This window comes from Leptodactylus fuscus, chromosome 3, assembly GCF_031893055.1.
Source record: "Leptodactylus fuscus isolate aLepFus1 chromosome 3, aLepFus1.hap2, whole genome shotgun sequence".
Classification (NCBI taxonomy): domain Eukaryota; kingdom Metazoa; phylum Chordata; class Amphibia; order Anura; family Leptodactylidae; genus Leptodactylus; species Leptodactylus fuscus.
Window position 1 is genome coordinate 162,000,671 of NC_134267.1, and position 121,896 is coordinate 162,122,566.

The window sequence follows — 121,896 nt, forward strand, 5'->3', positions numbered from 1 at the left end:
CCCAGTTTGGACCAATTAATGGTGGAGGGAGCCTCTAACCAGCCCAGTTTGGACCAATTAATGGTGGAGGGAGCCTCTAACCACCCCAGTTTGGACCAATTCATGGTGGAGGGAGCCTCTAAACAGCCAAGTTTGGACCAATTCATGGTGGAGGGAGCCTCTAAAAACCCCAGTTTGGACCAATTCATGGTGGAGGGAGCCTCTAACCAGCCCAGTTTGGGCAAATTCATGGTGGAGGGAGCCTCTAAACAGCCCAGTTTGGGCAAATTCATGGTGGAGGGAGCCTCTAACCAGCCCAGTTTGGGCAAATTCATGGTGGAGGGAGCCTCTAAACAGCCCAGTTTGGGCAAATTCATGGTGGAGGGAGCCTCTAACCAGCCCAGTTTGGACCAATTAATGGTGGAGGGAGCCTCTAACCAGCCCAGTTTGGACCAATTCATGGTGGAGGGAGCCTCTAAACAGCCCAGTTTGGGCAAATTCATGGTGGAAGGAGCCTCTAACCAGCAGAGTTGTGGGAAAGCAGGGTGGAGGGAGCCTCTAACCAGCAGAGTTGGTGGAAATCAGGGTGGAGGGAGCCTCTAACCAGCAGAGTTGGGGGAAATCATGTTGGAGGGAGCCTAGTATTAGCAGAATTGTGCAACGCTTATGGTGGATGAGTATGAGGATGCGGAGGAATTGGAGAGGTTGAGTACAGACATGGAGTTTCATGTTGGGGTGCTTTACACAGGTGGGCACAAAAATGAAGGCTCTATCCAGTGGTGGTTCATTTTTATCAAAGTGAGCCGGTCGGCACTCTCAGCTGACAGACGGGTGCGCTTGTCAGTGATGATGCCACCGGCTGCACTGAACACCCTCTCAGATAGGACGCTGGCGGCAGGACAGGACAGCACCTCCAAGGCATATAGGGCAAGTTCAAGCCACAGGTCCAACTTCGACACCCAATACGTGTAGGGCGCAGAGGGGTCGGAGAGGACAGGGCTGTGGTCGGAAAGGTATTCCCGCAACATGCGCCTATACTTCTCACGCCTGGTGACACTAGGACCCTCCGTGGCGGCACTTTGGCGAGGGGGTGCCATCAAGGTGTCCCAGACCTTAGACAGTGTGCCCCTCGTTTGTGTGGACCGGTGAGAACTTGGTTGCCTACTGGAGGAACTGCCCTCCCTGCCGCCAACGTCACATGCTGGAAACATCTCCATCATATTCTGCACCAATTGCCTGTGGCAAGCATTGATGCGATTGGCCCTCCCCTCTACCGGAATAAAAGACGAGATGTTGTTTTTATACCGGGGGTCAAGGATAGCAAAGATCCAGTACTGGTTGTCCTCCATGATTTTGACAATACGCTTGTCGGTTGTAAAGCACCCCAACATGAACTCAGCCATGTCTGCCACAGTGTTAGTTGGCATGACTCCTCTGGCCCCACCGGAAAGTTCAATCTCCATTTCCTCCTCATCCTCCATGTCTACCCATCCGCGCTGCAACAATGGGACGATTCGAAGTTGCCCGGAAGCCTCCTGTATCACCATCACATCATCGGACAACTCTTCTTCCTCCTCCTCCTCCTCCTCCTCCTCCATTAAACGCAGTGAAGCGGACAGATGTGTGGACCTACTCTCCAGCTGTGACGGATCGGATGCTATCCCTAACTCCTCTGTGTGATCTGAGTTATCCCTGATGTCAATCAGGGATTCTCTCAGAACACACAAGAGCGGGATTGTAAGGCTCACCATCGCATCCTCAGAGCTCACCCTCCTTGTGGACTCCTCAAAGACCCGTAGGATGTCACAAAGGTCTCTCATCCATGGCCACTCATGGATGTGAAACTGAGGCAGCTGACTTTGTGGCACCCTAGGGTTTTGTAGCTGGTATTCCATCAAAGGTCTCTGCTGCTCAACCACTCTATTCAACATCTGAAACGTTGAGTTCCAGCGTGTGGGGACGTCGCACAAAAGCCGGTGTTGTGGCACATGCAGGCGTTGCTGGAGAGATTTTAAGCTAGCAGCGGCTACTGTCGACTTGCGAAAGTGGGCGCACATGCGCCGCACTTTCACCAGTAGCTCTGGAACATTGGGGTAGCTCTTTAGGAAACGTTGCACCACTAGGTTGAAGACGTGGGCCAGGCATGGAACATGTTGGAGTCCGGCAAGCTCCAGAGCTGCTACCAGGTTCCGGCCGTTATCACAAACGACCATGCCTGGGCCCAGGTGCAGCGGCTCAAACCATATTGCCGTCTCATCGAGGAGGGCATCCCTCACCTCGGAGGCAGTGTGCTGTCTGTCCCCCAAGCTGATCAGCTTCAGCACAGCCTGCTGACGTCTACCAACGCCAGTGCTGCAACGTTTCCAACTCGTAGCTGGGGTCAATCTAACAGCGGAGGAGGAGGCGGTGGCGGAGGAGGAGGCGGTGGCGGAGGAGGAGGCGGTAGAGGAGGAGGAGGAGGGGGGTGTTCTTCTCGTGTCCCTGCCAGGAATGTTAGGCGGGGAGACGAGGTACACCGGGCCAGTTTGGGAAGCAGTCCCAGCCTCAACTACATTCACCCAGTGTGCCGTCAGTGAAATGTAGCGTCCCTGTCCGCATGCACTTGTCCACGCGTCGGTGGTCAAGTGGACCTTTGTGCAAAGCGCGGAACTAAGGGCCCGCCTGATGTTGAGTGACACGTGCTGGTGCAAGGCGGGGACGGCACACCGGGAGAAGTAGTGACGGCTAGGGACGGCATAGCGAGGTGCCGCAGTTGCCATCAGGTCCAGGAAGGCGGGAGTTTCAACAAGCCGGAACGCCAACATCTCCTGGGCCAGCAGTTTAGCGATGTTGGCGTTCAAGGCTTGCGCGTGTGGGTGGTTAGCAGTGTATTTCTGCCGCCGCTCCAATGTCTGAGAGATGGTGGGTTGTTGTAAAGAAACGCCTGATGGTGCCTTTGATGGTGCAGGAGAAGGAGATAAGACAGGACCAGGGGAGGATGAGGTAGAAGTCAACAAAGTGGCGGAGGCAGATGAAGTGGTGTCCTGGCTCGTCCTCTGGAGTGCATCGCCAGCACAGTCAGCAGTGGCAGTGGCAGAGGCAGAGGCAGTGGCAGAGGCAGTGGCAGTGGCGTGAACGGCAGGCGGCCTTTGTCCTGCCGTTGCTGCCTGCCACTGATTCCAGTGCTTGGATTCCAAATGACGGCGCATTGAAGTGGTGGACAGGTTGCTCTTCTCAGAGCCCCTAATCAATTTCGAGAGGCAAATTGTGCAGACAACACTATATCTGTCCTCGGCGCATTCCTTGAAAAAACTCCACACCTTCGAGAAACGTGCCCTCGAGGTGGGAGTTTTTCGGGGCTGGGTACGAACTGGAACATCTTGGGAGATTCCGGGTGTGGCCTGGCTTCGCCTAAGCTGCTGACCTCTGCCTCTAGCTACCCTTTTTGGTGCTGCACCTGCCTCAACATCCACACTACTTTCCCCGCTTGACATCCCCCCTGTCCAGGTCAGGTCAGTGTCCTCATCATCCACCACTTCCTCTTCCAACTCCTGTCTCATCTCCTCCTCCCGCACAATGCGCCGGTCAACTGGATGCCCTGACGGCAACTGCGTCACATCATCGTCGATGAGGGTGGGTTGCTGGTCATCCACCACCAAATCGAACGGAGATGGAGGAGACTCTAGTGTTTGAGCATCTGGACACAGATGCTCCTCTGTTAGGTTCGTGGAATCGTGACGTGGAGAGGCAGGTTGAGGGACAATGAAAGGAGCGGAGAACAGCTCTGGGGAGCAGGGACAGTTTGGGTTATTGTTCTGTAAAGCTTCGGAATTTTGGGAGGAAGGAAGACAAGACTGTTGGGTAATAGGAGGAGAGGAGGCAGAGTCTGACTGGCTGCTGGACAATGTGCTGTAAGCGTTCTCTGACAGCCATTGCAAGACCTGTTCCTGGTTCTCGGGCCTACTAAGGTTTGTACCCTGCAGTTTAGTTAATGTGGCAAGCAACCCTGGCACTGTGGAGTGGCGCAATGCTTGCTGCCCCACAGGAGTAGGCACGGGACGCCCTGTGGCTTCACTGCTACCTTGCTCCCCAGAACCATTCTTCCGACCTCGCCCACGGCCTCGTCCACGTCCCTTTCCGGGAGCCTTGCGCATTTTGAATTCCTAGTTAGAAATTGGCACTGTATACCAGTAGTAAAAATTGTGGGTGCACGTAACCCCAATATATTCTTTGAATTACCAGTCAGACACTGGCACTATATGGCAGTAGCAAGAAATGAGGGTATTTGTATTCCCAATATACTCTTTGAATTCCCAGGCAGACAATGGCACTGTATACCAGTAGTAAAAATTGTGGGTGCACGTAACCCCAATATATTCTTTGAATTACCAGTCAGAAACTGGCACTATATGGCAGTAGCAAGAAATGAGGGTATTTATAACCCCAATATATTCTTTGAATTCCCAGTCAGACAATGGCACTGTATACCAGTAGTAAAAATTGTGGGTGCACGTAACCCCAATATATTCTTTGAATTCCCAGTCAGACACTGGCACTATATGGCAGTAGCAAGAAATGAGGGTATTTGTATTCCCAATATACTCTTTGAATTCCCAGTCAGACAATGGCACTGTATACCAGTAGTAAAAATTGTGGGTGCACGTAACCCCAATATATTCTTTGAATTCCCAGTCAGAAACTGGCACTATATGGCAGTAGCAAGAAATGAGGGTATTTGTATTCCCAATATACTCTTTGAATTCCCAGTCAGACAATGGCACTGTATACCAGTAGTAAAAATTGTGGGTGCACGTAACCCCAATATATTCTTTGAATTACCAGTCAGAAACTGGCACTATATGGCAGTAGCAAGAAATGAGGGTATTTATAACCCCAATATATTCTTTGAATTCCCAGTCAGACAATGGCACTGTATACCAGTAGTAAAAATTGTGGGTGCACGTAACCCCAATATATTCTTTGAATTCCCAGTCAGAAACTGGCACTATATGGCAGTAGCAAGAAATGAGGGTATTTGTATTCCCAATATACTCTTTGAATTCCCAGTCAGACAATGGCACTGTATACCAGTAGTAAAAATTGTGGGTGCACGTAACCCCAATATATTCTTTGAATTACCAGTCAGAAACTGGCACTATATGGCAGTAGCAAGAAATGAGGGTATTTATAACCCCAATATATTCTTTGAATTCCCAGTCAGACAATGGCACTGTATACCAGTAGTAAAAATTGTGGGTGCACGTAACCCCAATATATTCTTTGAATTACCAGTCAGAAACTGGCACTATATGGCAGTAGCAAGAAATGAGGGTATTTGTATTCCCAATATACTCTTTGAATTCCCAGTCAGACAATGGCACTGTATACCAGTAGTAAAAATTGTGGGTGCACGTAACCCCAATATATTCTTTGAATTACCAGTCAGAAACTGGCACTATATGGCAGTAGCAAGAAATGAGGGTATTTATAACCCCAATATATTCTTTGAATTCCCAGTCAGACAATGGCACTGTATACCAGTAGTAAAAATTGTGGGTGCACGTAACCCCAATATATTCTTTGAATTACCAGTCAGAAACTGGCACTATATGGCAGTAGCAAGAAATGAGGGTATTTATAACCCCAATATATTCTTTGAATTCCCAGTCAGACAATGGCACTGTATACCAGTAGTAAAAATTGTGGGTGCACGTAACCCCAATATATTCTTTGAATTACCAGTCAGAAACTGGCACTATATGGCAGTAGCAAGAAATGAGGGTATTTGTATTCCCAATATACTCTTTGAATTCCCAGTCAGACAATGGCACTGTATACCAGTAGTAAAAATTGTGGGTGCACGTAACCCCAATATATTCTTTGAATTACCAGTCAGAAACTGGCACTATATGGCAGTAGCAAGAAATGAGGGTATTTATAACCCCAATATATTCTTTGAATTCCCAGTCAGACAATGGCACTGTATACCAGTAGTAAAAATTGTGGGTGCACGTAACCCCAATATATTCTTTGAATTACCAGTCAGAAACTGGCACTATATGGCAGTAGCAAGAAATGAGGGTATTTGTATTCCCAATATACTCTTTGAATTCCCAGTCAGACAATGGCACTGTATACCAGTAGTAAAAATTGTGGGTGCACGTAACCCCAATATATTCTTTGAATTACCAGTCAGAAACTGGCACTATATGGCAGTAGCAAGAAATGAGGGTATTTATAACCCCAATATATTCTTTGAATTCCCAGTCAGACAATGGCACTGTATACCAGTAGTAAAAATTGTGGGTGCACGTAACCCCAATATATTCTTTGAATTACCAGTCAGAAACTGGCACTATATGGCAGTAGCAAGAAATGAGGGTATTTGTATTCCCAATATACTCTTTGAATTCCCAGTCAGACAATGGCACTGTATACCAGTAGTAAAAATTGTGGGTGCACGTAACCCCAATATATTCTTTGAATTACCAGTCAGAAACTGGCACTATATGGCAGTAGCAAGAAATGAGGGTATTTATAACCCCAATATATTCTTTGAATTCCCAGTCAGACAATGGCACTGTATACCAGTAGTAAAAATTGTGGGTGCACGTAACCCCAATATATTCTTTGAATTCCCAGTCGGAAACTGGCACTATATGGCAGTAGCAAGAAATGAGGGTATTTGTATTCCCAATATACTCTTTGAATTCCCAGTCAGACAATGGCACTGTATACCAGTAGTAAAAATTGTGGGTGCACGTAACCCCAATATATTCTTTGAATTACCAGTCAGAAACTGGCACTATATGGCAGTAGCAAGAAATGAGGGTATTTATAACCCCAATATATTCTTTGAATTCCCAGTCAGACAATGGCACTGTATACCAGTAGTAAAAATTGTGGGTGCACGTAACCCCAATATATTCTTTGAATTACCAGTCAGAAACTGGCACTATATGGCAGTAGCAAGAAATGAGGGTATTTGTATTCCCAATATACTCTTTGAATTCCCAGTCAGACAATGGCACTGTATACCAGTAGTAAAAATTGTGGGTGCACGTAACCCCAATATATTCTTTGAATTACCAGTCAGAAACTGGCACTATATGGCAGTAGCAAGAAATGAGGGTATTTATAACCCCAATATATTCTTTGAATTCCCAGTCAGACAATGGCACTGTATACCAGTAGTAAAAATTGTGGGTGCACGTAACCCCAATATATTCTTTGAATTACCAGTCAGAAACTGGCACTATATGGCAGTAGCAAGAAATGAGGGTATTTGTATTCCCAATATACTCTTTGAATTCCCAGTCAGACAATGGCACTGTATACCAGTAGTAAAAATTGTGGGTGCACGTAACCCCAATATATTCTTTGAATTACCAGTCAGAAACTGGCACTATATGGCAGTAGCAAGAAATGAGGGTATTTATAACCCCAATATATTCTTTGAATTCCCAGTCAGACAATGGCACTGTATACCAGTAGTAAAAATTGTGGGTGCACGTAACCCCAATATATTCTTTGAATTACCAGTCAGAAACTGACACTATATGGCAGTAGCAAGAAATGAGGGTATTTGTATTCCCAATATACTCTTTGAATTCCCAGTCAGACAATGGCACTGTATACCAGTAGTAAAAATTGTGGGTGCACGTAACCCCAATATATTCTTTGAATTACCAGTCAGAAACTGGCACTATATGGCAGTAGCAAGAAATGAGGGTATTTGTATTCCCAATATACTCTTTGAATTCCCAGTCAGACAATGGCACTGTATACCAGTAGTAAAAATTGTGGGTGCACGTAACCCCAATATATTCTTTGAATTACCAGTCAGAAACTGGCACTATATGGCAGTAGCAAGAAATGAGGGTATTTGTATTCCCAATATATTCTTTGAATTCCCAGTCAGACAATGGCACTGTATACCAGTAGTAAAAATTGTGGGTGCACGTAACCCCAATATATTCTTTGAATTCCCAGTCAGACACTGGCACTATATGGCAGTAGCAAGAAATGAGGGTATTTGTATTCCCAATATATTCTTTGAATTCCCAGTCAGACAATGGCACTGTATACCAGTAGTAAAAATTGTGGGTGCACGTAACCCCAATATATTCTTTGAATTACCAGTCAGACACTGGCACTATATGGCAGTAGCAAGAAATGAGGGTATTTGTATTCCCAATATATTCTTTGAATTCCCAGTCAGACAATGGCACTGTATACCAGTAGTAAAAATTGTGGGTGCACGTAACCCCAATATATTCTTTGAATTCCCAGTCAGACACTGGCACTATATGGCAGTAGCAAGAAATGAGGGTATTTGTATTCCCAATATATTCTTTGAATTCCCAGTCAGACAATGGCACTGTATACCAGTAGTAAAAATTGTGGGTGCACGTAACCCCAATATATTCTTTGAATTCCCAGTCAGACACTGGCACTATATGGCAGTAGCAAGAAATGAGGGTATTTGTATTCCCAATATATTCTTTGAATTCCCAGTCAGACAATGGCACTGTATACTAGTAGTAAAAATTGTGGGTGCACGTAACCCCAATATATTCTTTGAATTACCAGTCAGAAACTGGCACTATATGGCAGTAGCAAGAAATGAGGGTATTTGTATTCCCAATATATTCTTTGAATTCCCAGTCAGACAATGGCACTGTATACCAGTAGTAAAAATTGTGGGTGCACGTAACCCCAATATATTCTTTGAATTCCCAGTCAGACACTGGCACTATATGGCAGTAGCAAGAAATGAGGGTATTTGTATTCCCAATATATTCTTTGAATTCCCAGTCAGACAATGGCACTGTATACCAGTAGTAAAAATTGTGGGTGTATATAGCCCCAATTCTATTGCTAGGGGACTTGCAGGGTATTTCTGGGGTGAAGGTGGGGGGGCACACCGTTGGAACGGGTATCGGGGTATATATCGGGTATACGGGAATACACTGACAGTGTATTCCATTCAGGATCCTGGGAAAGCTGGGTTGCGGCGATTGAGCCCGTCAGTGCCACGTTACACTGACAAGCTTCTCCCTGGAATTTAGCTCTTACAAGAGCTGTTGGTTGTCTTCTCCTTCCTATCCTAGCCTGTCCCTGCCTACCCAGAATCTAAGCCCTAGCTAGCTGGACGGAAACCTCCGTCCTCGGTGAATTGCAAGCTCAGAATGACGCGAACCTGGGCGGCGCTGTTCTTTTAAATTAGAGGTCACATGTTTTCGGCAGCCAATGGGTTTTGCCTACTTTTTTCAACGTCACCGGTGTCGTAGTTCCTGTCCCACCTACCCTGCGCTGTTATTGGAGCAAAAAAGGCGCCAGGGAAGGTGGGAGGGGAATCGAGTAATGGCGCACTTTACCACGCGGTGTTCGATTCGATTCGAACATGCCGAACAGCCTAATATCCGATCGAACATGAGTTCGATAGAACACTGTTCGCTCATCTCTAGTCCTAATCATGCATTTACCAAATTCAGGATGAATGCTCAATAAATATATCTGTGCCTTCTTCAGGATTCCATGACATCTGTAAATACACTATATGAAGTAATCCCTTAATGTTACTTGGTGCTCTAGAAGGGTTTCACCCTAATATAAAATAAAAGTATAATCCAGGCCCTGAACCAGTAGGTATGCTTAATGTATTCACTGTAAATGCAATCCATATACAAGATAGATAAACGTATTCGGTCGGTCAAGACCTTCATCAGGTCTATTGAAAGAATTACATATAAAGGTATATGATAAATCAATCACACAGTGCGAAAAAAATATAGGCTCTCAATATATACATGGTATATTTCTTGCTATAGAAGGGAAACGGTAAACAAAAAAAATGTAGTATAACCATTAATGTAGAAAAATGTAAAATATACATCTCAGGTGTATATAATAAGGTTATGTGTCTCAAATATGAGAACGGTAATATATTAAATCGTGGTTAATTTTAGCCTTGTAGAGATCAGGTCAGAAGTAGATATGTCACATATACAAAAAGGGAGAGGAACAACAAGCAATAACAAAATCCAGAATATTCAATGATAGAAGAGAAGCCCAGATTTCTAATCCATAGTTGGTATGGAAGCTCACTGTGCTACATTGATAATAAGCCTTCACTCACCAGATCACTGCTGGAAAAAAAGAAAATAGAGGAATGGAGCATGAGGTTTAAGGAGTAGTAACCACAAAGAGAAGGTGCTCAGAAGATGAATGAAAGTAGCAGCCAGTTCCACTTGCATCACCAAAGAACTGGGTGTAACAAGTTGGGGGATAGTGAGGAAGAACCCAAAACAAAAGTGGACTGTGCTCTGTGGTCAAGGAAAGAACGAACGATCGGGTGTGTTCGCTAAAACGTTTAATGTAAGCATCACAATGCGTTTCAGGCAATGAGGGCACTTTTCCAAGTGCATAGACTTCTCCAATCTTGTGGGATGTGAACATTGGAGAAGTCTATGCACTTGAAAAAGGGCCTTCATCACCCGCAACGCGTTGTACTGCTTACATTGATAAAAGTTGTAGCGAACACACCCAGTTGTTCTTTCTTTCCTTGACCAGAGAGTGCAGTCCACTCTTGTTTTGGGTTCTTCCTCACTATTCCCCAACTGGTTACGCCCGGTTCTTCAGTGATGCAAGTGGAAGTCACCGCCACTCTCACCTTTGTTTAACAATCCCGCTGTCTTTGTTATGACATCATCACAACTAAAGGTGAGAGGCCAACTGGTCGGATTTATTGTTAATATTTGTCAATGCTTATCTCCACACAGATCTACACCATAGTGTCGCTCAGTGTCTTGTCTAGTTTGTCTTTGTGAGCTCCGAAGATGTATGGGATGCGTGGGGGAATAAAAAGGGACAGTGCTGATAACACGTGTCGTGTGGTCATGGGACGTCATTGCTACAAGACGTATGTGTTGCTGGCAGAGTTGTATATATTTAGGATTTTTATACATTCATGGTTATACTGCATCTCCCCCACCCTTATTGTTTATCATTTCCCTTTTATAGCAAAAAACATACTATGTATATATTGAGAGCATATATATTTTATTCACACAATGCGATTGATTTATCAGCCTTTATGTGTAATTTATTTCAATAGATCTGATCAAGGTCTTGACTGACCGAAAGCGTTTATCTATCTTGTATATGGATTGCATTTCCACTGAATAAATTAAGCATACCTACCAGTTGAATGCCTGGATTATACTTTAAGTCTGTAAATAGGCTGGCAGATATTTAATAATATTTAAACAGTATAAAGTTAAGTATTGTCAGAATGTGTTGCATGTACCGCAGTGGCTGATACAGGATGATAAATCTGGATTATAGCTGCAATCCAATTCAACTCCATACAAAAAACTAAATAATTAAAATAGCTCAACACAACTAATACACTTGTTGACAAAAAAAACCAAAACAACCTACATAGTAATGTCAGATTCCTGAAAAACCCAACATGCAGTTATGATTAGAGATGAGCGAACAGTAAAATGTTCGAGGTTCAATATTTGTTTCGAGTAGCCCCTCAATATTCGACTACTCGAATCGAATATCGAACCCTATTATAGTCTATGGGGAAAATGCTCATTTCAGGGGTAGGCAACGTTTGATCAAATTATACTTACCAAGTCCACGAGTGAGGGTCGGGCTGGATCCTCCGAGAAGTCTTCTCCTTGCAGTGTCCCCGCGGCGTCTTCCAGCTCTGAATTCACTCTGCCCAGGCCCGATACCTGGAAGAGTGAATTCAGAGCCGGAAGACGCCACGGGGAAGCTGCATGGAGAAGACTTCTAAAGGTAGGAGAAGAACCAGCGTTGATTGGCTGTCTGTATAGCATTCGGACAATCAAACTGGTTCTGCATCGAACTTTTACATTCGAATAGCGAGTGGTACTCGATCGAGTATGAGTATTTCGAATACCGTAGTATTCGATCGAATACCTACTGGATCGAGTACTACTCGCTCATCTCTAGTTATGATGTCTCAGATATGTAAAAGATTATAGGTGCGGTCTGGTTGACCTCTCACTCTTGTTACACGCGGTTGTAAAAGTGCTTCCCCTGCTGCCTTTTTTTTTTAAAAAAAAGCTCTCATATGCTACTTTTGGGGAGTGTATCGCTTGGTTCTTAGGGAGAGATTGTTGATGGTTAGATATGCCAATACGATAGAGACATTTTGCCTAGTTCACAGACTTTGAAAGAGGTTTGGTCATTAGACTTTGATCATTAGATTTCCACAACCCGACCAACATCTGGGCCTGTTGGGTGACCTTGCTGTTAGGAGGTGCTATGAGCAATGGGTATGTGAGGCCACACACAAAGAACAGGCTCTAGGGGCCACACCACCCGTAGAGAGATTGTTTGATCTTTTGACAAGCACAAGCAGCTTCCAGTTTCCATTTCTAACATCCAGTCACCTTCATTACGCACCTGGTCTCAGCCCAAACCATTACCAAGTGCAACTCTACAGTATGTTTCAGCTTTATTGAGAGAAATCCAGGAGTAAATTGAGCAGAAGGGAAAAGTATAAGAGCTTCCTAAATATTGTCCATTCCTTACATAGACACTTTTAGCTTTGATTGTAACAAAAAGCAGCAAAATCTGCAACATAACAAAAAAAAAAAAAAAGAAAACTGCTTTTCCACAACATGGGACCTTAGCCTTAATGGGTTTTTCTAAATTGTTGAATATTTGTCCCAGTGCTACAAAATGTGATAACAAAAAAAAATATAAGTAAACGAAGTAAGTGAATCCTTTTCTCAGTGCTGATCACCAACAAAAACTGTAATTGTTAATCAAATGTGCATTATTCTTTGTGCAAGCAGTAAACATGTTGTGGATCAGATGTCATCAGTTCTAACACAATCATATGGAATAAAAACCTGAGTGTATTTAAACAGCAAGAATTGGTGGCAAAGGCTAAAACAAGGGCATGGAGGGAAGCAAGAGTACTACAATGGTAGTGGGCAAACAATGAAGACATAGATAAATTGTAATCTGTTGTAAAAAGAATAAATACAATAAGAACAACCCATAAGAAAAGAGAAAGCCAATACAGTTTTTAAATAGAAGTAGAAAAATAAAGACTGGAAAATCAGTTGGACTATACACAAGATGTATTTACTGGAGTGTGTGTGTGTGTATATATATATATATATATATATATATATATATATATATATATATATATATATATATATATATATATAGTGTGTGTACATGTGTATAGAGATAGTTATGGTATGTCCCCCAGATTCCTGATATATGTGTGGTCCAGGGTGGATCTTGAATAAGCTGCAGCCCAGCTGTGGGTCATAGGCTGGTTACTGGGCCATAAAAGTCTGCACTTCAGAGCAGATCCTGGGAGGAGAGGAAGTGGCTGTCTTGAAATCCTAAGAGTCTGGTGAGACGATACTGTACTGCTGTTTTGGTTAATTAGTTTGGCTAATAGTAAGCCACACGTACAGTTAGTATTCTGTTTAGTTAGCGCTCAGCAGGTCTTGTTTCGCCTGAAGTTAAAGGAGCTCTAATCAGCAAAATTATGCTACATGAGCCCCACATATGCAGGAATAGCCTAAAAAATAGCCTTAAAAAGGCCATTCAGGCACCGCTTATGTTATCTTAAACCCCCCCCCCCCGTTTAAAATAAAACCATAAAAACGAATATACTGATTATTCTTACCGTGCACGGTGGGCAGTTGTGCACTGTCCGACGTCATCTTCTGTCACGCCTTCCTCTTCTTTCAGCGACACCCTCCGGCTGTATTTTATTTTGCTTATCCTCTGCCTGACGTAAAGGTTTAGTTATTTTGCTGTTTTTTTTTTTTTGTTTTTTTTTTTTTAATAAACCGTTTCTTGCTGCAAGATTTGTGTCCCTGTCTCTGATTGGTTGAGTCTGTACCACTGCTTCTACCTTCTCCACAATAAAAATTTAAACCAAACCCAGGTTTTTATTCCATGTGACTGTGTTTGAAGGAATTCTACTAGAGATGAGCGAACGGCGTTCGATCGAATTGATATTTGATCGAATATTAGGCCGTTCTAGGTGTTCGATTCCAATCGAACACCAGGTGGCAAACTCACTAAATATTCGACTCCCCTCCCACCTTCCCTGGCGCGTTTTTTGCACCAATAACTGTGCAGGGGAGGTGGGACAGGAAATACGACAACGGACGCAGTGAAAAAAATCGGAAAAAGGAATTGGCGGCCGGAAACAGATAACCTCCAATTTAGACGAATGGTGGATTTACCATTTGACTAATTTGGGACTGTGAACTATATGAATGTGAGACAGGGACAGATCTACAGGCAGGGTTAGCTAGGGATAACCCTTATTTAGGGGGGAATGTCACTCACCTATCTCTTTGTGGCTCTATCTTGTACACCCCCCCTCCCCCCAAGGGTGTTGGCATAATTTCCTGGGGTGTGATAGTGGACTTGGTGACCCTCCTGAGTCAAATGGTAGGATCCCCTGTAGCGAAGCGTTTTCTCCCATAGACTATAGTGGGGTTCGATATTCGATCGAATAGTCGAATATTGAGCGGCTATTCGAAACGAATATCGAATCTCAAACATTTTACTGTTCGCTCATCTCTAGATTCTACCATTAAAACTTTTTTTTTTTTTTTTTTTGTCGTTGACACTTCAGAATGTTCGGCTATTCTCCTACCTTCAGATGTCTTCTTTGCCCCGCTGTTCAGTTAAAATTCTGTTTTCCGTCGGTATGCAAATGAGTTCTCTTGCAGCACTGGCGGTGGGCCTCAGCGCTCAAACAGCACTGGCATCCCCAATGCTGCAAGAGAACTCTCCAGCGCCGCTTCCATCTTCTTCCGGAACGTTGTCTTCATTCATCTTCTTCTGACACAGGCAGTGAAACTTGTAGGCCTCGGGCAGAGCAGACTGCGCATGGCCACAGGCCACAAGAAAATGGCCGCTTACTTACTGTGTAAGTGGCCATTTTTCTTGTGGCCGCGGGCATACGCACAGGGCTCTGCCCAAGGGATACAAATTTCACCACCTGCGCCAGAAATAGACACAAAGACAACGTTCCAGAAGAAGATGGAGGCGGCGCTGGAGAGTTCTCTAGCTGTTTGAGCACTGAGGCCCACCCCCCAGTGCTGTGAGAGAACTCATTTGCATACCAAAGGAAAACAGAATTTTAACCGAACGGCGGGGCGAAGAAGACATCTAAAGGTAGGAGAATAGCTTTTCTTAAGGCTATTCCAACATGTCAATGACAAAAAAAAAAGTTTTTAATGGTAGAATCCCTTTAAACTGAGGAAGGGCCCAGACCAGGAACGCATTCTGCCTGCACAATGAATAAAACACATTTGATTAAGAATGACAGCTTTCAGTGATGGACATCACCGAGAAATGGAGGATAAACCTTACATTGTTTAAATCTGCAACCACCAGATAAGACAAGAGTCATTGCCAACGATGAAAACATTCTCCAGTCTACAACTGCTATTGCTATATACAGAGTTGTGCCTGTGACAACTATATAATGGTGAGCACATATCAGCTGTAAATAGGAGCTGTGTACGATCTCTGTGGATCCGACCGCTGGTTCCCAGCAATCAGGAGACCAGGTAACCAAAAGTAACCTCAGGTAGGACCCACAGCAGTGAATGAAGCCCCATTCAGCAATCTTCTGATCACTGTGGAACCCGGCGGTCAGTGTCTCAGCGATCAGATAATAATAAATTACCTTAACGCCACAACCCCATTAAGTAGTGCTCACTTTGTCCAAGTGATCCTGCACAGGAGAACTCCCCAGGCTCTATTTTCTTCTTTTCACAAGAAGTGATACTTATTGTATCTGTTTTCTCAGACCAATAACGAAATACTGAACGCTTTAAAAAGCGGTGAGCAATGAAAGCACATGGACCCCATAGACTACAATGGGGTCCATGTGGTTTCTGCTCAGTATCTGCACGAGTCATGTGGAGAGAAAAGTACTTCAAGCACTACTTTTCTCGCCGCAAAAATACATACGGACCCAATTATAGTCTATGGAGTCTATGTCTATTATATTCTGTGTCTATTATAAGACTATGTAGTCCCCGAGCGGACTCCCCGAACAGAATACCGAACGCAGATATGAACAAGGCCTAAAGTAATAGTACACTAAAATATAAAAAGCAAAAGCAGTGTATATAATAATACTAATTGATAAATATTAACAACTATTTTAAATTTTGTTAGTTTAGCATACCAAGATAGATTTCTGAATTAAAAAACATGGATAGAGGGAGATGCAGGAAGAATGACATTGTATTTGCTTCAGATCTTCCCATCATATAGCTGTTACCTTTATGCAGCCATCCCTGAAGAGAGTCTAAATAACTATTGCATTTCTTAATTCAGGAAACTAATGGGACAGATTTACTACTGCGGCGACAACAATGTGGTTTATGCTGGTGTATCTAGTTTGCGATTACATTTTTCTGACTTGCTAGACTAGCAGGTTTGGCTTCACAGTAAAAGCAGCTTAAATGTGACAACTTTAAAAACCTTTGACTCAAAGTCAACTGAAAAGTTGGTATAAACCTAAACTAGACCGTGTAAATATGCACCAGATTTATCATACAGCAGCGACCACTGTGTGAATTCTGACATTTTCAGACTGCTTGTCCAAGTTTTCACGATTAGTAAATGTAAAGGTCTTTTATCCCAACATGGCCATTTTAGTAAGTTCTTGTATTTCATAGGAAATATAGGAGCCTCTTTCCTGTTAGCTTGGATTGAACACTGTCAGACTGTATTAGGGGTATACTTCTTCAGCAAGAATGGTAACACTCAGCTGTCAATTCATAAAAAAGTCATGGTGCAATATACAGCACAACATAGAATTCTCAAAAAAAAAAAAAAAAAGCTGTAGAAACATTTGTTACATTTGCAGCAAAGGCTTCTGGGAAGGTCAGGCATGATGTTAAAGGGAGTGTCCCCTAGTGGGCTGCATAACTGAGGCACTGTCTCCTTATATTATCATGGGAGACAGATTTGCATATTCTTCCCATGATCCCTCACAGTGGCGCGCAAATGGCTTAATAAGTCTTCACACACCTACATGGTGGTCTCTCCCTAAGGAGTGACGATATCCCCTTAACCTGGTCTAGCCTCTCACTTCTGCCAAGTTAGTCTTCTCTGCACCGGGCTGAAGAGATCCAAACAGATCGAAACAGCTGTCTTCGGCTGAGAGACTAACTTGGTAAAATCCCAAATCATTGCCGCAAAGGCCTCTGGGAAGGTCAGGCATGAAGTTAAAGGGAGCGCCCCCTAGTGGGCTGCATGACTGAGGCACTGTCTCCCTATATTATCATGGGAGACAGATTTGCATATTCTTCCCATGATCCCTCACAGTGGAGCGCAAATGGCTTAATAAGTCTCCACAAACCTATATGGTGGTCTCTCCCTAAGGAGTGACAATATCCCCTTAAACATTTGTTACGGTATACAAGAGTTTAGTAAAATAGATGTCTGGAAAATGGATGGGTCCCTGTTAGTGAAGAATGGCATCTATACACCTAAACATTGATATTGACACACCAAGAAGGAAAATTCTTGGAACTAAGAAAATTAAGTTAATATGCAAATGAAAAGGTGTAATATTTATATTAAAAAAACAAAAAAAATGTTCATTCAGTATCAAGTATGAGCGCTAAACATAGAAATACTTGCACTTACACACCTTGGCATGCTATCTATGAGGTTATTCATGGTTGTCTGAGAAACATAACAACACAATGCACTTGGGCATGCAATTTATCAAAATGGTCTACTGCTGACCAATGACGTCCAGGACATACTTGATGGGAGACAAGTCTGATAATGATGCAAGTCATGGCACAATGTTTAGGCCACGCAGGCTGCTCACAGTAGTACAATCAACAAGTGGTCTGGTGTTGGCACCTGGGACATTTTGAATAAATGGCCATACTGCTGTTTCCACAACCACATCAATGTAACACCAATCAGTTAGTGTAGCCGAAATGAATATACAGGGTTTGGCTATGCCACCCCACATCACAATCCCAGGAGCAGGACTAGTATGGCATTGGCCAAGTTGTCTCCAGACCAAATCTCTGGCTATCACTGCAAAGACAAAAGCAAGATTCATCCTTGAAGATGTGTGTGCACCATGTTAGCCTTTCAAAGAGCAGTGGCGTAAATTCATTAGAACACCTGTAGCTGGACGTCTGACTTTTAGCCTAATGCTGTGACTGACTGTTTGTGTAGACACCGCTTGCCAACCTAGGATTGGGATGTGACAAAATTTCTCTTGCAGTATAGAACAGATCCAATCAGATCTGTGCAGGTCATCTGTTTCTCTTGCAGTTAATTCCAGTTTGTCATCATTCTTCCAATCATCAGGACAAGCAATGCTGAACACTATGGACATCTCAGCCTTGGTCCAAAGCAAAGTAATGGAGTGAGAAATCAATGCCTTTCAGGTGAAGGATTCTGTTCCCCTCACGTTTTGTGAAAAGTGCAGATAACTGGCATATTGACGAACAGGAGGCATCACACAACAGAATCAGATTTTTGAGATTTCATGTGGCTAAACTATCTGGATTTTATGCCTCTCCCACAAGACATAGATTGGAGCTAGGTGTGTCTATCTATCTATCTATCTGAAAAATAATTGCAGCAGCACCAGCAAATCTGGGGATTATCCCACAAGTTGCACGGCAGGAACCCCTCTCCAGGCAAAAGGGTTTGCAATAGAAAAAACAATCCAGTCTGTCAGCAACATGTATGGATGGAAAATGTCCTTATATACACAGATTATTACATATACATCTTATAACATCTTATAAGATATAGAAGCCAGCGCCAAAAGACGACGTATGAAGAGGCCGTTTCTGAAGAAGATTGAGGTGGCGTTGGAGAGTTCTCTCGTAGCATTGGGAACGCCCCCAGTGCTGTTTGAGCGCTGAGGCCAGCCCCCAGTACTGCGAAATAACTCATTTGCATTCCGACAAAAAACGGGATTTATTCTTCTAAAGGTAGAAGAAGAACAGCCTTCCTTAAGGCTATTCCTATGTGCTAGTCCCAAAAAATTGAGTTTTAATGATAGGATCCTTTTAATGTTCATACAAGTAGATCATAGGAGGGGTCATGTACAGCTCCAAATCCCCTTGTTCCCATTTACACAAGTTAAATGTTCCAATTCTGTTTGCCAAAGGTCACCACTAGAGGAAGCTCAGTCCATATGGATTTATTGTACAACCATTATTGCACTCAGCTGTATGAAATGTCAGAACCTTCCCCCACACACATACCCTTTCCACTAACCCGCAATGCCTTGTCCAACATGGCGCAAAGAGTGTCAAATACATGAAATGTGCAAAGTAAAAATTCTGATGCATTTCCATCAATGACTGCACCAGGCAGTTCAGAACTACTGTATATACTCTAGTATAAGCCGACCCGAATATAAGCCGAGGCCCCTAATTTTACCACAAAAAAAACAAAAAACTGGGAAAACTTATTGACTCGAGTATAAGCCGGGGTGTGTGTGTGTGTGTGTGGGGGGGGGTGTCTGGTCATGTGCACTGCAGCTTAGTAACTCCATGGGGATCATAGTAATAGCAGTTAACACCATCATGTCCCTCACATTAACCCCGTGTGCCTCACATCTTCCATAAGACACAATGAATCCTGGCCACTCGTCTGCAGGGTAGATGCTAAATCCTAGTGTGCTAAAGGACCTCTGATGAAGTCATGACCATGTGATCGGACTCTGGTGTGGGCGGAGCTACTAGGATTTAGACAACCTTATCTGCAGATTTTCATACCAGTGGCTACAGGACCTTTGATGACATCACAGTCACGTGACCTCATGACAAGCCAATCACAGAGCAGTAGCACTAAAGGACCTCCCCCTTCCAGTTTTCTGTGCTCCATGGACCCTGACTCGTGTATAAGCCGAGGAGAGCTTTTTCAGCATGAAAAATGTGCTGAAAAAGTTGGCTTATACTCGAGTATATACAGTAATTGCCCCTCTTGCCATGGGCAAGACCACCACACCATTGTGCACTTCACAATATAATCAAATTTTGTTCAAACCCCCCCCACCACCACCTAAAAGAAAAACACAAGACAAGAATCAAAGTCATCAGTTTAGCAATTTATTTATATACAAGTTACTGTTGCTGTGAGCACAAACCGTCTTAAAATAAAGAGACTTGCTTTCTTTTCTAATACATTATGTTTGTATAGGAGATGAGCAGCTGATATGCGACATACCAAATTTCCTATCCTAAAACAAAACAATTACCCATGGAATAGTAGTGTTAGTACACATAACCAGAGACCCTGCATGAAACTAACTACAAATAAATATTTGGGACTGGCTAAAACAAATTCACACACTTTCAATATTGTCTTAACCCTTCATATTAAATATTAAAAGTAACACGGACATTGTACTTTCTAGGTACTGCAGGCGGCTCTGGTTATGCTCAATTATTGCTAGGAATTGCAATTTGCAAATTATTGAAAAATGCTCTAAGGAAAGCAAAGCAAACAAAAAAATAATTAAAAAAAAGGCTATAGCCAGCAAGAAAGTGGGAACAAAAAAAATATTCTTTGTTCCAGGTACAGCTATTCAGAACAAGTCCTCTACAAAACAGGTATTCAGTCCATTATCTGACACATCCTGGGAGATCTCACTTGTATGTAGTGTCTCAAATCCAACTTCTTTGGCACAGGGCAGACAAGTGTCATCTTTCATTTTGTAACCCTAGCATCCAACAGCTTTCCCTACCTGGATTCCATGCACTGCACAGGGGTGTATAATAGGGGTTAAATAAGTATTCATGAAAGTCCAATGTGCTATATGTATATCTGACCACAACAACTCAGCAGGCTAGGGGGGGGGGGGGGTTAAATCCTATGCAGCTACTCCCCATATGGGCTCTTCTGCCTCGGAAAATACCCCACGAAGACCTGCTTGTAGTATAGAAGGGGTCATATACTTACATGATCTCTGCCTGCAATGCACAAACTTTCTAGTTGGCAATGTAGCATGTCGTCGTGTAGGAACTATAGAAAGCTATTCCAGAGAAGGACCAAAAATTTACCACCATAATATTCTCATAATATATAGACTGCAAAACCTTACCTAAAACAGAGATGAAATAGAGCCATTCCCTTAGCATGTACATAAATGACATGTATAGATCATGGCAACACAAAACATGTATAATACACAGACACAACGTCAAAGACAAGTCAAATCTCTGCCATTTCTACAAATCAAGCTTTTGCCTTGCACTTGGGTGGAGCACATTATTTGACATCTTTTAAGATCAAGTCTATGTCCTCATATGAAGTGCTATTGTGAAGTACCATACTGGAACGACAGTCTTTAAGAACAGCCAGCTGCTTTAGTCAGTTACACAAAGAAAAATCACCTCCGGCCCTCAGATAAGATGAGTTGTTGAGCGACTGAAGGTATGGTACTTGCGTTCAAACAGGTTCACCATTGAAGGAGAGGGGACATGCTGTAAAGGCAAAAGAAAATACTTAAGATGGGTATAAAATGGCCACAACAAAATGCAATGAACATAAGACTAGCAATATACAATAAGGAATGCTCCCCATAGGCATAATGAAGGCATTGTAGAGAAAGATCACTTCACCCAGAGACCCAGTTTGTGCATCAGTGATGATGGTGGAGATTTAGCTTTCTTTCCAAGTTTTTAGCCAAATTGCTTTTTGTCCTGCACGCTACACATAGCAATACAATTTTCCGCAAACGAATATAAATCTAGTACTTGCCCTGACTCCTAATACAAGTCTTCAAGCAAAATGACTTGCTATAATGAGTGCATAAAAGATACAGAAACCAGACGTTTACATGACTTGTAACGAATATTTCTTTATTTACAGCAGTGTCTGAATGCACAAAATGTATTGAATAAGTATTGCCTAGATGACCAATTCTGACTGACGTTGATAGAGGTTGATTTTCATTTATTTTTTTAAAATATATGCACACACGTCTGAAATTTTCAGTATACGTATATTGTGCTATTAGCAAACCTATATTCAAATCCCCACAATCTGATATCAAGGACCTATCCTAAGCAATATCTACAGTACTATGAAAAAGTTTGGGCACCCCTATTAATCTTAATCATTTTTAGTTCTAAATATTTTGGTGTTTGCAGCAGCTATTTCAGTTTGATATATCTAATAACTGATGGACACACTAATATTTCAGGATTGAAATGAAGTTTATTGTACTAACAGGAAATGCGCAATATGCAATAAACCAAAATTTGACCGATGCAAAAGTATGGGCACCTCAACAGAAAAGTGACATTAATATTTAGTAGATCCTCCTTTTGCAATGATAACAGCCTCTAGTCGCTTCCTGTAGCTTTTAATCAGTTCCTGGATCCTGGATGAAGGTATTTTGGACCATTCCTCTTTACAAAACAATTCAAGTTCAGTTAAGTTTGATGGTCGCCGAGCATGGACAGCCCGCTCTCAAATGATCTGAAAACAAAGATTGTTCAACAGTTGTTCAGGGGAAGGATACAAAAAGTTGTCTCAGAGATTTAACCTGTCAGTTTCCACTGTGAGGAACATAGTAAGGAAATGGATGACAACAAGGACAGTTCTTGTTAAGCCCAGAAGTGGCAGGCCAAGAAAAATATCAGAAAGGCAGAGAAGAAGAATGGTGAGAACAGTCAAGGACAATCCACAGACCACCTCCAAAGAGCTGCAGCATCATCTTGCTGCAGATGGTGTCACTGTGCATCGGCCAACAATACAGTGCACTTTGCACAAGGAGAAGCTGTATGGGAGAGTGATGAGAAAGAAGCCGTTTCTGCAAACACGCCACAAACAGAGTCGCCTGAGGTATGCAAAAGCACATTTGGACAAGTCAGCTTCATTTTGGAAGAAGGTCCTGTGGACTGATGAAACAAAGATTGAGTTGTTTGGTCATACAAAAAGGTGTTATGCATGGCGTCCAAAAACAGCATTCCAAGTAAAACACTTGCTACCCACTGTAAAATTTGGTGGAGGTTCCATCATGCTTTGGGGCTGTGTGGCCAATGCCGGCACTGAGAATCTTGTTAAAGTTGAGGGTCACATGGATTCCACTCAGTATCAGCAGATTCTTGAGAATAATGTTCAAGAATCAGTGATGAAGTTGAAGTTACGCCGGGGATGGATATTTCAGCAAGACAATGATCCAAAACCGCTCCAAATCGACTCAGGCATTCATGCAGAGGAACAATTACAATGTTCTGGAATGGCCATCCCAGTCCCCAGACCTGAATATCATTGAACATCTGTGGGATGATTAGAAGCAGGCTGTCCAAGCTCGGCGACCATCTAACTTAACTGAACTTGAATTGTTTTGTAAAGAGGAATGGTCCAAAATACCTTCATCCAGGATCCAGGAACTGATTAAAAGCTACAGGAAGCGACTAGAGGCTGTTATCATTGCAAAAGGAGGATCTACTAAACATTAATGTCACTTTTCTGTTGAGGTGCCCATACTTTTGCACCTGTCAAATTTTGGTTTAATGCATATTGCACATTTTCTATTAGTACAATAAACCTCATTTCAATCCTGAAATATTACTGTGTCCATCAGTTATTAGATATATCAAACTGAAATGGCTGCTGCAAACACCAAAATATTTAGAACTAAAAATGATTAAGATTAATAGGGGTGCCCAAACTTTTTCATAGGACTGTAAAAGCTCAGAAATCCCTTTAGGCTAAGGCCCCATGGGACCTCCCGCAGCAAAAAAACGTGCAGTTAGAAAAAAAAAAAAAAAACATGTCTGAAACACAGTGCGCTTCTTCCCACAGCACTTTGAAACAAAATCCACAGAAGAAACCTCTGCAAACTTTGTCTAATTATACCTATGGGGAAACCGCTGGCATTTCCGTAGATATAACTGACATGCTGAGATTTCCGCACCCAGGATTTTACTGCAAAGTGGGCTTGGGATTCCCTAGAATCCCATCCACTTTGCCCTTACTGTAAAACGCTGTGATGCGGCGTTTACGTCCCGTGGGGCTCTGGCCTTAATGGTTTTTACAGTTTTAAATGCATGCTTATTATACAAGTTATGTAACTTTCTAATATATCTTGTGACTACCTTCTCAAAAACATCCACTTGCTTACAGGAAGTGCTAAACTGTGCAAGATTCACGCTAAGTGCCGTAATAGTACAGCGCTATAATGCCTAGGGCACAGAAGCTGTACCTGCGGCATTACATCCTGCTCTTAACCAGCTGCTGGAGTTGGAAGACACTCAGACTCCGGTGGATTAACCCCCTGGATGCTGTGATCACGGCATCCAGGGGCAAAAATTGGATAAGAAGTGGGTTACGAGGGGCTGCCATGGCAGTCAGGAAGCTTGGCCACAATGGAACTAGGAACTAATGTGCAATGTTCTGCAATACTATATACTATGGGGGGTGGGGGAGTAGTGAAAACAAAACAAAGTTAAAGTCCACCTTTACATTTAAAAAATGAAAATAAAATATATTATATATGATATTGGCATCCCCACGTGTATACAAGTCCCCATTATCTAACAGTGACATTATTTATCCCCAAAAAAACAAAAGACACAATGTGCAGATTAAGGTAGTTTGGTTACTTTGCTTTCCTCAAAAAACAATTAAAAAGTGATCAAAAAGTCTCACATACCAAGCATTGATACCAATGCAGCCATTGATTACAGCTCAGTGGGAATGTTTTCTCAGGTCCCCTCCCATTCTCCCCCCATTTCCATGAATAATAAGTGCTGTTTGTTTTAGAGCATCACATCATATTTAGGCGCTGTACTGTCAGGTAGGTTGTGTCAGACAGAAGTAGGCAAGGGGTGTGATACTGAGCTCTGGGTCAAACCCCCCTCCCCTCCTATCGGAAACCACCAACCTGACAATACAGAGCACAAATAGCATAGGAGTCACCAAAGCTAATAGCACTTGTTGCTCAGGAACAGCGGGGGGCTAAGGGAGAAATTTCCAACTCCAGTTTTAGCGTCTTATAAGCAGTTGGCAGAGGTCCTCCAAGTTAGGAGAGATTTTCAGCTTATGAATGTAACCAAACCTACATTTTCATTCTCGGACAGCAATTAAGTGTGGGTAATGATATAAGAAAATTGCAAACCTCTACAATCCAACTTTAGCTATACTTATGATTCATTTGGGCTTTTCCAGTTTTACATAACTGAAAGGTAAGAGCATCTAAATAATGATTCAGCCTTCCTTTTAAAGAGGGCTGTGCAGATCCAGACAGATGACATACTAAAGACCTATTCTGTGGATAGGTCATCTCTGTGAACAATCAGTTTGGGGCCAGATTAACCCAAGTTCTAAGCTGTCTGTGCCAACAGGGCAACTAGTGCCAATCTAAATTCACTTTACTTGGAAAGAAAAGCTAAAACAATTGTGCCATTAAAGAGTCTTTAGTTCCCATTTCTATTATCACCAGTTCTCAGATGAGGTGGCAGTCAGTGAACTGTGACACAGCAAACCTATGGAGCTCACAGTATGTGGTTCACATTGAGGGCTCCGATCGAATTGTCATAGACTTCTTGCTGGACACAGAGTCTGTACTCTGGTCATTCTGTTCTTTGTATTCTGCAGTAACAATTTTGGGAACAACACACGTTTCACCCGGCTGACTAGTGTGTAACTGAGGGGTAGACTGGCTTGCTTCTCCTTTCAAAGAGCGAGACAAAGAGCTCAATATACCACAGGATCTAGGACTCTGAGAGCTCGCATCAAGGGAATTAGATCGCTGAACAGCAGTGTGTTTAGCTGGTCCATTTATGTTGAATGTAGAGGAGGAGCGTGTAATCTATAAACAGGAATGAATCATTTGTTAAGACAGGAAAGAGAAAACTTAAAGGGAGTCTGACTGGTTTGATATCACGTTACCTGCGGACAGTCATGGTCCTTAGCATTTCATATGCTACCATGTACTATCATACCTTATGCAGTCCACATAGTCCAAAAGATGCACCATTGACATGAAAAAGCAGTTTAGAAATATGAAGCTTATGTGCAAGGGGGCATTGCCAAAGCCTGCAAGATCTCTGGTCCTAAAACCGGACTACAGACGCTCTGACACCGCACTGGAGCATCATATGTACATGGCTGGTTTTCTTGGTCTAAGGTTGAGATACCTGAATTTTCTGAAAGCAGGACCCCCCCTCCACTTTCAGGCAAAACTTTAATTTTGGACCACCCAATTGTCAACTATATTTGACCCCCATTATGCTTTATCAGCTATATACTGCCCGTTTTTCTTCTGCTTATTCTTCCTACACACACAGCCCTGTTGCATCCACATTACTTACACCCAGCTCTGCTACTCCCAATTTCCTCTCTCCACAAACACTGCTGCCTCAAGTTGGTCTTCCTGAGCACACAGCTCTTCTACTTCATAGACCCCCTACACCCACAATTCTGCTACTTTCAAGTTTCCTGCTTATATACACATCTCTGCTATATAGTAACAAATGTGAAACAGTGGAAAGCCGGCAACTCACCGAAGCAGCGATATTTAAAATTTAACTTTTAATGAAAAATCATAAACAAAATATACATGGGTAGAAAAAAAAAAATCCCCCCTAAAAACGCTAACGCGTTTCAGAACGATATGTTCCTTCCTCATAGCTATTAGGAAGGAACATATCGTTCCGAAATGCATTAGCATTTTTTTTTTTTTTTTTTTTTTTTGGGGGGGGGGTTGTTTCTTTTCTGCCCATACATGTATATTTTGTTTTTGTTTTATTTACAAGTTTTCATTAAAAGTTAAATTTTAAAGGAACATCGCTGCTTCGGTGAGTTGCCGACTTTCCACTTTTTCACATTTGTTACTAAATTTTCGCTCATGAAGTCCTGAGTGTACCGTGCACCCTGAAGGCAAAGAAAAATAACATACGGAAAAATAGAGAGGTGAGCTCAAAATTTTTCTTTTTTGCTTGCATATAATCTCTGCTATATCCAGGTTCAAACCTCCCACACATACTTCACACCCTTATCTTCATGTTCTTACCCTATAAGCAGCCCTAGATACTTTCCATAAATGATAATTTGTTCAGGCTCTGCCCCTGAATACGACTAGTCACAAAACAGAAATCATCCAAAATCAGGATCTTTTGCAGGACTGCACAACACCAGTAATTCTTATTGCTAGCAGTTTGTGGTCTTTAACACACAAGAAATTTGTAAACCTATTTTTCATTCTAGCAAGCATTGATTAAAACAGAGTAGAGAAGCAAGACTCAAAATCTGTAGGTTTATGTTTTTTATAAGGTTTTACGTTTTTTTTTTTTTAATGATTAACTTATCAGTCTTAAAAGGGTAGCCTAAGACATCGTACCAAATTCAAGCATGCATTTTGTTTCATAAAGCACAAGAAGGGGAACACATTTTAGAAAGATCATCAATGATCCAGTGTAAATTTTAGATAGATATCATAAGTGTTTTATCTTTATTTGATCTAGTCACTGAAAAATATCAACAAGTCATTGAAGCTTATTCTAACATTTAAAGCAGTCTAATATTGGCAAAGTGAAAAGGATACAAGAGAATCTGTAAATGTATAAAACACCAAAAACCTAAGCTTTGAGCCTGTAAGTTGTACAGAAAAACAGATGTGGCCGAGTTAACCCGAAAGTCTGCAACTGGTTAAACTACTGAAGTGATACCTTATCACAGAAGACAACAAAACTTGAGAAGTCATTGAAGTAAGGTTTCTCCAATGACTTTTCATTGTTTGTCGTCTGTGATATTGCAATGCAGCAGTTTAACCAATTGCAGAAGGTCGGGTTAGTTTTCTATCTACAGAAGAAAAGGTACCACATTGGGTAAATCTAAGCTGCTAAAATTGGCACCATGACCCAAGGTTCCTCAAGGAGCTTCGTTCAGAGTTTGTTGTACTTTTGTTTGCAACCTTAAGATGCGATGAGAAGTACAGTGCAAACAGACATACACTAGCTTATCCATTAGATAGATAATTTTTTTTTTTTTTAATAGAAACCCCCTTTGCTAAAAAGTAGGAAGAATAAAATTAAGGAGGTACACAAAATGGAAGAAAAAACAAAGTGCACGTGACATCTCTAGGACATGACTGAACCCTTCCTATAATGTCAGCATGAAGTTAAGCACTGCATACAGAGAGAATATCTAGACTTCACCAAGCACATTGGTGCTAGCACTTAATAGCAAACAAACAAAGCTTGGTAGGATACAAACAGTTACTTGTATGATATTCCTACTGAAAACAAAGGATCGAAATACAAAGCATCTGAACCAGTGGAGGTGCTGATGAAGTTATCAATATTAAAAAAAATTACTCCTATTATGACAGCTGTGAAGAGAGACCACAGAAAGTGTACAGAATAATATGTTGTACGTACTGCTAGAGAGGTGGTGCTTGGCATGCGACTGCTTGCAAATCCCTCTGTGCTGGGACCAGGGCTCCTCGTATCAGGAGTATTGTGTACCATGAGCGCCCTCTGCAGGGCTCTTTTGGGCGTTTTTGAGAAAGAAAATGCTCTTGTAACCTAGAAATAGTTTTTTTTATTAAAAAAAAGGAATAAAAATAAATTTACACAACAAGAGATGGAACAAAAACAAAGACTTGTTTAAAATGCTTGCATAAAAGCATAACATGTCAAGAGGGCAGTCTTAATTCTCCCAACCTGTTTATAATTCAGGAACCCCTCAGGAGGAGTCGTGCATCAGATTTGAAACATATACCGGCGTAGCTTTAAGCTATAACTCACACCAGTTTTCTAGTATGAGTTATAAAATTCTGACAAGTCCCCTCCCAGCTTGCCGTGATCTCCACCCTGCTGTGCGCACTACAAATAGCAAGCAGGGCATAAAAAGGACAGAGTAGCACACCTTTGGTGCAAATTGGGGTTGTGCAAAAGATCCAGAAGGTTTTCAGCCATAGATAGCATAATACACTCCCGCCAAATATCTACAAATAGTAAAACAAAAAAAAAAAAAAAAAAAACCCTATCACAGTGGAAACCGGTTCCGCAGAAAATAGAAATGAAAATGGTAATGAAATTACTATTGGAGAGAAGTAAACTCATTCACGTACCTTCTTGGAAGTTTTCTTTATGGCCCTCGATGCTCTGCTCAATGTACTGTCCACATCTTTTGTGTTCACTTCTAAAGAATCAGGATCAGTAGTATAAATCAAGTTTTCCTACAAAGAAAAAAAAAAAAAAAAAATCATGCAAATACAGAAATTTGCTGTTGAGAGCCGAAAAAGAAATTGCAGAAACAAAAGTCAATTTTGCAAGAGCCACTGATAAAATAAGATTAGCCAACAGCAGATTGAAATGCAGTTCTCAAATCTCTACTGCCATCAAGTGGAATCCAAGAAAACTGCCAGATAGAAACTCGCCCAGAATCTACACAGAATGATTGCAAGCGTTAAACATTTTGGCCTTGCCTAAAATAGTGTGCCAAGCTGAACGACTATGAACCTCATTCACTACTAAACAAGCACAATATGATTCACATCTCAGTGATCGAGTCTTCTGGAAACTTATGAAAATTTATATAGCAGAATCTACATACATGATACTAGATATGTTGCTACAGTATACAGGAAACTATAAACTGACCGGCTTCAAGTAATGACCTTTTCTATGATGACCTTTCCTAAACTTACTGTTGCTGTAAAGTTAGAAGTTTTTAAACCTTCAGAGTTCGCACTATGGGAAAAAGAAAAAAAAAAAAAAAAATGCAGAGTACAAAGTTTGCAGTAAATATATAAAATGTGACAATGGAAGGAGAAGAGGATCCGCGCTCAAAGGTCATGCAGAAGAGGCGAGAAGCGATCATGTAGAAGAACACGACTTTATTGGTAAAACAGTACAGCACAACGCGTGTTGGGTTGTAGAAAACCTTTTTTCAAGTGCAAAAATCACACGTACCCGATGTGTATTTCTGATTTTTGCACTTGAAAAAGGGTTTTCTACAACCCGACACGCGTTGTGCTGTACTGTTTTACCAATAAAGTCGTGTTCTTCTACATGATCGCTTCTCGCCTTTTCCGCCTGACCTTTGAGCGCGGATCCTCTTCTCCTTCCACTGTCCTATTTGTTTCCCGGATATCCGGTGTGTACTGATGGAACCGCTGCCACCCTCAGCAGAAGTATTTACTAGACAATTGTGTTTTTGGGTGTTGTGATCCTGTCACAACCTCATAAGGTGAGGGGCCTACTGGTCGTTCTCCATTATTACAAAATTTGTCACAGCTTAACAGTGAATACTACGCTCAGTACGCTCGGTGTCTCTCTTTTTTAATATATAAAATGTGGTGTGTGTCTCCCCCCCTTTTTTTTGCAGGGTAAGTTGTAGTATTATTAGTACTAATTTTGTCATGTACAACTTTATGATCACAAAACATTGCTATGTAGAAGTGAGTGGAACTAAGTTTGCTGCAGTGCACATAGCAGTTTAGAACAGCTTCAATTTCTCATGCGGCCCCATGGGTAAAAATTTCCCACCCCTGGTTTAGAGTAAGGAGGGGGAGGGGGTGTGAGAGATACCTGACAAGTTCTGGACACTAAACAACTGAATTTCCTTATGGATCAGTAGTTTAGTGTTGGCTATAGCAGATCTGGGCAATGTGCGGCCCAAGGACCACATCCGGCCCTCTGACTGCTTCTATCCGGCCCGCATAGCTAGTGGAAGGTTTTTGAAGGACCTGTGATGATGCCAGGATAGGCTATGACTTGTCAGTGGGCAGAGCCACATGGGACTCTGTGCTTTTTGCAAGCTGCCGGCAATGGAGGCTGCTGGATGATAGAGAGAGGAGACAGCATGTATGAGCAAGAATGAGGGGAGGGGGGGGCAGTTAAACTTAATGCACATGTAGGGGGGACATTAAACTAGGTGGCAGATGGAGGAGGATATTAAACCGTGGGGGGATATGTCTGCCTCTAGTTGCCCCCAGTTTAATGCCCCCCTCCAGCTGCCCCAGTTTAATGTGCCCTCTAGTTTCTACTGGTTTATACTGGGGCACCAGGAGAGGGACTTAATACTGTGGGACATTTGGAGGAAAACGTTATAATGTGGGGGTGTATAACGTTAGGGTGACTGTAGGAGAATTTTATTTTGTGGGTCACATGGAAAAATGATTGAGAACGGGCGGAGTCAGCAGAGAAGTGGGTGGACCTAAATTTGCCACAACGCGCATGGCCCTCTAGAACCGTTACAATTTCTCATGTGGCCCCATGGGAAAATTAATTGCGCACCCCTGGTCTATAGCATGCTTGTCTGCAGTAGGTTTGTTAAATAAAATTACCTAATACTTACAGATCGTTGTGCTCCTGGGTCATGTAAGTTTCCCCATTGAAGTCACAGCCCAGTTTCCAAAGCATGCATTATGAAGCAAAGGTGTACTTGCCTCCGCTTCATGCATATACAGAGAACTCCTAAGGAGTCAACTGAAGACAGACTAATTTCTCAGAAAGTGTTCTAGCATGCCTGTCCACCCCCTTTGCGTAATAAAATGCCCTAAGGCATAAATTTCAGATATTAAATCACCAGTGGATGCAGATGGTTTATACTCTCAAACTACTGAGGCGAGTAACTTACAAAAGGTACGTGTGAAATAGGCTTTAGAAAGGCTATGTAAGTATGTGCTTAGTTAAAAATGACTTTTCCCAATGATAGAGCCCCTTTAAGGATCCCCCAGGAAGGAAACATTTTTCACGAGTTCCAACAATAATAAGCTTGGGAACTACTTCTGTTAAAGCACACAAAATATCCTGTAAATACATAGAGAGTTTCCGAGGTGGGGGCTGTAAGCAGCCTTTGGAGACTTCCTGCACTGTATTCCCTATATGTAGGTCTGCATGATAATCTGGGTAGTCAAAAACAATTTATATGGCTGCCCTGTTAGGTATGACTTATAGGGTCTCATCAGCTTTCCTATAAGTATCCGTTACAAACCTGTTTATAAGAAACTGCAGAAGCAGCAAAAGAACAGATCACAGCACCACATGCATTTTTCCACAGCACTGACTGGTTGTTGTTGACTTTGTTACCCACAGCAGTCTCTACAGAGATGCAGCAGCTACTGAAAAATTTCAAAAATTAAAGTGGCTGGAATTTTTTGATGCAGTAGTTGCTGGGTGCTGGGGAAGGGGAGGGGGTGTTTTGGTGCCTGTCTGCCCGCCCCTTCCCTGAGATTGAGGATTGGGGTTTTTTCCTCCCCAATTGGAACTCAGTCTGGCTGAATATAGGGTATCTGCAGTGCTCCTATTAACCCCTTCCCGACGGAACAGGAGCACTGCAGATCCCCTATATTCAGTAGACCAGACACAGGGATACCTAATGTATGTGTTTCACAGTAATTTTCTACTTTGAGGGCAGGTTCACACCTGCACCCAATCTCAGTTATGCAGGTTTCTGTTTCCTGCCCGAGAAACTGGGCAGGAGACTGAAACCAGCAGGCAGTTTTCAAACTCATTCATGTGTCTTCTGTTCTCCGCAGCGAAAGTTGTTTTTTTTTTTTTTTTTAATTAGACACAAAGTCAGACATGCAGGACTTTGTGTGCGGTAAAAAATAAAAAATCCTGTTTTTGCCACGGAGAGCAGAAGAGGCTCACGGGCGCTCACCAGCGGACGCAATGTTGGTTTCCATCTTCTGCTGACAGAAAACGGAAACCTGCATAATGGAGATCGGGTACTGCTGTGAACCCACTCTTATATGTATTCTAGGGAAAGGAGGGATTTACAACATTTAATTTTTTAAAAAACTCCCCCCCCCCCACTATTTTATTAGTGTATTGCCATCTATGGGAGATTCTATACATTACTATTGCGGAGGGTCATAGACCAGCCGCAAGAGTAATATAGTGATGACAGGCCTGGGAGCCTTCATTAGGCTCCCGGCTGTCATCAGAACAGGTTGGCTCCTGCTCCTGACGACATCTCCGCTGTAACTCTCACAGCGGAGATGCCGAAGCTCGTGCCTGCGATCTCTGATTGTAGGTATGAGCTTCAGCATTACCTCTGTAAGCGTTACAGTGGAGGTGCTGGCTGCTATGGCGAACGCTCTGCAGAGGAGCGGTTAATATAAAGTAAGATTTACAGGTTTGGCTGGCACTTCATTCTTTATTTTGTACATGTGTACTTTCCTCACCTTGCTTAATGCTAGGTTAAACAAACTTTTTGCATCCAGCAGTTACATCTTATAAACTAGACAAATGCTTTTGGCTGGTTTTCAAGAGAACTGTAGACTTGGCTGACTGCAGCTGCCCCTCTAGCATAGACTGTTCCTTCCCTAGGTTAGTCAACTATGCACATTCAAAATGACGTCCGACCTGCTGCCACACCAAGCTCAAAGCACTGAGGGCGATACTGCAGACTGCCATTATCGATCTTAGATTCTGTGCTGGCCTCGATCCCATAATTGCAAGATTTTCCTCTGAAGTAGTTAAGCGCTTACCTGTTCTTTCAGGAAACCTCCGTGTTGTCCTTACCTGGACTTTCTATATGGTACAAAGGTACTACACGGCCCTGGAGCCACCAAAGTTTTATTCCTCATCAATCAATATTGACACATGAAACCTAACCTACCTCAATGAAGGTGCAAGATACATGAAATGTGCTAGCTTATTAAGAGAAGACATTAAATTAGGTAAGTGTTAGATGGGTGAACCACCCCCCCCCCCATAAAAAAAAATCAAAAAAAAATCCATACATTTAAAAAAAAGGTGGTTAAAATGGCACAGAAGACGCTAGAGAACTGTCAGTAAGTCTGTGAATGTAATTTAAATAGTCTCTCTGATATAGTGGTAGGGAGGAAACTACTTACAGCATCTGCTTTACAAATAGTGTTGGCTATGTGCCGGCACAACATCTTCAGCCAATCCACCTTCGGAGGCTCCTCGGTTGTCAGCTGGAAGCTAAATAACTGGTTTGTCTGTTCTGTTGGAGGTCGCACTACCAATGCAAATGCGTTATGGCATTCTGTAGAGCCAAATGAAAAAACATTCATCAGTTTTATGATGCCAACGCCAAAGAACGTTAGTCAAAAATAAACAAGGTTTTTGGCATGGACAAACTCTATGTCCTTCTAATATAAAATACAGACAATATACAGTTTATTATGGAAATCTTTGTAAGGCACAAAACAGCAGCCTGGTACAGTACAGAAAGAGCGCTCAAGCGTGAAGTATTCAGCACTCTGTAAATTTATATTTTCAGATTTAGAACGTCCTCTTAGCTGTGTAACCATGGAGGAGTATAGAATTACATAGCTATGAATGTTAACTTTAATCTGAGTCTTGCTGTTAATTCACTGCAGCTTTATAATGGCAGATGGGCACACTACACTGGCATGCTGTGCCCAGGGAAACAGGTTTTACTATTGAAAACAAACAGTAATAGCTAGTAATAAAACTAGCTTCATATAACTCATAACTATGTAGTACACCACATACTCACAAGGTTTCTCAAAATACAAGATTTACACATATATTCACACAAACATATATGCCAGTAACATGCACACATTTATAGCTCTTCATGGCGATATTTTAAAGCTTTTTCCCCACTAACCTTTATGTGGCCAATGGCAAGAACACAGGGAAATGGCTTGTATAAGTTTTTTTTTTTATATATATATATTTATTGGAGTTCTGTTTATAACTTTTATATAAAACTGCTAGACAGACATAACGTTGGTGTGTGTTTTCCAATATATCTTACACTCTGGTTTCTGATCCTAGAAGAGGTTGTTGGGCGGTTACGTGACCTAACCATCTACTCTGCTAGGTTTGTTAATATGCTGTGCGGGTCCCCATTAAGTGCAGGTACACTGCATTAAGAGGACCTTTTGCTACCTCCACCACCTCTGTCCATCCTTTCATAGGCACAGTAGGAATATTCCCTTTAGTCCCTACAGTTCCTTAGCAATCTTTGCTATTAGTTTCAGTACCCAAATATGTTAATTGGGGTTTGACTGCTTCAGCTAAAAACTGTCCACAGGACAGCAGTCAGGGACCACCCACCTGACAGGGAGCAGAATTAGCATATTGGGGTCTAAAACTATCAATGCTGTTAGCTTCAGTCTCTAATATGCTATAGACCTGTGATGGTGAACCTGTGGGACTCAGAGTCCTCTCTGCGGGCACCCATCTGTGGAACAGATTATACTGTATGGGGGGCACTTTGCAGCAGATTGTATTGGGTGGGGCCCACTGTGGAGCAAATTGTACTGTGTATGGGCCACTGCGGAGTAGACTGCACTGTGTGGGGGCCACTGCGGAGTAGACTGCACTGTGTGGGGGCCACTGTGCAGCAGATTGTACTGTGTGGGGGAGCTTTACCATTTTTAATCACACAGTATCTGTTTTATAACTGACAAATGATATTATTACAGACCGTGTATAATTGCCCCCAACTGTGGATCTGCACAGTATTAAGGTTAAATTGCTGTGTTGGTGATAAATTAGTAGGTTTTGGGTTGCAGTTTGGGCACGCTGTCTCTAAAAGGTTCCTCAGTTTAGGGAACTGAGGAAAGGGTGAGAAGCAACCATCAGCATCACCGGTACAAGGCAAGTAGGTTAATACTTCCCAGATAACCTTAAAGAACTGCATCAATTTTCATGTTTTGCTCTTCCTGTCTGCAATACAACAGTCATAACTTTAAATACTACTTTAACAACTGCCCTACAAAAAATAAAGCTCTCACGTGTGAATGGAAAACCCTTATGTTCCATGAGATGGATTGTGCCAATTTCTAAAGAGTCTACTTTTTATGGCGTTTGCCTCACAGTAAAAATAACACATCACCACATGTTCTGTTGGTCAGTACAATCAGGGGAATACCAGATTTATATACTTTACAGGTTAATTCATTTAAATTAAAACTATAGATTTTATAATTGGTTCTTAAAAAAGGCTTTTAAAAAAATATTCAATAGACTACCTAGGGGACAAGATTCCCAGGGAGCTTTGATCCATCACCCCAGATATTCTAAAATTGCTGGCGATCCACTACATACTGGTAGTGTGTAATAGAACCAAAGTAAGGGATCCTTCAATAGGGAACCTGTTATGGAGATCAATCGTCAACCCCCTAGGACGTTGAAGGGGGTTACAATTCTACCAAAACGAGGCACTTGGCACTGACTGGACAATATCAGACAGATACCAGTTTAAGAAGGAAAACGAAACACCCAGTCCTTAGTGTGTACTTCAGTTATAAACATGTTTTCATTAATGAATAACGCATTTAAATAGAAGAAACCGTGTAATATATCTTTATTAATAGTACATCCTTGGTCGCATGGGGATATGAAGTAAATATGAAAAGTTACAGGTGTCAGAACATGGTGACACACATCAAAACATAAATACTATATAAATTTGGTATCGCGGTGATCTTACTGACCCACAGAATACAAGTAACATGTCATTTTTACCACACAATGAATGCCATAGAAGTTAAACCCATATAAAATTGCCTCATTCTGAATTTTTTTTTTCCAGCTTCCCAGTACGTTCTACAGAATATTGAATGGTGCCACTATAAAGTATAATTTATCCAACAATCAATAAGCCATCATGTGACATATCAGTCTCTGTATTCAGCCTCACACCTACAACTCTTGCAGCAGAGAGGGACTAAGCAAAATTCTTCTCACCCCCTCCCCTCACCTAGAAGAAGGGTCTAAATAGCAAATAAAACTGGTACAAGGCAATTTTTTTGCTGCAAATAGAACCAGTGTTGGGGTTAGTAAAACTCGGAACGATTGTAAAATCGTAAGAGTTGACAACTACAATAATATACTTTTTTAGTTCTCTTCAGTGTCAGATAGCCACCGATTTGTCATTGATGACCTAATGATGGCTCATCAATATTTGTAGGCCAGGAAATCCATTTAAGGCTGAAACCACATGCTCTGGAATAATTGGCTTTGTAGAATAGCTGCAGAGGTTTTTTGAGCCAATGTGTAGCCTCAACCTAATAGAGTTATCCTCCTGTTTTCTACCTGGGGGTCATAGTTATTTGTCGGTATAACCTGTTGTGATACTGCCATTGGAGTGTAACCACTAAAATTTATAGGTGGGCAAATGGGGTAACAAATATTAACTGAGAATCCCAAATCTCACATTATATATGTCACACCCTGTCTGTTTTCAAGACTTGCATATAATGGTTGCTTTACATCACAAACAAGTGGTTATAGTTTTTTTTTTAAAAAAACAAAAAAAAAAACAAAAAACACACAACAAACATTAAAATCACACACACCTTCAGTTTCCCGGATATCAAGAACTTTCTTTATCTGTGACAAAGGCATCAAGCTAATATGCTTCAGAGATGGAGCGGGTCTTGTGTGTCCATGAGGACTCTTGAAAGCGCCAATAACTTTGTGTCGCTTCCTTGCAATCTAAAAATACAAAGTAGTCTTTAAATGTGGGGAGGGTCTTCAGAAGAGAATGGCATCACCAAAATACTGCACATTTATATCAATACAAGGAACAATAATTCAAAAACTATACATATTGTTGTTTTTGTTGATGACCCATTGTCAGAATAGGTCATCAATAACTGATCAGTTTTATGGGAATGCTGCTCTATTCAGTACATTTTACAAGGCTAAAGGCAGATGGCTCTATACATTAGGTGAGATGTATTTAGACTGGCGAACTATATGCCATTAATTCAATCTCCTGCTGGCGCTAATAGCACCTGAATTATGAAGGGGCTATGGCTGTTTTACTGTATGGGCTGGGAAAGCTCTTGCCTCATATGTTATGACCAGGGCCCCACGTGGCACTGCAAAATGAATATACGTGCAGCAGGAATGCTGCCATTTCAAAAACATTGTGTCGCACAGGAATGTGATCCGTTCCTTATTTTGCGGGCTGGACTGTCGACCTGTACATGTGACCATGTCATTCACAGTCGCGTGTACGGGCCCACAAAAATGAATGTGTCAGTGTACTATCCGGCAAAAACCCGGGTAGCACACTGACCAGACATACAGTCGTCTGCAAGGAGGGGGGGGCTTAATGTTCAGTCAGTCACATGCCCTGTTTGTAGCAAAGCCCTAATTGAGTGGCTCAAGCTGCGATACTAAGAACAGCTGCTGGACAAGTGTACGGAGGTCACCTGAATTCTACGGCCTCAGCTGATCAGCAGAGGTCATAATAATCAAGTGAGCGCTGCGACTGCTTTACTACTTACTACGGTAAGCACAGCTGCTATACACTTGTACGAATCTGTGCTTGCTATCACAAGACGATTCACTAAAATGTGACTGAACTAATATGACTTGTCACATGACCTGCTAATTGGAAACAGCGCTCAGGTAGCACTGCTGCTTCAAACAACTCCTCTGTGAAGATCCCAGGTGTCAGCCCCATGCAGACCTTCAACTGAGAACCTATACCGAGTATACAGGTCATTATTAAAGGGGTTAACCAGCTTCCAAATTTATCGGCAAATACACCCACAGCAGTGCTGAAGTTTCTTTGTGCAGCTTTCACTTGGCTTTATTTTACTTGCTACTCCTTGTAACACTTTTACATGTGGAATACCTGTAGGCAAACTATATTTGCCATAATTCATTTGTCTGCTCTCACTGTATATTCCTCCCTTCCCCACTCTCCTCCTCCAGTGAAACCACAAGTAATAAATCACTCTCAATAATAAATCACTTCTGAACAAAGAAATGAAGAGGGTAAAATAAAACTAATAAAAACAGATACAGCATGATAATAGTTCACAATTGAACTTAATTGCAGAAAAACAGATTGGCAACATAAACCGACCCCTTCCCAATGGTTAATTCATCCTGATCAATGTTACAAGTTGTACTTCAGGGCTAGTGCAGTAAGAAGGGATGTAACTATATTGCATATAGTCAAGGCTGTGTGTATCTGTCTACAAATTGAAAAAAATAAAATACATTATAAAAACTAAAAAAAACAAATCCAGAAATAAAAAATTTGGAGTAATAAAAGATTAAAGCAATAGCAGCATCTATAAGAGGAACATATTCTTACCGAAGCATAACACATTAACAATTTCCACACATTTCCCTGCATTTTAACCTGATGCATTTTAAATTTCCGACAACTTTCTTCCATTAACAATTTTCTAGCAGATCTCCTACATCTCCTCAGATGTTAACATTCACTGTAGTCTCACCTCAAGGCAATCATTAAAAAGAAAGAGTGTGACTTGTTCTCCTCTGTCACAGAGATCTTCCCCGAGAGCTACAGTTTCCACTCTCTGTACCAGCATCCTATGGGAAGATAACAGATTTGCCTACGAAAAAGAATAGCAATAGACAAAGTTACATTAGTTGGGGGGACAGTAAATTGTAAAGGAAAAAAAATATATGCCCTAAAAAGCACCATCAAATTGACTTAATGGGTAGTAACTCTACGTGGTTCACTAATGATCGACATCCATTGTAATTTATCTACGGACATTAGATAGATTAACTACTTACAGGACATCCATCCACTTCATAGACCACATCAAAGATTTGTCGCTGCCCTTCAGTTTTTCTTTTATCTTCATTGATGTGACTGCCAATTTGAAGAAAAAGGTATAGATTTATGCACTGCAGCCACCACATCATCTTCTTTTGTGACTTAAAACGGATTTTGCCAGAAATATATAAAAGGATTGTTTTTTTTGTCTCCCCCTCTGCACAGACAGAAGTAAAGGCTTTGTCTGGCTGAAAGGAGCGGATTAGTAATTACATATCAATGTGAAGTTGCTTGTTTATCTGGTTGTTGCTTGGAATATGCATTGCAGAGAATGTCATGAAAGTGAAATATTTATGTAGTCAAGTGGAAGATTATGTACTATAAATATTTTCCAGAGAAAAAAATTTATTTCAAAGAGCCTGTCAAAAGCGCAGAACGGTGCGCTATTAGGGAACTGAAGGTTGATTGAAGGTTACAGACTCTTTTACAATATCTTTGCAACATCTTAAAAATACCACTGTTGATAAGTGGACATTACCCTGATGCCTGTATAACTCAATATTAAGCAAGAAACAACAACTAGTGTAGTACAGAGATGATATTGTCAGGAGACAAACCGTGTTGGCCATGTACTCAGTGTGGGTCCTTGCTTCGCAGGGGGCAGGAATTAGGCCCTAATGCTTGTCCTCTTTAATATAGTTCTAAATGCTCTTACAGAAGGTTCCACAGTAAATTAAAATATCAGCTTTTACATTTACAGAATATTCAAAAATCAACTTCTAAGGGGGCGTTCAAACTACAGTTGGTGTCCGCGGCTATTGTCCGTACAAGATTTTAGCAATGGACACTAGCTGGTCCGTTTGCAAATTTCCATTCATTTCAACGGGATTTTATCTTGTGTCCTTTAAATGGCCCACAGACATTCAATATTATTGTGCAATATTTTGGTTTGTACAAAAGATTGTACCGTATGGAGGCGATCTTGAAGGTTGTGCAATACTTTGCGCAATTGCGAGCACAGACGTACAACCACATTGTGCAAAAAGTGTCTGCCAAAAGTCAACATGTTGAGTGAAACTGAACTGTGTTGCGTGATCATTGCTGTGACCGCAAGTCGTAAAAAAAAAAAGAAAAAAAAAAAGGCTCACAGAAAGGTAGAAAATGGGCCAAACAGTGGTTTACTGATAGGGAGAAGTTCACCCACGACAAATTACTCAATGAACTGAAAGTAATTGAACCAAATGATTTTCGCAACTTTGTACGAATGGACGGAGAATTATTTGATGAACTCCTCGCTTTGGTTACTCCTGAAATCGGTAAAAGGAACACTATCAAGCCGAAATACACATGTATATGCATCACTAACACAAAAAAATTGCGCAGTATTGCCAACAGACATTATTATCCGGTTTGCACAATATATTTTCAAGATTTTGAACATCACACAATATATTGCACAACCTTTCAATATTATCCACATACAATTATATGGCACAAACCAAAATATTGCACAATAATATTGATAGTCTAGGGGCCCCTTTAGTGTCCGCTTGAAAAAACGGACGTGGTTGTAAACGGACAAAAAAAATCCTACATGCAGGGCTTTTCTGTCAGTTTGAAAAAAAACTGACAGCTGCCTATGCTTCCATGGGCCCATTCATTCAATGAGTAGGATCCGTGGAAGCACAGCCACAAAACCGGACAGGAATAGGACCTGGCCCACACACAAAACAGTAATTCACGGTCATGTGCGTGGGCTAACAGAATTGAATGCGTCAGTGTGCCATCCTGGAAAAACCCAGATCGCATACTGGACTACACCACCTTGTCTGCAAGGAGCCTAAAGGCAGTTTTCTACAGATTCATGTACAAATTAAAGTCATTGGCTACTGGGAACAGAGGAGCTCAAAACTAATGGATCTCTAATAGAAATAAAAATGCGAATTACAAAAGAAAAAAAAAAAAAAAAAAAAAAAAAAAATCAGATTATGAATTTTTTTATTTCTGCTTTTCTAGTGCCGGATGAAAACTAATGATGACTGCATGTACCAAGCGTAACCAAAGACTGAGGAAAAATGGCTGAACGGATTTGAATTAAATTTGGCACATAGATTGTAACCTCGGTTAAAATATAGGCTACTTTTTATCCTGGTAAATGACATGGCTTCATGATAGTTATGAATTTAGGTTCACATACTATATTAAACAGGTCTTAGCTGCATCCTTATCTCAGCCAAGGCTGTTATCTCTCTGTGTGTAGACACCTTTGCATATTATCTGATCTGCTCCAGTGCTGACAAACATGGGCAAACACTTTTAATCCAAATTTGCAGTTTGCCAATTTTTAACATGCCTGGAAAAAAAATTAAATTTGTCACAAATAACGACAGCTATAAAGGAAGCCAGAAGTCACAGAGTTCTTCTCAAGCACAGCTGAGGGGGATCATCGACACATTCATTATATGGCGTCCCAGCGAGGTGGTGAGATGCCGAAACAATCCCAGGCACAGTGCAAGAACCAAGTTCAGCGACAGGCCAGCTTGAGAGCTGCCGAAACACAGGAGCATGCGGATCATCAACGCCAAAAATACGCTCATTAATATGGTGTCCCAGCGAGCTGCAGGAACAATCACGGTGTGAGGAACAAGTTCAGCGGCAGGACAGCTTAACAGCTGCCGAAATGCTGGAGCAGGCAAACAATCGACGGCAGCAATTTGCTAAATATAGGTGGATCATCGACGCCAACAACCCGCAGACGAAGTCACGGGCAGAGGCTAGTAGATAATAAAGAAAGAGAGGGTAGTGATAGATTCCTGTAGGTATCTAGAGTCGTCCTTATAAAAACGAGTGATTCACTACGATACTTCAAGGAGTACGCTTAAATGTATAGTCAGGCAGGCTCAGCGAGGTGCCACTGCTCTGTATAATGGATCAGACAGCTACCCTATAAGCTGAGCAATGTAGCAGTCGGACCATCTAGAAAGCAAACAACCTCCTATCTACAAGTGTTAGTAAAATGAAATTCCTTTAAATTTAAAAAAAAAAAAGAAAAAAAAAAGAAAGGAAAATGGCTGAATTGACATGTGCAGGCTGATGACACAACAGAGGTGTCAGCAGAAGACGACAGAGGCATCGCTGGTGAGTCTGAGTCTGATTACTCATTTGCATAAAAAAAATAATTTCTAAATTCTGTGGAACGGCAGCATGGATCAGAATAACAAAGGTAGGAAAGAATAGCCACTCTAAAGGCTATTCCGACGTGGTCTTTGTAGAAAAAGGGTTTCTAATGATAGAATCCCTTTAGTGTTAAAATAGCCCATTTTCAATGTTATAATTATGCCAGAATAAAACTTCCATGATCAGTCACAAGCTACTGAACATGGTGATCCACCTAGCCATTCTTTATACGATTACTTACGTCATTACTTCCTTCAGTGACTCAATAGCTTTCTCAAGCATCATCTTATCCGGATTGTCTTCAGACGTATGTTTCTTTAGATCTAGAAAAAAAAAAAAAAAAAAAAAAAAAAAAAAACACCACGACATCCTTAATAGAGCATATCTAGAACTGTATCTCAGATGTAGCCAGGAATTATTAAGTTATGTTTTTTTAATTTAGACCTCAGAATGTAAGAATAAAAAACAAAAAAAAAAACACCACACTATTACCTCTACTTATAGTCAATCAGGATAAAGTGTCAACAGTGGCACAACTTCTTAGGGGCCATTCACAGTGTAGTTGTTGCTAGATGACAGTGACCTGTTGTCAAACAGGAGTCACAGTCTTTGTAAATGCATGCATTTCCCAGAAAACTAGTGTAGACTTTGTCTTAATTGTTAGTTTTGCCAATTGGGTGTTACTGTTATCACTTTATCCATGCTGTACACTCAGTGACCAAAAGTCACGGGAAGGCGTGTCCCAGTGCCGTTTGTGTTGGATATGATGCTCACGTCACCTCCGCAAAGTCGTATGGAGCGCTCATTGGTCTACTGTGAGTCAAATCTCCACCGATTTGAATGTGGGGTGCCAAGACCCCATTTCCACCAGAACTGTATGCCGAGAAGTCCACTGCATAGGCTTCAACAGTCAGCGCCCGACTATTGTACCTTTGCTGATGCCGCAACACAGAGCTCGAAGACTGGCATGGGCCCGCGACCATCATCATTCGACCAAGGAACAGTGGCAGCAGGAAGAGTGGGTTACACCCGGCTACTAGTGGCTATTAGTCGCCACCACAGACAGGGTTCCTATGCACCTTTGTTTCAAGGAAGCCTTATCCACTAGTATACGCATAACAGCTAGCGCTCATAACCATCTTTTATCCTCCTACCTAGTTATACTCTGATATACAAGTATTTCCCCCTTTTTTTTAGGGATCTTTTATTAATAAATAAAAGTTAAATTTTATTGTACATTATTTTTTGATTTTCCTAGTGTAGACCTTTAAAGCATAACTAAACTTTCAGACAACTTTTGATTTCTGGCAACATTAATGTTATTAATAAAGTCAGTAATACACTTTAAAGTATTTCCAGAGAGATCACTGGTTGACACCAAAATATTTAGATAGCACTGCAGGCTTAATCTGCTCTTTCATATGACACAAAAAGCAAGTCTTTACGTTTCATAATGTCCAAGATATAACTGAATTGACCGTCCCATTTTCTTTACATGTTACACAGCCTCGTACTCCCATACACAATAATATTCAGTGAGGCAGAAACAACTTTCAATGCAGAAGTAAGGGAGAGTGGGGAAAAAAAAAAAAAAGGAAAGCTTTCACAGAAATTAATTCTCCAAAATGTGTCAACTATATTACAAAATGTATTAAAGGGGCTCTATCAGCAAAATCATGCTGCTAGAGCCCCACATATGCGTGCATAGCCTTTAAAAAGGCTATTCAGGCACCGTAAAAGTTAAATTAAACTACCCCCCCGTTTTAAAATAACTTAGAAAAGAATCTTCTCTACTTACGGAACGTGCACCCTGGGCGGGCATTCAGGGTGCGCCGTCTTCTTCTTCCCCGCCTCTTCTTCCTCTGTCGTCTTCGGGTCCCGTCCTCCTCCGGCGCTTGCTCGCGGACACTGATAAAAAAAAATAGCCCGGGCGCATGCGCAGTAGCCGTAGTAGAAGCCGCGTGCTACTGCGCATGGGCTGTTTTTTTTTTTTATCAGTGTCCGCGAGCAAGCGCCGGAGGAGGACGGGACCGAAGACGACAGAGGAAGAAGAGGAGGGGAAGAAGAAGACGGCGCACCCTGAATGCCCACCCAGGGTGCACGTTCCGTAAGTAGAGAAGATTCTTTTCTAAGTTATTATTTTAAAACGGGGGGGTAGTTTAATTTAACTTTTACAGTGCCTGAATAGCCTTTTTAAAGGCTATGCACGCATATGTGGGGCTCTAGCAGCATGATTTTGCTGATAGAGCCCCTTTATATGACACAAATACTGCCAGGAATCAAAAGATGTCTAAAAGTTTAGTTACACTTTACGACCTTATAGCCTATAAATGCATCAACAGTGTTTGATTGGGGAATACAAGGATTTAGGCTAAAATATTCCGACATCACTCATTTGACAAAACCATTAAAAACAGTCAAGCCTATTATGGACAACAGTAAAACAATCAGAATGGTATTGGGAAACAAATCACTTCGATAACACTTCACATGGAACGGTAACAAGTATGGCGCTTTCTGTAATTAATTAGAAATCTTAATGCAGTATCTCACCATTCAAAAGAAGAGCAACACTAGGCAACCTTTGGACTGGACGGATCATCAGTTCAACTAATGTTTGCCTCCCACATTCTGGCTTTGCTTGATTAATCTGCCAACACAAATTTGCATTACTGAAAATTACATTATAGACTAACACCATCACACACATTAGGACTGTACCTGATCCTTGCCCCATAATGGATTGTAATAACCATGAATTTATTGCCAAAAGCACCTACCTCAAATTTTTAATAGAAACAATGAATTAAACTATGATTTAAAATCACATCCTCTCATCTGAGATAGTGATGAGAGGAAACTGTATAGGAATGTGTACAAAGGAGAGAAGAAAAAACAAAAAAAAACAAACAACTTATGGTTACATTTAAGTGTATGTATCTTAGTGTATTGAAACCTGAAATTTCACAGCGCACAAAAGGAAAAAAAAAAAAAAAAAGACTCAATTGATAAATACTGTTGCAATACCAAAAGCATTAAATGACAGCATGAGTGTCTAACCTCTAATCTCTCAATTGCTAGAAAGAAGTGGAATTAAAAGCATCATGCCACTGCATTTTGTGGACTTTTTAGTGTAAGTGTATATATATATATATATATATATATATATATATATATATATATATATATATATATATATACACACACACACCCACGTGTGTATATATATCACATACATGTGGCTGTAAAAAAAAAAAAACAAAAGACAGCACACTCCCATAGAAATGAATGGAAGCACCTGTGATGCCGGACGGCTGCCGGCAAAGTCAGCGTCACAGGTGCTTCCATTCATTTCTATGGGAGTGTGCTGTTCGGCTCGGCTGATCCGAACAGTGTTCGCTCATCTCTACTGTACTGTAGAAGTACTATAGAAGAGTTATTTCTTCCAACAACACAGCTTTTTTTGTTTGTTTGTTTGTTTGTCTGCAACATACTGAAGGACTGAAATTGTGCTTTTAATGAATGAGGGTCATATTTTGGGTTTTGGGGGATTTTTCCATTGGATGTAGAGCAAGTACATCCTGAAATACACAGGCAAGCCATTTTTTTGCATGTCTATCACGTACCACCACATGCAGTCTCCTTACTGGCTCTAGTTGGATAAGGTATTGTGTACCTACCGGGTTTCTATTTTTGTTTGTGCACCTACTCCCAACCATAGTTCATTAAAACACAAGTGATCTTCACATATTGTATCATATAGCAGTTACATCGGCAGCATACCTTCAGAAATGCATGGAATCTTGGTTTCTGCTTCTCACACTTTATAATAGTTTCCTTGCTCATTTCAAAGAAGTTTACAAATGGTGGATATGTTTTCACCAAATCCTTAGACTGAAAAGAGAAATGAATTAATGTATTTCATACAAACACTAGCAGTGCCACAGCATTCAACTGCTTTAGTCAGCCCAAAAAACTCTGAACGGAGTGACAGCGTGCAAGCTTAAAGACTGCTCAATTTACACTGTTACTGCAATCACGCAGGGACACCTAGTAAACCAGACACTATAAATATCACTGGGGAAGAAGGGGACACACACTAAAAACCTTTAACTCTTCATAAGCTTACACATATGGAACATGAGAGTATATACGTAACTTAGATCTTGTGGTCCAAGTGGACAGTAACATTTTATTTTCTACGCCAAAACAAGTTACATACAACTTACCAAGGGCCATATCTTGACAATCAATGGATGGATTAAGCAATCATATCTCAGAAGACTACAATTATTGAAAACTCTTGAAAGAGTTGAGTTAACACTCTGTGCTAGATTGTTAACCTGTTGGGAGTCGGGTTAACCTCGGTAGGTCAATTAGCATTTCATACTTTGTGACACGGCCTCTTTAAAGGTCTGATTGTAGGGGTATCAAAAGGTAGCCCCTCCACCCCCAATTAAAAGAAAAGTTTGTTTGTGTATTTGGTACGAATGGAGCATTTCCATGCACGTGTAGCCACTACTCCATATACTTCTGCAGGGCTGTCCAAGCAAGCCAAGCTCAATTCACATGGAACACTCAGCAATCACAGCAAGAGTTTCTCTAAAGTTCCCCTAAGAGCCCAGCAGTCTGATACCCAGTGTAAATTATTCACATGAAAAACTTACATAACAAAGGATTACTTCTCCAATACTTTTGGTTTCTGCCCAGTCTATCATCATTTTTTCTAAGTCTTCCTATAACAGGTAGAGAAGGAAAAATAAATAAATAAAACTTTTCAATGAGTGAAAGGGTCAGTTCACACGTGAAAACCGCCTAGCTTATTTGTGCGAGGTAAAAAACCTCGAGGAGTTTTTTTTACGCTGTTTTTTGCATTCCACGCGGTTTTTGACGAGGTTTTTGACGCGGTTTTCGCTAGGGTTTTTTTTTCCTATATGTGCAATAGAAACTGCAGGCGAAAACCGCGCGTTTTTTTGCAAAAAACCGCGCGGTTTTGTGTGCAAAAAAACGCGCGGTTTTTTACCGCGCGGTTTTCGCCTCCCATTCACTTCTATGCAATTCTTCAGGCGTTTTCCGCCTGAAGAAAGGTCATGTCGCTTCTTCAGGCGGAAAACGCTAGGAGGAAAAAAAAAGCTAGTGGTCTACATAGACCACCATGTTAAAGGAGAGGTTTTTGAAGCGAATTCCGCTGTCAAAAACCTCCCCTTTGCCCACGTGTGAACTAGCCCAAACAGTGAAGTCCAGTACTGTCAAAACCAAGGCAGCCATGCAAGAATGTGACAAGGTGCAGTTTCACTGTACACTACACAGATATCATACCTTTATTTTCGTATGTACATCCAAAATGTCTGGAATGCTTCCAAAAATGGTCTTTATTTCTTCTGGAGCAAGAATTGGCCCTCCTACCTGTCCCTCTTTTTCTAGGGGAACTTGAAAGAGCTGTTGTAAAAAAAATAAAAAATAAAAAGGAGTTAAGCTAAAATACATCAGAACCGTGCACCGGAAGTGTCTGTGTGCACTGTCTGCTCTGTGTATGTAAAGCAGAGATGAGTCATCAGCACAGCAGCCTCACATACACATAGAGCAGACAGTGCACACAGACACTTCCGGTGCACGGTCTAAGCTCAGTAGCATATGAATAAAAACAGACTTATACAAAATCTACGAGGCAATTTACATACTAAAGGTAGGTGTGGAATTGCCTTTCTAAAGGCTATGCAAGGATGTGCTTATCTAAAAATGACATTTCCCAAAGATACAACCCCTTTAATGCACACACTGTTGTGTGCATGGGGTCTAAACATCAGACAGTGTGAATAACTAAAGTATATTTGGTGCAATTTCTAATTGTCTTCTCTAAGTTTACTGTTTTAAGTTTATAGAAGGTTAGCAAGGGTGCATTTACAGTACATGAGCAATGATTGGTGCAGAAGCAACTCGTGGTAAGACTACAGATGCAATGTATTTTTGACCACACAGTTTATATAGGTGAAAATTTCTTTTAATCAGTATAAACCATGCATCCAAAAACCATAGTAAAACCATATGCAAGGTTTGATAAGCTGTTGCATGCACTGCATGTAAAAACACCCTAAATTTGCCCCAATATCATTATACATATCAAGTTTTGTAAGTTTGTAGTTACCGTACCTGCACAATGGTGGTAAGAATGTCAACATAGTTGCTTTCTGTTTGATACAACTCCATTGCAACCTGCCATCTTGCCGACTGCTTTTGGGGTACATTTGCGGAGATCTTGCATGGTTTGGAAGAAATTTTAGGGGTATCTGTAAAAGTGAAAATGAAATATATATATTTTATAAAACAGACACACAGTACTTATTCCCCATAAAATGTCTAATGGCTGTATAGCGCCCAGACAAAAAAAATAAAAAATTTTGAAGAGTTTGAATTGCAGATTCCAAACTGTAATAAATACAGATAATCTAGGAATAAATAGGAATTTGTGAACGCTGGAGGCTGTGGGAATAGAGGTAAAAACGGATTTCTTGTGTCAAGACCAAATAGTGTTCAGTCTAAGAAATGCATCAGACATACAGTCCTGATTTCATAGTATGAATAAGGCTGTTAAAAACTAACCTAACATTTATGTCTGCAAATGGACACACTTACCTGAATGAGACTTTCCAGACTCTGGTGTGTTTGATATGTCAAGCAGCGATCCCATAGACAATGAATGTTCTGCTGAAGGACGTTTTCGAGGTGGAAATGGTGAAATGTCAGTCTCTCTAGTTATCTGTGCCAAAGTATCTTTCAATCTGCGTTTCTTGCGGTTACTACTTGGAGTACTCAAGGATAGCAGCGACACAGACTTTTTGAGGGCTGGACTATCATGCTAAGAAGAACAAACACATAAGCATATACTCTGAATGTACTGTACTATATTATTGCAATTATAAGACAAAAAGCATTAGATATCCTTTAGGTCACTTTCACATGGCAGAATATTGGTCAGTATTTTGCAAAAACCAAAAACATGAGAAAAACATACACAAAGTATTAAGGAAGCATTCACAACTCTTGTGCATTTTAATGCTACAAATTCTAAACCAATAAGTCTGCTTTTTGAGATCGCTCAAAATTTATTAAAGAGGACCTTTCATCACCCCCAAGGACCACTTAAAATGTGCTGTTCCTCTTATTCTGGCAGTTAGAATTCTTCTTCTTGCCCCCACCATTCCAGGGAAATCAATGCTGTTAGTTTTCGTGCCAATCCAACTGTGCTGGAATCAGGGCAGCAACCATTAACAGATGTTAAGAGCTAGAATTGGTGGAGGTGGTGAAAGGTGCTCTTTAAAAGGAGGTGGAAACAGCAAACTTAAAGGCTAATAGAATAAATGTTGCACATTATACACTCACCGGCCACTTTATTAGGTACACCATGCTAGTAACTGGTTGGACCCCCTTTTGCCTTCAGAACTGCCTCAATTCTTCGTGACATAGATACAACAAGGTGCTTGGAAGCATTCCTCAGAGATTTTGGTCCATATTGACATGATGGCATCACACAGTTGCCGCAGATTTGTCGGCTGCACATCCATGATGCGAATCTCCCGTTCCACCACATCCCAAAGATGCTCTATTGGATTGAGATCTGGTGACTGTGGAGGCCATTGGAGTACAGTGAACTCATTGTCATGTTCAAGAAACCAGTCTGAGATGATTCCAGCTTTATGACATGGCGCATTATCCTGCTGAAAGTAGCCATCAGATGTTGGGTACATTGTGGTCATAAAGGGATGGACATGGTCAGCAACAATACTCAGGTAGGCTTTGGCGTTGCAACGATGCTCAATTGGTACCAAGGGGCCCAAAGAGTGCCAAGAAAATATTCCCCACACCATGACACCACCACCACCAGCCTGAACCGTTGATACAAGGCAGGATGGATCCATGCTTTCATGTTGTTGACGCCAAATTCTGACCCTACCATCCGAATGTCGCAGCAGAAATCGAGACTCATCAGACCAGGCAACGTTTTTCCAATCTTCAATTGTCCAATTTCGATGAGCTTGTGCAAATTGTAGCCTCAGTTTCCTGTTCTTAGCTGAAAGGAGTGGCACCCGGTGTGGTCTTCTGCTGCTGTAGCCCATCTGCCTCAAAGTTCGACGTACTGTGCGTTCAGAGATGCTCTTCTGGCTACCTTGGTTGTAACGGGTGGCTATTTGAGTCACTGTTGCCTTTCTATCAGCTCGAACCAGTCTGGCCATTCTCCTCTGACCTCTGGCATCAGCAACGCATTTCCGCCCACAGAACTGCCGCTCACTGGATGTTTTTTCTTTTTCGGACCATTCTCTGTAAACCCTAGAGATGGTTGTGCGTGAAAATCCCAGTAGATCAGCAGTTTCTGAAATACTCAGACCAGCCCTTCTGGCACCAACAACCATGCCACGTTCAAAGGCACTCAAATCACCTTTCTTCCCCATACTGATGCTCGGTTTGAACTGCAGGAGATTGTCTAGACCATGTCTACATGCCTAAATGCACTGAGTTGCCGCCATGTGATTGGCTGATTAGAAATTAAGTGTTAACGAGCAGTTGGACAGGTGTACCTAATAAAGTGGCCGGTGAGTGTATTTACTTTATGCAATGTTACATAGGAAAAGTGTTGTCAGGGAATTACCTACTGTTTTAATTATAATTTTTTTTTTAGGTTTCTATGTTCTCAGAATTAAAATAAAAACCAACCCTAGAAACCTTGCAGGTACTAAGCCTAAAATGGTTTAACTCCAGGCGATAGGAAGTCACAAACTAATGTAAATAAGACAGAGTCCACCAGTCACAATACTGAATTTAACGGGTTAACTTTTCCTTCCTCTGCACAAGTCACAGAACTCTCCCATGCAGGTCAATAGGGCCATAGACAATGTTCTGGAGAGGACCTTATCGATTCTCATGGGAGAGTTTTGTAGGCATGTTCTGTGACCTGCGCAGAGAGGGGAAAAGATAAGCTGTGAAATTACCTATGGTAACCAGTAGACTGCATCTTAAAGAGGACCTTTCACCGATTTGGGCACAGGCAGTTCCATATACTGCTGGAAAGCCAACAGTGAGCTGAATTCAGCGCACTATCGGCTTTCCCGATCTGTGCCCCGGGTAAAGAGCTATTGGTCCCGGTACCGTAGCTCTTTACAGTCAGAAGGGCGTTCCTGACACTCTGTCAGGAACATCCTTCTTCACAGCAGCGCCTATAGCACTGTACAGTGTGAGCGGGGAGGAACACCCCCTCCTGATAATACTCTTGTATGGACGAGCACTGTGAGCAGAGGGAGGAGGCGTTCCTTCCCTCTCACACTGTACAGCGCTATAGGCGCTGCTGTGGAGAAGGACGTACCTGACTGTCAGAAACGCCCTTCTGACTGTAAAGTGCTACGGTACCAGGACCGATAGCGCTTTACCCGGAGCACAGATCGGGAAAGCCAACAGTGCGCTGAATTCGGCGCACAGTCGGCTTTCCAGCAGCATATAAAACTGCCTGTGTCCAAATCGGTGAAAGGTTCTCTTAAGTAAATATACATAATAGTTGTGATCAGCAATGTGTGAGGTGACTCCTGCAAAGAAATGTACAGAAAACAGGAAATCTCAGCACATTATTTAACTTAGAAAGCAGTGTCGGTACTTCAGGATATTTAGGAATACGATAAAAAAAATATATATAATTTTTTAATTTAAATTAGGTCTTTTTGGCAACACTCCCTTTATACATATTAAACTTTTTTTTTTTCTTGCCAATGGGCCTTTTTTTTGTCTAAAAGGTATATGTGCAAGAAAGATCACTGTTAAGCTCATGGCTGCTATGGCAACCAGTCAGCACCCCACAATTTAATTCTAAAATAATGAGGTGACACAGCCACATTGCTCTGATAAAAGCAGAGGTTATGTACCCTAGCACTTGCAGAGCTGCGCAATACAATTCCACTCCTGCCGCCAATTTTGGAGGTGCACTGACAGTACCCTCAAGACCATGATAATCCAAATATATGACAGGATGGTGTTGTAAATTAAAGTCTAGAGAAAAAACAAAGCCATGAGTTACCTTTTCAAAGAGGTACATGGTTTCTCCAGCTCTGGCATCCATCTGTATACTTCCCCAAAACCACTGGAGAGACAAGAAGAAAAATAAACAAACCAGCAGACTACATCTCTGAAAGTCCAGCCATCCAGCCTCAACATCACCTACTCACCTCTTGCTTTACAACATACAGTCTTTTGGGAGGCTCAAAGGGCAACTCTTTGACTGAATTTTCTTCAACAACTAGGTGAGTGCAATTTTCATCCCCAACTGGTAAAAACTGTCCCCCTAAAGTAACATGGAAAGTTTTCAATTTATGAAGAGGAAATTTTTTTTTTTAACCTTATACTTTATGAACTATAAAAAGAAAAAACAAAAATTGCTCTTCCTCCGATTTACTAAAAATATAGTTAATTCAATAAAGATGAAGGTGGTCAAGCAGAATAAATAACTATTTCAGTTATAGGATTTTGTGAAACTCATCACATTCACTTTCTCTGCACCTTGCATGACTGTCATTTCTTCCATGCTGACTCGATCTTCCTCTGAAAATCCAAGAAAACTTAATACGCAGTCTTGAAATGGCGAGACCTTGAATTCACTCTTGAACTCATCATCTGTGGCACTGAACTCTCTAAAAGAGAAAATAAAAATCCGGAGGATTAGTAATCTGTAAGTAAGGGGGGGGACAACAAAAAAAAAAAAAAAAAAAACACTTTCACTGCACTTCCATTTTTTTGGATTTAGCCAATCACTTTCAATAGGAGACTTATTTTTAACCCCTTAAAGACACTGCCCAAAAGTGCGTTAAGGACCAGGCCTCTTTTTCCAAAACTGACGTTTCACTTTAAATGGCAATAACTTTGAGACGCTTTAACTTACGCAAGTGATTTTGAGATTGTTTTCTCGTAACACATTATACTTCATGTGAGTGGGTAAACACTAATCAATATTTTTGTATTTACTTAAAAGGAAATTTGATGGTAATTTGGAAAAAAAATTGCAATTTTCAAAATGTGAAATTCTCTGCTTTTCAGGCAGATAGTCATACCATCCAAATACATGAATAAATATCTCCCATATCTCTGCTTTATATCGGCATCATCTTTTGTCTGTCTTTTAATTTATTTTGGACATTACAAGTGTAACAGCGATTTTCCAGATTTACAAGAAAATTCTCCAAACTAATTTTTTTTTAGGGACCGCTTCAGTTCTGAAGATCATTATAAAGGCCTATATATTAGAAACCCCCGTAAATCACCACATTTTCAAAACTGCACCCCTCAAATAATGCAAAACAGCATTTGGGATGTTTGTTAACCCTTTAAGCATTTCATAAGAATAAAAATAATATGGAGGTGAAATTTAGACATTTAACTTTTTTTTCACTAATACATTCATTTAGACCTAAAATTAATACATTCACAAAGGGTTAAAAGGAGAAAATTCATCTTACAGTTTATCATGCAATTTCTCCCAAGCACAGAAATACCCCACATGTGGGTGTTAAATGAGTTTTGGGCAGATGGCAGCCCACGGAAGGGAAGGAGCGACACTGGATGTTTGAGCAGCAGATTTTACTGGAATAGTTTTAATGCGCCATGTTTCATTTGCAGAGCCCTTAGAGTACCAAAACAATGGAAACCCCCCAAAAGTGACCCCATTTTAGAAACTACACCCCTCACAGAGTTCATCAAGGGGGATAGTGAGTATTTTGACCCTACAGCAGTTTCACAGATTTTACTAACATTGGAATGTCTAAATGAAAAATGACTAAAATGTCACTTTATCCCCAAAGTTTTCATTTTCACAAGGCTTTAAAGGAGTAAAAGCCCCCCACAGTTTGTTAACCAATTTCTCCTGAACACGGCAATACCCCATATGTGGTCATAATCTGCTGTATGGGAACATGGTGGGGCTCAGAATGGAAAGAGCGCTATTTGATTTTGCTGGTATATTTTTTCAGGTGCCATGTCACATTTGCTGAGCCCCTAAAGTATCAATACAATGGAAACCCCTCAAAAGTGACCCCATTCTAGAAACTACACCTGTCAAGGAATGTATCAAGTAGTATTATGATATGGAGACTAAAAATGCTTCCCAAAAATAGAAAATTTACATTTTTAAAAGAAATGTGACATTTCGATGCCCAAAACATTGCACCCACTTTGTGTTGTCAGAGACCTGCACTCCTAAAACTATTAATGGGCCATCCCGAGGGGCAAAAAATTATATATGTGGGTATAAACTACTGCTTCGGCACACAGCAGGGCTCAGAAGGGAAGGAGCACTGCGCTTTTTAGCTTTGGGGTAAAGATTTAGAAGGACTTTCTGGGCGCCATGTTTTTTTTTTTTGTTTTTTTTTTTACAGGGCCCTGGAGGTGCCAGTGAACTGGAATTCCCCAAAAAGTGACCCCATTTTGTAAGAGCAGTTTTAGGGTCTCTGCAAAAGTGTCATGGCATCCAAACCATCTAAGTCTGTGCTGCAAAAACCAAATAAGCCTTCTTCCCCGCTGTCCGGCTGTGCCCTAATATCAGTTTATACCACATATGACATTACGTACGTTATCCGGGGTACACCAGTGTCATACATGTGGCATAAACTGCCGTTTGGGAACATAGCAGTGTGCAGAAAGGAAGGAGCGCTATGCGGCTTATGGAGTACAGATTCAGATGTTTGGTATCTGAACGCCATGTCATATTTGTAGAGCCTGTAAGGTACCAGAAAAGTGGATTCCCTAAAAGAGTAAACTCATTTTGAAAACTGCACCCCTCAAAGAATTTATCAGGGGGTGTAGAGAGTATTAGTATCCCAGACGTGACTGCACAGCAGATGGCGAAGAGGGAATATATAAGTGGTGCGGAGTACACTGCAAACACCACATTCCCTACTATGTCCCAGTAGCTCCTATGATTGGTGGAGTCACTCTGGGGGTCACTTCTGGTATAATTTTCCCTCATAAACTGTAAATCTGGGGTGTCCACTGATATACAGCCACACAGCTTATACATTCCCTTCCTGACGAAGCCAAATGTGTTCTAATGATTTGGCGATTTGGGTTTTTTTTTGTCTTCACATTGCTAGAGGTCTTTATTTTTCTGGTGACGTGGCCATATAAGGGCTTGTTGTTTGCGGGATGAGATGCAGTTTGTAATGACACCATTTTTGGGTGCCTACAACATATTGAATACATTTTATTAAGTCGTGTGCTGGATTAAAAAAAAAAATAAAAATACTAAAATGTTAGTATTGCGTTTTACTTTTAAAATTTTTCGCCGTGCAGCGTACAGTATAACTGACATGTGACCTTTATTCTGCGGGTCGGAACGGTTACGGCGATACCTCATTTATATTTGTTTATGCAATACTAATTCTGCAGAACAAAAACATTTGTGGACATAAATCATGGTTTTTTGCATTGCCATTTTCTGAGAGGCGTAGCATTTTTATTTTTCAGTTGACAGTGTTGGTTGGGGTCTTATTTTTTACGGAACAACTTATTTTTTTATTGGTACTGTTTTGGGGTACAAATGACTTTTTGATCACTTTTTATAGCACATTTTGTTAGGGGAGATGGCGAAAAATCGGGTTTTGTCCGTTTTTTTTTTTTTTTTCCTGCCGTTCACTGTATACATTAAATGTTGTTACGGACGTTTTGTTGTACAGGTTGTTACGGACGTGACAGTACCAAATATGCATTGTTTATATTAATTTTTAGGTTTTTTTTTTATATAATTCATTTTCTATAGAAAAAAAAAAGGATTTTTGGGGCTTTATAACTATTAATTGTTTTAAAACGTTTTTTTCTCCACTTTTTTTTTTTTTTTTTTTTTACATGTCCCTATGGGACACTTGGATCAGTGAGGATTTCATCACTAATCCTATATTGCGCATTGGGAGAGACAGCATACACGTGTCTCTCAGTGCATAACAGGAAGTGAGATGTGCAGACGGCACAGCTCACTTCAGAAGGTCCTGGCAGGATCAGCCAGGTAATGGGGGCTCAGGGCTGCCAGGGGTCACTAACCAGACCCCAGGCTACATAGTACAGATACCAGCACTCCTCAATCTCGCTGCAGGGAGGGGGTTCCGGGGAGGGGGGAAAGGGTCGGAAAACAGCGCAAAACCCTTTGTTTGCGGTGGTCATGTTTGACCATCGTAATCAAAGGGTTAAAACCTCCGATCGATAAAAGCATCGATTGGAGGTTAAGGAAAAGGGTGATAGCTGTCGGTAACAGCTATCACCCGCTTCCGATTCCGCCCGCTCAGCTAGTGAGCGGGCAAGCACTCCATGACGTAGTATTACTTCATGGTGCGCGAAGTACCTAGCGCCCATGACGTAATAGTACGTCATGGGTCACTAAGGAGTTAAAGTACTTTTATGTTTGTTGTTGTGGTACTATATCCAAGATATGCAAAATAGACACATTGATAAGAGTATATGAATGATTGAGATAAATAAAAGCTCAAATGTGAAAAACTGTTAAATGCAACTTTTATTTAAATAGTAACTTATTTAATTTTTTTTTGCACATGCATAGAAGAAACTTTGAATATACAAATAAAGTCACATGATCATGACCTTTATTACTTTCAACATCAGCAGCACATAGCCCATGAGGCAATTGACATGTGGAGGGCTGACTTGATGGGTATATAAGTAGCCCAGTAGGTCATGTTATGGTTGTCAAAAAGAGAAGAGCACTGGCTTTCAGGCCAAGAGTGGCAGTATTTCTGAACCACCAGTTTGTGAACTGCTGCTGCGGTGAAAGTGTATCACCATCAGATAAATGGGAACAATCAGCATGGAAATTTCTGGGCACAGTATTCCATTGATACAAGAGGTGAACATCGGCTAAGAAAGAGCACAAGAGCTGATAGACCAGCTACAGTGGAGCAGCTCATAGTAAAGATGAACCTAGATGTCTACTGTGTCAAACAGTACTTAGAACCACACTGCATGTAGGACTCTGATAGCAAAGGTACTTTGAACCTCCATATGCTTTAAAGGATCATCAGGACTAAAAAGGCTTCAATTTGCACATTAGTGTCCGCTCATTAGCAAAGGTCACCTTTTCCAATGAATCAGGTCTTCTGCTTCACTGAACTTATGGACATTGGCATGTCAGGTGATAAACTGAGAACAGACACCATGCAATCATTGTAGGAAGAACACAAACTTTTGCCAGCAGAGTTATGTTGCATGGCTAGAAGTGTCTGACAGTGATTGGAAGAGTATGATCAAGACTTCCAAGCTATGCCCTGCTCCCCCATAAATTTTTTTTGTGTACGTGGTTTTACACGCTTAAAGCCTGCTACTGGCCCCACCAGACTTAAAACTATATTGACGTAAATAGTGCCCAAAATCTACTACAATATAAAAACTGGCAGTGAATAAGCCACCCTTCACAAAATCACCCCACGGTAATAATTTAGTTTAGTTTTTGAGCTCTTTGGCATTAACTCAATTCTCCGTGTTTGGAAGAAGAGTTAATCTGCCTATGACCGAAAGAACACCGTCCCCACTGTGTTGCATGGAGATGGAAACATTGGGTTTTTGGGCGTTTCTCTGCTAAGGGCACAGGGCTACTTCACCGCATCAATGGGAGAATGGATGGAGCCATGTACCATAAAATCCTGAGTGACAACCTCCTTCCCTCCTCCAGGACATTAAAAATGGGTCGTGGCTGGGTCTTCCAGAAGGACAATGACCCAAAACTTACAGCCAAGGCAACAAAAGAGTGGCTCAAAAAGAAGCCCATTAAGGTCATGGAGTGGCCTAGCCAGTCTCTAGACCATAACCCCATAGGAAACTTATGGAGGGAGCTGAAGCTTCGAGTTGCCAAGCGGCAGCCTCAAAATCTTAATGATTTAGGAGATGATCTACAAAGAGAAGTGGGCCAAAATTCCTCCTGACATGTGCGCAAACTTCATCATCAACTACAAAAAACATCTGACTGATGTGCGCGCCAACAAGAGTTTGGCCACCAAGTATTAAGTCTTGTTCGCCAGAGAGATCAAATACTTATTTCTCTATGCGAAAGGCAAATACATTTATAACATTTATACAATGTGATTTTCTGAATTTTATTTTTGGATATTCTCTCACTATTAAAATTAATCTACCCTTAAAACTATAGACTGTTCATGTCTTTGTCAGTGGGAAACTTACAAAATCAGCAAGGGATCAAATAATTATTTTCTGTATGTATTACAAACCACTTGCCAGTTCAAATACATAACCACTGGCAAAGGCGATTGCGCTACCATCCACCAAAAGTTTAAGTTTTATCGGGGTACTTTGGACATTCAGTCATCTAGTTTTGATCTGAGAGATCAGTACTCACAATTCATTCCTTTTTTCCCATGCCTTTAATATCCAGTCCGCCTTCATGATGGGAGTTCCCAGGCTAACAGCAACCTGTGCGAAAACCAAAGAAGATCTGTGAGCTCAATGGCAGTAGTAGCTATAAAAATCAGAATCTTTAATATAATAAAAAGGTAAAGCAGAAACTTAAAAGATACAAACCCTAAATTTATCACCATGAGTAGAATTAGCAACAAGATGTGTCACTTTAGAGCTGAAGTCTTTTCGTATAGTTCCACCCATATGGTGGACCAATGTCACCAGCTTTACCTGAAAAGATACAGATCATAGCATTCACATTATAATACATACATTTCATGTAATGGCACATGGATACTACCACAGCACCTGAGTGGACACTGCTAAACTATTAGGATATATATTTGCACGGTTTTGCATTTATACAATGTGTCGCTGAATCTATGAAGGAAGGAACGTGCGGAAGGCGCGATACAATCAGAGGAGTCTGATCCAACACTGTTTTAATATGCTTAACCCTGGTGGCATACTCCCGCTAACAAATAAGTTCCATCATTTCACATTGGACTTTTTTACATTAGTCTATAGAGAGGTAAAAGGGAGGAGGCGGCTGCTTGAAGAGGCAATTAAGTTGTGTGTGTAAACAGGGGGAGGGGGGGGGGGCGGGGGGCTAATATTGACGGCACTCTCACCATCCATTTAGAATTACAGCTCCCGCCGCTGTAAAATACACAGCCATGCCTGCCAATAAGGTGGTTGCCGCACTCACCCAGGCACAGTGTCCCTAAAATCAGCCAATTTGGTGAGGGTCCAGGTATCAGATTCCCCTGGTCTAATCTCCAATTACAAAACACTTTTCATCAATGAATAGTACATTTTAATTAGTTGTTGTTTTTTTTTTTTAAAGAAATGGCCTATTGCAAGCAAAAGTTTGGGAAAAGACATTTACGAGTTTATTGTAGAACTTAAAGTTTTAGGATATTAATGTACACACTTTTTGACAATACATCTTACCAATTCCTCCTTTTTTCTGAATCCAGTAAAGCACAGGACTAGATTTAACATACTTGCACAATACAGGGGCCGAGAAGTGAACGGCAAGGGCTAAAAAAAAGGAATAGAAATTAAAATAAAAATAATAATAAATAATAATAATAATAATAATAATAATAATAATAATAATAATAATTAACAGTTTATACCAGACATCTACAACAAGTAGCTGGAGCTCATGTTAGATTTTTTTTTATAAGAATTGTGGGGCAAATTTAAAGAGGACCTTTCATCAGATTGGGCACAGGCAGTTCCATATACTGCTGGAAAGCCAACAGTGAGCTGAATTCAGCGCACTATCGGCTTTCCCGATCTGTGCCCCGGGTAAAGCGCGCTCGGTGCCGGTACCATAGCGCTTTACAGTCAGAAGGGCGTTTCTGACAGTCAGTCAGGTACGTCCTTCTCCACAGCAGCACTTATCGCGCTGTACAGTGTGAGCGGGGAGGAACGCCCGCTCCCCTCCTGATAATACTCGTCTATGGATGAGCACTGTGAGCAGAGGGAGGGGGCGTTCTTCCCCACTCACACAGTACAGCGCAATAGGCGCTGCTGTGGAGAAGGACATTCCTGGCTAAGTGTCAGAAACGCCCTTCTGACTGTAAAGTGCTACGGTACTGGCACCGATAGCGCTTTACCCAGGGCACAGATCGGGAAAGCCGATCTTGCGCTGAATTCAGCGCACTGTCGGCTTTCCAGCAGTATATGGAACTGTCTGTGCTCAATCTGATGAAAGGTCCTCTTTAAGAAGTCAAGACTTTTTAAAGTGTGTCTTCATATCCCCAGAGGATGGTGGCTCTCATAAATAAAGTGCACTCTCCCCAAGACATGTGACTGGAGTGATATATATGTCAGCTCATAGCTGGTGGAGATTTCCAAGTAGACCAAAAGAGCTACTTGCGAGAACTTATATTACAACTAGTTGCAAACTTAAAGAGGACCTTTCACCATTTTGCCCACAGGCAGTTCTATATACTGCCAGAAATCTGACAGTATGCTGAGTTCAGCGCACTGTCGGCTTTCCCGATCTGTGCCCGGTGTGAAGAGCTTACGGTCCCGGTACTGTAGCTCTTCTATGGTCAGAAGGGCGTTTCTGACAGTTAGCCAGAGACGTCCTTCTTCACAGCACAGCCAATCGCGCTGTGCTGTGAGAGCCGGGAGGAACTCCCCCCTCCCTCCCTGATAATGCTCGTCTATGGACAAGTACTGCGAGCAGATGGAAGGGGCGTTCCTCCCGGCTCTCACAGCACAGCGCGATAGGCTGTGCTGTGAAGAAGGACGTCTCTGACTAACTGTCAGAAACGCCTTTCTGACCATAGAAGAGCTACGGTACTGGGACCGTAAGCTCTTCACGCTGGGCCCACATCGGGAAAGCCGACAGTGCGCTGAACTCAGCGCACTGTCAGCTTTCCAGCAGTATATAGAACTGCCTGTGGGCAAAACGGTGAAAGGTCCTCTTTAAGGTTTGCAAGAAATCTGGCACAGAGTAATAATATTCCCCCTATATGTAACTCATTAACCCATGAAAGTAGCATTGAAGCTCTTAGACATAATTCTACTCCAATGTCAAAATGCCCAGCTATAACATCATACAGCTCACAGCTCTCATGAAAATGTGGCATAATTGTAACAGTTTACGCCAAAAACTGGAATACATGCCACCTTATCAGCAGTTTGACAGTTTCTGCCCCTTGTATGATAGGTAAGGAGGCTTTCTGGTAAAGAGGTGCAATTAAAGATAGAACATTGTGGATTAAAAAGATGTCAATTATTTATTAGGTTAGAAATACAACAGTACTTAATTTTTTTTCAGCTTGTTTTAATGACTAGCAATATATAAAAGAATTGTACCTCTCCTTTTTGTGCACAATACAAGATGATCGGTGGGCCCAGCACTCTGCAGTCAGCTTTATAAAGGTATCGAAAGTTCGGGTGCTGGAAATCTGATATAACAAATATGTTCTCAAACTCTGGTGCATCCGCCTCAGCGTACTCTTCCACAGATTCCGTTGTGACACAAGGATGCTTGATTTCCTGTTATTGTTTGTCAGAGATATTAAAATCTATTGTCATTATATAACAAACAGCAAGACAATAGGAAGGAAGAGAGGAACACTTGCCAACAGTATCCAGATTCCAGCGTAAAACCTGACCAGTTGTCAGGCTGCATTTTCCTCTGTGCCAGTTATGATAAAGGTTTACAAAAGCAAATATGATAATAGCCTAATACACCGGCTTTATGACTGCAATTTCTAAGTGACTGTGCTTTTTTTTTTTTTTTTTTTGAAGAGGTCAAAACTGCAGACACTCCATTTAAAACATTAGCCTTTTCTAATTTCTAGCAAAGTATATATTTATTTTTATTTTTTTGACAGGTACAGATCTCTCAGCAGTTTACATCATATTGCAACACAGAACTTGTTGCTGGGATTGACTGTAATGAATATACAGTATACACACCAAAATTGAAACTGCAATACCAAGAAGAACAAGCCATAAGGGTATGCAAATCGAGGAAGAAGCAGGTGTCACCAAGATCCGAGTGGAAATCGAAGGTCAACAAAAGCCGAAGCTGTCTGGGCAGCAAATATATTTGGCATTTTTCAGTAGGAGGCAGTGACCAACAACTCTTTGCATTGTTTGAGGGAGGGGGTGAATCATAGAAGTAAGCAGAATAAATGACAGCAAGCAGAGATCTAGAAAACAGTGATGAATTGATACAGAAAGTATATTGGAAAGTTATACAAACAGTAACAGTAATCTCTCAGTGTTGGTATGAAAGTGGCCAAATCCTGAAGAGGAGTATTTTCACTGCTCTAGTCTTCACTTCAGACACAGCAAAAATTCGGCATTACAATGATTTGGTCGAGTAACCAGGGGTACGCTATTTCTCCAAAGTGTCCCAGGAACTAATTTCAACAGCACAACACCAGGTTGCATTTTACTCATGCTACCGTGAGTGGCTTACATGGCTTAAAAACTATATTCCATGACCTGCAGAGCCTCCCATCGAGCACATTGGTTGGTAATTATAAAGGGAGCTGCCAGCAGCCAATATTGATAACCTGTGTACCCAAGTTCATTTAGTGTGGTACAACATTCCTTACTGATAGTATGCCAAGGCACATAAGCATGTGTATTTCTGCATGTCGCTCATATTCCATACTGCTTAAATCAAAAGGTTTGGAATATTTTGTTTCCATTTTTTTATATAATAAAAATACATATCATACATATAATTCAAATCAGTAATTTCCGTTAGCCAAAGACTTTTTCCTTCTTGGTGATGCAATTTCAATGTTGATAGCAAGTGGTGCTTTATTACAGATTAAGAATTGTGACATTATTGTCTTGACAGTTGTGACCTTTCATCTTCTTCAGATCGTGTGTATTCAGTAATGTCCTGTGGGCAGCAAACCTACAACAGGCCACAAAAGACGGACCATGCCATTCAGCCCAAACAAGACAGAATTGCTTTCTAATTTGCCTATAACACATGAATGGTCACATTGTGTTTTTTTTTTTCTTATAACACTGTGACAGAAATAGCTGCCAGGGCCCAGTTCATGCAAACAAACATGTGGGGAGTGTTGGTGAAGACAAACAAAAGCCTTGAATTCGAAATGGGGTTTTATTAATTAGAAGACTTTATGGTTGTGGGGGTGGGGGGGATGATCTCATGGATTTAAGCCAACAGGAAAGGGAACCTTGACCGAGACTGTACTACTTGGGGGAATTTGTCAATTATCAATTCAATTGTTAAAAAAAGGTGTAAATTAAAGAGTCTACAAAATGGTGGACCTTGCTAGTTATGTTAGAGACATTTATCTTCATTGTGTTACCTCATGGACATACATGTATACCTACATTTGGAATGGCGCACGTCTTATAGTTGGCCTATTTTACGGTTACTCTTTAGACACAATGAAACTTTTGCAGTAGGGGTAAGAAATATATAACACAAACTTGTCATGTACTGGATTTGTTTAATATACAAGAGAATACTGCCATACTTTCTAAGTAAATCTTCCCCTTTGAGCTTCATTTATTAATGCGGTAACATAGAAACAGGACTTGTTGCCAACAGCAACCAACCAGCTGTGATTGGATGATTTTGGCCACTGGCGTAATGTGAAGCTCTTGGAACCCACGGAAAATCTGTAACAGGTCCCCTCAACTACCATGTGCAAATTAAGACAAACACAAACAGTACATGGATTACTAGTACCTGTTCTGAGTTTTGCTCACGGCTCCATACACGGGACAGTGAGAGTACACAGTGGTGTGTATGGGGCCATAGAAATGAATGGCTCAGTGTGCTAGCAATGAATAACATGGCTAGCACACTGACAATGCACAGTCATGTGCATGAGGCCTTACCCTGTTTCCTTATGTGGGATCACATTCTTTGGGCCCCATTAGGTCCCAAGTGCATCTACTATATACTATATCTGCGCATCTACGCACTCCCTCACTCTACAGCTACATCCCTGCTGTTGACAACAAGACCAGTTATAATAAATGAAGTCCATCAGATTTCATCCAATAATAGACCAAAGTCATCAAAAGAAAAATATTGGTGCCAACCAAGATGAGAAAGATAAAACCAATCATTTAAGGGTGAAAAAAAAATAAAATAAAATCTATCCTTCACCACGTGTAAGTACCAGGACTCATTAACCCAATTATTGGAAAAGCCCAAGAGCAAAGTCTTGGCCACATGTTAAAGATTATAGTGATAAAGCAAATGTAGACTTCCTCAGAATGAAAGGTTAGTGGTGCACTTTAAGAGCCAGTTGTGAGGAGCTGCATGCAAGGTCAGCTGGTATGAATAAATAACCATACCATATTTACAATACTTTTTATAAATGAGTCTCTTGATTTTTCACGACAATTTTCCCTTATCTTTATAACAGGAACTTCCATTAGCTTAACTGTCTGTGGAAAGGAAGAGTCACAGAATATTACAAATACAATATACATTAACTTCCCAAAAACAATAAGAAATATAGTAAGAGTGGGAGTACCTCAAGAGCTTTCAATAAAGCTTCATTCCTTCCGACGTCTTGAACTAGAATCAGTCTGGTCTCCACTTGTGGCATGTCTTCTGCAAGAATGAAGCAACCATAGTTCAGGGTAAATACAAGTATGTGCAACAAAACAAAAAAAAAAAAAAAAAAGAAAAAGAAAAACCCACACAAAGAAAAGTTCCAGCACTTTCTTTATTTGGCACTGCTCAGGGCATTTAATAAAGATTATTATTAATTATCGCTTCATTGATCACAAAGCATGCCAAGGCTCTAGTGCACATGCTGAAACTGCCTAAGGCTCGGTTCATATCTGCACTTGGGTTTCCGTTTGGGGACCCCCAAACGGAAACCTAATCGGCATTAAAAAAAAAAAAAAAAGCAGTTACCTTAGGAAACCAGCAGACCCTATAGACTATAATGGGGTTTGTGTGGTTTCCGTTCGATTTCCGCACAAAAAAAAGAATGTGGAAAGTGCTGCTTGCAGGACTTCTCTCTGAATTTTTCATGGAATGGCCCGTACGAAGAGGTGAACCAGGCCTAAGTGGGAAACTAAACATCCTTTCTACCTTTATGCGATAGGCCATTTGTTACGGACAAATGCTTTTTCATTAGTTAATATTTGAACTACAACACTGACAGCATTATAAAGAGTTGTCCTTCTGTAATGTGAAATGACCAGCACAGCTCAGAATGAGCAAGTATGTGTGGGTAAGGTCACTCATATCTCCATCACTAATGTACCATGCGATCAAAAAAAATACAAAATACTAGAAATGTAATGCTTAGTGCGTCACCTCTAGTAACTACCATTGGAAGCTCTATTTTGACTACCTCAAGGCCGTCACATCCCCGTTAGCAGTGCGAACTGGAGCCTACAACATATCATTGCTAGGTCCTAACTTTTGAAGTTGCCCACTATACAGAGCTAAGATTTGACCAGGCTCGTTTTACAACAATATATTTCTGGTACTAAATATACAATATCAAAAATAACAAATTCTTGGTATACTTTACCATCGACATCCACTGCGCCTGTGAATAGGTTTTCTTTTGAAGTCTCTGACATTTTGGATTCAAAAACAGAAGAGTCAGCCAGCAGGCTCCTGCCACAGGCAGGCACCAGGACACTGTTGTCAGTCATGATGGCGTGTCAGCAGCCTAGGAAACAGAAAGCAATAAGCAGGGCAACTCCAGATAATTCACAAGAAAGCAAAACGAACATGATGCAATGTAGCTAGCGGCCCAAGACATACAACAAATACACTTTAAATTTATTTCATGACTTATTTTAGAAGAAGTTAAAGCATTTAACCATTTCCCTGCCACCCACTTATTCATACATAAAGTCAAGGTGGAATTTCAGTAGCAGAGGACGCATGTGGTACATCCTTACTACTAATGCTGATTTCTCTGGATCCGCTATGGTTATTAAGATGTTCTTTAAAATGATACCAAGGTCACCAGGATAGCTCTTACAGATCAGAGTGATTTGGGGGTGAAAACACTGTTCGACATAGAGATCCCAATGCAGAGCTCAAATCCTGGCAGTGGTTTTAACAGCAAATTGCTCCGAATCTGTAAGGGTTATCATAAGATTCTCATCTTTAAAATGAATCCAAGATCATAGCCCTAACGGATCCAGAGATATGGAGCTCTAAAGTGTCCCCCCCACCCCCATGCAACATTAGGCAGCATCTTGGAGCTTTGTGGAGAACAGCTGCAGAAGGCAGAGAAAATTATAGAGATTAACATATAAAAAAACAAAAAAACAAACAAAAAACCTTCACACAGGCAAAATAGTTTACTCAGGTAACACATTTTCACCCACTGGATGTCACCATATGAAATGCCAGTTTTTGGCAGCTTTCAGATGGTTAGAGTAGTAGGTTTTTTGTGGGACACAGCCGCCGGTTGTCTGCTGTGTTATACCACTGTACAAAATAGTAAATGGTAGAATCATGAAGAAAAATTTGTTCCGCAAACATTAAGACCTCATATGGTTCTGAGAGCGGAGAAATAAAAAAGTTATAGGGTTTGGAAAAAACCCTAAATAAGAGACCCATTAGTGTATATGAGTGCAGTATTATGTCAGGAACTTTAAAGAGTGCTGAGTATACGTGTAAATACTGAATTGCATCAGCTATTGTGCTATATACTCTGCATTGCTTATTGTATTGTCTCTTGTATGCAGACATATCACACTTTTACATGGTACAGTCCAAACCATGATGAGACTAAGGACCCATGTTGCAGAAAAGCTAGTTTTTTGAGTTGCAGATTGACTTCTGATCGGGGGCCTTAGCCTAAAGCCTGAGGCCACAGAAAAGCTGCATTTTCTGTTGCAGATTTTGATGCCAATTTTTTGAGCCAAAGCCTTTACATTTCCCCTTTTTCATTTGAAGACCTTTTGGCTTTTGCTGAGAAAGGAAAAAAAAAACAAAACAAAAAAAAAAAAAAAACAGCAAAATCTACAATATGAGGCTGTGGAAAAAGGAACCCATTGAAATCAATGAGAGGTTTTTGTTTTTTTCCTTTTACTCACACACAGATTCTGACGCAAATTCCATGTCAGAAACTGCGCCAGAAAACTCCGTGTGAATGGACCCTTAGACTTTCAATAACTCTTCTGCATGTAGGTGAGCCTGAACTCAAATCTGCCCCAGACAAGAACTGAAAATGTCTTTCAGATGGGGTTTTTACTTTACCACGTAAATTATTGAAGCACTTTTAAGAGGCAAATCCATCCAAAACCTATAATGAAGGAATATACTATTTATACTCTATGCAATTTTTTGGCAAAGAAGGGCACAAGTATGACATCTTTGGCACCCTCCCCCCTTTCTGCTGCTGATGCGCCTCAAGTCTTTTCCGTCAATGCAATGGGAGTCTGAGTGGTCAAACTTCACCAATCAAGTATTTACCCTCTCCCCTATGGACCAGAGGACAGAGAGACTTCAGGGCATAACCCCTTTAATCCGATACTTCCACTTACAAGACAGTTATAGTAATAGTTTCCATGCATAAATAGCAGTTTCTTATGTCTAATATTTGTACTACTGTAAATTTTGCATTTCTCTGTTAAAAATATTTGAAAAATTGTAAAAGGAGTATTTTACTGTGCTGGAAAAGTAGTGAAAACTCTGTTCACTTCAAGTACAGTACTGGAAAAATACATTAACAAAATGTATTAAGTTGCATGTCTCAAAACTACATTGGATTTTTTGCTAGAAAACAAGCAGATATTGTTTAATCAGTTCCCCCATTGAGGAGCATAGAGTCTACATAAGAAGCACTATCAAGTCTCCACATAGCTCAAGACATCTGATTCTTTCCCCTGCATTTTACTCACATTCATGGAACCCATAAAAAAAAAAAAAAAAACCATACTGTAACATTTTGTGTGACAGCTCACAGTAGTTGACAGGAGTAGTCAGGCCTGCCTCCCAAAACAATGGCGAATTGTGCTGTAACCCACATGAAAAGCCAAAGGTATTAGAACATCAGTGTCAATAGGGATACATAGAAAATATACAAATAACATAACATATACCATAGCCTATAGCATTGCCAGACTACACACGTATGCATACAAGTTATTCCAAGGCAGATAAGCAGCTGACAAAGACGACACTGTGTGTGAAACCTGCTTTCACTGCACATACTAAGCCTTATTCACACATAAGAAGGCCGTGCTTTTCAGGATTATGAAAAGCAGATCAGTTTGGGGGGGGGGGGGGGGGTTAATACGTTTTCTAAAATATATTTAGAAAAACAGGTCAGTGAAAAACAGATAACACTATGTCCCATTTTTTCAAGGATACATAGAATTTCCTTTATATGATGCAGTTTTTGCCGCCTATAAAAAAAAAAAATGGAATCAAAAGTTATCAAACTATCATACCTTCCCTACAATGGCATCAATAAAAACACCATGTTGTCCCGCACAAAAATACGCCTTACCCAGCTTCATACACAAATATTTAAAAAAGTATCGAAACATTACAAATACTATAGAAATTTGATGTTCCCGTGATCGTACTCTTTAGCGGTTTCTACGATGGAGTCTCTAGCGCAGATGTGAACTGAACTTAGCCTGAGACTCCTACTGGAATGACTGAAGCAGAGAATTCCTGCATGACAAAGTCAGATTTACACACACACAAAAAAAAAAAAAAATAAATAAATAAAAAAAATAAAAAAGGTAAAAAAATTTTTTAAAGAGCTCTCCATACTAGTCCATTGCTACCAGGCAAAACAAAGAGGTAATGTGTACTGCATCGTTATGGGAAAAATTATGGCGAGTCTTGTCTATTGTCCAAGATGTGGCTCAAGCTCTGCTCCACGGCTTGTTAAATATAGAGCAGATGAGTTTAACCTTCTCAGACAATTTTAATTCTGTTAAATAGTTAAAATAGTCCTTTTACTGGCATCATGGTGGACAGAAGTCATACACCAAGCACATCACTGCCTATTAGGCAAGCAGCAAAGTTGTTATACAGGTGCAAAGTACAATACAACCACATACAACAAACCCTGGTGGAGTGTCTGATTTGACAAGGGACATTGCTATGCTCAATATTCTCTTCCACAACAATGTGGTTACATAGGTATTTAGTCGTGTATACATACTGCATATATAAAAGAACAGTGGAACCATACTGTTCTACCATAAGCTTCCACTACATGTATACAGACACCCTGAATGTTTAGCCACTGTATCTGACTATCTTGATTTCCTTTTGTCACTATGCACTATGTGTACCTTTCTATTCTCACCATTTTCAAGATCTACTTCTTGTCAGTGTTAGGGCTGGGGTAAAATAAAACAAGCGATACCTACCTCTAGTTCTCTGTTTAGGTATCAGGTCTCCCATTCCATCATGTGCAGAACTGGCCCAGCATAGAAAGGCTCATGTGACCACTGCAGCCCGTCACTGGTCTCAGCAGTCATATGATGAATACCGGTGATGTCACTGCTAATACGTCATCAGTACTCAATGAGACCAGTGCGGGATCAGATGCCAGAGGAATGGGGTAGGTATGTTTTTGGGGGGTTTATGGCCCCACCCTGGGTTCATCAGTGTGCTTAGAAAAACCCTTTTAGACAGGACCCAAAATTGCAAAAACGGAGTTTTGACCACAGTGGAAACACCGCGGCAAAAGTGAATGGCATTCTGGCTAAACACATCCTCACAGTGCAGAAAAAAAAAAAAAAAAGTTTGCAGCGCAAATGCAGCAATTTCAAAAATGCTTATATTTTTGTACATCGCTGCATATCAAGTATACCTACTGACATGGTGTCATTTTCTGTATAGGTATAATAGACATACAAGGAAAACACTGCGGACTTTCTGCAAAAAAAACGCTACTGAAAAAAAAAATGCAATGCATTTCTATTACGTTCTTTTCTGCAGCATTTTTTGGCTGTAGCTCAGTAAGTGGGGCCTTAGCCTTAATGCTGAATCAGCAATGAAAACAACACTGACAGAGGCTGGAAAAAGGTGCCAAATTCAGAAAACAGCTGGAATGAGGTGGCATTCATTTCATTGGGAGACGGCTGAAGTTAAGTACTCAACTATCACCAGTTGCTTCCATTGAAATGTACAGTGTAGCAGTGTGCATTACTAACCTGCTGTTCTATTCAAACTGCAAAATACCACAATTCTTGTGACTGGTGGGGGACACAGCAGTCAGCAAGTTACTAGGAAGTTGAATCCCATCCACACACTGGAGAAAAATATGCGCAGCAGAAATGCTGTGATTTCCAAAAAAAAAAAAAAAAGGTTGTATGTTTGGAAATCACAGCATGTCAATCATACCTATGGAAATGCTGGAAGTTTAACTATAGGTATAATTAAAGAAGAAAGTCCACATAGGAAACCGCTGTAGACTTTCTGTGAAAAACTGTTGTGGGAATAACCACAATATATTTCCACAGCGGATTCTCCAGCTAGATGGGACCTTAGTATTAAAGGATTATTCAGTCTATTATTATTAATATTATGATAAGACCAGACAGCGCTTTCTGCTTCCTTCTCAATCTAAATATCAGTTTCTACAAACAGCTTATCAGTGGGTGTACTGGACATCAGACCCCCACTAATCGGATACTGATGACCTAGCCTAAGGATCTGTTACATATGTTTAGCCCACAGAATCCTTTTAATAAATCAATACAATCCCATTATTTCTGGATAGGATATACATGAGTCCCCCTTTGACAACAATAACAAAGGATTAAGTCCCGCCCTTCCTATTTCCGGTCGAAGATCTCTTTCCGGTTTTGAGAGTTTGCCATGTCTAGCAGGGGTATAGGCATACTGTTTCGTGGTTACGACGAGCCTGCTGCAGAACCTCATTTGCTAAATGCTATACAGTATATATATTCATTTGCCGAATGCTATATATATGTATAGCATTCGGCAAATGAACACTGATTCTGCAGCAGGCACGTCCTTGCTACGGGCAGGCAAGAGTTTTTCTCATTGGAATGAATAGTCCGATGTTAGACTCCGCCTCCTCAGACGAGCCTCTGGCAGAACCAGCGTTGATTGGCCAAATCACTGGCAACTGGCCAATCAACGCTGGTCTATTCATTTCAATGAGAAAAAGTCAACTGGTAACAGCATACTTACCTGCTCGTAGCAAGGACGAGCCTGCTACACAATCAGCCTTCATTTGCCGAATGCTATACACTGTATAGCATTCAGAAAATGAGGTTCTGCAGCAGGCTCGTCGTAACCCGAGGACCATACCCTGAAGTACATACCCAGCCCTGGTTAATTCACTAAGGAACAGGAAGTCTTCTTGCCGCCCTTCCATTGCGCATGTGCCAACCGGAAGTTCGCAGGGGGGCTCATGTATAACTGTAGCAAACTACATCAACAATATAAACCCCTCTGCTGTTTCAGATACTACGAATCAGACACTTCAGCTGACAGCTCTCATGCTTGACTCTCCCATATACATATTGTAGCTACAAGTCAGGGAATGTTCTGTAGAGTGGTGGGAATGTGATTAGTGGTGGTCCCAAGAATCAGAAGAATAGGGGGGTCCTCATCCCTCCATATGAATGGGGCAACAGTTGTGCAGGTGAGCTGCTGTTCTATTATCTCTATGGACCAAGAGCTGTGAAAGCTCCTTTGAACTGAATGGGGCTTATTGTAGTTGTAGGCACAACAATGCATCTATCCACTAAAGATCAGAGGGGTCCCAGTAACCAGACCCCACAGATAAGATTGGATTATCAGTGGTCATCTCCTGCTATAGCAGGAGCACACTGGGGCTTGTGCAGGTTTTCAGGCTCCGCATGCAGTGATCTATTACAAGTCAGAACAGATAACAACCCCGTCAGCCATGTCATGGTACAGAGTGAATAGTACTGACATATACGGCCCGCAGACGTGTGCTCCGCTGGAGGGGACATCAGGATCACTGCTACACCCAGACCCATCACAGGTGACCGAGACTAACAGGTGTCACAATGGTCACCGCTGAAGGTGCACACAGTAGGGGGCAGCAGACATGTCCGGCCTCATACAATACAGCGCCCACAACAGCGAAGAAAGCAGTGTTTACCCAATCCCTGCCCCGGACACAGAGTATAACCAAGCCAGGAACCCAAACCAGACCGCCCCGGTACCCTAACATTACCCGTCAGAGGTCTGTGGGCACAGGCGGCAGCACCGGGACCACACTACTGCCTACAGGTACCACTCATTCACCACACCGGTCCAGCAGCGGCCATAAACCGTATTCAAATCTCGAGCCAAAACATAAGCCCCCCTCTGATTGGTCACAGGATGGCAGGCTGTCAGCCTGTCTGTCATTGGGCAAAACAGAAAGGTTGACGGGGCTTACGCGGTCGATGATTGGCTGAGACGTCCCCCTCCTGGTCCCAGGGGATAACGTCATGCACGTTCTGATTGGTCAGTCACCAGTTTGAACGATTGGACGGTAACGGCCTCAGTACAAGCCTTGACTTTTCGGCGTGCCCTGTCTGGTGACGTAATGAAGAAAGCGCCCGCTGATTGGCCGGCATTGTTTACCTTCTGGTTCTGCTGGCGTGAATTCCGTATGTCCGGAAGGACAGTATACACCTGGCTGTTGTCTAGTGCGTGTGGGACTACAAGCCATAGCATGCCTGATGGACTGGGAGTTGTAGTACTACAGCAGCTGCTGGGTAGCGATGTTGTGTGAAAGATATGGGCAATGTACGGGAAGGAGCAGTGCAGGCTCGTGTGGGAAGTGCTGGACTCTCTCCTGTATAGCTTATGTAAAACTAAGTGACTTCTGAAGGCAACTGACTGCACTGGGGCCATTCCAAGGCTATGGTGTACTCTGTGAAGATCCAGGATGTGGGGCACCTGAGACACCGGATACAGGAGACAACCATAATGAATAAAGATACCTTAAAAATGGGAACACTGTTGTTTTTCTTGTGCAATTCTCCATGTGTTTGATGTGTCACCTGACCCCCTTCCCATTGAAAAAAGTAAAGTTGAATCCAAAATGCTGGTTATGCAGATGGCCGCCATCGGAAATGCAAGCAGCACTTCTCTTTCAGCATTTTTCGTGCGGAAACCACATGGACTCTATAGTCTGTGGGGTCTGCAGGTTTCCTAAGGTAACTGCTTTTTTATGTGGATTAGGTTTCTGTTCAGGGGGGCTCCCCAAGTGGACCCCCGAACACAGATGTGAAATGGGCCTTTCACTGTGATACCCATCTATCTTGACTGAAAGGATTGCAAAACATGAACAAAATTAAACTGGCTATTAAAGGGGCTCTATCAGCAAAATTATGCTGTATGAGCCCCACATATGCGTGAATAGCAGTGGCGTAACTACTGCCATAGCAGCAGAGGCGGCTGCCACAGGGCCCGATACGTCAGGGGCCCCCCGACGTGTCAATTTAAAAAAAAAATTTTTACCTCTAGAAGCTCGGGCCCCTCCTCTCCGGAGGGGGGGGGGGGTCCAGTCTTACCGGCGGTAAGTGACCTGTTTTGTTAGCCTTTACGGGGTGTTCGCTAACACCCCGCGCAGGCCTGACAGGACCTTCCGCAGTGTCTGCTCCCTCAGTGTGCATCCTGATGCTGGGGGCGGAGACTTCTCAAGTAGAAGCGGGGCCCGGGCGAGTCCATGTTTAGTGGCACCGCGCAGAGCACAGCAAGCACACACAGCCAGGTAAGCGCTGGCAGGCACTCAGTCCCCAAACTCTCTCCTCAGTGCTGGTAATTCTTGACAGGTTATATAGGGGCAGGGCAGGGATCCACAGGTAACAGGTTATATAGGGGAAGGGCAGAGATCCTGATTACAGGGTCTGCTTTGCTACAAGATGTAAGGGAGCATTCACACATGACACATTTGGCTCTGCTACATCATGTAGCAGAGCCGAATGTGTCATGTGATTGTTCTTTATGGGCACTGAGTGGTGTATGGACTCCTTGTAATATTATCTGGTAGGGCTTGTGATGGAACAAAGTGTTGAGTTGAGACCTCTAATCAGGACCCCTGCCCTTCCCCTATATAACCTGTGGATCCCTGCCCTGCCCCTATATAACCTGTGGTCCACAGGTTATACAGGGGAAGGGCAGGGGTCCTAATTAGAGGGTCTCAACTCAACACTTTGAGGGTTGAGATATTATATAGCAATGTCAGTTTGTCAGCAATGTCAGGGGGAGGTGGGGGGTTGTTTAATATAATATTACCAGTGCCTGAATAGCCTTTTTAAAGACTATTCACGCATATGTGGGGCTCTATCAGCATAATTTTGCTGATAGAACCCCTTTAATAGTTAAGTTCCCCCCACAGTGGCACAAGCCCTTGTGTAGATACTTAGTACCGTCCCCTGTTGTCCCTCAGTAATGCCTGGCCTTTTCATTTTGAGCTGCTGATCTCCAGCTCATTCCCCCTAAACCGGCTGCACAGGCGGTATTTCCGCCCCTGCTTTGTGTCACTGTATAACCACTGCCTACACATTGTAATACATTGTGCTGTTCAGGCTCTCTAATATGCTTGCTGTGAATTAGTGGGACCTTGTAGAGCACAAATGGTTCACATTGAAGTCTCAGAATGTCAGGTTTCTACTCTCACCAGGACTATGACCTTTGTTTTCCCAGTACAGTTCCCAGTATATTCTGCCCTACCGTTCTTATACAGTCAGTACAAGAAACTGTATAAGACTTTCACTCTGTCGCCCTCCTGTGGCTTGCAGCAGAACTGCTGTCTGTACATAGATTTTTATCAATTCCATGTATGACTGCCCTGACTGGACTGATATAATATGTCTTCCGTAGGGTCATAATATATAAACACTGGTCGGTTTTGCAAATATAAAATATTCTCCTTGTCTTGCAGATCCTTTTGTGGCCCACCACTTCAGAGAAGGCTAGCATTCTACAAGCTAAGCATTTTCAATTTATATATCATCCTATGTCCTGTAAAGTCTGATTTGAGTCTGAGTATGTGTACCCTTGTCTTGTAAAGTGTTTGCAGAATATGTTGATAGCTGAGTCCACCTACTCCATACAGAAAACTGAATTCAGCGCATTGTCAGCTTTGACAGTACACGCCCGGGTGCCAGAGATACCGTGGCTTTTAGTTTCAGCACCAATATGCTTCAACATCACAAGAGCGCTGCCAAAGGGCCCGGGTCATCAGGGGCCTGGCAGCAGCCGCTACCATTGCGTGTTTTTTTTTTTAATAGGCCGTTACCTGCTGGAGTAACTCCAGCAGATAACGGGCCCTATTTACTTACCGATCCTGGCTCCTGCTCACAGCCAGCTCCGCAGAAGGGGAAAGGTCGCAGGCCTGCGAACCCGATGAACACTATCATCATACTCAGGGCGTCTTTTCAGAACTCGAGTGTAAGGATCAGAGGCCCAGGGGAGGTGAAGTTAACATAAAAAACACTGTTATTTACCTCTCGTGGCTCTGGAAGGCTTCAGGCCTACTTGTGTGATGTCCCAGACGTCATGTGGGCCGGTCTTGCGTCCTTATGCGTCTCAACGTAAGCCCGGCTCTTGACATCTCTTCCATCATTGAAGATGGCCAACATCAGCAGGGAGTGCGCCGGAGATCAGGAGAGGTAAGTAACATTGTTTTTTATGTTTTTATACTCTCCTGGTTCTCCGATTATTATACTCTGTAGTCTGAAAAGACCCCATAGTATAATAACTGTTTATGGGTGGTCCACAATGGAGAAAAATACTGTGTGCAAGGGCCACTATGGAGCATAATACTGTGTGTAGGGGCCACTATGAGTCATAATACTGTATACAGAGGCCACTATGTGGCATAATAATAATACTGTGTGCAGGGGCACTATTGGGCATAATAATGCAGGAATGCGGGGAGGGTGGGTCAGTTGAGGTCTTCAGGGGAGGGAAGGTTGTCGGGGGCCCCATGTCAAAATTTCGGCACAGGGCCCTACCATTCCTAGTTACGCGACTGGGCAGGCAGCCATTGCTGGGCATTAAAAGTGTTTTCGGGCAAAAAAAAAAAAATTATTTATTTTTTTTTAAAAAAGATATTTTAGCGCTATTAATGTGTTAATAATTGCACCAAAATACCTTTAGCAGTGTTTTGAGTGATTTCTGTCTTTCTCTGGGAGCTTCTGGTATCCTCTGCATGTGTTTACCTGCTTCCCTAGCCCATGATCCCCATCTCTCTTTAGTTTAAGGATTAATTTTCACTTTATCCCAGACAACCCTTTAAGGTCCTTCTGACAGTGGAGAGATATTGGTCTAGAAAATTATAGCACTAATATCTCTGGAACCCCTGTGCACATCTGGAAATTCAACAGTACACTGAATTTAGCACACTGTCAAATTTCTAATGGTATATTAATACCATGTGTGCCAGAAGACGAGAAAGGTCCTCTTTAAAGAGGTTGTCCCATCACAAGGATCCTATCTATACTGCTAGTTTATGTGGATATAAGACTTTTCCTAAATACACTACTTTATCAAAACTGCTTTGTTTGGCTATCTTAATTTATTCACTTCAATGTTGACACTGCCCTTGGGATTATCTGCTCATTTGTCAAGTGATTAGCTGCCTGCTCTCAGGGGGGAAGGGAGGGGCTGACAAGCAACACAGCTGCTCATATAGGGGAGGGGGAGGTGATAGCTCCGGTATTACTATGCTGTCTATCTTCAGCTTTTCCACTTACAGCATCAGCTGGTTTAATTGAATTTGGCTGATAAGGGCTGAGATAAGGAGTCAGTTACCTCTGTATGTAATGCAAGCTGACTCAAATCCAGCTCTGCTACATCAGTTTCCACATCAGCGTCATACTGTGGAAGATAGCAGAGCAAGTGAAATCCCGCCCACCAATGTGCGAGAAATCCAAGAAGTGAAGAGAGTACAGAGCCTTCAGGCTGCAGAACAAGAGTTATGGGAATACCCCTTTAAGTATACTAACTTTCAGGCCATCATTGACACACAGGCTTGAAGCGATGAGCTAAAACCTAAACAGCCCACCAGTATTTTTCCTTGTAGAATCATCGGCCAGTCCACCCTTGGTTGTGTCTAAGTAAACAATGTAGTTGTCAAGGTGTCCCACCACAGATGAAACAATGAAAGCTTGTTGTAAGGAAATACCATTACTGTTAGGGCCCCTTCACACGGCGTAAGCGCGCCGCTCATTTAGACACGTATACGCGTATCCGAGCGCAGCGCTTCAAAACAGAGTCCATTGATTTCAATGGGAAGTGTGCGTATATCGGCATATACGCGCGCTTCCCATTGAAATCAATGAGCTCTCTTTTGAAGCGCCGCGCTTGGACGTGTATATGTGTCTAAATGAGCGGCACGCTTATGCCGAGTGAAGGGGCCCTTATAGTCCCAGCAAACCTGTTTATCACCAGATTTATGAAGCATCACTGGCTCTATTTTGTAACAGTGAATCCTTTTCAGCAGTTGGTCTTCATGGAATATGTATAGTTGACCCTACTTTAGTACATAGCTATATTAGTGAATATTGCTGATTGTGAACTCAGTTTGCTTTGGTAACCAAATGAACAGTGTAAAAAGTGAACAGTGTAAAAAATGAAAGCCAAGAGACACTGAGTGACATTCTGCAGCCTGCTATGTACTACATGCCTACATGTAAGCTATGTACTACAGCCTACATGCAAGCTTGTCTAAACCTAATTATAGAAAAGCTTTTAACCTGCAATATATATAATTCAATAAAAAAAGAGAAGATCCAAATTTGTTTAGCATGTCTCTATAGGCGCCATAGTCAGCATCCGTGTGACAAGGACCCTGAATACATCTGTGTATCCTTTAGGATAGAATTTTTAATGACTGGATGGAAAAGTCAACAACTTATTGATGGATGTCTAGGCTAAGGATACAGTGTGACTTTTGACTGTATAACATTAGGAGTAATCTTTCTGTTGCAGTAAAGTGAAGTTATAAATGTATGAAAGTATAATAACAGTGGCGTAACTACCACCATAGCAGCGGTAGCAGCTGCCACAGGGCCCGGGACATCAGGGGCCCGGTGACAGCTGCTACCGCTGCTATCATTATTCTCGGAGGTCTTTTCGGACCCCCGAGTATAATGATCGGGGCCCCCTGTTGGTGGAATACTTTCCACCAACAGGGGGCCCCGAAGCTGCAGCAACGGCTGAGACACAGGAGCTGCAGCTCTGGCTCCTGTCAGCGCTTCAGGACGTTCCCCCTCTCTCCCCCCTCCCTTTCTCTGCTGTCCTCTGCCCACCAATGAGAGGAGGAGGCGGGGCTTATCCCTGCCGAGCTCCTGCCGTCCTGCACTGGAGGAAGAAAGGAAGAAGGAAAATGAAACTAAAGCTACACAGGTACGTACTGGGGTTACTTATTAATGTCAGGCATATGGGGTGATTACTTGTGTTTTAGTAACTCCATGTGCCTCATATTAATAGCAGTTAACCCCATCATCTCCCTCACATTACCCCTGTGTGCCTCACCATAAGAGTTACTGATATGTGAGACATATGGGGGTAATAATAATGAAGATACTTTATTATTACCTCCATGTCTCTCACATATCAGTAACTCTTATGGTGAGGCACACAGGGGTTAATGTGAGGGAGATGATGGGGTTAACTGCTATTAATATGAGGCACATGGCGTTACTAAATTGTAATGCACATGACCAGATTTTTTATCCACAATTTGTCCTGGTATAGCGGTCAGCGGGTGACGTGACAGTATTTAGTCCTGTAGGGGCCACTAAGGGACATAATACTGTGTGCAGTGGCCACTATGGGACATAATACTGTGTGCAGGGGCCACTATTGGGTATAATACTGTGTGCAGGAGCCACTATGGGACATAATACTGTGTGCAGGGGCCACTATTGGGTATAATACTGTGTGCAGGGGCTACTAAGGGACATAATACTGTGTGCAGGAGCCACTATGGGGCATAATACTGTGTGCAGGGGCCACTATTGGGTATAATACTGTGTGCAGGGGCTACTATGGGACATAATACTGTGTGCAGGGGCCACTATTGGGTATAATACTGTGTGCAGGGGCCACTATGGGACATAATACTGTGTGCAGGAGCCACTATGGGACATAATACTGTGTGCAGGGGCCACTATTGGGTATAATACTGTGTGCAGGGGCCACTATGGGACATAATACTGTGTGCAGGGGCCACTATGGGACATAATACTGTGTGCAGGGGCCACTATTGGGTATAATACTGTGTGCAGGGGCCACTATGGGACATAATACTGTGTGCAGGGGCCACTATGGGACATAATACTGTGTGCAGGAGCCACTATGGCACATAATACTGTGTGCAGGGGCCACTATGGGGCATAATACTGTGTGCAGGGGCCACTATTGGGTATAATACTGTGTGCAGGGGCCACTATGGGACATAATACTGTGTGCAGGGGCCACTATGGGACATAATACTGTGTGCAGGGGCCACTATGGGACATAATACTGTGTGCAGGAGCCACTATGGCACATAATACTGTGTGCAGGGGCCACTATGGGGCATAATACTGTGTGCAGGGGCCACTATGGGACATAATACTGTGTGCAGGGGCCACTATTGGGTATAATACTGTGTGCAGGGGCCACTATGGGACATAATACTGTGTGCAGGAGCCACTATGGGACATAATACTGTGTGCAGGGGCCACTATTGGGTATAATACTGTGTGCAGGGGCCACTATTGGGTATAATACTGTGTGCAGGGGCCACTATGGGACATAATACTGTGTGCAGGGGCCACTATGGGACATAATACTGTGTGCAGGGGCCACTATTGGGTATAATACTGTGTGCAGGGGCCACTATGGGACATAATACTGTGTGCAGGAGCCACTATGGGACATAATACTGTGTGCAGGGGCCACTATGGGGCATAATACTGTGTGCAGGGGCCACTATTGGGTATAATACTGTGTGCAGGGGCCACTATTGGGTATAATACTGTGTGCAGGGGCCACTATGGGACATAATACTGTGTGCAGGGGCCACTATGGGACATAATACTGTGTGCAGGGGCCACTATGGGACATAATACTGTGTGCAGGGGCCACTATTGGGTATAATACTGTGTGCAGGGGCCACTATGGAACATAATAGAGCGCGCAGGAATGCGTAGGAGGGACTCGGTCGAGATCTTTGGTGTTGGGGGGGCCCCATGTCAAAAGTTCGCCACGGGGCCCCGCCATTCCTAGTTACGCCACTGTATAATAAGTTATATGTGAGTTAACCCAAGTGGTCACAGTGGGCGGGGAGCAACTTCAGCCTAGTCACCCTGGTACATGCTAATTGCACCTCCTGGGCATGACTGACATCTCCCTCACAGACCCCTCACTCCCTGACATCATGAGGGAGATGTCCAGGAGGTGACTACTTAGGTTCATCCACATATGACTTTTTATGCTTTCAAACATATGTGGTCCCCCAGAAACCTAGCAGGGTTGCATTTCTTCCATATAGCTATAGTACAAATGATGTGTTTTATCTATTATAAACTGTAGGTTCACACCAGCAATTGTACTACATTGGAGGATTCCATTCCCCTCTCCGCATGAAAAATGTGATGCAAGCAGTTCTTTTCTCTCAGCATTTTCCTCCCTTTTCAGGCAGAAGCCTCTCAGAAACAACATGGACCCCATTATAGTCTATGGGGTCCGTGGGTTTCCTAAGGTAACCACTTTGGTTTCCATTCGGGGGATCCCCAAGCGGACCCCATGAACAGAAACCCGAACACAGATGTGAACCTAGCCTTAGTCATCACAATGTCCAATTCCTGCATGCACGGCTTTCTCATCCACTGTTTTCAGTTTAAAAACAAGAGACCCCCGATGGACCCCAATATAGCCAGTGGGCTCTGTATTTATCCGCTATTTTAGCAGTTCATCTGTCTGTTATCCTACACTGGACAAGTACAACGGATATCCAACGCTAGTGTGAACCTAGTATATATGTCATAGTGTTTGGAGGAAATGTAACACCTCTATCTCTTACTTATTGAAACCAGATTGTGACACATGTTACTTTTTTATGATGTTTTATATGCTGGTTATAGATTTTTGCTGCAGTCGATAACATTACAGCTCTGCTATTCTGCAGCACATGGACCCTAGTCTGCAGCGTCCATCTGTGTCTAGCAGGCAGCTTTGTAGGCAGACTCTGGGTCTGTAAAAATAGAAAAGATTGTTTTAAAAAGTTCATAAAAGACAAAGATCCACTTTCTCCTCTATCCAGGTGAAAGGGCACGACATATAAGCAGCCCCTAAGCTTGGTGTGAGTGCAGTGCTCAGGAGGACTGTGGAGGACACCAGCTGTGTGATAACCCGGTACATAGTATTCTCCTCATACGCTGCTTGTCCCTGGGTTATTTATGGCAGTTCTGCTTTAGTACAGGCAAAGTGGGCGGAGCCTCATCATGACCACGCCCCAGGACATCCGTACAACCTTGTACATGGTGGACCACGAGGTGGCGCTGCTGAGGACGTCTATGTGCCGGCTACATAAGGACGTGACACTGGCCTGTGTGACTTCCTATTTGCCGCCGTGTGATTGGTTATTGCGGGCAGGGTTGCTTCAATGAAACCAACACAAACTTGTGCTGTGAGGACTTGTGTGCAGAGCCGAGGAGGGAGCCGGCCGCCAGCATGAGGACTGTGCCTGCCCTGCTCACCGCACTGACAGCGCTCACTGCCTACTATGTGTACACCCCGCTGCCCAGCACCCTGGCCGAGCCCTGGAAGCTGCTGCTGCTCGATGCCACCTTCAGGTTAGCGCAGGACCTGGTGAGTACATTGCCTGGCATCCTGCACACACTAGATGCCACTAATCTGCCTGTATCTGATGATGGGAGATCAGTGGAAATAGGTCATATGGGAGGCTGAGTGAGGAGCTGGACATGTATGTGCTGCGCACTGAACAATGGCCTCCAGATCCGGGCCACAGATTGGGGTATTCCTGCTCCTCTGCCTGCTAGATGTCATAGCACCAGCCACACAGGAAGATGAGCCCCACCATGCGCAATAGCTGCTTTTTTTTATGTAGCAGATTTTGAAGCGTTTTTTCCAGCCAAAGTCAATAAAGAAATGGATACTATACCATATTAAACGCTAATTCCTTTCCCTTATGATAAATCCAGTCCTGGCTTTAACTTAAAAACAAAGTAGCAAAATCTGTAACAAAGTAGCTTTTCGGCTAAGGCCCCATGTAGTGAGCTGCAGCCAAAAAGCACTACATAAAAAACGTGTCCGAATTTTTCCCGCAGCACTTTTCACAGTTTGCGGACTTTCTGCTTTCCTTATACCGGTAGGGAAACCACCAGCTCTTCCATACGTATAATTCACATGATACGATTTCCAAAAAATGCAAGATTTTGGAAAATTGCAGTATTTCCACTGCAATATTTTTTTAATTGTATGTATGGGATTTGCTAGAATTTGCAGGGACTGTAGAATGCTGCAGTTTTTCTGCACCATTTTTGCCATGTAGGCGCCCAGCCTTCTACAATGTGGGGTCTTAGCTTAACCCTAAGGTATATTCACACATGTGGCAAATTCATCATATATTTTCTAACCAATCCACAGCAGTAAACTGAGATCCACGTGAGGGTTATTCCTGGTCAGTGGGGTCAGTCCACTGACTTTCATGCAGAATCCACATGAAGGAGCATTGCACAGATTTTGTTTAATAATTAATACCCGCTCCCATTCACGTCCATTGGATGTGGATTTTTAGCCAATTCCATGAGGATTTTGGATTATCAAATCCTGAGCACACAGCAACATGGCAAATAATCATTCTATTTAGTTACTATTTCTCAGCCTGTTTTCATACATCGCTCAATAGGGTCAAGTCTGAGGGATACCCTTGGATATATAATCTGCCATGAAAATGTACTTTTTGACAGCTGAGCACATGGATCTGTCATGTGAATGAGCAGTATGGCTTATTTGATGTAGTGCTTTTGGACAAGCCTAAAGAGCATGGGATTGTTTGTGAATTGTAGGTGAGAGGTGACCTGATACATACACATTAGGAGATCCCATTACTAGCTGCAGTATTATGTTAATATTTCATTTTGGGCAACAGTACAGACTAGTAATTCTCTTATTAGTACTTGGGGATAAGTAGTAGTCTCAAGTCACTGTGAGGTCTATGCTGTACTTAATACAGTAAAATGGTAGCCCATATTGACAGCCAAAAAGAAATGTGACCTGCTAACTGTAATGAGCTGCAATTCTAGCACAGATACAAGTTACATGGGATTTGACCACACAGTCCCATAGCAAATCCAAAAAAAGTAAAATGGCAGCAATGGACTTCAGTGAACTAGAAAAAGGTTTTTATTAGCCCATGAATTGAAGTCTGCAGTGCGGCCACTTTACTTTCTTTACAGCCCTACGGTGATATATTGAGCAGTATTAGTACACATAAATCCCTATAGTAGTACATAGCACCCTATATGTAGGGAAGCTATTATATGGCACTACCAGGCAGTGAATGTAACTTGTGCACAAGCTGGACCCAGTGTTGTATGTAATGTCTGAGCAGCAGTACTAGTGATACCACATAGTATACTGACTTTCACACCATCAGTGACACAATGGTATGAAAAGTGATGTCAAACCCTAACCTAACAGGTCAAGTTGCTTTTGGTCAATCCAAACTGATCCACAACAATTGATGGATATACCACATGCCACAAAACGGTCTTCAATCTGTTCCACTTATAAAAGCAGTCCTGCCTGTGGTTCAGGAGCATTGTTTGGTTATAAATCCATTGCTGTAGGTGTCACTGTATAACTTCACTCCTTCATAAGGATTGGACTCCATTCAGATCACTTTTTTTAATATCCATTGAATGGATCCAAAAATGGACACAAATGGATTATTGTTTTAAAAAAAATAAATACAAAAACACTTTGTATACCATACTTGTGTATATCAAAAAAAAAAACAACAAAAAACAGAAAATGATCCATCTTTATAACATTGATCCCTGTGTAAACAAATGGCCATCCATTTTTTGCATCCGTTAAATGCATGAGCAAGCCACAAATTCACAGGAGGGTGGAAGAGACTTGTTACAAGTGCCACACTTTCCAGGATGTGTATGCCATCCTATGCAGTAACACTCTTTGCTTTGTTGTGCCCTAAAATAAACAGTCTGATTCCCCTATTACATGATGGGAATATTTTATATTTACTCCATGAATAGGCTAGATAATTGTCATATCATCCCAACTTTATTAAGAAGGCTTTTTTCCAGAACTAGTCAGTTTATTTACCCACACTTCTTTAATGCCAAGTACAGAATTATCCCCCTGGGCATAAAATCCCATGGCCATATGTAAACAGTATGTTGTCTGGTTGTTCTTTGTGATGTAGTCACCCGACTTCATCAGTCCATCCAGCTATTAGACATGTGATATCTCCTGGCGCTGTATTGTTTACATAAGACCCGGTTTTGTGAGGGCAGAGCAACCTTTCTTCATATATGCCCATGGGTAAGTGCCTGTATAAATAGGATATATGACTGTAGAAGGTTTGCTTTTTTTCCCAGAAGCCAAACCATTGTGTGCTTTTGTTGTATTCGGTATTACAGCTCATGACTCACGGGATTCACTGGAATTGGACTAAGCTGCCATACCAGACACAGCCTTGTAAAGAAGAGTGCCACTTTTTATGGGAACAAGAGCTTTTTAAGCTCATAAAACACTTTTAAATATTCCATCTCTTAAACTTTGTATCCCATTGTCTTGAAGCTGTACTAAATGGATCAAAATTCGGGACTAATCTCTGCAACAAGCTTGTTCCTAAGAAGTCCTTTCTAGTAGGGTTGCTGATCGGCTGACCAGTCGCTGATCAGCCAGTCGCCTCCTCTAAGCAGGAGAAAAGATGCAGATTTTCTCCAGTACATTGCCTTCTGTGATCTGGGTAGTGCTGCTGATAATCTATGCAGCCGAGTGGGGAAGAAACGATTGCAATAAAGATAGTTTCTCCCCCATTACATTGGCCTGTGTTATTAGAAATGTGTGCCGATCAGCATGGTTTGTTTGTTTTTTTTCGATCAAAACTCCTGCAGGCCAAATTATGTCTTTCTAATACATCCTTAAGGTGTGTGTCTGTGTACACACATCTAGTGAATCTGTGAAACTGCCGGTGTGTCGAAAGTGGCGGGATTTTCTTTTAATAAAAAAATATATATATATAAAAGTCAGACTTGTGCCAAAGTGGTTTGTGGCCTATTACAGCACAAATTTTGCCACTGTCCCTATTTTCTGATCTGCTTGAGACACACACACGCACACTATATATATATATATATATATATATATATATATATATATATATATATATATATATATATATATATATATATATATATATATATACTCAAAGAAAAGCAATTGCATCGGCACCAGCAAATCTGGGGATTATCCCACAAGTTGCACGGCAGAGACCCCTCTCCTGGCAAAAGGGTTTGCAATAGAAAAAACAATCCGGTCTGTCAGCAACTTGTATGGATGGAAAATGTCCTTTTATTGGAAAAAGCAGTACACCACGTATCAGTCCACACTGGGACCTTTCTCAAGTTGAGAAAGGTCCCAGTGTGGACTGATACCTGGTGTACTGCTTTTTCCAATAAAAGGGCATTTTCCATCCATACAAGTTGCTGACAGACCAGATTGTTTTATATAATATCATTTTATTTATTTTTTGTTAGAACTTATGGCATGGGTGTGAATGTATAAACATATTCCTTTCCATACAGTCTGACCTGCATTTATTAGGAGTGTTCCTTAAAGGTGACCCCTTGCACCTACTGAATCTCTTTGCATCTTTCAATAGGTGCAGCTCCTCTATGCTACTTAGGCTCCCTACTATCTGTTACAACCTAAGACCTCCCACCTGACAGTAACTAGCATATTGGGTGCTGGTACTAAAAGCCCCAATTGCTCAGTGAGGGCTAGAAAAAAATTCCAACTCTGATGGAATCAGTGGAGCTAAAGTTGTTGGAGGTGGCTAAAGCCCCACGTTTTTGTTTCGGTTTTTTGAGCCAAAGCCAGGAGTGGATTGAGCAGAAGGTAGAAGTATAAGAGCTTCTTATATATTCCCATTCCTTTTGTAGACATTCTTGGCTTTGGCTCAAAAAAATGCAACATAATCTGCAACAAAAAAAACTGTGTTTTCGCAACATGGGGCCTTAGCCTTAAAGGCATTTTTCCCTCATGCTTGCGTGTCTGATGTCTCGGGTTCGATCAGTGGGAGCCAGAAAAGGCGAGCCCCCTGTGTGAATGGAGAGGTGATCATGCATGTGCCCCCCTCGGGACTCTGGGACACCCCTTCTGGTGACCGTCGGGCGTCCCACTGATCAAATACTTATCCTGTATGGATAGGAGATCAGCATTGTTATTGAGAAGCTCCGTAGATAATAACATAGAACAATTGATAATGATAAAATAATATAATCCAACATGGATATAAATTTGTTGTATACATAATAGACAGATGTGTTATCTAGGGCTAACATATGGCACTTGATCCTCTAGACGGAGGCATGGGGGAGGGTCATTGACCTGTCTCACTGGTGCTGACTCTTTACCCATTAGCCTGACTCTCAGTAAACCCTGCACATACTAGTCTGTCAAAACAGAATTTCTTCATCTTTAGCATGCTGTGGTTTTAGGTTTTGCAATCCCCATTACAAAATAGAATGGCCTATGTTAATCCCTCCACAATGTTTTAGTTTTGCCAGTATTAGTAATCTACATGAAATATAACCTGATTTGCTTTATACTTGGAATTATATCATTCCTAGTATTTCTAAGAGGGGCCGTCCTGATATTTGTGTCCTTACACTACAGAACAATGCCAGACTTCACTGGTTTACGGCTCTTCAATCCCTTTACACGTAACCTTTCCCCTACTTCTTGTATGCTCACCAAATATCTTCCACTTGGAGTTCTCCAACTGCTGAATGTAGTCACAGGACTGGGACATGCAGGGCAGTCATATGTAGCGTCCCCTGAAGCACCATGACCTAAAATAGCCTGGCCGTCGTCTTGTATTCAGTGATACCTGTATGGCTACTAATCCAATTGTTGTAAGATGACTTCTGTCTGTCTGTCTAGCAACACTGAGCTATATCCTGTAACGTTCCTTTAATCTGACACCTGATGGTACGGTACAGAGCATGACTAGTTCTGAGACTTCTGTGATAATAAAATGGAATGAAACCTATGTGACTAGTAGATTCATCTGTCACCTTAGATCTGCTTTTTTTTATGACCATACAACAGATGGGGAACCGCAACAAAACTTGCAACAAAAAAAAGCTGCTTTTCCACAACATGGGGCTTTAGGCTTTTTTAGGCCAAAGCCAGGTGTGGAGGTAGAAATAAAAGAATTTCCTATTCCTGTAGTAGCCATTCTTGGCTTTGGCTCAAAAAATCGCTACAAAATTTGCAGCAAAAAAAGCTGTATTCTCTCAACGTGGGGCCTTGGGCTTAGGCCGGGGCTCCACGGGACGTAAACACTGCCATTTGGCTGCGGAGGAAACACCGCGAGAAAAATCACAGCGATTTACAGTCAAGGTAATGTGGATGGGATTCTAGTGATCCCAGTGAATCTCAGCATGTCAATTATACCTACAGAAATGCCAGCGGTTACCCCATAGGTATAACTGTAATAGAAAGTCTGCAGAGGGAGCCTCTGAGTTTTCTGTCTAAAGCGCTGTGAGAAGAACTGTGATGTGTTGCTGCCCTGGTTTTTCCTGCAGCATTTTTGCTGCAGGATGTTCGGTGGAGCCTTAGCATCAAAGTGGGTTTTGTAATGAGAATACTTACGATTGCTGAAGGTCCAAACTCTGGGACTGGCAGCATAGCTAGGACGGCTGTTTGACTATAGCAGTATGTGCATATGTCTATTGCAGCTTTATTTAGACTTATCAGACTGACAAAGAAAGCTGAGTAAGAGTGGGCTATCTTAGTTGCAGAGAGTTGAATGGAGTACAGCACAAAGTGGACATATGTGCCAGGGGGACATGGAACCCTCATTTCCATGATCATAAAGGTCCCAGTGGTCAAACTCCCAGCGATCACTTTCCTCTAGCCATAGGATAAGTGTTTTTTAGGAGGAAAACTCCTTTAGCCTAAGGCCCCACATAGCGGGTCGCAGCAAAAAAGCGTTGTGGGAAAAAACTGGGTGGCAAAGCATTGCATTTTTTTTTGTTTTGTTTTTGTTTGTTTTTTCCCCGCAGCGCTTTTTAGAGAATCACATTCACGCATTGTGGAAAAATACGCCCCACAGGTACACTGCAATTTTCCAAAGCGTTGCGGTTTTGGAAATTGCAGCAAGTCAATTATACCTAGGGAAATCCACAAAGGAAAATCTTTATATTATTTCTTATTATTTTTGCAGAGCAACTTTGCCCATTATGTGGGTTTCAGTCACCACTTGCGAGTCCTAAATTTTGTGTCAAACTACTTTGACAAGATGGATCCAGCCTCATCTATCTATTTAGAAGTCTCAGACACTGTGTTCGATGGTGTGGAAGTCAGAATCTTCGAACCCAAAAAGGAGCTGCATGGGTCATTGCAGCGCAGCATTATCTACGTCCATGGTGGAGGATGGGCCCTTGGAAGTGCAAGTATGTTGTTCTGAAGGTACAGGGTTGCTTGAGTATTTTTGGATTAAAATGAAAAACCTATTCATCTGTTGAATGGTTTTGCAAAAATCAAGCTGAAGCGTTAGTGTTTGCTAGGCGGACTCCCAGATGGTTTATGACAATGCCAGGCAGTCTGTAGAAAGGTCAAACTGCAAACAGAAGCTGAATTTTCCCTTTTTAGTTTAGCGTTACGCAGTAAGCGGTCTGTCACCGAATGGCTAGTTTTCCAGATAGCTAGTGGCCGTCTATATTTAATAGTATTCCTTAATTGTGTTAATCTGTAAATGCACAAACCAGTGTCTTATTGGTGATACTTGTATTTCCAGCAAGCCACTGACAAAGAGCCTATTGAAAGGCTATTCTTCTCCTACCTTTCTTATTCTGATCTGCGCCACTGTTCCTGAGATTTTTTTTTTTTTTTTTTTTTTTTTAATATTCCTTATGCAAATTAATCTTCAGAAAGCACAAGGGGCGTCCCCTGTGCTCACTGAAGATGCTCCAGCGATGCCTTCTTCTGCCGATGCCTCTCCGCCACATCACCAGCCGGCAGAGCCGACTGTACATGTCCATTCGGCCATCTTCCTGTGGCCTCTGACACAAGCGTCCGTTCGGCCACAGGAAAATGGTCGAACTGACATGCAAAGTCTACTCTGCTGGCTGATGACATGGTGGAGAGGAGTCGGCAGAAGAAGACAGAGGCATTGCTAGAGTGTCTTTGGTGAGCACAGGGGACACCCCCTGTGCTTTCTGAAGACTCGTTTGCATAAAGAATAGATTCTAATTGTTGAATCCCTTTAAAGAGGGCCTTTCACAACCTGGGGCACATGCAGTTTTATATACCCTGTAGTTCTTCACAGCCAGAAGGGCATTTCTGACAGTCAGTCAGGAACGCCCTTCCTCACAGCAGCGTCTATAGCACGGTACTGTGAGAGCAGTGAGGAACGCCTCCCTCCCCTCCTGATAGTACTCGTCCATAGCTACGGTATCGGCACCGATGGCTGTTCACCAGGGGCACAGATTGTGAAAGTCGACAGTGCACTGAATTCAGCGCACTGTTGGCTTTCTAGTGGTATATAAAACCACATGTGCCCCAGGTGGTGAAAGGTCTTCTTTAATGTCTATCGACTGCTTAAAGGGGCTCTATCATTGGAAAAAGTAATTTTTAACTGAACATATACTTCCATAGCCTTTACAAAGGCTATTCCACACATACCTTTTGTATGTAAATCGCTTCAGTAGTTTTTGAATGAGCCTGCTTTTATTCATATGCTAATTAACATTAGTACACTGGAAGCCTCAGCAAGCACTGTCTCTCCTGTGTGTACAGCACAGGCTGCTGCTGATGACTCCTCTCCCTGCTCACACACACACACACACACACACACACACACACACACACACATACACACACACACACATACACATCAGAGAGAGGAGTGCTCGCTGAGACTTCCAGTGCTCGCTGGAGGCTAATTAGCATATGAATAAAAACTCTCATTCAGAAGCTACTGAGGCGATTTTACATACAAAAGGTATGTGTGGAATAGCCTTTCTAAAGGCTATGTGAGTATGGATAGAGCCCCTTTAAGGCTTAATTCACACCAAATTTTTGCATACAATTGTCAATATGTGCCTGGAACCAAAAAAAACTGATTTATAGTGTATCCAAAGACTACTGGTTGTTTAGTAATGAAAACCTATTTTTATATACAATGAAATCTCTGAGACAACCAATTATGTAGTGGTTCTCTCAAAGAAGATGGCTACTATACATAGTATGGTACAACATAAGGGAATAAAGGTGTCATCTTCTGAAACTGATGGACCTGCTCTTCAGTAATCTATTACAAAATTCTGAGTTAAAGAGAACCTATCACTAGGGAAATGCATTGCAGTCTACAGATAACATGTTCTACAGAAGGAGCTGAGCAGATTCACATATAGTTCTATGGGTAAAGATTATGTATAAGGCCAAGGCACCACTTTGCGGAAAAGCAGCACTAAAGCGCTGTGGGAAGAAGCGTGGCGTGAACGCGTTGCGGTTCTTCCCTCAGCGCTTTCAACAGAATGTTCACGGAGCTTTCCTCCGGACTTTCTGTTACAATTATATCTATAGGAAAGTCGCCGGTGTTTCCATAGATATAATTGACATGCTGCGATTTTCAAAACCGCTATGGTTTTGGTTTATTTTTTTGTTTGTTTGTTTTTTGTTTTTTTTTTCCCGCAAAGTGGGCATGGGAGTCACATGAATCCCATCCACTTTGCAAGTACTGTAAAACGCAGCGATTTTCACTGGTGTTTTTCAGCCAGGGGGCCCAGCCTTACTTGTCATTGCTTCCATTAAAATCCGTGCTCTTTATTTGCTAAAGTTGAGGAGGTTGTCCTATCAGTAGCTAACTGGCACCCCTCTAAGACTGTGCATAGAGAGATCACTGTCAGCCTGGGTTCACACCAGCACTTCGTTTTAGTTTGGGGATTCAGTCCACGAATTGGCTTGAAAAATTGACATTTTTCAGGTGGAAACCCGGTGGACCACATTATAGTCCATCAGATCTGGGGGGGTTTGTGGGTAACATCAATTTAAGCGGACCGGTTTCTGTTTTTCAGGTGCCCAAGCAAACTCGAAGAACAGAAACTTTAACACATTTGTGAACCTAGAGTTAACACATTCATTTGAATAGACACTGTATAATACCTTGTTTCTCCTGTGGAGGCACTGCTGAGAAAAGAAATGCTTACGATCAGGTTTCCTTACAGATCAAAACAGAATGCTGGGGATCCTAGTGTGGGGATGGGGACACTTCACTTATTATTATTATTATTATTATTATTATTATTATTATTATTATTATTATTATTATTATTATTATTATTATTATTATTATTATTATTATTATTATTATTATTATTATTATTATTATTATTATTATTATTATTATTATTATTATTATTATTATTATTATTATTATTATTATTATTATTATTATTATTATTATTATTATTATTATTATTATTATTATTATTATTATTATTATTATTATTATTATTATTATTATTATTATTATTATTATTATTATTATTATTATTATTATTATTATTATTATTATTATTATTATTATTATTATTATTATTATTATTATTATTATTATTATTATTATTATTATTATTATTATTATTATTATTATTATTATTATTATTATTATTATTATTATTATTATTATTATTATTATTATTATTATTATTATTATTATTATTATTATTATTATTATTATTATTATTATTATTATTATTATTATTATTATTATTATTATTATTATTATTATTATTATTATTATTATTATTATTATTATTATTATTATTATTATTATTATTATTATTATTATTATTATTATTATTATTATTATTATTATTATTATTATTATTATTATTATTATTATTATTATTATTATTATTATTATTATTATTATTATTATTATTATTATTATTATTATTATTATTATTATTATTATTATTATTATTATTATTATTATTATTATTATTATTATTATTATTATTATTATTATTATTATTATTATTATTATTATTATTATTATTATTATTATTATTATTATTATTATTATTATTATTATTATTATTATTATTATTATTATTATTATTATTATTATTATTATTATTATTATTATTATTATTATTATTATTATTATTATTATTATTATTATTATTATTATTATTATTATTATTATTATTATTATTATTATTATTATTATTATTATTATTATTATTATTATTATTATTATTATTATTATTATTATTATTATTATTATTATTATTATTATTATTATTATTATTATTATTATTATTATTATTATTATTATTATTATTATTATTATTATTATTATTATTATTATTATTATTATTATTATTATTATTATTATTATTATTATTATTATTATTATTATTATTATTATTATTATTATTATTATTATTATTATTATTATTATTATTATTATTATTATTATTATTATTATTATTATTATTATTATTATTATTATTATTATTATTATTATTATTATTATTATTATTATTATTATTATTATTATTATTATTATTATTATTATTATTATTATTATTATTATTATTATTATTATTATTATTATTATTATTATTATTATTATTATTATTATTATTATTATTATTATTATTATTATTATTATTATTATTATTATTATTATTATTATTATTATTATTATTATTATTATTATTATTATTATTATTATTATTATTATTATTATTATTATTATTATTATTATTATTATTATTATTATTATTATTATTATTATTATTATTATTATTATTATTATTATTATTATTATTATTATTATTATTATTATTATTATTATTATTATTATTATTATTATTATTATTATTATTATTATTATTATTATTATTATTATTATTATTATTATTATTATTATTATTATTATTATTATTATTATTATTATTATTATTATTATTATTATTATTATTATTATTATTATTATTATTATTATTATTATTATTATTATTATTATTATTATTATTATTATTATTATTATTATTATTATTATTATTATTATTATTATTATTATTATTATTATTATTATTATTATTATTATTATTATTATTATTATTATTATTATTATTATTATTATTATTATTATTATTATTATTATTATTATTATTATTATTATTATTATTATTATTATTATTATTATTATTATTATTATTATTATTATTATTATTATTATTATTATTATTATTATTATTATTATTATTATTATTATTATTATTATTATTATTATTATTATTATTATTATTATTATTATTATTATTATTATTATTATTATTATTATTATTATTATTATTATTATTATTATTATTATTATTATTATTATTATTATTATTATTATTATTATTATTATTATTATTATTATTATTATTATTATTATTATTATTATTATTATTATTATTATTATTATTATTATTATTATTATTATTATTATTATTATTATTATTATTATTATTATTATTATTATTATTATTATTATTATTATTATTATTATTATTATTATTATTATTATTATTATTATTATTATTATTATTATTATTATTATTATTATTATTATTATTATTATTATTATTATTATTATTATTATTATTATTATTATTATTATTATTATTATTATTATTATTATTATTATTAATTTTTTTTTTTTTTTTACATAACTGCTTCTAAAGTAAAAATCCCTCCAGTTTCCCATATAACTTTACTATTCGGTTAGCTCAAGGTGCCACTGTTAAATCCATTTTTCATTACTTAAATATGCAGTCCCTTACTTCGGCAGGGTACAGCATTACTGTATAAGTTTTGTCTTTTCCATATTGATTATATTACTTATCATGCACATTTTAGGGACACGATCCTATGACAGCCTGTGTCGACAAATTTCTGAAGATGTGAATGCAGTTGTCGTTTCCATTGAGTAAGTTTTAACAATGATCTGGTTTCATTCTTCAGCATGTTGCACATTTACAGAAATCGGTGACCTCATTTAGTAATGAATCATATTTGCATTTTTGCTCTCACACCCATTGTGGAAATGTGCCCAGCTCTCTCCCATATTATCGAAGCAAATAACCAAATGTTTGCTGAGCAATTCATTACAAAGTGAGGATGAATATATGTCAGCATGATGTGATTTGTAACATTATTTTTCAGATTATCCAAGAGACTTTAATTTTATTGTTAAACTAGTCATTGGCTTAGAAAGGGCTCCTTGTTTGCATCCACATTCTGCCAGCTTTGGCTGTCACACTGTTATGGGAGTTGTAGTGTCCCAACTGTGTATACAAGGAGTAGTGAGAAGTAGAGATGAGCGAGTAGTGAAATATTTGAGAATTGATATTCGTTTCGAGTAAAGCTTCAATATTCGACTACTCGATCAAATATCAACTCCTGTTAGTCTATGGGAAAAAATGCTCATTTCAGGGGAAAACACTATTCGACTAAAGGAGAGTCACCAAGTCCACGAATAGTAGGAGGAGAGGGTTTAGTAGGAGCTCTGTGCAGTTAAAGTGCAAGGACCCCATTATAGTCTATGGGGTCCGTGCTCTTTAACTGCACATCGCTTGCAGTTGCGCTGATGATCTGTTCGGGGGTATCCTCCTGCGGACTCCTTCCTGACGGGAGGCAAGCGCTAATTTGAATTGGCCCTTACTCGTCCTGCAGAACCAGCATTGATTGGCTAAATACTATATAGTGTACAGCATTAGGCCAATCAACGCTGGTTCTGCCGGAGGCTCGTCTGTGAGGAGGCGGAGTCTAAGATCGGACCACAGCAGTCTCCCTTGTGGTCCGATCTTAGACTCCGCCTCCTCACAGACGAGCCTCCGGCAGAACCAGCGTTTATTGGCCGAATGCTGTACCCTGTATAGCATTCGGCATGTCAATGCATTCCTATGAGAAAGTCAGCTCCCGCATAACCGCAAGCTGCCAGCTCTCATGACTAGAAAAGACAAGCCTGCTGCAGAACCAGCATTGATTGACCGAATACTATACAGTGCATAGCATTCGGCCAATCAATGCTGGTTCTGAATCGAATCTTTACTGCGAGTGGTGTTCGATTGAGTATGAGTATTTCGAACACCGTAGTATTCGTTTGAATACCTACTTGATCGAATACTACTCACTGATCTCTAGTCAGAAGCTGTTGTGGCACAGCTGTCCTGAGTTACCCACACTAGTGAATGAGCATGCTGGGAGCTGTAGTTCCACTGCTACTGAAGTACCAAAGGTTGCTGTACCCTTGTGCATTGTGTAAGCATACTTTACACACAGTTAAGGATTATCACCTTCTGTATTTATTTGATTCTATGTAGTAATTGTAGATGTAGTTTGAGCAATTTGCTTGGTTAATCCTCTAATAAAACAATAGTTCTAAGAAGAAGCTTGTCCGGAAGGCATTGATTTGGTGGGGATTATATGTAATGTTTGGTTATACATCATCATTAACTTCTCTTTTCTTACAATCTAGTGGTTGTGTTTCTGAAGGTATATCACAATTACCACATAATGCTGAATACTTTTTCAATATGATATTAAGTTGTTTTTTTTTTTTTGTTTGTTTTTTAATTCTTCATTATTATTAAGTATTACTAATAATGACTATTGTATTATATTTTCTGTATGAGTAGGCATTGTTATTTGTACATAAAGTAAATTATGTAGGAGGACATTGACACTACTGTTAAGGTCCATTGCTCTTGTCTGTCATAGGACAAGAGCAATAGTCTTTAACAGCAATAAAGTGGTTGACACAGTCCCATCTGTCTGCAATTGCTCCCTTTCACTCTTATGTAAAAATCATGACATAAGCTTTCTTCCGTAAAGTTTGTTACTTTTTGGAAGAAAGTCACACCTAAAGGACTTTCTCTTCCTTTAAAAAAAAAAAAAAAAGTAGTGTTCTAATGTAAGGAAAAAAGAGCATGGGCATGTGTAATGTGAACTAGAAGACTTGGCCCGGCTTCTCTCATCTGAAGTACACTGAACACAGTGTCACAGTGCCATCAGTACAATCACTCACACACACACACACACACACACACACACAGATTGAGGCAGCCTCAGAGTACAGAAATGCTTCACTGGAGCGCTCATCACGGGAACGTGGGTCAGAAGGGGTCCTATCGCTCATGAGATGTACAGGATTTTATTAGACCACGCATGCCATGCTAAGAATTCTGTGCAAGGAATATGCAAATTCCTCCTTGGCAGGAAAGAGGAACCTGCTCTAGTCCCACCTCTTTAGAAGGCAGTTCCCTATAGATCAGTACCTGGTTTTCCTGAATCCTTGAGGCATCACCTTGTTATAGAAGCCAAACCAGAATACCTTCCAGAAAAGGAAGAGGGACTGTTTGCAAACGGCTGTTTTAAGGTTGTTGACTCTTATCAGCAGGGTAGTGGCTGTGTCTTGGGGATCAGAAGGGGTACTGTGTCTCATCCCTGTGTATCTCATGGTGGCGATGTCTCCTTAATTAGACATAGGATTCCTTTTGATCAACGGTCTCTTACACAACTAGTATATATCGGTTTCACACTGATGAATGGCAATAACCATGAAACTGCTGTCTGTGGGATGGGTTCAGATAAGATAAGATAATCCTTTAATAGTCCCACAGTGGGGAAATTTCCTCTTCCTATTGGAGATATTCTGGCTTTGCCTTTGTTCCCAGATTGTTCCACTAGGTTTGAGAAAACCGGACCTTAACCTACAGGGAGCTGCTCAGCAAAAGATGGTGCTAGGGAAAGTTTCTTTTTTCCCAGTAAGTAGGACTTATTTGCATATTCCTTGCTAAGTCAATGAAAGCATACCATGCCAGTGAAAAATAAAAACTTAGTATTTATGTGGAGCCCCTCTGTGCTGCAGACCTACCTTTGAATGCCATGTTACAGATTCAGAATAGTTGTAGCTGTTCATGGTCGCTCTCTCTACAAGTACAGCTTCAGACAAGTGGGTTCAGTCCACAAGACTGACTTTATTTCCCAGACCAAACCCTGAGTCGGGCCCAATATTCCTTCATCCTAGTCCTTTGATGCTAGGAATCCCTGCTCTACTGTCCTGAACTGTAATCGTATTTTCAATACAGAGACAATAAAGCCATGGAGGGAAGGACAATGAAGATTTTATTGGTCACTGGCAGTGGTATGTGTTCATAGACTGAATCATAATGAACAACTTTCAGCCCTTCAGTGACGTGTTGCTGTCCTCTGGGGCTGCCTGTATGTGTGTTATTGTGCTGATAGCACTGTGCTCAGTGTTCTGTAGATACAAATCACACTGTTCCGGATCCACCCATGTTCAGCTCATTGCATCATAAACACTGTAGACCAGGCATGCCAAACATGCGGCCCGCGGGCTGCATGCGGCCCTTTACAGGCATATCTGCGGCCCGCACAAAAGTCTCAAACTTTGTCTATAAACTTTAGAGACAAAGTTTGAGACTTTTGTGCGGGCCGCAGATGTACAAAACTCACGATCAGCACTTCCAGCTCTTCATTCATTGGCCCATATCCCTGCATATGACCTGCTTACGTGATCAGCAGCCGACCAACTAGCTCCGTGTCAATCCATGACGTGTGTACTTTGGTCGGCTGCTGATCACGTAAGCAGGTCATATGCAGGGATATGCAGCGCCGTACCTCTCATGAAGCGACCGCTTCAGGTGGCACTATGCCGGGGCCCCAGGGTGGGGGGGGGGCGGCATTTTTTTGACCTAAGCCAGTCCAGGACAAACTGTCCTGGACTGGCTTAGTGTCACCATCTCGACAGGGAAAGTGACCGGTGGATTGGGGCGGCCCTGCTGGACGCAGCGCTGTTCCAGCGGCCGCCCCTCACCCTTTGCAGAGAGCAGGTCTCCCTGCCTGCTCCGCTCTGCCCCCTCCTCCCTCCACTCCGCCCCCTCCTCCCCACACACCGGGTGACGTGGCCACGTAATCAGGCCCGCACCCGACGTGTGCCTGCGTCCTACGCGGTCTCACAAGACTGCTGTGCAGGCTGAAGAGCAGAAGCAGGTAAGTTTCTGCAGAAGAAATTGCGATTTTTCAAGTATTTAACCCCTATACTAGATTTATGATGATTGAGGGGGTTGGAGTGCTGGGGAAGGGTTGGGGTGCTGGGGGAGGGGGGCTTTTTGATGTCTCTGGCCCTTCCTTGGGCTTGAGGACTTTTTTTTTTTTTTTTTTTTCCTCCTTCAGTCTGTAGTGCTCCTATTAACCCCCAAGTGCAAGAATTGCAAGTGGGTGGGGAAAAAACAGTCCTCAGGCCCAAGGAAGGGCCAGACATCCAGAAGCCCCCCTCCCCCAGCACTCCAACACAATAATGGTGTCTGCCAGCTTTAACTGAGGTGCCATTTTACCGGCAATTGCAGGCACCCGGAGCAAGATTCGGGGCCTGCGTGCATTTTTATGGCAGCCGGGAGCCTTGTGAGGCTCCAGCCTGTCATTCTATACTTTCTATTGTAGGCAACTCTATGTAGCCTGCAATAGAAATGCTGGATTTTTGCGATGCATGGTAATAGTGATCAGTCCCCTAGGCTCTAGCCATTAGCTGCTGTGTGCGGCCCTCGCAACAACCTCTTGTTACTCATGTGGCCCTCGAGGTACCCTGAGTTTGACATGCCTGCTGTAGACCACATAGAAGCGATAGAAGATTCTGACATGTTGTAATACGTTTTCATGTGTTAAATTACTGTTCAACAACTGTAGGTAAGCAGTTGAAGCAGTTCAGTGCTCCTCATATGCTCACAATTTATAGAGCCTTAGCTTGATATGTCATCTATTAATTGCTTTTTAACTCTTGCATTACAACTGCAATCCAAAAGAATGGCTTAAGTTTAATGTAATCTTTTGGGCAGATAGTAAATGGTAATAAGAATAGTCAAAAGTATAGAGAATAATGAGGCTTCCATAAGCTAGTATAATAAAATAACTTTTGAATTGATGTATTTGCGGAGCTCTCCAGTTAAAGCCTTGGATGTGCTGGACCAATGAGTACAGTGTTTCTTGTATTAATATTATCTTGTCTAGAATTATAAATCGCCTCATGTAAAAGGAGTCTACCACCACCAAAAAATCAAACCTAAACCTCTTTATATGCTGTTGCAGCAGTAGGTGGTGACAGTAAACATATTTTTTTTCTTTTTTGTCAAAGTGCAGCCATCTTTATATTTACCTCTTTATTTTTATTTTACAAAAACAACCCAAGTAGTAACAGAATAAGTAAACCAATAAGGAAGCAGCTAATGTCAAGTAAACCAGGAAACTTCCATCTCTGACTAAATATATAAAATATATAGTCAACAAAGCTCCAAAAAAAAGTAGGGAAGACGGATGACACCCCATGGTACCAGGCACAAAGAAGGTAAAAGGTAGAAATAAGAGGAGGAAAACTTCAGCTCCTAGTTCAGTTTGTCAAAGCCTCATAAGTTCTCTAAAGTTTCAGGAGCAATGAAACATGATCCAGGGAGTTCAGGAGGAAACAAAGGAGTAACGGAGTTGTGTGCATTCCAGAGGGATGCCATTCCAGTAGTCTTCCAGATGGCTGGGTACAGGCTCAGGCAGCACTTATAAAGTGTTTAAGGGCAGACTTCCAATAGGCTTGTAGGGAAAGATTAGATGGTTCTAACAGGAAGAAGACTGGGAAGACTTTCAGGAGTATGTGATCTACTCTGTCCCTTAAGAGCCTCAACCCAGGACAGGACCCATGTCCTGATGTGGCAAAAGAGTACCCTTCTCAGTGCCACAGCTTCTTCATAGAGGGGAGGCATTCATAAACCTCTTGTATAGTTTGGAAGGGACATGATACCACCATTATTTACGTGTAAATCAATCATCTTTTTATTAGTATGCCAATGACCTGTTCAATACATCCAGAATGTGACCGCATCTGCTGGAGCACCCACCTTTACCTGGGGTCACTGCACCTCAGGACCCTTTATGTTAGGTGACTGCACTAGGTGGTAAACACAGGTCAAAACTGATGCTTATTTGTATACCGATTATAACTTGATTTTTTTTTTTTCCGTCAGTATGGTTACACTAGTTTGTTAATCGTACTACTAATGGTTCGTACAACAGCATGTACTATAAGTGGTTTAGATGGGATTTTTGTGGTGATATAAACCTTAGCTCATTACAGCCAATAAAATAATATATTTTTTCTTCTTTACTTATGGAATATTTGTCTGTTTTGTTTGTAGGTACAGGCTAGTACCAAATGTTCATTTTCCAGAGCAAATAAATGATGTATATACAGCTACAAAGTATTTTTTGCAACCGGAGGTACTTGCCAAGTATTCTGTTGATCCTCAAAGGATTGCAATTTCTGGAGATAGTGCTGGAGGAAACCTTGCAGCTGCTGTGTGCCAACAGGTAACATACACGTATACTTTTCATATAATCTTCCCATATTTCATACATGTTAAGAGGAACTAACTACCTACTTTATATTGAGATATTCTGTATACAGTTAATATCTACTTGCATATTACACAGAAAAAATCCCTATTAAAATTTAACTTTTAATAAATTCCAATAAAACGCAAATCCCCTTCATTAAAATTAACTGGTGGTGCCAGAAGACCTTAGAGTTAAAGATGTAAAAAAGGACTCCTTTAGGGGTGCATAATGAGTGGGACTCAACCCTCACTCTATTTCATGTAGTCACCACTATCCATATATTAGGTGCACTGCCACTGTTTCAATAAAGTAACTCTAATGATGTCTCCTGACATTCCAGATTCTGTGTTCTACATAGCAATATAGAAAAGATATACGTGAGTTAGAGTTTTAGCGAGTTAGGTCCTCTATCAGTGGCTGTTTCACCTCTGTCCCGTCAATCCACAAGGACTATATCTACTTGCACATGAATTCAGTGCCTCTATGAAATATTTTTTTCTACCAGAAGTGGGATGATTTGTTGGTGGGTAAAGCATTAAATTATCTGTATAGTCTCAGTGTTACTGATACTACCCAAGTCTGGGATACACTGGATGTTAAAAAAAAAAAAAAAGTCTCTTTTAAACCCACAGTATGTCAGTCTTGCAGGAATTTTTTATTACGAGGCCCTCCCAGTGTATAAATTTAAGGCACAGAGCTGTGACCCTATCTGTTCCTGAAACAACCATGTGTTTTTAAATTGTACACTGAAATGCAAATTATATTCCACCTCCTATTGTTTTTAATAGAATTGTGAATCTTCACTTATAATACATAGATTTTTGGCGTGTCGCTTCTACACCCATTGACAGTCTTTTCCTGCTTGTCAAGGTGAACCAGGAAGCAGAGGGCATCCTGCCTACTAAAGAAAATGTGTTCAGTTATATGTAGAAAGTATAACACTCACTCTATTCCCCTTCAATGGTCTTCCTAAACTAACACCCCATCTCCTAACACCTATAGATATGTATTCTGAATTATGATTTGGAATTACTTACTGGGACTTGATGGCTTAGAGCTTTTGGAAATGCTTTCCTGCAGTTTGTTGCTGGTGATGGTGTTTCCATGTTCTTAAAGGGGTCTTCCCACCTCCCTATCTCACAGCTTTGCCTGCTGTCTCTTCTTCTGCTTTACTGTATTCTTCTACAAGCTGGTGGACGGCTTTGCATGTTTGAACAATGGGAGGAATAATTTCACATAGTAGGCAAACATAGCAGAATGTCTAAGGCAATGTATTTAGTAAAACTCTTGAATTTACATTAGCTAGCAGTACAGGTAGGATCCTTGAGATGGAAATACCCCTTTTAAGTAATTCTCTGTGCACGTCTAGTGTTTTTGTCCAGTTGCCGGTTTCTAGGTCTACTTAGTTTCCATTTGTTTTCTCTGGTTGTTCATGCTGAGGTAGGTATTGCATATTAAGGATTCTATTACGGATATCATTTTTTATTTTTTTTTTTAAATGTTTGCTTCAATAATTCAATGGTGCTGTACATTTGTGAAAGGGTCTACATACATAATTGTGTCCTTATTGTTTTTGTACTAACAAGATGACTAACGCAATAAAGAAAGGGAGCCCCACCCTACAGGCTTACTTTCTATAAGGGAAGGTAGGTTAGGACAATAGGTGAAGAATTGCTAATTGGGTGGCAAAGTGACAGCAAGGCTATTCTGTGTTGCGTGCTGTTCTTCTGACACTTTCAGTTTTGGGGGACAGACTTGTGAATCATGGTAGTTGGCTCCAGAGCCTGGGGAATGCATGTGAAAAACCTTGGAGGCAGTTGTGTGCAGAGCAAATTGTAGCAGAGGTCCTGTGAGGATTGGAGATCTCATGTGGAGGCAGCTTTAGATTAGGTCATGCATGGAGGGTTATGCATGGCTTGCTGTGTCATAACTAGTATCTTTTGAGGGTCAGTGGTATTTTATGTTTGGGTCAGCATTATAGATAGATCTAGGGTAAGGTTTTAGGACAGATAGTCTGGGTCATTCACCCTCTGCTTTCTCAATACACTGCTCATACCAACCTAGTCATCCAGCTATTTCATCATCTGAAGACCAGCTCCATATCTTACACATAAACTAAGGATTTGGGTTTATTAATACACAAATGCGACGCTCACAATTTTGTAAAATACATATGAGAGAAGTTGTGGTTAAAACTGTCTAAAAATACATTGCATAAACTAATAGGCAAATGTAGTTTTTAGTCACAATCGCACCGCAACATAGACCATTTCTAAACTGGTGTAGACACTAGATTATTCATGAACACAGTAGAAAATCTGGCGCTTTTTATAATATCGTTGATGTATTTAAAAGTGTCTTATTCTTATATGGTTTATTTCCCCCCACAGTTTATATCCAGGAAAGGGGATTGCTATAGCTAAAGTTCAGTCCTGTTGTCTTGTGCCCATCTAACATTGCTGCACCGAGCAAGAGCAATTACAATGCAGATTGTAGTAAATTAAGTCTAGTAGAATAACCGGCTAGACTTGTCCGATAAGTCTCTTCTGCTGGCTGTTAAGCAATTTATTTGATGGTGTGCCATGTAATATTTTACCCATGTAAACTTTAGTTTAGTACGCCGACATACATGTGTGTTTTTTGTTTTTTTTTCAAAAGAGATGACTATTGGACTAGATTGAGTAGAAGTTGATAAATATATGTACAGCATTATATTTAGGTTTATATAGTGTCTCCTATAACTCATGTTTGTTTTATTTTGTCGTGTTTTTTTTTTGTTTTGTTTTGTTTTTTTTTTAAAGTAATTTTATGATTGTATATAGTACTTTTGCCACTTTCTTGTATGTGTGCTATTCCTGTTAATGTGGTGCACATCCTCTATTTGTTATTTGAACTTTAAGACTGGTAACGTCCCAAATGACAGATGTTTGCAAACTGCAAGAAGCTATCACACTACTGGCCACTAAGTGGCACTGTTGCTGCTCTGTGTCCTTGTACAGTCATGCAAATATTATTTTTGATTCCAGTGTTTCCTAGCTTAAGCCACAAATATGACACTTGTGCTTATGGCACACGTCTTTTCTTGTATTTAAGAGAATGCCATTCTTCCCTAAATCTTTCCAGTTATTTGTATTTTGCTGCTTTTCATCAAGGTTATATTTTTTCATACTGGATATGGCCTGCATGGGTCTTTTCACATTGCATATGCACATGTTTAGCATGTGATGGGAAAGCCTTTGCCTTGGGTTGGCAATATCCACAGGAGGCTTTGTGTTATAACTGTATGGAGTAGCACACTAGACTATTCCATTTTTTTATTTTAATTTTTTTTTAACATACTTTCATACATACTTTTACATACCATAGTCCCTATGTCCAGTATAAGGCATTCATATTATGCATCTAGCTGGAGTCTTACTACCTTCCTTATTAAACTTGTTTTTGAGTTAGTGTGAAAAGGGCCTATCCTCTTCTGAAGGGGGACAGTATCTCGGTGGGAGTTAAGGCGGTATGACTGATAACTATAATGGTAGGAGTCCCTCTCTTGGTATAAGGTGCACCGCTGAAACTGTCATGTGAATGCGGAGTAATTGTCATATTAAGGCTATTATACAGGGTAGTTGTGATCTCTGCGCTACCATACAGTACTGTGCAGGCGTTTTAGGCAGGTGTGGAAGTAATGGTGCAACATAAGAATGCTTTTGAAGATGGAAGAATTAAAGGGATTGACCAGGCAAAAGTGGACCACCCGTTTAATGAGCTGGGGGGAAGTGAAGAAAAAAAAAATCATACTCTCCTTTCCTCAGTGTTCCAGTGTGGTTCAGTCTTCTCGATCCAGTGATGACATATGGTTAAGTCCCAGCCACATGTGACCACTGAGGCCAGTCAGTGGCCTCAGCAAAGGGCATGTGATGTCACTTCCTATGACATCACGGGTCTGTTACTGATTGGCCACAGCAGAACTCAGAAGACTCCTTTTGAGAAGACACTGGAGCAAAAGTACCAGACTGTGCTGGGAGGCCACAAAGGGCACCAGGGACAGGCAAGTTTGACTTTTTTTTTTTTTTTTTTTTTTTTTTTTCCTCCTCTCCAGACAGCGGGAGTGCCCCTTTTATCTTTTGAGTACTTTTATATGGTTCTCCCTGTCTGTTATACGAGTGATTTATATATTTATAAAGGTTTATCATAACCCACATCCTCTTAAACGCTACTTCTCAAGACTAAGTAAATCTAACTCTCGTCAGCTCTCCTCATAACTGAGGTCCTCCATGCCACTTGTTAGTTTTTCAGTTGTACCTTTTCTCTCTATGAACTCTTGCCCAGATTTCAGATGGGGCCCCTTCCAATGATATATAAAGTGGTAATCTTATATCCCTGTCCTGCTAGTCCATACTTCTTTTTAATACATAATATCTAATATATAATAATTAATACCCTACAGCCTTAATAGCATGTAATGTCAATCCACTGATTCTACAAGTACACCCAGGTCCTTCTCCACCGGTCACTCTCCCAGCTTTACTCACCTTAGAATATAAGTCATATGCAGTTTTATTTTCTCTCAGATTTCAAAGTAGTTTTTCTGTTTCAGGACACAGTAGTTGTAGCATATTTTAGAGGACCTGACGGCTTTCCTGATGTCTTAAGAAGTATTTGTATTCTCCATAAAATGAGCCATTTAGAATCCTGAAATGTTTGAAGAAATTAACTGTGTGCAGCCATTCCTCTTGTTAATATGGTGGGTCCCTATGCTGTTAGTGTAGATTAGACAATGACCGATTGATCATTGACATGCCACTTGGTGAGGGTGATGATGACACCCAATTGTCTCTATTCATACCCTTTTAGGTAAAATAAAGATAAGGGACCTCCACATTGTGCTGCCCCCATCTTTGATAATGCTCCCTCATTGTCATTTTCACAGGACACAAGTGGTTACTTAAACTGACACATCAGGGCCGTTTTAATTTTTCCCTTGTGTTTCCCAGCAACTTCTTGGATTATCAGGAGCTACAATGGTTATCCTCTTAATAGGTCATTAATAATTCACATCGGTAGGTAGGGCCCAGTTTCCTACACTCTCACTGATCAGTTGAATGAAGGGGTTAAGGTTACGAGGCATAGCTCCATACTTTTGTTATGGTCTGTGCCTGTATTGAAGCTCACTACCACTTAGTCCCATTCAGATGGATTAATTGGTGCCCTGTCCCCCCTCCAAATCTTTTTGTTGGCCATCAATATTGTGTTCCTGAAAAATCTGTTTTAGCAATTTGCATGCTTATGATTTTGATAGTCTTACATACAGTTATGTAGCCTGTTTCTATCAAGTGATGCTTATGTTACTTTTTATGTTTTCTCTATATACAGCTTGCACAAGATGAAACTGTGACAACCAAAGTGAAACTACAGGCTTTGATTTATCCAGTACTACAGATATTGGATTTCAACACACCATCCTACCAGCAGAATATGAACATGCCAATACTCTCTCGCTTTGTGATGATTAAGTTCTGGCTAGACTACTTAAATGGAAGTCATTCTTTTGCCCATGCCATGCTGGTGAATAATCACACTTCCTTAGATGTAAATGAAGCAATTGCACTTCGACAACTTCTAAACTGGAATTCATTGTTGCCTTTGTCCTTCAAAAAGAACTACACTCCTCTGATGCAATCTATAGGTAACCCCAGTATTATTCAAGAGGTGCCAGCTTTATTTGACCCCCGGGCATCTCCATTGATTGCACACAAGGAGATCCTTAAGAAGCTTCCAAAGACCTATATCTTAACCTGTGAACATGATGTCTTGAGGGATGACGGGACAATGTATGTGAAGCGCTTGGAGGAAGCAGGTGTTGACGTCACTCATGATCATTATGAAGATGGCTTCCACGGCTGCATGATCTTTGCAACCTGGCCAACTTATTTTTCTGCTGGTGCCAGGACAAGAGATGGCTATATCAAATGGCTTGTAGAGAACCTTTAATAGAACCTCAAACCAAATATACAAAGACTACTAATTCAACTCAGAAAATGTAAGATTCTTTTAAGATTTTCCTTTAAGTTTTGAAGGATCTTTCTCCTTCACAACTTAAAAGGAAGGAGCTTAAAATGTACTTTAGCAGAACTGGAATTTTTTGAATGCCTTTTAAGGTATGTTCACGTGTGCAGGATATGCTGCTTATATTGCATTTGGATTTGCAGGCACAAAATCTGCAACATATTAAAATATTGACATGCTGTGCAGATTTTAAAGGGGTTTTCAAAGACTTAAGATATTAATAACTTATACTTGAAAGAGGTCATCAATATCAGATTGGTGTGGTCTGGTGTGGACACTCATGACTCCTGTGAATCAGCATTTTGAAGAGACCACAGTGTTTAGACGAGTGCTGCGGCCTCTTTACATCTCACCAATCCTAGCACTATACATTGTTGTAGTGGCTATGCTTGGTATTGTAGGTCAGCCCCATTCACTAGAATGAGACTGAGCCGCACACAGACAATGCACTAAATGACATCACTAACCTCCAATTAAAGGCTGCTCTTCTGTCAACTGATCTGTGGATGTTCTGGGATCAGACCCTCACCAATCTATCCTAAGAAAAGGTCAATAGCATCAATCCTGGAAAACCACTTTGTCTGCTGCATGTCAATTTAAAGATGTTTCCAAGACTTGATATTGAAGGCCTGTCCTTAAGATAGATCGTGAATATTGCGCAATAACGTTTGTACAGGCAATTTTACACTATGAAAGAAAATCTGTTTTAATACTCATGAGATTTTTCATTGCATTTAACCAGGGGCATGCTCAACACCAGATTGACAGTGAAGTGAGGTCCTCCATACGATGGAATTAGAGCAGGCGGCCGAGACTGAAAGCAGAAGCTGAGGGATTATTTAGTGGTTGTGGCGGCTCAGGAGGCTGCAGACTGCCAGTGCTAGCAGCATCATGGTGTCTGCTGGGGTGAGCATTCACATCTCCATACTACAGCAGCCTCTTGTACACAAGGCCCTTCAGTGGCGTGAGGTAGAATGGGAGCCCTATCCCGATTAACTGATGGGACTGGGTCACCCCGGCCATGTGGCTATGAGTATCCTATATACTAAATAATCATAATGCACAATAGATAATGGCAGTCATAATAGCAGCAGCTTATGTGTAAACTAGCACATTCGTTGTAACTCGCACCAGTTTTGTATTCATTGATTAATTGTAACTTGCACCAGTTTTCTGGGATGAATCATAAGGGAACTCTGTCAGTTGCTAACTAATGTAGACTTCATTCTGGCGCAGGGACGGCCAACTGACTTATGCATATACCAATCTTAATAAATATGCCCCAATGTGTAGTTCAAGTGAATGGGAGCTGAGCTGCAATAGGATGTCTGCTTACAAAGGGCAGATCCCGAAACAGCTGGCTGGTGACCCCACAGTTCTGATGGCGACTACCTATCCAAAGAATAGGACCTTAACATCAAGTCTTGTCCTGCAGTGAAGGTCTCCAACATTAAAAGGTTAGATGTCACTCCTTGAAATGCATAGAGTAAAATCATGGCACAAATATTCAGTTGAAATGTGTGGATTTGCATCAGTTTTCCCCACAGATTTTGTGTTCTATCCAAAACCTGTCAATTGAAAATTACATTCCTTGTGAACTTCTTACTCTGTTACAAGCTTCTTCGTTGTTTTGATACTTACTCTTATGACCCTTGAAATATTATGTCAGCATTGGGTTTTGTTCACAATTTTGTGCGTTGACTCTGTATGTTGCCCATGTTAAGGCCTCCTTCACACATCCATGTTCAATGTACAGGTCAGTGAAAACCGCACAGATGACATGAGGATTGGTATTTGCATGCCATCCGTCCTTTTCACTAACCCATACATTGAATTGAATGGAACGAGCCACACATATCAGCAGGTATAGGAATAGCTCCATATTTAGCGGCTCTTCAATTTGGCTGTAGCCACAAAGACTACGGTTATGTGTATGGGCCCATAAAAATGCAGGTGTCCATATTTTGATCTGCAGTTAATGTGTAGGAGGCCATAGCAATCCCAGACCATAGAGGTGACAATATTTTACTGTGGAGTGTTCACACCTCTGCTGTTTTGCACAGCTAATAATATGACAGTCATTGCTCTTGTTTTACTTGTATCATATTACTTGCTCTGTGAAGCGAGGTTACAAGCACTCCAACGCTCCTTGCCAAACACTCCATGGAATAAAATGCAAGGAATTTTAGTTAATCACTCAATAGCTGGACCTTGCGTTCGGCTGTTTATATCCATTACAGGCTTTCACTGTAGATTTAATACCTGCTGTAATGCTTTTGTAGCAAAAATTTGCAGATACTTTGCACTAACCTCTACTGACCCTCTTTGTTTTAAAGTGAAAGGAAACGCCTATGTCACTGGCCCTTGTCCAGGAGCTTGTGTACAGTTTCCTTGTTTCATAGGTTTTACATGTGGATGTCCTGTGGGTTTTTGTTTTTTAGCTATATGCAAATATTGTTACCTCCAAAGGAAATCAATGCAATTATATGTTAGGTTTGGTAGTGATGATTTTAGTAGCAACACCTTTGTAGTATTTTAGGGTAGGTACATATGTGTGCTGTGTGTAGATTTATATAATCTGTTTGTGTTCTGCAGCTGTGTTACATTGAAATCAGATCCGGAGGGATCTGGTGAAAAGTGTTCTTTAGTAGCAGACATGCTTTATTTGGCTTTCTCCTCACTAAATGCGGCGTACAGAATTGCGTGTATGTTATTTCATTATTACTTGAAGTATGAACAATAGAAGTACACATTACTGCAGAATTTACTAGATAAAGCACAGTTGGTCCTTGACATGTAAAGCGTAGGTCCCATTTTGGATCTATTAGGGCTTATGGACGTCATATAGGAAAGAGTGGAGAGAACATGCTGCAGCTCTATCTCTAGCCTACTTGACCCATTGATGTTTTACATGGCCCATCCATTCATCTGATTTTTCTGGTGAGTAATCCTTCATTCCCCTGCAGTGGATCCTGATGACTGGCTTCTATGAAAGGGAGTCTATCCCCATCCCTAAGCATTTTCAACAGCCAGCACCTTGTTACAGAGCACATTACACTGATAAACGTCCATTTGTTATGTATATCACTTTGTAGATTTGGAGAAAACCACTTTGATTTCTTGGACAACTAAGGCAGTTGGTGTACTGGGGCGAGCCTTCAGGTCTGAGCATTGCTCTTGCAATGTGGAGTTTCAAGTCCCATTTCAAGGGTTAGAACAGGCAGGAGGTGGTAGCAGGGGCAAGAATAGTACTTGGGGGCTTAAGGACCTCCCCCAGTGCACCAACTGCCTCATTTTCATAAGACTTCAAAGGTTTTTTTCCCTCCAAATCTCGAGCGTTATCACTGTAATGTTCTCTATAACACAGTGGTGACAGTTGAGTATGTATAGGGAAGGTGACACTCCCTTAGAAGGGGAAGTCTGTAAAAAGACCGCACCATTAAATGGGTCATGTGGGGAGAGAAGTTGTCACGGTGCATTCCTGGGTCCCCCAGTGCCTCAATTATTAGATTTGCCAAGCTCAGGAGGAAAGGGGGGGGGGGTCCTCATTCCTCTGCCTCCCCTGCTGACACATCAACATTTGTCACCAGAACAGCCTTACTCTACCATATGTAGAAGCAACAAGAGTAGAGTGCAGGTACTGTACAAAACTAGAGCACTGGAAGAAGAGCCTGAACACTGACTTCTAGCACCCACTCTGCTCCACAAATCTAATAATAATTGGGGTGCTTCACTGTGTACTTTTCTCACCCACATAACCCTGTTATAGGGGTTGTTTATCAATTGATGATCTTAGGATAGGTTATCAATTGAAGATTGACACAAAACCATACATTCTACAGCAGCAATGCTTGGTATTGCAACTCGACCCCATTCACTTTAATGGAACCTAGCAGTGACCAGGCCCTGTGACCTATAAATGTTGGATGGTCTGTGGTGATCACGGAGAACTGCTTCTGCCTCAAACTGGATCTGTGGAGGTCGTGGTTGTCTGACCCCCTACTAATGTTCAATTGATGACTTTTCCTAAAGGAGAGGTCATCAGCGAATAAGCTAGAAACCTCTCAAGTAACGCACAGTGAAAAGTTCTGCAGTTTCTTAATACACCATATTGTATTTGCATTTCTCACAAGGTTCAGGATCTCGGCTAATTGTGAAAATCATTTTAGTTTGCATCCAGGCACGTACAGACCTAATGAAGACCTGTACAAACCTAGTAATACAGCTGAGACTTTGCTCTAGTTGTATGCTCTCTAGGCAGTCTTCCATGAGCTACACATGTGGGAGTCCAGTAATATATAGCAAACATGGGACAGGAGAGAGGTCTGCGACTGCTGCTGTGTTTAGCTAACCTGGGATGGGCCCAGACTGATACATTGTGAAAAGTCAATAGTCGTTGTGAAAATCTGTAGGCTTGTGAGCTCCCACTAGTGGTGGCTGTTGTAATTGCAAAGTGTATTAAACTGAGCAAGGGAAACTACATTTCTGGACTCCATGTTTCCACAGGCCCTCTAGGAGTGGCATTGGAGTATTAGATTCAAATGTTAGTGCTGTTTAACTGTTTGTTTGTACTGTTATGTATGGGGCTGCTTGGTAAATATTTCTGTAATATTCTTTATACTTTTTACTTGGGGAGCGTTCACACTACCGTCGGTTCTGCTAATGTCCGTGCAAAATCTTGTGTGGACATTAGCAGCAGACACTAGCTGTGTCCGTGACATTTTGCATTGATTTAAATGGACATCGGGTGTGTTCTTTTACTGTCCGTGGGTGTCCTTAACTGTCCGTTCCCAAAGATGTCCGACTTTCCAAGCGGACAGAAAAAACCTACATGTCGCGTTTTGCTGTCCGCTTGAAAAGTCGGACATCTTTGGGAACGGACAGTTAAGGACACCCATGGACAGTAAAAGAACACACCCGATGTCCATTTAAATCAATGCAAAATATCACGGACACAGCTAGTGTCCGCTGCTAATGTCCGTGCAAAATCTTGCACGGACATTAGCAGCGGACACTAGCTGTTGGCACCAGCGGTAGTGTGAACGCTCCCTTAATTTTAGTTGAAAACGGGCTGTAACATTCTCTCTAACTGCTCGCATTGCCAGGGAAATCCATATACTCAGAAGGGGGATTTATCAAGTCTGGTGAGTGGTAAGTCAGAGGATGCATTTCATTTATGATGAGACACACACCTCATAAATCGGACACATCCTCCTGTTCACCAATCCCAAACACACAGTAGTTAGAAAAAAAAAAGTGAAGCACCACTTGAACTTGGGGTATGTCCAAACAGTGGTGTATTGAAGTATCTTTTGCGTGATTTTTTTTTTTTTAAACAAATTAAGTGGTGTAAGTCCGGGGCCCCACGGGGCAGAAACGCCGCGGGAAAAATCGTGGTGTTTTAAAGTAATTGCAAAGTGGATGGGAAAACTGAACTTTCTGTTCAAAGCGCTGCGGGAAGAACCGCAATGCGTTCCTGCCACGATTTTTCCTGCAACGCTTTAGTGCTGCATATCGTCCTGTGGGGGCTTTAGCCTCGAAGCAGAACTCATAATTTGTAGAATTGGCGCAATAGTTTAGACTGTATGTATTTACTTTGAATTTGAAGTTATGCCACACAAATCTGTATTCAGTCCTAGTCCATGAAGATTTTGTATAGACTCTTCCACCCATTATATTGCAACTGGTGGGGGGAAAAAAAAAGCTTCCAGATTTTTCAGGGTTCTGCTGTAGTGTGTCGTGTTAGTACCACAAAGCTTTCTTAATGGAATAATAGGAATGTATTGTGTTTGTCTTTCTTCAATCCTGGCTTTGACTTAATCTTTCTTGTCTTTCATACACTTTATTGGACTAAAGACTGTGTGTTTAGTATTAGAGATGAGCGAGTACTATTCGAAACTCCCGTTTTGAATAGCACACACCCATAGGAGTGAATGGATGTAGCCAGCATACAGGGGGTTAGGTGGCCAGCCACCGGCAAAGTCTGTGTGCCAGCCGCTTCCTATTCAAAACGGCCATTTCAAATAGTACTCGCTCATCTCTATTTAGTGTCTGCTTTTATTGCACAAAAATGTTTAGAATGTTATTCTGCCTGGACTCTACTAGTCACCTACACTATATAATGGCAGGTATGAACAGCATACATACAAATACTACATGTCAATTTGGTATGAACTTGTAAAACCACTAAAACAAGTGATATCACTAGTTCAAAGTGAAGTGACATTGGTATTGGCTCACTCTGGAAAGTGCTGTTCTCCCTTCTGAATATGTAGGTGACATTATAAACCACTCCTAACCGTAGTCAAATGTGACTGTAGCCTCCTCTGTATAGTGTATATGGCAGTTTATTCTATATTAATCAATATATAAACAGAAATGTAACTAGATTGGTTAATGTTAACCTTATACTAGTCACAATACCAGATGTATTCTGAATTATTGCCTTGCTCTACTTTTCACCAGTTTATCAATGTTATATACATTTTATGAATATTTTCATATAGTAAAGACAAATTAAATGCTAAAATATTACAGAATCAAAGACTCGTTTGTCTTTTATTCACATGCTATTACATATATGTATATGTGGATCTGGCCCAGGTTCAGATGTGGAAAGAGGATGATGATGCCTTCTGGAGTGGGCAGTAAACCTTTTCCTTTGCAGTCTGATTTTGTGAAATCCACAATGGTAGGACCATGCTGGAATGGTGTGTGTGTGTGTGTGTGTGTGTGTGTGTGTGTGTGTGTGTATTTATTTTTAAAACTATATAAAACAGATACGTCTAAGTAGTAACCCAGCTTGTGTCAGAGACAAACACTCCAGAAGCTTAACCAAGAGAAAAAAAAAAAAAAACTCCCGAAGCTGTTCTGCCTCAAACATCCAGTGTCGCTCAGTTTATATCCACATGTGAGGTATTTCCATGCTCTGGAGAAATGGTATAGGAAATTTCTGGCTGCATTTTCTTTTTTACCCCCTTGTCATTGTGTAAATTTTACAGCTAAATGAACGCCCTTTTCTTTATTTGAAAAAAAAAAAAAGTCCCCTCCATATTGTTTTTAATTCCCATGAAACTCTTAAAGGGGCTGTATCATTTGGAAATGTCATTTTTAGATAAGCACATCCTTGCATAGGCTTTAGGAAGGCTATTTCACACCTGCCTTTAGTATGTAAATTTGCCTCAGTATATTTTTGAATATGTCAGTTTTTATTCATGTGCTAATGTGCACCGGAAGTGTCTGTGTGCACGGTTTGCTCTATGTATGTTTAGCAGAGGCTGCTGACTCGCCTCTACTGTACATATACATAGACATGCACATTCATGCCGTGTGAAGGGGCCCGGCGCTCAGCTCAGTCCGAGCCGTACACGCGAGAGCTTCCAATTCACTTCAATGGGAGCGCTCGTAGAGTAAAAAGCAGCCCATTCATTTCAATGGGGAGCGCTCATATGCCGGCTCCCATTGAAATGAATGGGATGTACTTTATACGCGCTGATTCTGACCGTGTTTTAACATTCAGAATCAGTTACCGTATCCATAGTGTGAATGCACCCTTAGAGTTTGCAGTTTAGGAAATGGAGTGATTTGGGGGGGGGGGGGGGGACACAAATATAGGAAACTTTTCTTGTAAAGCTGGAAAATCGTAAATGCCCTTGTAAGCCTTCTAACGGCCAAAATAAATTGACGGACAATGGGAAAAAAAATTGTGATATAAAGCGGAGATATGGTAGATAATATTTAATGTAACTGGATGGTATAACCATCTGATAAGCAGAGTATTTCACATTTTGAAAATTTGCAAATTTTTCCAATATTTATCTTTTATATTTTTCATGAATTAATTGAATATATTGATCAGAGGTTACCACTAACATAAAATAGAATGTGTCACAAAAAAAAAATCAACCTCAAAGTCACTGAGTTAAAGCATCTTAAAGATGCCATATAAAGTGACATTCTGGCGGTCATTTCAAAGTACATGTACACAGAATATGTTTCTATGGTTTTCATATGTGCATATACTTACAGTCAAAAACAATGTGGTTTTTTTTTTTTTTTTTTTTTTTTTTTTTTTTTGTGCCTGGTTGTAATATTATTCTCTGCCAGGAGATGGTGACAGTTCAATAGGCAGACAATTTGTACTTGTCTTTGTTTTGAGGAAATATTACAGGTCATATGTCTTGTTCTGTTTTTAGCTCCTGTTTTTTTTAGAAACTAGACTTTTTAGATATTAGCTGATTACAATGATAATGTAAATTTGTAGCAATGCAACTGTTTACAATTTATATTACATGATCTGGATTTATGTTTTACATGCAAAAAAATGAGTCATAGGGCAGCATGAGGACAATCATTGAATGCCTCAGTAAACCACTTTGTCCTTGTAAACTCTTATGTTGAGTAACTTTAAAAAAAAAAAAAAATTGCTTTCCTTAACATTACTGTTGAGGGAACTCATTGAAGTTCGGGAAATCAATGGGGACCCGAACTTAGTGACCCTAAAATGGGGATAGTAAGGTGTATAAGGCTGCAAAATGATGGCAATAACAGGGCAAGTGCACTGCAAAAAATGGGGTAGGGAAAGTACTTAAAAGAATAACCTATAAAATGAAGAAAATTACATTAAAAACAAAATAATAATTTTGAGACGAGTGGTAGAGGTTTAGGGCACGGTGGAAGAGGGAAAGACATCCAAAACTTTAACCACTTACTCAGGCACAGCCAAGTTCTGTGGGATCCATGCCTGGTCTGTATTAATGAATATAAGTATGACCACATTGACTGTGGATAGGTGGTTCGTCTTGCCAGTGATGATAACCCCTGGAGTATTGAACACGTGTTCTGAGAGGGCACTTGCTGCAGGCAGGCCAGCACCACCAAGGCATGGAGGGCGAGCTCTGGCCACTTGTCCAATCTATCAACCCAGAAATTGAACGGGAGGACCCATCGTTCAGTACCATGAGACGTGTCGACATATACTATGTGAGTCAGTGTCTGCACTAGGAAACAGTATGGGTTACACACCACATGCAGTTATTGTTACTGTGCTAGGAGACAGTATGGACACAGTCACTCTCTCTGTGCTAGGAGACGGTATGAGTACACACAGTTATTGTTACTGCCCTGAAAGGGTAACTATTATTTATAGGCTAACTTCCCCTCACAGTATCGGGCTCCTCTCCCTACCTAGCTACCACTGTTCCCAATAGTGTGCGCATGTGGGCGGCCGCTCACCTATTGCAGCTGCCCCGCTCAGCCAGAATTAATGCCCGCGCACTCAACTCAGATCTGCGTCTGGAGGACGCATATCTGAGTTGAATACAGACGTGACTAAAGCAAGGAGCTGTCACAGCTCAGCTCCTTGCTTTGCCGCTGCATTCCGGCTAGTCGCTGTGTAGACACGATGTGTTGACGTCACATCGCGCCCACAACTGTGTGCGAGAGAGAGAGGGGCGAGGAGAAGATGAGTTTAATGTGTACACTGAGATGGAATGTGAATCTGGGGGCAGACATGGAGGGGACACGAATCTGGGGGCAGAGATGGAGGGGGGACATGAAACTGGGGGCAGAGATGGAGGGGGGGGACATGAAACTGGGGGCAGATGAAGGGTGTATATGAAACTGGGGGAGAGATAGAGGGGGGGACATATAATTTATGGGTGACTGTAGGAGGATTATACTGTGTGGGAGCATGTGAAAAATGAATGAGAATGGGCGGAGTCAACAAAAGTAGGCGGAGCTAAATTTGCCGTAGTGCGCTGCGCGTGCCTAACATTTTGTCCCTCTTTCGGCTTTTCAAAAGTTGGGAGGTATGCACTCAGGAGGACAGGCAGCAACCGACGGTTGTTTAATATGGCACCCGCCATATTGCTGTCTGTCCTCCTGAGTGCCAGGTCGGCCCATCACTTTCCTCAGCACCAATCTGTGTGTGGGGGAGGGGTGATTAAGGAAGGCTCATTATGCTATCTATACACTAGATTAGCATTTTCTTGTTTACTACTGGTGGTACTGTTTGGCCATCAGGTCGCCCATCATTGACGGAGCCTTGCCCAGCTCACTAGCTGTTCCGCTCAGCAGCTTCCAGGGCTTAGAGGGAACATTGCTAGCTACACTGCCCTATCTCCAGCTTCAGCCTCTCCCTTTCAGCCTAACTAGCTGGTATAGCGACGGGACCTGTGACCCTGCCTCTTATACAGAGGGGTCACATGTCTCGCCTGTCCAATCACAGCCATTCCTATACTGAGCATGTCTGTGGGCTTAAAGTTGGTTGGTTGAGTGCTGTGCAGCCAATCAACCAGCTTTAGGAATAAGCCAAACCCAAACTTCAGCGCTGAAGCTCGGGTTCGGGTACCCGAACCCACAATGTTTGGCATGGACCTGAGCTGTATGGTTTGCGTTTGCTCATCTCTAGTTAATATAGAAGGCTGCTATGGGAATGACATATGGCGGTTGTGGTGCAAAGCTGCAATAATCAAAAGGGACCAAAACATAGGGATGCTTACAAAGAAACTCTACAAACTCCAGTAATGTGTGCATGGATTGACGCAGGAAACCAATATAATCTCCATTCTGGTTTATTTACAGTAAAGCAATGCATTTTCACAGCATACTAGTGACTGTCAAAGTTGTGATAATGTAACAATGTTTAAAGCATACCTGTCATTTCCACACTTCTCAGGATAAGTTGCTGTGTGTGTTCATAAGGAGTAACAATACTTTTGGCTATTACATGACTCTCCATTATTTAGCAGTTTTCTCATGTACAGACTGTATCTGTAGTTTGCATTTCTCCCTGAGCTGGTGGCTGAAGTCTAGCTGCCATACACTTCACAAAGTAAGTAAAGCAGAATCTGCACCATAAGACTGCTTTCACACTGAATAACACGCTGTAAAACAGAATCCCATTGACTGCCATCTTATTCGCGCTACACATTGAAATCAATAGGAGGCTTTTTAACCCATTGATTTCTATGTGTAGCGCGCGTAAGACAGCAGTCAATGGGATTCTGTTTTACAGCGCTCACTCTGACACGTGTTTACGTGTTAGAATGAGTGGCACGTTACTCCGTGTGAAAGCAGCCTAACAGTTTCTCTCTCATTTGGAAACTGTTCCAGAATTATGCAGGACTTACCATGTACTGAGGTGAATAGGGCACTTTGGTTGTGATCGAAAGCTCCTGTTTAGCTCCAGCATCAGATTAAGCCTTTATTACTTCTCTCTCTGCTTACTCCTCCTCTCTCCATATACAGTATTTCTATAGACCTGTGCAATCTGTTATGTGCCCTGCAGTTAATCTTGAGGGTTACAGCAGTTATTTCAAAGGGGATAGCAGATTTAAGTTTCATATAATCTGTACTATTTTATGCAGAGTTTATTGAAATGGCAGTGCCTATTTATCTCTTTAATTTGTCTATTATACTAGAAATATTAAAATGACGATAAGCATAGCCAGTGATTTCTGGTGTAGCAGTATAAAGATGTCGGTCATCAATCTAGCTACATTTATACTCCATCCAGTACAATATGATTGCAGGACTCAGAATCCACCAGTATGTTGAATGCCAGGGAAATTAGAAGAAAATTAAGTAGGGTGGGTTCACACCTGCACTCGGTCTCCACTTTACAGGTTTCTGTCTTTGGCCCAAGAAACTCGACAGGAGACGGAAACCCCGCAGTCAGTTTTCAAACCCATTCACTTGACAGCCCGTGAGCGTCTTGTGCCTCTCCATGGCGAAATCGGTTTTAAACCGGGCACAAAGTCCTGCATGTCCAACTTTGTGTCCGGTTAAAAAAAAAAAAAAAATTCGCAGTGGAGAGGCATAAGACACTCAAAGGGCAGTGACTTTGAAAACTGACTGCTGGGTTTCTGTCTCCTGTCCAGTTTCTCGGGCCGAAGACGGAAACCTGCAAAGTGGAGAGGGGGTGCAGGTGTGAACCCGCCCTCACAAGGACAGAGTATGTGGTAACTGACAGCAGCATTCTGTGAACACAGCCTTGTTCCCCCTGGTTCACTGCCGAAATTACATACTTGGAGCTGCTTTGCATTATCAGCAATTCCTTATTATCATATCATGATATCAACTGGCCCTTTTACAAGCAGGAACAAATCTTTTAGCGTAAGCCCGAGGTGGGGATTTTCCAGAAGCTGGTATGTACACATCATCAAACAGAATACACACAGTATATACGGAAAGAGCAGAGGATTGCAATGACTGTTAATTCATCTTGGTCATCCAGGCTGCCTTTATTTTTTTTATTTTATTTTTTTCCAGTTATCTGAGAGAATTTCATTTCTCCATTCTGCAGGACAAACACAATAGGGCAGAGATGGGCAATCTTCCAGCTGTTGTAAAACTACAACTCCCAGCATGCATACTCGCTCTGCTATTATTGGAACTCCCATGTAAGTGAATTGAGCATGTTGGGAGTTGTAGTTATACAGCAGCTGCAGTGCTGAAAGTTGCTGACTACTGCAATAGGGGTTTTAGCGGTTTTTAAACATCTGGTCTGAAGTTGTGTTCCGAGAGGTATTAGTCACAGCTAACACATTTGCCAATTTCACTAGAACCTAATTCCAGAGACAAAGGTTTCCTTTAGAAACTACACGAGCTAGATTAAAACCTTTACCTACTATGTCCCTATTCACATTCCTTTGAATCGTGGACAAGTCTTGTCAGTGTTCTCCACGCATAGCACACAGTCCCACTGACTTTTTATAGATATTCACAAACAACTATTGTTTGACAATAACTGCCCTATTTTGGTCTGTTTTTTGAACCTGCTTGGATGACTTTTTCCTCCGCCAGTTTCAGTTTTATAAAGATGAACGCCCAACAGACTCGGTGTGTTACCCCCTGTTTTAGAGTTCTGCCAACGGTCCCAAACAACGGAGAGTTGGCACTAGTGTAAATCTGTAAACCTGTCCATTAGAGCTTGTGAAATCAACAGATCACACAAAGTTGTGTCCCCAAAAAATCTGACAAAAATGTCCTATGCCTCATGGTTTTTATGGACCTCTAACCAACAAACTACTTTCTGCAACCTCCCACCTGTAGCTTCATCATATTTCTTTGAACCCTATACCAAGCTCTAACCATTCATGCCCAGGAGTCATGACGTCCGTGTATGACAGCCACCACAATTAGATTGACCATAGTTGAATTAGCATTTGGGACAGGGAAAAAGATTAGAAATTACCATACAAATTGGTGGTACGGTACATGGGAAACGCTCAGGTTCAGTGAGATTTATGGATGATTGAACAAACTCCCACTAAGACAAGGAATACATAGCCAGGATAATCTATATGAAATATATACATATTTCATCAACTATTTTGTTGATCATCTATCAACAAAATACTTTATTTTAATCAATGGGATCGATCCATGTGCTGTAGAACACAAACATGTTTTCTGGAAAAACACAGTTTATTTTTCCAGCTTTTTACTATATTAAAAAACACTGTGGCCAAGTGTTAACTATAGAAATCAGGCAATAGAGAATTATGAAATGAACTGCAAACTAGTCCAACTTGCAGAAAAGCTGCTTTCTTTTGTTCTTATTGCAGATTTAGTAGCAGGTTTTTTTTTTGTTTTTTTTTTTTTAGCCAAAGGCATGAGTGACTTGAAAAGAAATGGGAAATATAAAGGAAGCACTTATACTTTTTTTTATTCTGATAAATCCACTCCTGGTTTTGGCTCAAGAAACCGTAGCAAAATCTACAACAAAACAAAGCAGATTTTCCATAGTGTGGGGCCTAAGGCTAGAATCCCATCCACTTTACAGTGACAGTAAAACGCCACAGTTTTTACTGCACCGTTTATGCCACATTGGGCCCAGGCCTTAAGAGGAATATTCCCATCTCCAGGATCATATTCAAACTTGTAGGAATGTGTAATATTTTATTTATTTATTTTTAATTAAAACCCATATATGTACCAATATCACTTTTTCTGATTTTATTTTAGGACAATAGATTTTCTTATTCTGTACATGATTATGAGGGCTGCCATCTTGCCTAAGCTTCTCCTCTGCTTTCTTAGCATTTAGTAATTTTTATAACATAAAGTTGGCCATAGCCAGGAATAGACAGGAGCCGCCTCACTGAAGTCTAGAAGAGTGTTTTATAGGCATATTTTTTGCATGGAGGGGAGTAAATAAGCTTTGACATCATCTATTGTCAGTAGTAGTTGTTATCTTCTATTGTAAGGCTCCGTTCCTACGGAGTAACGCGCTGCGCATTCAGACACGTATACACGTGTCAGAGTGTGAGCGCTCAAAACATATCCCATTCAATTCAATGTGTGCCGGTTTATGGGCGCTACACATTGAAATCAATGGGAGGCTTTTTAATCCATTGATTTCCCGTAAGCTGGCACACATTGAAGTGAATGGGATCTGTTTTGAGCACTCACACTCTGACACGTGTATATGTGTCTGAATGCGCGGCGCGTTACTCCGTGGGAACGGAGCATAATACTGTTTGTGATATAAATGATGTGACTGCTGCAAAGAAAACCCCTACAGAATTTGTAAGTGTCAGGCTAACTTCACAACCAGAAAC

At 40.9% G+C, this 121,896-nt stretch overlaps 2 protein-coding genes across 2 annotated transcripts; one reads left to right on the plus strand and one right to left on the minus strand.

The window, feature by feature from the left end:
* Positions 1 to 25,525: 25,525 nt before the first annotated feature.
* On the minus strand, positions 25,526 to 72,840 carry ECT2 (epithelial cell transforming 2). The gene is made up of 25 exons (XM_075266705.1): positions 72,765 to 72,840; positions 66,126 to 66,269; positions 65,109 to 65,188; positions 64,927 to 65,019; positions 61,933 to 62,115; positions 60,046 to 60,135; positions 59,215 to 59,322; positions 59,033 to 59,106; positions 53,188 to 53,318; positions 52,857 to 52,972; positions 52,709 to 52,771; positions 49,285 to 49,507; positions 48,802 to 48,938; positions 47,971 to 48,090; positions 47,319 to 47,387; positions 46,435 to 46,545; positions 45,205 to 45,301; positions 42,893 to 42,974; positions 39,492 to 39,570; positions 39,185 to 39,304; positions 37,280 to 37,418; positions 33,833 to 33,987; positions 29,093 to 29,200; positions 28,398 to 28,544; positions 25,526 to 25,828 (listed from the first exon to the last, which is right to left on the minus strand). Exons 2-25 carry the CDS (start codon positions 66,250 to 66,252, stop codon positions 25,526 to 25,528), a joined length of 2,955 nt encoding a protein of 984 aa, XP_075122806.1. The 5' UTR covers positions 66,253 to 66,269; positions 72,765 to 72,840.
* Positions 72,841 to 82,096: 9,256 nt separating this feature from the next.
* NCEH1 (neutral cholesterol ester hydrolase 1) lies at positions 82,097 to 112,094 on the plus strand. The gene is made up of 5 exons (XM_075268673.1): positions 82,097 to 82,390; positions 89,028 to 89,256; positions 94,727 to 94,796; positions 101,071 to 101,242; positions 106,637 to 112,094. Exons 1-5 carry the CDS (start codon positions 82,253 to 82,255, stop codon positions 107,252 to 107,254), a joined length of 1,227 nt encoding a protein of 408 aa, XP_075124774.1. The 5' UTR covers positions 82,097 to 82,252; the 3' UTR covers positions 107,255 to 112,094.
* The last annotated feature ends 9,802 nt before the right edge of the window (positions 112,095 to 121,896 follow it).

Excerpts from the sequence above, each read along its gene's own strand:
- ECT2 (XM_075266705.1), bottom strand. The coding sequence starts at position 66,252 with ATGACTGACAACAGTGTCCTGGTGCCTGCCTGTGGCAGGAGCCTGCTG. Across the intron at positions 52,973-53,187 it reads AGAAATGACAGTCATGCAAG|GGGGACAGTTTTTACCAGTT; the intron begins GTGCAGAGAAAG and ends ATGTTACTTTAG. Across the intron at positions 46,546-47,318 it reads GAGAAGTAATCCTTTGTTAT|TCTAAGGATTTGGTGAAAAC; the intron begins GTAAGTTTTTCA and ends TTCTCTTTTCAG.
- NCEH1 (XM_075268673.1), top strand. The coding sequence starts at position 82,253 with ATGAGGACTGTGCCTGCCCTGCTCACCGCACTGACAGCGCTCACTGCC. Across the intron at positions 82,391-89,027 it reads TCAGGTTAGCGCAGGACCTG|AGCAACTTTGCCCATTATGT; the intron begins GTGAGTACATTG and ends TTATTTTTGCAG. Across the intron at positions 101,243-106,636 it reads CAGCTGCTGTGTGCCAACAG|CTTGCACAAGATGAAACTGT; the intron begins GTAACATACACG and ends CTCTATATACAG.